Source organism: Nerophis lumbriciformis, linkage group LG27 (assembly GCF_033978685.3).
Source record: "Nerophis lumbriciformis linkage group LG27, RoL_Nlum_v2.1, whole genome shotgun sequence".
In the NCBI taxonomy this organism is placed as follows: domain Eukaryota; kingdom Metazoa; phylum Chordata; class Actinopteri; order Syngnathiformes; family Syngnathidae; genus Nerophis; species Nerophis lumbriciformis.
Window position 1 is genome coordinate 33,261,115 of NC_084574.2, and position 121,896 is coordinate 33,383,010.

Genomic DNA, 121,896 nt, shown 5'->3' on the forward strand with positions numbered 1-121,896 from the left:
GTGAGCCACGTTAATAAGACCGCCCACAAAACGGCGCATCCTGAAGCGACTGTCAAAAAGCAACTTGAAGATGATCTGTAAAACATCATCTATGCAACAGAAAAAAAAAAATAATATGACCCCTTTAATGCACCTAATAATCCGGTGCACCTTTTGTATGAAAAAAGACCTGAATAGACCCGCTCATCGGCAGTGCGCCTTATAATCCGGTGCGCCCTATGGTCCAGAAAATACGCTAAATGGAATTTGAATGTAAATATTTTACCAATCATTCTGTATCGGTAATTCCACCTTGACTGACATATTCACGTGTTTGTTTGCCAAGTTTTTGTATGATTATATAGTTTATTATTTATACTGTATGTCTTTATTTTGTCAAGTAATCAAAGCAGACATTCTTGTGGGCAATTGATGATTTTAATGTACAAAACCCCAAACCAGTGAAGTTGGCACGTTGTGTAAATGGTAAATAAAAACAGAAAACAATGATTTGCAAATCCTTTTCAACTTATATTCAATTGAATAGACTGCAAAGACAAGCTACTTAATGTTCCAACTGAGAAACACATTTTAACTTTTGCAGATAATCATTAACTTTGAATTTTATGGCAGCAACACATTGCAAAAAAGTTGGCACAGGGGCATGTTTACCACTGTGTTACATGGCCTTTCCTTTTAACAACACTCAGTAAATGTTTGGGAACTGAGGAGACCAATTTCTGAAGCTTTTCAGGTGGAATTCTTTCCCATTCTTGCTTGATGTACAGCTTAAGTTGTTCAACAGTCCGGGGGTCTCCGTTGTGGTATTTTAGGCTTCATAATGCGCCACACATTTTCAATGGGAGACAGGTCTGGACTACAGGCAGGCCAGTCTAGTACCCGCACTCTTTTACTAAGAAGCCACGCTGTTGTAACATGTGCAGCATGTGGCTTGGCATTGTCTTGCTGAAATAAGCAGGGGCGTCCATGAAAAAGACGTTGCTTGGATGGCAACATATGTTCCTCCAAAACCTGTATGTACCTTTCAGCATTAATGGTGCCTTCACAGATGTGTAAGTTACCCATGCCTTGGGCACTAATACACCCCCATACCATCACAGATGCTGGCTTTTTAACTTTGCGCCTTGAACAGTCTGGATGTTTTTTTCCTCTTTAGTACCGAGGACACGACGTCCACAGTTTCCAAAAACAATTTGAAATGTGAACTCGTCAGACCACAGAACACTTTTCCACTTTTCATCAGTCCATCTTAGATGAGCTCAGGCCCAGTGAAGCCGACGGCGCTTCTGGGTGTTGTTGATGAATGGCTTTTGCTTTGCTTAGTAGAGTTTTAACTTGCACTTACAGATGTAGCGACAAACTGTAAATAAATAATAAATGGGTTGTACTTGTATAGCGCTTTTCTACCTTCAAGGTACTCAAAGCGCTTTGACACTACTTCCACATTTACCCATTCACACACACATTCACACACTGATGGAGGGAGCTGCCATGCAAGGCGCTAACCAGCACCCATCAGGAGCAAGGGTGAAGTGTCTTGCTCAGGACACAATGGACATGACGAGGTTGGTACTAGGTGGGGATTGAACCAGGGACCCTCGTGTTTTTTCTGAAGTGCTCTTGAGCTCATGTGGTGATGGCCTTTACACACTGATGTCGCCTGCATTTAATGTTGGTTTTCAGCCTTGCCGTGATTTCCCCAGATTCTCTGAACCTTTTGGTGATATTACGGACTGTAGATGGTAAAATCCCTAAATTCCTTGCAATAGCTCGTTGAGAAATGTTCTTAAACTGTTGGACAATTTGCTCACGCATTTGTTGACAAAGTGGCAACCCTCGCCCCATCCTTGGTTGTGAACGACTGAGCATTTCATGGAAGCTGCTTTTATACCCAATCATGGCACCCACCTGTTCCCAATTAGCCTGTTCACCTGTGGGATGTTCCAAATAAGTGTTTGATGAGCATTCCTCAACTTTTCTCAGTCTTTTTTTGCCACTTGTGCCAGCTTTTTTGAAACATGTTGCAGGCATCAAATTCCAAATGAGCTAATATTTGCAAAATATAACAACGTTTACCAGTTCGAACGTTAAATATCTTGTCTTTGCAGTCTATTCAATTGAATATAAGTTGAAAAGGATTTACAAATCATTGTGTTCTGTTTTTATTTACCATTTACACAACGTGACGACTTCACTGGTTTTGGGTTTTGTTTAACAGTATCGGCACAATAAATGTGTGTTTTGTACGGTTGTTTATCTTATTAGAATATTTGTGTTGTGATGATCATAATATTCTCGTGAGATACAAACATTTGTTTGTTCGTTAAAGTTAAAGTACCCATGATTGTCACACACACACACTAGGTGTGGCAAAATTAACCTCTGCATTTGACCCATCACCCTTGATCACCCCCTGGGAGGTGATCGCGCGTGAATCATTTTTGGTGATTTAACCCCCAATTCCAACCCTTGATGCTGAGTGCCAAGCAGGGAGGTAATGGGTCCTATTTTTATAGTCTTTGGTACGACTCGGCCGGGGTTTGAACTCACAACCTACCGATCTCAGCTTCCAAAGTCTGAATGTATTGAAAAATGTTAAGTAATCATTTTGTACGTTCATAACATTACTTTATTTAGCAAAATATTGTACTCCAATCTATATTTTTTTGTCTTTAGTCAGAATTTTTAAAAAAAATAGTTTGGCCACACAAAGTCAAAGACACAACTTCCGACCTATTACCGTATTTTCCGCACTATAAGGCGTACCTAAAACCCACACATTTTCTCAAAAGCTGACAGTGCGCCTTATAACCCGGTGCGCTTTATATATGGATAAATATTAAGATTCATGTTCATAAAGTTTCGGTCTCGTAACTACGGTAAACAGCCGCCATCCTTTTTCCCGGTAGAACAGGAAGCGCTTCTTCTTCTACGCAAGCAACCGCCAAGGTAAGCACCCGCCCCCATAGAACAGGAAGCGCTTCTTCTTCTACTGTAAGCAACCACCCGCCCGCGTAGAAGAAGAAAAAGCGCGCGGATATTACGTACGTTTCATTTCCTTTGTGTGTTTACATCTGTAAAGACCACAAAATGGCTCCTACTAAACGACAGGGATCCGGTTCATGAAAAGACGCAATCTCTCCATCCGCACACGGATTACTATTTCACAGCAACTGATATTCCTGTGAACCGCACTGTGGATACAACGGGAGCACGTACGGTGAATATTCGCACCACAGGGAATGAGAAGTCATCCTTCACTGTGGTTCTAGCTTGCCATGCTAATGGCCAGAAACTTCCACCCATGGTGATATTCAAAAGGAAGACCTTGCCAAAAGAGACCTTTCCAGCCGGCGTCATCATAAAAGCTAACTCGAAGGGATGGATGAAGAAAAGATGAGCGAGTGGTTAAGGTAAGTTTAAGTTTACGCGAAGAGGCCGGGTGGCTTTTTTCACGCAGCTTCGTCCATGTTGATATACGATTCCATGCGCGTCCACATCACGCTGGTTTTAATATATTATTAAAGTTTGACTGACCTATTTGACTGTTTTTTTGACATTCCTTTAGCGCAGTTAGATGCGGCTTACAACACGGGGCGGCTTATAGGTGGACAAAGTTTTGAAATATGCCGTTCATTGAAGGCGCGGCTTATAACCCAGGGCGCCTTATGGTGCGGAAAATACGGTAATACAGGGGTGTGAAACTTGTTTTCATTGAGGGCCACATTGCAGTTTTGGCTGCCCTCAGGGGTCAATCGTGTAACATTAATAAAAGAAACATACACGTATAAGGATTAGCCGCATGATATTGTCACACGATTACCTATACATTTGATTACACTGTAAGAAAAAACAATCTGAGGATTTTGCGTTCAAAAAACAGCAGAATTTCACCATTAAATTTACAGTAAAATGGTCACACTCTATTTTACTGTAAAATTCTAGTAATTGAGCTGCCAAATTTTTGTTTTGTTTTTTTTGCATAAAAAAATATGCTTGCTGTTTTCACAGTGTATTACTGTAAATGTAAATATATAATATGCACTGTCCATGTTCCATTTTTCATGTGGTTAATGGTGTGAAACTAAAGATGTCACAGTTCATTTAACAGCAACATGATGATGTATGGGGCCATATTTTTATGGAACAGGTTTACTCACCTCAAAGATAAGTGTTTTTAGTGATGGCCTAGCTAGGTTTTGGAGTTGCGAACGTGGTGAAAAAAATGTTAACTCTTACAAAAGGATTATTAGGAAGATGTGCAATAGTAACAGACAGCTCGAAGGGAAATAGACTAATAATGTGTCCATAAGAGCAGATACTGTGGTGTAAGGCTGGGAACCAAAACCACATTTCTAGGTATAATGATTGATGATAAAATGAACTGAAAACCTCATATTAAAAATATACAACATAAAGTGGCAAGAAACATGTCAATAATAAATAAAGCGAAACACGTTCTAGACCAAAAATCACTTCATTTTCTCTACTGCTCACTAGTGTTACCATATCTGAGTTATTGTGCAGAAATATGGGGGAATAACTACAAGAGTACACTTCATTCATTAACGGTGTTACAAAAAAGATCAGGATTGAATACAAAGTCTCCCTACTAACTCACCAGTGCCTCCATGGAAATGCCCCCCTCTACCTCAAAGAACTGCTCACCCCCAAATCCTCCACACGACACCTCCGCTCCGGACCGGCTAACCTCCTCCAACCTCCGAGGACAAAGCTTTATGCTCCGCCGCTCCCAGTCTGTGGAACGCTCTCCCTGACCACCTGAGGGCACCACAGACTGTGGATGCTTTTAAAAAAGGCGTAAAAACCCTTCTTTAAAAAAAAACAAAAAAACCCTTTTTTTTTAGATTTATGTGTGCTAGTTCTAGCTATTAGTGTCATGTCTGTGTGATCATGTTTTTGTCTTAGTCATGTTTTATTAGTGTCATGTCTGTGTGATCATGTTTTTGTCTTAGTCATGTTTTATTTAGTTATTGAACTTTTTAGTTTCTGGCTTTTCACTCCCTTGTCTTGTTTCCATGATTACCCATTAGTTTCACCTGTTCCACGTTTGGACTCATTGTGCACTCTTGTTTGTCACCATAGCAACCATTAGTTTTCACCTGTCACGTCACGCACCTGTTTCACGTTTTGAGTCACGCACCTGTTTTCGTTAATCATGTCTGTAGTATTTAAGTTCATTGTTTTTCAGTTTGTCTTTCTGGTGACATCCCCGCATTTATACTCTCCACACATTTATGACCCTTGCTGCGCTTTTTCATGCCGTTTTTTTCATCCAAGTAAGTTTTCTTTATTCAAGCCATAGTTTGCAAGTTTTGTTTAATTGTTCATAGTTTCTGCCAATGTGCAAGTTCTGTGTTTATAGTCTAGTTTTGTACCTCCGCCCCTGTGCGCACCTTTAGTTTGTTCCTTTTGTTATTGTAAAATTAAATATGTATTCACCTACAAGTCATATCTGGTCCAAATCTTTTGCACCTCGGGAGAACGAACCACGCCACAGTCCAAGACGTGACAATTAGGCTGTTCTAGTTTTTATTTTTAATATATATATATATATTTTTAATATTTATATATTTTTTTACTATTTATTTTACTTGTTGGGGGCAGCTATTTGTGGTTCTAGCGTTGTTGTTTTCTTTGTTTTTAAATGCACTGTAGCACTTTGAGGTTGTTTGCGCAATGTAAAATTCCTTTTTACAAATAACATCTATTATTATTATTATTATTATTTTTATAGTTAGAACAATACATAATGTTGGATATAGACATACTTGCCAACCCTCCCGAATTTTCCGGGAGACTCCCGAAATTCAGCGCCTCTCCCGAAAACCTCCCGGGACAAATATTCTCCCGAAAATCTCCCGATTTTCAGCCGGAGCTGGAGGCCACGCCCCCTCCAGCTCCATGCGGACCTGAGTGAGGACAGCCTTTTTTCACGACGGGAGGACAACAGGGTGACAAGAACTAAATCATCCATACTAGAGATGCATTGTATTATTATTTTTTATCTTACCTTAAAATAAATATATTTATTAATTAAAAAACCAAAAACGAGATACATTTTTATTATATTTTGCTAAAAACATCAAAATTAATTGTATTTGTATTTGTATTTTTTCTGACTCCTTATTACATCCAGCCATAGAATTATACATTAAAATAAACATATTTGAAATAATTAATTTTAAATGATCATAATTCATTTAAAATGACCATATTTAATTATTAAAATAATTGCTTGTTTATCAACAACTTTAGCATTTTATTCATTACATTTTGAAGCTCTCAGAAGCCAAGTTATGTTATATTCCTTAAGATTTATTTATGCAAGTTTGAAGTATCAATTATCTAAACACAGTTTTGTTTGCATATTTTCAGGATGTAGATATATATATATATGTATGTATGAAATACTTGACTTGGTGAATTCTAGCTGTCAATATACTCCTCCCCTCTTAACCACGCCCCCAACCACGCCCCCAGCCCCCCACCTCCCGAAATTGGAGGTCTCAAGGTTGGCAAGTATGGATATAGAGAACATACAAACCCTTTATTCATTGAATCGAAAATACTGAAATTCCACGACATAGTGAATTTGCAAACAGCTAAAATGATACACAAAGCAAATTATAACCTGCTACCCAAGAATATACAACAATTCTTCTCAAAAGAGGAGAAATATAATCTTATAGAAAAATGTAACTTAAAACATTTGTACGCACGTACAACACTTAAGACCTTCAGTATGTCAGTATGTGGAATTAAATTATGAAATGAATTAAGTAAATAAATCAAACAAAGTACTAATATAATCCACTTCAAGAAACTCTTCAAACCTAAAGTGTTTACAAAGTACAAAGAAGAAGAACCATGATAAACATTCTGAATGTATTTCATCCATCCATTCATTTTCTAGACAATCTTACTCATCTCACCATATGAAAAATAACTTACTTCACTAATTATTATTTATTTATTTTGATTGTTTTCACGTATGGAGTATATTGTGAATACATTGAGAACAGGAAGTGAACAAAAGTTTGAGCAACTGCTATGTAAAGGAAAAGGAGTAGGATTAAATAAGCTCCGCTTCTTCCTACTCCTTTTCGAACATGTTGAATAGAGAAACCGGAAATTGTGATGTATCATGTTGTATGCGTGCATGTTCCAAATAACCTCAAACTCAACTCAACTCAAAAATAGGTATGGCACACTTTTCTACTGTACATCCTGTAACATGTAATTATTACTTTTTTTTCCAAAATGTCCTATGTAGGCAAAGTGACAGTTTAAACCATGCAGTTAGAATCGCAGTGAAGGAGGGAAACTGTTGCATGATTACAACATCGTTCAAAAGACAACAGCGGGCCGTGGGTTTCCCACCTAGGCCTTCAGTGATGTCCGACTTCAATGATTACCTCTCAAAATACCATCATGTATGTCACCACATGACCATTGCTGGAGAAATACTATACAGGAACACATTTATGCACTAATGTCCATTGAACCACATCAACAGTGTACAAAACTGGTTATTTACTGGCACATTTAAAAATCAATAAAGTCGCATAAGCAATTAAAACATATCTTATGTGGTACTGTCAAAATTAAAAGTGCAAAAAAACGTATTCAAAGTGAAAAAATAAAATATTTCAACTCACTATTCAACGCCGTATAAGCCAGTGATACCCCTCGTCGTCGGCTGATTCAAGTGGAAATGGTGGGTTATTTCCCCATGTCATTGGGGAAATAACAGAGGTGGGACCAAGTCATTGTTTTGCAAGTCACAAGTAAGTCTCAAGTCTTTGCCCTCAAGTCCGAGTCAAGTCCCGAGTCCAGACAGGCAAGCCCCGAGTCAAGTCCAAAGTCAAGACTGGAAAGTCTCAAGTCAAGTCCTAAGTCCTGCATTTTGAGTTTCGAGTCCTTTCAAGTCCTTTTAACCACAGACTAATATATTAACACAGATTGTGTATGCTTTTCAAACGCTGTATTTATTTATTAAAACAAGTGCATTTTAAATTGCAGGAAAGAAAATTGTGCTGACATTGCACTTTATAATAGCACTATTAACCAGTCATTTTAAACATTAACTCATTCCTTTACAGAACAAACACATTGAAAAATAAAGTGCAAATGTACTTATTTGTACAAAAGTGTTAACATTGAAAAAACATGACATATACGTGAACATAACAAAAAAGTTGTACTTATTATATGTCAGGGCCCTATGCTGCATTGCATTTGCAAAAGACCAAATTAGCCAAGAGTCTGTCAGTCATTTGTGCACGATGGGGGCGTAGTATGATGCCACCATGGCTGAAAACTCGCTCCACTGGAGCACTGGAGGCAGGCACTGCCAAGACTCTCATGGCCACTCGGAACAGTGAAGGAAGAGTCTTCATGTTCAATGCCCAGAACAAAAGGGGGAGAGAGTTTTTTTGGGTTGGTGCACTACTTGTAAGTGTATCTTGTGTTTTTTATGTTGATTTAATTAAAAAAAGAAAAAAAGAAAAAAATTATTTCTTGTGCGGCCCGATACCAATCGATCCACGGACCAGTGGTTGGGGACCACTGAGGTAAACAACCAACAGTATGTCAGAAAGCTAGCTAAAACGGTACACATATTCATAATATAGTATACATTTTAACTGACCTTTATTTTACTATTTTTGTCTTTTTTTTAGGTGGCTAAAATACGCGGTGCTGCTGACCGCCATCTAACGTTACGTGTGATATATTGACTAACGTAACCCTGCTTAAAAAAAATCACTGAACAAAAAGTATGAATAAGGTAGTGAACTGCAACAGATTCCCGTGTTTGCAATAACGTTATAATGTTAGCAGTGAGTTTACAGCCTCACTGATTTAACTACACAGCAAATAAAAGTCACGTTACTTAGCCAATAAACGTTATCTTACATTCAAAACTTACCGTTCTTTGTGCAACTTCAAATGCCGGACGAAGTTGGAAGTTGTTGCCTCTCCATCAGTAATTTTCGAACCGCATGTGTTGCATACTGCAAACCGTTTTGTGTTGACCACCTCGTAATTTTTTATACCCAAACAAAATTATTCTAGGTATCATTTTTTGTTCACTGGCGTGTGGTTTGGACATGTCTTCTTCGTTGGTTGTCCTGCAATTTGATTGGAAGAATGCTGTGTGATGAAAACAAAATAGATCTAATTTGATTGGCTGTTGTACTGAGACCACACCAGCTGACACACGCAACGCTGATAGACAAGTACACAATGAAAAATACGGAGCGCTCCCGAATAACTTTTTCATCTTTGGGTTTTGGGGAAAGTAGCAAGTCATGTCAAGTCATGTCAATTCAAAAGGCTCAAGTCCAAGTGAAGTCACAAGTCATTGATGTTAAAGTCTAAGTCGAGTTGCAAGTCTTTTTACATTTTGTCAAGTCGAGTCTAAAGTCATCAAATTCATGACTCGAGTCTGACTCGAGTCCAAGTCATGTGACTCGAGTCCACACCTCTGGGAAATAACCAATAATGATGTCAGCCAACCCCTGCTTCCGGGGTTGGCTGACATCATCTCTCAAGATGTAGTTTCTCTTTAAATATCCTTCTTGAAAATGGCCTTGCATACATATTGTAGCATTAGATGGGTTAATAATAGTCTTTCATTGAAGATGCCAAGATAGGAGTTCACTCTGATCGATCTTATTAACTTTGAACACACTCACTCACGAGAATTAAGGGGCATACTTAGTCAACAGCCATACATGTCACACTAAGGGTGGCCGTATGAACAATGCCAACACTGTCAAAAATATGTGCCATATAGTGAAACCCCACTAAACAACAATGACAAACACATTTCGGAATCATATTTGCACCGCAACACAACATAAACACAACAGAACAAATTCCCAGAATTCCCTGCAGCACCAACTCTTCCAGGACGCTACAATATATCTGCCACCTAATCAACGTTTTGTTCTCCTTCTCTGCTATCTTGGTCTGGTTCCTACTTCCTGCTAAATTGAAACTTGTGATTGGATAGTCACTTTGGAATGACAAGTGAGTATCCAATCACAGTCTCATTAACATCAGGCTACCTAGATAGGCTACTGTCAACAACTTGTGATCTGATTGGCTATCGCAACTGTCTATCAACTGTATGTGTTCTCAAATTCATCCGGCAACGGTCCCGATGAGTATCCAATCACAGGACGCGTAAATGTCACGTTCAACGTGAGGCCATTTAGAAGGCTTTACTGACAACAACTCCTGATCTGATTGGCTATCACAATTATCTATCAACTGTATGTCCCCAACATGGAAGGGACACTATATTGCCAAAAGTATTTGGCCACCTGCCTTGACTCACATATGAACTTGAAGTGCCATCCCATTCCTGACCCATAGGGTTCAATATGATGTGGGTCCACCTTTTGCAGCTATTACAGCTTCAACTCTTCTGGGAAGGCTGTCCACAAGGTTTATAGGAATTTCCCACCATTCTTCCAAAAGCGCATTGGTGAGGTCACAAACTGATGTTGGTCGAGAAGGCCTGGCTCTCAGTCTCCGTTCTAATTCATCCCAAAGGTCTTCTATCGGGTTCAGGTCAGGACTCTGTGCAGGTCAGTCAAGTGCATTCACACCAAACTCTGTTATCCTTGTTTTTATGGACCTTTTTTTTGTGCACTGGTGCACAGTCATGTTGGAAGAGGAAGGGGCCCGCTCCAAACTGTTCCCACAAGGTTGGGAGCATGGAATTGTCCAAAATGTTTTGGTATCCTGGAGCATTCAAATTTCCTTTCACCGGAACTAAGGGGTTTAGTCCAACTCCTGAAAAACAACCCTACACCATGATTCCTCCTCCACCCAATTTCACACTCGGCACAAATCAGTCCGACCCAGACTCGTCCATAAGATTGCCAGACGGAAAACCGTGTTTCATCACTCCACTGCTCTGGAGTCCAGTGGTGACGTGCTTTACACCACTGCATCCCACGCTTGGTGATGTATGGCTTAGATACAGCTGCTCAGCCATGGAAACCCATCCCATGAAGCTCTCTGCGTACTGTTATGTGGGCTAATTGTAACGTCACATGAAGTTTGGAGCTCTGTCGCAACTGACTGTGCAGAAAGTCTTTGCACTATGCGCTTCAGCATCCGCTGACCCCTCTCTGTCAGTTTACGTGGCCTACCACTTGGTGGCTAGTGATGGGTCCGGCAACACCGATGCATCGGCGCATGCGTCGAGCTAATAGAGCGAAACCCTGTGTCAGTGCGCGTACCGCTTTTAGAAAGTCACGTGACCGATCATGAGCTGTTTTGGTCACGTGACCGATACGCCAACTGTGTCGCACTGACGCCTCCTCTGTACCCTGTGAGCGGCTCTTTTCTACAGCCGGAGAAATAATAACCAAGAGAAATCGTCTAAAATGTAACACGTCTTTTTTTTCCTTTTTTTTAAAAATAAAAATGTGTAAAAAAATTAAATTAAAAAAATTCCCAGTCCGCAATCATCCACAACACGTTCTCTTAGATTTCCATGTTATAATACATGTTCACATTATTTATTGACTGTATCTAATAAAGATAAAAATATATTTTTATTTAAATGAAGATATTAAATAATCCTAAATGAAATACAATGACTTGGTTTATATTATTATTGTATATACTAGGGCAGGGGTCACCATCGCGGTGCCCGCGGGCACCAGGTCGCCCGTAAGCACCAGATGAGTTGCCCCCTTGCCTGTTCTAAAAATAGCTCAAAGAGCAGCACTTACCAGTGAGCTGCCTCTATTTTTTAAATTGTATTTATTTACTAGCAAGCTGGTCTCGCTTTGCTCGACATTTTTAATTCTAAAAGAGACAAAACTCAAATAGAATTTGAAAATCCAAGAAAATATTTTAAAGACTTGGTCTTCACTTGGAATAAGCGGTAGAAAATGGATGGATGGATGGGTCTTCACTTGTTTAAATAAATTCATTTATTTTTTTACTTTGCTTCTTATTACTTTTAGAAATACAATTTTAGAGAAAAAATACAACCTTAAAAATGATTTTAGGATTTTTAAACAAATATACCTTTTTACCTTTTAAATTTCTTCCTCTTCTTTCCTGACAATTTAAATCAATGTTCAAGTAAATTTATTTATTTTTTTATTGTAAAGAATAATAAATATTTTAGCTTCTGTTTTTTTGACGAAGAATATTTGTGAAATATTTCTTCAAACTTACTATGATTAAAATTCAAAAAAATTATTCTGGCAAATCTAGAAAATCTGTAGAATCAAATTTAAATCTTATTTCAAAGTATTTTGAATTTCTTTTAAAATTTTTGTTCTGGAAAATCTAGAAGAAATACTGATTCGTCTTTGTTAGAAATATAACTTGGTCCAATTTGTTAAATATTCTAACAAAGTGCAGATTGGATTTTAACCAATTTAAAACATGTCATCAAAATTATAAAATGTAATCAGGAAAAATGATTAATGATGTTCCATAAATTCTTTTTTTAATTTTTTCAAAAAGATTCAAATAAGCTAGTTTTTCTCTTCTTTTAGTCGGTTGAATTTTGAATTATAAAGAGTCGAAATTGAAGATAAACTATGTTTCAAAATTTTATTTTAAATTTTTTCTTGTTTTCTCCTCTTTTAAACCGTTCAATTAAGTGGTTTTTTCATCATTTATTCCCTACAAAAAACCTTCCGTAAAAGGAAAAAAAAATGTACGATGGAATGACAGACAGAAATACCCATTTTTTTTATATATATAAATTTATTTATTTAGCTATTCTTGTTTAAATCACACTTACGTGTAACTTACAAATGACAATATATTTATTTATTTAAGTGTGTATCAAACTGGTAGCCCTTCGCATTAATCAGTACCCAAGAAGTAGTTTTTGGTTTCAAAAAGGTTGGTGACCCCTGTACTAGGTCATAAAATCAGTGTCAGTTGAGTCGGTCCATAGGTTGCCTGTAGTGATTTTTAATGTCCAGCAGATGTCAGTATTTAGTGACACAGTATCGACACAGTATCAATACAGTTTTGCAATGTGTCGAAACGCTTCATGACGCCTCATCAACCCATCACTATTGGTGACTGAGTTGCTGTTGTTCCCAAACTCTTCCATTTTCTTATAATAAAGCCGGCAGTTGACTTAGAAATATTTAGAAGTGAGGAAATGTCACGACTGGATTTGTTGCACAGGTGGCATCCTATGACAGTTCCACGCTGGAAATCACTGAGAGCGGCCCATTCTTTCACAAATGTTTGTAGAAACAGTCTCCATGCCTAAGTGCTTGATTTTATACACCTGTGGCCGGGCTAAGTGATTAGGACACCTGATTCTGATCATTTGGATGGGTGCGTATGTTACGTGCATACAGCAGGTCCTTTAATTAGGTACCAGGCAGTTGTGAAAACTGCACAAGTAGTGCAGGAACTGGTGTGTATGGAACATCACACTGTGGCATACAGAATATAATGAACCAGTCTGAGTGCAGACAGACGCTGGCTATGAACCTAATTGGCAATCTGAAGCAGCTGTGCTTTCAGATTGACAAACTCAGTGACAGGTGTGATGAATCAGCGCTCCAACAGGAAAGGGAAAACGAGCAAGGGGGGGGGAGTGATGAAACAGAAACAGTCATGAAGTCCAGAACTGTCATGAAGGATCATGACACGGTTTGACACAGTTGTTAGCTGATGGAAGAAATTCCAGTTGGGGTCTGTCCTCACATTAGTTCTCACTTTAGTTCTCATATTAGTTCTCACATGTTTCTGGGCTGCGGGGGATGCACTCACTGATTGCCAACACCTCAGCAGTCGACCGTATCCGCTTTGCTTGTGTTTACTGAACAACCTCCCTCAATAAGGGGCACATTGTGACATGGTTGAGAACAATAGGCATAATTCCAAAAAGAAGTGCAGTTCCACTTTAATCACAAATGCCTCAAAGGGTTCCTCTTTCTTTCTCCCCCTCTTTCTCACTATTCTAATTCAAGTATGCATTATATATTTATGTATTGTTGCATTTATTGAAATTGTAATGCCAATAATAGAGGTCATTATTGTTAATCATTATCAATATTGTTATTAGGGCCCGCATGGCCCATTGTATAAGGACTCCCAAAGGGAGTCCTTATACAATGGGACATAAGGACCTATTGAATTTGTAAGGTTTTATTATTATTATTTTTCTTCCGCCGCCTCTTTGAGCACTAATTTGACCCACTTAACATGCTTCAAAACTCACCATATTTGTTCTTTATTATTATTCTTCCGCACTTTGCAGCTTTGCGCTGTAATTTGACCCCCTTAACATACTTCAAAACTCACCAAATTTAACACACACATCAGGACCTCGAAAAATTGCCTTTTAATGAAAAAACCGAACCCCGAAATTCAAAATTGCGCTCTAGCGCCCCCTAGAAAGAAAACTGCCTCTAACTCCCAGTAGGAATGTCATAGAGACATGAAACAAAAACCTATATGTAGGTCTCACTTAGACCTACCTTTCCTTAATTAATTTCCTCGGGGAAAAATCTACAGGAAGTTGGCAATTCCCCCTTCAAGACAAAAAAGTACTAAAAACAGTAACTTTTGCCTCTTTGAGCTGTATTTTGACCCCTTTAACATGCTTCAAAACTCACCAAACTGAACGCACACATCAGGACTGGCAAACATTGCGATCTAAAAAAAAACCTAACACCAAATCTCAAAATTGCGCTCTACTGCAATTTTTTAATAAAACGCAAAAAAAACTGCTCCTCGGAAGAAAAAAAATGACAAAACTGCCTGTAACTCCCTCTGGAAAGGTCGGAGAGACATGAAACAAAAACCTCTATGTAGGTCTCACTTAGACCTACATTTCATAAATTGACAACCCCCAGCAAAAATCAACAGGAAGTTTGCTATTCCCCCTTCAAAACAAATTTTTTGTAAAAACCGGTCACCTTCCTTCAAAAACGATCTCCTCTGAGCGCGTTTGTCGTTTTGCCTTCAAACTAACACAGGAGAGAGATTGAACCCTTGTGATTACAATGACAGAAGCACTTTTTTTCTAACTGCTCCGGTTTTGATTTTATGACCCTTCAAAGACCCGCTGCGCTGCTGTTTTTTTAAGATGGCTGCTTAAAAGCAGGAAGCACCAACGTGCCCACACAATGCAGACAAGGTAGGTGCACTAGAAAAAAGTCTTGGGACACTTCAGACTACAAGTAGACAAAAGTATTGGGACACTTAGGACTATCACTGGACAAAAGTATTGGGACATTTAGGACTAGCACCTGCCAAATATGCGGGCCCGACCAATGCTGCTTGCAGCTTTAATTTCTATTTGTCATTTTACTGTTCCATTGTAGTGCAATAATGTTTAGGATTACTCTCTTCTTTTTTGTCCTTCTTTCTATCCTCTCCAGCTTCAGTCGGGGTGCGCCAAATATATATATTTAATAAAGTCAAATACAAATAAGGCAGCAAGAGAAATATCACACACTTCTCTTTTGTAAAGTAAATCTACGGCATAAATTATATGTATATATATATATATATATATATATATATATATATATATATATATATATATATTAGGGATGTCCGATAATGGCTTTTTGCCGATATCCGATAATCCGATATTGTCCAACTCTTTAATTACCGATACCGATATCAACCGATACCGATATATACAATCGTGGAATTAACACATTATTATGCCTAATTTGGACAACCAGGTATGGTGAAGATAAGGGTTTTTTTTTTTTTCAAATTAATAAAATAAAATAAGATATATAAATTAAAAACATTTTCTTGAATAAAAAAGAAAGTAAAACAATATAAAAACAGTTACATAGAAACTAGTAATTAATGAAAATTTGTAAAATGAACTGTTAAAGGTTAGTACTATTAGTGGACCAGCAGCACGCACAATCATGTGTGCTTACGGACTGTATCCCTTGCAGACTGTATTGATATATATTGATATATAATGTAGGAACCAGAATATTAATAACAGAAAGAAACAACCCTTTTGTGTGAATGAGTGTAAATGGGGGAGGAAGGTTTTTTGGGTTGGTGCACTAATTGTAAGTGTATCTTGTGTTTTTTATGTTGATTTAATAAAAACAAACAAAAAAACAAACAAAAAAACAAAAACAAAAAAAAACGATACCGATAATTTCCGATATTACATTTTAACGCATTTATCTAATATATATATATATATATATATATATATATATATATATATATATATATATATATATATATATATGTATATGTATGTGTGGGAAAAAAAATCACAAGACTATTTCATCTGTTTCCGTCTGTGGCGGCATGCTGTTACAATTTCGCTGCGCTTGTTGAGGGATGACAGGTCTGGACGGTAAATAATAAACAGTTTTTCTTTCAAGCATAGGTTGCATCTTTTATTACCACTATTGTAAGGTGTGCTGGATGCAAGAATTTGCCATGTTATTGAATATTCAACATTACTGTCTTTGAGGTCCCAAATGTGTTTGCTGAGTTCTGTGGTATTCCGCAGGTTTTGGTTCCTGAAAGAAGCCTTGTGATTGTTCCATCTGGTTTTGAACTCTCCCTCAGTTAATCCTACATATGTGTCGGATGTGTTAATGTCCTTGCGTGTTACCTTAGATTGGTAGACAACTGATGTTTGTAAGCACCCCCCGTTGAGAGGGCAATCAGGTTTCTTTCGACAGTTGCAACCTTTGTTGGTTTTGGAGTCGCTCTGTCCGGGGGCCGACGGCTCATTTGCAATTGTTTTGTTGTGGTTTGAGATGATTTGTCGTATATTGTTCATACAGCTGTAGCTCAATTTAATGTTGTTCTTGTTGAATACTTTTCTTAGGGTGTTGTCTTTGGGAAAGTGTTTGTCAATCAGATTGAGGAATTTGTGTCCAATGTTAGTTGAGACGTTTTTGCTGTATGGGGGGTTGTACCAGATGATGTCGTTTCGTTTTCTGTTCTTTTTCGGTTGGTTTCCTGGCGTGGGTTCATAGGTGAGGGTGAAATTGTATCCGCTTTCATCAAGGGCTTTTTGGTACGGGGGGGTTGCTTGGTCAAATTCAGCTTTGCTAGATGACAGCATCGATAGCCTTTTATTGATTCCGGTAGGTATTCTTTTCGTGGTGGTGGGTGGGTGGTTGCTGTCATGGTGCACGTATTGGAGTGTTGTGTTGGGTTTCGTGAATGGTTGGTAGCTGTTATTTCTCAGGTTGAAAGTGACGTCAAGGAAGTTGACGGTTTGCTTGTTGGCTTCAATCGTGATCCGTAGGCCGTTCTCTTTGAATATTTGGCATATGCGCTTCTTGGTATTCTCGCTGCTCCTTGGCGAGGCGCGACACACTGCCAGTCCGTCATCACGGTAAATACCAAGGTTCAGATTGAGGCTGGCGAGCTGGGAGAGGAGGAAACTCCCAACGAGTTCACACGTTTCTGCTCCGTCAAAACTTCCCATAGTGACGTCAAATGTTGCATTGTTCTTTTTTTGCCATGGTGTACTGTTGTGGATGAGAATGGAGTTTTTTGCGTGGATGATGATGTTTCTTTCATTGCCTGTGATTGAGTCGTAGTCTGAGGCGAAGTCTAGTGCTTGAGTCAGTAGGTCTTGCGTGATGGAAGGGTAAAATTCTTCGATATCAAAGGAGATAAAGTTGTGCTGTTGTTTGTCTTGGATGTTGTTGAACCATTTGATTACTGCTGCTGTATTTCTCCATTGGTTGAGTGGTATATATATATATATATATATATATATATATATATATATATATATATATATATATATATATATAAGTATATGTACATATATATACATTTATACATATAGACTATAGGCCAAAAGTTTGGACACACCTTCTCATTCAATGCGTTTTCTTTATTTTCATGACTATTTACATTGTAGATTGTCACTGAAGGCATCAAAACTATGAATGAACACATAAGAAGTTATGTACTTAAAAAGGCGAAATAACTGAAAACACGTTTTATATTCTAGTTTCTTCAAAATAGCCACCCTTTGCTCTGATTACTGCTTTGCACACTCTTGGCATTCTCTTGATGAGCTTCAAGAGGTAGTCACCTGAAAAGGTTTTCACTTCACAGGTGTCATAGTTTTGATGCCTTCAACATAGTGAGTTTACATTATTCACCCAAGGATCTTTAGTTATTAGAGAGTTCCGGTCGGACGTTTCTTCACGGGACACATTTCTGGCGTTGTTGTTTCCGGATGAGGAGATGCTGCTCCATTATTGATTTAAGTAAAGTCTGAATGTCATTAAAACAGTTAGCGCCATCTTTTGACACTTCTTCCACTCCCGTTCTTGCCATACTTGCCAACCTTGAGACCTCCAAATTCAGGAGATTGAATTCACTGACATTCAGGTATTTCTTATATGTATATATGTATATATAAACAAAAGACATACTTGACTTTCAGTGAATTCTAACTGAAAGTATATATATATATATATATATATATATATATATATATATATATATATATATATATATATATATATATATATATATATATATATGTCTTAATAAGGTTATCCAAAAAATAGTGCTCGATACCGTAGTAGAGCGCAATATATGTATGTGTGGGAAAAAAATCACAAGACTATTTCATCTCTACAGGCCTGTTTCATTAGGGGGGGTTCCCTCAATCATCAGGAGATTTTAATGGGAGCATTCACATACCATGGTTTATATAGGGCACAGAGTGGGTGGGTACAGGCTGGCGTAGGGGCGTGGTGATTGGCTCATGTGTTACCTAGGAGGTGTTTCCGTCTGTGGCGGCATGCTGTTACAATTTCGCTGCGCTTGTTGAGGGATGACAGGTCTGGACGGTAAATAATAAACAGTTTCTCTTTCACTATTGTAAGGTGTGCTGGATGCAAGAATTTGCCATGTTATTGAATATTCAACATTATTGTCTTTGATTTGGGACCTCAAAGACAATAATGTTGAATATTCAATAACATGGCAAATACGCCTACGCCAGCCTGTACCCACCCACTCTGTGCCCTATATAAACCATGGTATGTGAATGCTCCCATTAAAATCTCCTGATGATTGAGGGAACCCCCCCTCATGAAACAGGCCTGTAGAGATGAAATAGTCTTGTGATTTTTTTCCCACACATACATATATATATATATATATATATATATATATATATTTTATTATACATACATATATATATATTTTATTATACATACACATATATATATATATATATATATATATATATATATATATATATATATATATATATGTATAAACAAAATAAATACTTGAATTTCCGTGTTCATTTATTTACTTTCAGTGAATTCTAACTGAAATTATATATATATATATATATATATATATATATATATATATATATAAACAAAATAAATACTTGAATTTCAGTGTTCATTTATTTACACATATACACACACATAACACTCCTCTACTTATTGTTGTATTTGAAAGTGCAATGCTTTGCAGCCAGTAGCACAGCCTTTGAAGGAGCATAGGTATGGGCAGCATCTGTGAAATTTAATTTGCAGGAGAGGAATGAGTTTAGGGTTGAATTGTCCATCCTCGTTCTATTCTCTGTCACTCGTCGTCGCCATGACTGTCTCTTCTTCGTTCTTCTGCTTCGTCTCCTTCTTGTTGTGTGCGCAGTTGTGCACTCTCCAAAAGCCGTAGATGTTATGACGTGACTGGGCCGGCACGCTGTTTATATGGAGAAAAAGCGGACGTGACGACAGGCTGTCCTCACTCAGGTCCGCACGGACCTGGAGGGGGCGTGCCTGTTGTCCGGCTGGAAATCGGGAGAAATTCGGAAGAATGGTTGTTTTCGGGAGAGGCACTGAAATTCGGGAGTCTCCCGGAAAATTCGGGATGGTTGGCAAGTATGGTCCTTGCACGCTACACCGCTACAACAAAGATGACGGGGAGAATACGCTGTCGAAGGTGAGCCACGTAAATAAGACCGCCCACAAAACGGCACATCTTAAAGCGACTGTCAGAAGCGACTTGAAGAAGATCTGTAAAACATCATCTATGCAACATTTTGACCAAAGAACCACCATCACATGTTATGTAGACCACAAGGAAGTGGTTTCACTTTAGAAAAAATAAATAAAAAATATGACGCCTTTAATGCGCCCTATAATCCGGTGCAATTTTTGTATGAAAAAAGATCAAAAATAGACCATTCATCTGCAGTGCGCTTTATAATCCGGTGTGCCCTATGGTCCGGAAAATACGGTAAATCTAAATGTTGTGTAAAATAAAGTCATGAATACCTACACTGAGACAAAATAAATGAAATGAGGTAATATTAGGAGACATCCAGTCTTGTCAGTTTCACTCCAATTAAATGAGATCATTACCAGCAGGTATTGATTGTCTCCTGGTTGGGTGGAAAGCAGGTCGGCTAAAAGATGTTTCTCTGCACATTTAAAGATGGGAGAAAGCTTTCGACCAGCACATCTTCACCAGAGAAGAGCAATTACATACTCTTCACCAAATGTAATTCTATACTATGTTTCTCATTTTGACTTTGGTGAGAAATGAAACCATCCATCCATTTTCTACTGCTTGACCCGTGACTCACTCGGTGCTTATGTGATGTGTGATGACCATTTTGGAGTGGTTGCCATGTGACTGTCATGTGACCATGCCAGGATAAAGCTTCCCCAAAGAGGCGGTGTACACAGACGGGTCTTGGTTCTGATGGGTTAGGATTTTGGCACTCGATGCTCAACAAAATCATGTTCTGAATATGGACTAAAATGCAGTGGCGGGCCGTGCGTCTTCCCACCTAGGCCTTCAGTGTGTCATGATCCGTGACCCGGATCATGTTTTGTTTAGTCATGTTCTGTTAGTTTTGGACTCTCTCAGTTCCCGTTTTGTGCACTCCTGGGTTTGTTTTGGTCACCATGGGTACTGATTGGTTTCACCTGCCTCTGGTTAGTGTTCGGCACGCTCACCTGCTGAAACGGCGTTCCACTCGCCACCGCCACTTGACTTGTCCTCGGTGGATTCGGGGACACTTGGCCTGGCGACACACCACCAAGTCCTCCCTCCGCCCTCCCGTGACTCTTGAACTTGTTTTTTTTGTGGTATTTTGGGGACATCTGGAATCTGTTCTTAAGGGGGGAATCTGTCATGATCCGTGACCCGGATCATGTTTTGTTTAGTCATGTTCTGTTAGTTTTGGACTCTCTCAGTTCCCGTTTTGTGCACTCCTGGGTTTGTTTTGGTCACCATGGGTACTGATTGGTTTCACCTGCCTCCGGTTAGTGTTCGGCACGTTCCCCTGCTGCCGGGCACTAATCAGAGAGCTATTTATTTACGTTGCTCGCCACACTCTGTCTGGTTTCGTTGTTTGGTGTATGCAACAGGCATGTAGGGTTATTTCTGGTTTCTATGTTTATTGATTCCTGTGCTAAGTTTGTACTTTAGCTTCACGTGCGATCGGCACGCAACCCTTTGGTGTGCTTCCTGTTTTTTTTGTATGTTATGATTTACGAAGATTGAATAACATCCTAACCTTCAGGCTTTGTTGACCGTCTGCATCCCGGGAGAACGACCCCGCATAAAGATGCGACCCCCACGTGACACAGTGATGTCCAACTTCAACGATTACCTCTCAAAATACCATCGTTTATGTCACCACATGACCATTAATGGAGAAATACAATACTACACATTGACGCACTACTGTGCATTGGACCACCTCAACAGTGTACAAAATGGGTTATTTTCTGGCGCATTTAAAAATCAATAAACCCGCATCAGCAATTAAAACATATCTTATGTTTCGCAACATCATAGAACAGTGCCAAGAACTCCAGACACCCTTCATCATCAATTACATCGATTTCAAGAAAGCCTTCGACAGCATCCACCGGCAATCACTGTGGCAGATCCTCCAGCTATACAGTATACCATCAAAGTACGTCAACATCTTCAGAGCCCTGTACCACAACTCCACCTGTCAAGTGAAAACCACCAACAGCACAACCGACGACTTTGACATTGTGACCGGGGTAAGACAGGGTTGCATCTTGTCTCCCTTACTGTTCATCATTGTCATAGACTTTGTCATGAGGAAGTCTGTCGTCGGAGCAAACCTCGGCATTAAGTGGGGAGGAGGCAGACTGGCAGATCTGGACTTTGCGGACGACTTGGCTCTGCTTAGCCATTCCTACGCTGCGCTCCAAAAATTGACCAACAATCTGCATGAGCAAGGGGAAAAAGTCGGCCTACGTATAAGCCAAGAGAAGACCAAGACCATGACCGTCGCACAAGACCAAAACGTTCCACTGCTCACCGTAGGCGAACAAGGCATAGAGTACGTTGAGAACTTCATGTATCTTGGAAGCAACATCTCAAGCACTGGAGACGCAGAAAAGGATGTTCAGACCAGAATCGGAAAAGCTGCAGGAGTCTTCCAACGCCTCCGGAACATCTGGTCATCAAAATCTATCAGTACGTCCACAAATCTGCGCCTCTATATGTCAGTGGTCATCCCTACAGTGACCTATGCCTGTGAAACGTGGATGAAGACATCAAGCATTGCTAACAAGCTGGATGTATTCCACCGACGGTGCCTCAGATACATCTTGAGGATCTCATGGAGAGACCACATCACCAATGAAGAGGTGATGAAAAGGGCAGGGGTAGCACCATTGTCTGACATAGTCTCTGACATGAGAAGGAGAATGGCTGGACACGTACTCCGACTGCCAAGAGGGAGACCGACAAGTGTGGCAATGGACTGGGTGCCAGAAGGGGGAAAGAGGAAGAGAGGACGTCCAAAGAAGACGTGGAGACAAACAGCCAAGGAAGACCTGAGAGAGATGGGAGTCAGCTGGCATGGAGCAAGAAGGGTCGCCAGTGACCGGAACAAATGGAGGGGACTCGTCGCCCAATGTTCCAACAGGAATGGGAGGAACCAAGTCTAAGTCTAAGTATGTGGTACTATCAAATTTAAAATGACATCCAACATATTAAACGTGAAAAAATAAATAAATACAATATTTGAACTCACAATTTGTAGCACCCATTCGACGCCGTATAAGCCAGTGGTACTCCTCGTAGTCGGTTGATTCAAGTGGAAATGGCGAGCATTTCCTCATTTCATCGCCGACATTGTCTCTCAAGATGTAGTTTCTCCTAAGCAACGTTTTGTTCTGGTATGGCTGTGGCGCAACACTTCAGTAAATTACAACTTGTGATTGGATACTCACTTCGGAATGACAAGTGAGTATCCAATCACAGTCTCGTTGACATCAGGCTACAGAGATAGGCTACTGTCAACAACTTGTGCTCTGATTGGCTATCGCAACTGTCTCTCAACTCTACGTGTTCTCAAATTCATCCGCTAACGGTCCCGGTGAGTATCCAATCACAGGATGCGTAAATGTCACGTTCAACGTGAGGCCAGCTAGAATGCCTTACTGACAACAACTCTTGATCTGATTGGCTGTCGCAACCAGAGGTGGGTAGTAACGCGCTACATTTACTCCGTTACATCTACTTGAGTAACTTTTGGGATAAATTGTACTTCTAAGAGTAGTTTTAATGCAACATACTTTTACTTTTACTTGAGTATCTTTATAGAGAAGAAACGCTACTTTTACTCAGCTACTTTTATCTACATTCAGCTCGCTACTCGCTACTAATTTTGATCGATCTGTTAATGCACGCTTTGTTTGTTTTGGTCTGTCAGACAGACCTTCATAGTGCCTGCGTTTCAACAAATACAGTCACTGGTGACGTTCACTTCGTTCCACCAATCAGATGCAGTCACTGGTGACGTTGGACCAATCAAACAGAGCCAGGTGGTCACATGACCTGACTTAAACAAGTTGAAAAACTTATTGGGGTGTTACCATTTAGTGGTCAATTGTACGGAATATATACTGTACTGTGCAATCTACTAATAAAAGTTCCAATCAATCAATCAAAAGTGTGAAGGAAAAAATACCCTTTTTTATTTCAACCGTACATCCCGTCAAAAGCCTAAAGACTGACTGCACAGTTCCTGTCTTCACAATAAAAGTGCCGCTCCATCGCGCCTGCGCTTTCAAAATAAGAGTCTCCGAAAGCCAGCGCAAACAAGCTAGCAAGCTATGGAGTTTGCCGCCAATGTATTTCTTGTAAAGTGTATAAAAACGAATATGGAAGCTGGACGAATAAGAAGCCAAAAACCAACCACTTTCATGTGGTATTAGACAGAAAGGAGGAACTTTTTTTCTCCTCCATTTGAAAACGTGGACGTTATCATCACTACTGTCTGATTCCAATCAATGCAAGTCATCAGAATCAGGTAATACACCAACTTATATTCTTGTCTTCATGAAAGAAAGGAATCTATATGTGTTAAACATGCATGTATATTCATTAAAACACCTTTAACATGTAAACAAAAACGGCAAAATAAATAAATATAAATTATATACTGTATATATCAATGTATGTATATATATATATATGTATATATATATATATATATATATATATATATATATGTGTGTATATATATATATATATATATATATATATATATATGTGTATATATATATATATATGTGTGTGTGTGTATATATATATATATATATATATATATATATATATATATACATATATATATATATATATATATATATATATATATATATATATATATATATATATATGTGTGTGTGTATATGTTACTCATCAGTTACTCAGTACTTGAGTAGTTTTTTCACAACATACTTTTTACTTTTACTCAAGTAAATATTTGGGTGACTACTCCTTACTTTTACTTGAGTAATAAATCTCTAAAGTAACAGTACTCTTACTTGAGTACAATTTCTGGCTACTCTACCCACCTCTGGTCGCAACTGTCTATCAACTGTATGTGTCCGTTCACTTACAGTGCACAGACGCCCTCATTGTTGATTCTGAAGGCCCCGGGCAAATTTGGTACAGCATGACAACATAAGATAGCTGAATTCTGATTGGATAAAAACTCTATAACCTAAAAACAAGAGCACTGGAAAGAGCATAATAGACATGAAGAGAATATGAATACTTTTAGATATTTAGGGAAAGTATTTATGATCATGATTTCTGGTTATGTTAGGCCAGCAGAGAAGGCCTTGCTGGCCCTGACGACACACCTCTGGTAAGATGTGTCACTGGGATCAGACAACAGTAACATCTTCATCAAAAGATGTTATCTTTTGTCGTTTGCTCCCCCCTACAGGCAACAGTTTGTCCATTCCCAGTTCAGGATTTCCTTGAGGAAGATATAGGATTTGAGATTGTTTTGATGAGCAGAACCTTAAATCTGACAGTGCGGGAGCTTTTCAATATCCGATTTTGAGAAGAACTGTTTAGCATTACAGGAAAAGGCAGGATCATACTATAGTATAAGTATCAAGTAGCTTTAAAATTAATATATAAATGAATTAGTTGGTTATTTCTAAATATATTTGTGACATTGCACCTTGAAACAATTACTGTGTATGTTTTCTTCGTTCATTCAGTCCTTTTTTTGAATTGGTTTATGGACAGTTGACAATCATTAACAAAACCCAAATCCAGTGAAGTTGGCACGTTGTTTAAATGGTAAATAAAAACAGAATACATCCATCCATCCATCCATTTTCTACCGCTTATTCCCTTTGGGGTCGCGGGGGGCGCTGGAGCCTATCTCAGCTACAATCGGGTGGAAGGCGGGGTACACCCTGGACAAGTCGCCACCTCATCGCAGGGCCAACACAGATAGACAGACAACATTCACACTCACATTCACACACTAGGGCCAATTTAGTGTTGCCAATCAACTTATCCCCAGGTGCATGTCTTTGGAGGTGGGAGGAAGCCGGAGTACCCGGAGGGAACCCACGCAGTCACGGGGAGGACATGCAAACACCACACAGAAAGATCCCGAGCCCGGGATTGAACCCAAGACTACTCAGGACCTTCGTATTGTGAGGCAGATGCACTAACCCCTACAATGATTTGCAAATCTTTTTCAACTTATATTCAATTGAATAGACTGCAAAGACAAGATATTTAATGTTCCAACTGAGAAACTTACTTTTTTGCAAATAATCATTCATCCATCCATCCATTTTCTACCGTTTGTCCCTTTCAGGGTCACAGGGGATGCTGGAGCCTATCTCAGCTACATTCGGGCGGAAGGTGGGGTACACTCTGGACAAGTCACCACCTCATCACAGAGCCAATACAGATAGACAGACAACATTCACACTCACATTCACACACTAGGGCCAATTTAGTGTTGCCAATCAACCTATCCCCAGGTGCATGTTTTTGGAGGTTGGAGGAAGCCGGAGTACCCGGAGGGAACCCACGCAGTCATGGGGAGAACATGCAAACTCCATACAGAAAGATCCCGAGCCCGAAATTGAACTCAGGATCATCGTATTGTGAGGCACACCCCTGTTCCACCGTGCTGCCCTGCACATAATCATTAACTTGCGATTTAATGGCAGCAACACATTGCAAAAAAAGTTGTCACAGGGGCATTTTTACCACTGTGTTACATGGCCTTTCCTTTTAACAACCACTCAGTAAACGTTTGGGAACTGAAGAGACCAATTTTTGAAGCTTTTCAGGTGGAATTCTTTCCCATTCTTGCTTGATGTACAGCTTAAGTTGCTCAACAGACCGGGGTCTCCGTTGTTGTATTTTAGGCTTCATAATGCGCCACACATTTTCAAGAGAGGGAGACAGGTCTTGACGACAGGCAGGCCAGTGTAGTACCCGCACTCTTTTACTATGAAGCCACGCTGTTGGAACACGTGGCACGGCATTGTCTTGCTGAAATAAGCAGGGGCGTCCATGAAAAAGACCTTGCTTGGATGGCAACATATGTTGCTCCAAAACCTGTATGTACCTTTCAGCATTAATGGTGCCTTCACAGATGTGTAAGTTACCCATGCTTTGGGCACTAATACACCCCCATACCATCACAGATGCTGGCTTTTCAACTTTGCGCGTAGAACAGTATGGATGTTTTTTTCGTCTTTTGTACCGAGGACACGGCGTCCACAGTTTCCAAAAACAATTTGAAATGTGGACTCGTCAGACCACAGAACACTTTTCCACTTTGCATCAGTCCATCTTCGATGAGCTCGGGCCCAGCGAAGCCGGCGGCGTTTCTGGGTGTTGTTGATGAATCGCTTTCGCTTTGCATAGTAAAGTTTTAACTTGCACTTACAGATGTAGCGACGAACTGTAGTTACTGACAGTGGCTTTCTGAAGTGTTCCTGAGCCCATGTGGTGATATCCTTTACACACTGATGTCGCTTTTTGATGCAGTACCGCCTGAGGGATCGAAGGTCACGTGCATTCAATGTTGGTTTGCCTGCTTGCTGCTTACGTGCAGTGATTTCTCCAGATTCTCAGAACCTTTTGATGATATTACGGACCGTAGATGGTGAAATCCCTAAATGTCTTGCAATAGCTGGTTGAGAAATGTTGTTCTTAAACTGTTGGACAATTTGCTCACGCATTTGTTCACAAAGTGGTGACCCTCGCCCCATCCTTGTTTGTGAATGACTGAGCATTTCACGGAAGCTGCTTTTATACCCAATCATGGCACCCACTTGTTCCCAATTACCGTATTTTTCGGACTATAAGTCGCTCCGGAGTATACGTCGCACCGGCCGAACATGCACAATAAAGACGGAAAAAACATATATAAGTCGCATTTTTTGGGGAAATTTATTTGATTAAACCCAACACCAAGAATAGACATTTGAAAGGCAATTTAAAATAAATAAAGAATAGTGAACAACAGGCTGAATAAGTGTACGTTATATGAGGCATAAATAACCAACTGGTATGTTAACGTAACATATTATGGTAAGAGTCATTCAAATAACTATAACATATAGAACATGCTATACGTTTACCAAACAATCTGTCACTCCTAATCGCTAAATCCCATGAAATCTTCCTCCCCGGTGTCGCTTCTGGTATGCGCCGTTCCCTTTCTTTCTGCTGCTCGAACGCCGTTTTCTGGTGCATATTTCACTACGTCCGGCTTGTAATCTGCAGTATATGATTTCCTTTTCGGTGCCATTTTAGTTCAGTCCTTCTCAGTTTTTATAAACTCTGGCAGTAGCATATAGCATATAGCAGTTAGCATTGCATGCCCCACAATGCACTTCTGCCATGACCCGCCCCCCCGCCGAATTCTTATTGGTTGGCGCAGGGCCGGCCCGTGGCATAGGCCGTATAGGCAAATGCTAAGGGCGCCGTCCACCAGGGGGCGCCACGCCAGTGCCACAAATGTTGGAGAAAAAATAAATAAAATAAAAGTTGGTACTATTATTTCTAAATACAAAAAATAATCCCACGTTAATTAAAATGCAAAGTAAAGCCTATTTAATAGAAATATTATTTGTTACAACATTACGCCCCCCCCCCACCGGGGGGAACCCCCCGCACGGTGTGCCCCCTCCCTTCCCGTATCATGACTCTTTTTGGACGTCACCACATCAAAAAATCAACACAAGATGTCAAAACGGCCAAAATTGTCAGGTGCCCAGGGAAGAAAAAAGAGAAAAGAAGAGGAGGAGAAACGAGAAAAGACAGAGGTAGCAGGTAGGTAACGTTAGCCTACATGAAATTATTTGTCTGTTACAGAATGTGATAGTAACCTGGCTTTTTAGCATTAAGCTAATGTTACATGATTCGGCAATTGCTAATCTATAATCTGTTTTAACGTCGGGTTAATATTGTGGAGGGGGCTAAATTGTTATGGAAAATAATAATGTAACGTTAGGTAATTACAGTACTCCCACCTTACATTCCTTAGGGACATTTGTATTAGATCTTTTAAGCAGGTGTTTTTTGTTTACATTGTTATTGCCTTCTGGTTAGCTAATGTTTGCCCTGCAGGTAATAGTCACTTTTCCACCCCTTTATATATTAGATATAGTTGTAAGTAAAAAAAAAAGGTCAAAGACAAAGCTATTCGGTTTCTTGTGAGTATATACACTTCACTGCCGATGTGGGGGGGGCGCCACCTAAAATCTTGCCTAGGGCGCCAGATTGGTTAGGGCCTGGGTTGGCGTGTGTGTGACGATTGCGGACATTTTCTTTGTCGCTCACGCGAATGAGATAAATAATATTATTTGATATTTTACGGTAAAGTGTTAACAATTTCACACATAAGTCGCTCCGGAGTATATGTCGCACCCACGGCCAAACTATGAAAAAAAACGTCGACTTATAGTCCGAAAAATATGTTAGCCTGTTCACCTGTGGGATGTTCCAAATAAGTGTTTAATGAGCATTCCTCAACTTTCTCAGTCTTTTTGTGCCAGCTTTTTTGAAACATGTTGAAGGCTTTAAATTCCCAAAAATTACAACGTTTTCCAGTTCGAACGTTAAGCATCTTGTCTTTGCAGTCTATTCAATTGAGTATAAGTTGAAAAGGATTTGCAAATCATTTTATTCTGTTTTTATTTACCATTTACACAACGTGCCAACTTCACTGGTTTTGGGTTTTGTATAAGCAATCATTAAAGTCCTGCGGAGGCCTCTTCAAGCCTCGATCAGAAGAAGGAAACTTGTCTTTCGCCTATTTCAGTATTCAATCAGTTCCATTCCACTATAAGATATACAGAGATCTGTGGACAATTGAACACACGTCACCAGACTTGTTGGCTCATGTGGAGGCATGAGCGCCTTCCCTGCTGCTGCTTCCTGTTCAAAGGCAGGGCACTCAACGTTAAGGGTGCATTACTGCCATCTACTGTACAGGGAGGTGGTTTCATACCAAAGATAGGCGGTTGCATAAATGCTGTGCGCATGAACGAACTTCACGTACAATGCTTTTAGTCTCAGACTCAAACCAAACATCGGATTTGTTGAGAACTTCATGTAAGAAAGTACAATGCTTTTGTCTTTTAATCAACTCTCATATCAGGCCCGGCCCTAACCAATCTGGCGCCCTAGGCAAGATTTTAGATGGCGCCCCCCCACATCGGCAGTGAACTGTATATACTCACAAGAAACCAAATAGCTTTGTCTTTGACCTTTTTTTTACTTAAAGAAAGCAAATTAACAATCAGAATAGTTAACAAGATAAAAAAAAAAATGAATAAATAAATGAATGCAAAAAATAAAAAATGAATATATGAAATACAATAATTTTTACATACATATTGCTTAATTAACATTAATGATGTGCACTTTAACAACTAGGCTTACAACTATACCTAATGGGTGGAAAAGTGACTATTACCTGCAGGGCAAACATTAGCTAACCAGAAGGCAATAACAATGTAAACAAAAAATACCTGCTTAAAAGATCTAATACAAATGTCCCTGAGGAATGTAAGGTGGGAGTACTGTAATTACCTAACGTTACATTATTATTTTCCATAACAATTTAGCCCCCTCCACAATATTAACCCGACGTTAAAACAGAACTAGCTATTTATTGATTAGCAATTGCCGAATCATGTAACATTAGCTTAATGCTAAAAAGCCAGGTTACTATCACATTCTGTAACAGACAGATAATTTCATGTAGGCTAACGTTACCTACCTGCTACCTCTGTCTTTTTCTCGTTTCTCCTCCTCTTCTTTTCTCTTTTTTCTTCCCTGGGCACCTGACAGTTTTGGCCGTTTTGACATCTTGTGTTGATTTTTTGATGTGGTGACGTCCAAAAAGAGTCTTGATACGGGAAGGGAGGGGGCGCACCGGGCGAAGGGGGGGGGGGGGGAGGTTGTAATGTTGTAACAAATAATATTTCTATTATATAGGCTTTACTTTGCATTTTAATTAACGTGGGATTATTTTTTGTATTTAGAAATAATAGTACCAACTTTTTTCTTTTTTTCTCCAACATTTGTGGCACTGGCGTGGCGCCCCCTGATGGACGGCGCCCTTAGCATTTGCCTATACGGCCTATGCCACGGGCCGGCCCTGCCTCATATGATGAATCTCACTATTGGCAAGCCCCCTGCCCTTTCCTTTGAACCTTGCCACCTTTCTTCAGAAAACAGGATGTGCCAAATGTGAATTAAAGGTTGTTCAAAGTTCCCTGAATCTGCAAAGTCCTTTGTTCAGTGTCAAAGGTCCATACAATTGTATGACCTATTATGAAGGAATATTCAATGAGCAATCCCAAAAATCAATACAAATAAAGGGCTAACTTGCTAACAGTCTTCTGGCCTTCTTCTAAGCATTTGTATTGTTCAGATAATATATTGTGTCTTTGTTTTACTACTCATTTCTAGGCGCAGTCAAGGCGTTGAGGGGATCCGGTTTGGTGGCTGCAGGATTAAGTCTCTGCTTTTTGCAGATGATGTGGTCCTGATGGCTTCATCTGGCCAGGATCTTCTGCTCTCACTGGATCGGTTCGCAGCTGAGTGTGAAGCGACTGGGATGGGAATCAGCACCTCCAGGTCCGAGTCCATGGTTCTCGCCCGGCAAAGGGTGGAGTGCCATCTCCGGGTTGGGGAGGAGATCTTACCCCAAGTGGAGGAGTTCAAGTACCTCGGAGTCTTGTTCACGAGTGAGGGAAGAGTGGATCGTGAGACCGACAGGCAGATCGGTGCGGCGTCTTCAGTAATGCGGACGCTGTATCGATCCGTTGTGGTGAAAAAGGAGCTGAGCCGGAAGGCAAAGCTCTCAATTTACCGGTCGATCTACGTTCCCATCCTCACCTATGGTCATGAGCTTTGGGTTATGACCGAAAGGACAAGATCACGGGTACAAACGGCCGAAATAAGTTTCCTCCGCCGGGTGGCGGGTCTCTCCCTTAGAGATAGGGTGAGAAGCTCTGCCATCCGGGGGGAGCTCAAAGTAAAGCCGCTGCTCCTCCACATGGAGAGGAGCCAGATGAGGTGGTTCGGGCATCTGGTCAGGATGCCACCCGAACGCCTTCCTAGGGAGGTGTTTAGGGCACGTCCGACCGGTAGGAGGCCACGGGGAAGACCCAGGACACATTGGGAAGACTATGTCTCCCGGCTGGCCTGGGAACACATCGGGATCCCCCGGGAAGAGCTGGACGAAGTGGCTGGGGAGAGGGAAGTCTGGGCTTCCCTGCTTAGGCTGCTGCCCCCGCGACCGACCTCGGATAAGCGGAAGAAGATGGATGGATGGATTTACTGCTCAGTTTGAGTAGGAACACCTGGAAATGTTACGTGTCAATAAATCTCACTAAATGTAATAGGTTTTTTTCATTTTGACAGAACAATTATATGTACTAGTGTTGTCTCGATACCAAAATGTATTTCGATACTTTTCGGTACTTTTCTAAATAAAGGGGACCACAAAAAATTGCATTATTGGCTTTATTTTAATAAAAAATCTTAGGGTACATTAAACATATGTTTATTATTGCAAGTTTGTCCTTAAATAAAATAGTGAACATACAAGACAACTTGTCTTTTAGTAGTAAGTAAACAAACAAAGGCTCCTAATTTAGTCTGCTGACATATGCAGTAACATATCGTTTATCATTCTATTATTTTGTCAACATTATAAAGGACAAGTGGTAGAAAATGAATTATTAATCGACTTGTTCATTTACTGTTAATATCTGCTTACTTTCTCTTTTAACATGTTCTATCTACACTTCTGTTAAAATGTAATAATCACGTATTCTTCTGTTGTTTGGATACTTTAACTTAGTTTTGGATGACATCACACATTTGGGTATCGATCCGATACCAAGTAGTTACAGGATCATCCATTGGTTCTCTGCTTCCAGTTTGCCTGTTCCTGGTTCCTGGTTTGTTTTTCCTGCATAAAATTGTGGCGTTTTGTGGGGGGGGGCAAGCATGGATTAAATTGATTTAATTAAATTTAAATGGGCAGATCTGAGTTGAGGTGTTTTGATTTACAAGCTTGGTTGCACACCTAATTTGAGGAACCACCGTACCGTCACTAAAATCAAAAACAGTTATAACTAGAGATGTCCGATAATATCGGCCGATAAATGCATTAAAATGTAATATCGGAAATTATCGGTATCGTTTTTTTTTTATTATCGGTATCTTTTTATTTATTTATTTATTTTTATTTTTTTATTTTTTTATGAAATCAACATAACAAACACAAGATACACTTACAATTAGTACACCAACCCAAAAAAACTCCAAACTCATTCACACAAAAGGGTTGTTTCTTTCAGTTATTAATATTCTGGTTCCTACATTATATATCAATATATATCAATACAGTCTGCAAGAGTTACAGTCCGTAAGCACACATGATTGGTCCACTAATAGTACTGACCTTTAACAGTTAATTTTACAAATTTTCTTTAATTACTAGTTTCTATGTACCGTATTTTCCGCACTATTAGCCGCACCTAAAAACCACAAATTTACTCAAAAGCTGACAGTGCGGCTTATAACCCGGTGCGCTTTATATATGGATTAATATTAAGATTCATTTTCATAAAGTTTCGGTCTCGCAACTACGGTAAACAGCCGCCATCTTTTTTCCCCGTAGAAGAGGAAGTGCTTCTTCTTCTACGCAAGCAACCGCCAAGGTAAGCACCCGCCCCCATAGAACAGGAAGCGCTTCTTCTTCTACTGTAAGCAACCACCCGCCCGCGTAGAAGAAGAAGCGTGCGGATATTACGTTTCATTTCCTTTGTGTGTTTACATCTGTAAAGACCACAAAATGGCTCCTACTAAGCGACAGGTTTCCGGTTCATGAAAAGACGCAATCTCTCCATCCGCACACGGACTACTATTTCACAGCAACTGCCTAAAGACTTTCAAGAAAAGCTGGCTACTTTCCGTGCATATTGTAAAAACAAGATAGCTGAAAAAAAGATCCGGCCAGAGAACATTATCAACATGGACGAGGTTCCACTGACTTTTGATATTCCTGTGAACCGCACTGTGGATACAACGGGAGCACGTACGGTGAATATTCGCACCACAGGGAATGAGAAGTCATCCTTCACTGTGGTTCTAGCTTGCCATGCTAATGGCCAGAAACTTCCACCCATGGTGATATTCAAAAGGAAGACCTTGCCAAAAGAGACCTTTCCAGCCGGCGTCATCATAAAAGCTAACTCGAAGGGATGGATGGATGAAGAAAAGATGAGCGAGTGGTTAAGGTAAGTTTACGCGAAGAGGCCGGGTGGCTTTTTTCACGCAGCTCCGTCCATGTTGATATACGACTCCATGCGCGCCCACATCACGCTGGTTTTTAATATATTATTAAAGTTTGACTGACCTATCTGACTGTTTTTTTTGACATTCCTTTAGCGCAGTTAGATGCGGCTTATAACACGGGGCGGCTTATAGGTGGACAAAGTTTTGAAATATGCCGTTCATTGAAGGCGCGGCTTATAACCCAGGGCGCCTTATGGTGCGGAAAATACGGTAACTATTTTTATATTGTTTTACTTTCTTTTTTATTCAAGAAAATGTTTTTAATTTATTATCTTATTTTATTTTATTAATTAAAAAAAAAAAGTACCTTATCTTCACCATACCTGGTTGTCCAAATTAGGCATAATAATGTGTATAATTCCACGACTGTATATATCGGTTGATATTGGTATCGGTTGATATCGGTATCGGTTGATATCGGTATCGGTAATTAAATAGTTGGACAATATCGGAATATCGGATATCGGCAAAAAGCCATTATCGGACATCCCTAGTTATAACATTGACATATTTAAACACTATTACTTGCCGATTATTTCAAAAAAGTATGCATGCTGAGGTGAGTTCTTGTTGTGTGATTTCTGCTAAATGTCACACGTTCAAAGGTCAGTGGTGTTGTACTTCTTTATGATGTCACTCTTTTAAAATGTGACATTGTGTAGTATCGTATGTCACTTGGCAACTACGAACAGTTAAAACACACATCAAACGTAAACCAACAGAAAACAGACTGGTAAGTACTAAGTTTTAATATTTATATATTGTTTCTTTGTGTGTATCATTCTGACAATTACAATCTCGGGTGCTTTCTTGCCTTTGTGGAGCTAAAATAAATCACAATTTGGAATTTTATGAAGAGAATATTTATGAACACCAAAGGCCATTGTAGTTTACGATGGAAGATGTTCCGTACTGAAAAATCTGATCTTACAAATGTACCTAGCATTGCACCCCGTATCTCCGTTCTTTTATTGGCAATAAAGTTAAAGTTAAAGTTAAAGTACCAACGATTGGCACACTCACACTAGGTGTGGTGAAATTACCCTCTGCATTTGATCCATCCCCTTGTTCCACCCCCTGGGAGGTGAGGAGAGAAGTGAGCAGCAGCGGTGGCCACGCTCGGGAATCATTTTGGTGATTTAACCCCCCAATTCCAACCCTCGATGCTGAGTGCCAAACAGGTAATGAGTCCCATTTTTATAGTCTTTGGTATGACTCGGCCGGGGTTTGAACTCAGAACCTACCGAACTCAGGGCGGACACTCTGACCACAAGGCCACTGAGCAGGTTTACTGTAGCGTAAATACTGTAGCTTTTTGTTTCTGTTCATAGTGTTTACAATGTGTCTACCTTCTTTTTAGTCCCGATGGAGGATGCTGACGACCAGTCAGGAAGTTTGGGAAATGCTGAAGACCAGTTAGAAGGTGTAGGGAATGCTGAGAACCAGTCAGAAGGTGTGGAGAACTTTGAAGACCAGTTGGAAGGAGTGGAAAACTTTGAAGACCAGTTGGAAGGAGTGGAAAACTTTGAAGACCAGTTGGAAGGAGTGGAAAACTTTGAAAACCAGTTGGAAGGAGTGGAAAACTTTGAAGACCAGCTAGGAAGTATGGATAATGGTGAAGACCAGTTAGGAAGTGTGGATAATGGTGAAGACCAGTTAGGAAGTGTGGATAATGGTGAAGACCAGTTAGGAAGTGTGGATAATGTTGAAGACCAGTTAGAAGGTGTTGGAAATGCTGAAAACCAGTTAGGTGTGGAGAACTTTGAAGACCAGTTGGAAGGTGTGGATAACTTCGAAGACCAGTTAGGAAGTGTGGAAAACTTTGAAGACCAGTTAGAAAGTGTGGATAATGGTGAAGACCAGTTAGAAGTTGTGGAGAACGATGTTGATCAGTTAGGTGTGGAGCATGTTGATAACCAGTCAGAAGTTGTGGAGAATACTGAAGACCAGTTAGAAGGTGTGGGGAATGCTGGAAACCAGTTAGGCGTGGAGAACTTTGAAGACCAGTTGGAAGATGTAGATAACTTTGAATACCAGTTAGGAAGTGTGGAAAACTTTGAAGGCCAGTTAGAAGTTGTGGAGAATGCTGAAGACCAGTTAGAAGTTGTGGAGCATCCTGAAGACCTGTTAGGAGGTGTGTGGAACGCTGGAGACCAGCTAGGAGATGTGGAGAACGTTGAGGACCTTTCAGGAGGTGCGGAGAACACTGGAGACCAGCTAGGAGATGTGGAGAGCGTTGAAGACCAGTTAGAAGTTGTGGAAAATGCTGAGGACCAGTTAAAAGGTGTGGAGAGAATGAAAGCTGCAGAAGAAAGAATAGAAGAGCAGCAATATGTGCATCTTTTACTCCAGGTAAATGTGTTTTTTCTTTTGCTTTTTTAACAAATAATAGATATAATTGCTTTTGACATTTTTTGACTAATTAGGTGAATGCTGAAGAGCACTTCTCTATTTCACTCGCCTCCTTCCACATTGTTCAACCATTGATATCATTCCACACACTGTCAAAATGTTCAGCTCATTTAAGACCAATGTCACATTTACCCCCACGTGCCCAAAATTCTCACTTTTTCCCAAATTCCATATTCTCCCAAACAGAAATTTTCTTCGATCTTAAGGAGGAACTGCACTTTTTTGGGAGGAATTTTGCTTATTGTTTACAATCGTTATGGGAGACATGACGATGAAATGTTTTTTTAATTCATTCTAAATATTAAAATAAATGCGGTCAAAAGTCTACTTACTATAGAGCGTATGAGAGCCGTGCAATTCTGCCTATATAGCCCTTAAAAAACATCCAAACACCTCCATTAAGGTTTTATATATATATATATATATATATATATATATATATATATATATATATATATATATATATACAGGTAAAAGCCAGTAAATTAGAATATTTTGAAAAACTTGATTTATTTCAGTAATTGCATTCAAAAGGTGTAACTTGTACATTATATTTATTCATTGCACACAGACTGATGCATTCAAATGTTTATTTCATTTAATTTTGATGATTTGAAGTGGCAACAAATGAAAATCCAAAATTCCGTGTGTCACAAAATTAGAATATTACTTAAGGCTAATACAAAAAAGGGATTTTTAGAAATGTTGGCCAACTGAAAAGTATGAAAATGAAAAATATGAGCATGTACAATACTCAATACTTGGTTGGAGCTCCTTTTGCCTCAATTACTGCGTTAATGCGGCGTGGCATGGAGTCGATGAGTTTCTGGCACTGCTCAGGTGTTATGAGAGCCCAGGTTGCTCTGATAGTGGCCTTCAACTCTTCTGCGTTTTTGGGTCTGGCATTCTGCATCTTCCTTTTCACAATACCCCACAGATTTTCTATGGGGCTAAGGTCAGGGGAGTTGGCGGGCCAATTTAGAACAGAAATACCATGGTCCGTAAACCAGGCACGGGTAGATTTTGCGCTGTGTGCAGGCGCCAAGTCCTGTTGGAACTTGAAAATCGACCGACACCAGCAGATGACATGGCACCCTAAACCATCACCCAACCATGCAAATTTTGCATTTCCTTTGGAAATCGAGGTCCCAGAGTCGGGAGGAAGACAGGAGAGGCACAGGATCCACGTTGCCTGAAGTCTAGTGTAAAGTTTCCACCATCAGTGATGGTTTGGGGTGCCATGTCATCTGCTGGTGTCGGTCCACTCTGTTTCCTGAGATCCAGGGTCAACGCAGCCGTCTACCAGCAAGTTTTAGAGCACTTCATGCTTCCTGCTGCTGACCTGCTCTATGGAGAAGGAGATTTCAAGTTCCAACAGGACTTGGCGCCTGCACACAGCGCAAAATCTACCCGTGCCTGGTTTACGGACCATGGTATTTCTGTTCTAAATTGGCCCGCCAACTCCCCTGACCTTAGCCCCATAGAAAATCTGTGGGGTATTGTGAAAAGGAAGATGCAGAATGCCAGACCCAAAAAACGCAGAAGAGTTGAAGGCCACTATCAGAGCAACCTGGGCTCTCATAACACCTGAGCAGTGCCAGAAATTCATCGACTCCATGCCACGCCGCATTAACGCAGTAATTGAGGCAAAAGGAGCTCCAACCAAGTATTGAGTATTGTACATGCTCATATTTTTCATTTTCATACTTTTCAGTTGGCCAACATTTCTAAAAATCCCTTTTTTGTATTAGCCTTAAGTAATATTCTAATTTTGTGACACGCGGAATTTTGGATTTTCATTTGTTGCCACTTCAAATCATCAAAATTAAATGAAATAAACATTTGAATGCATCAGTCTGTGTGCAATGAATAAATATAATGTACAAGTTACACCTTTTGAATGCAATTACTGAAATAAATTAAGTTTTTCAAAATATTCTAATTTACTGGCTTTTACCTGTATATATATATATATATATATATATATATATATATATATATATATATATATATATATATATATATATCGGTATATATATATATATATATATATACTTTTTTTTTTACATATATGCATATGATGTAAGCATATACAAACCCTGTTCCCATATGAGTTGGGAAATTGTGTTATATGTAAATAGAAACGGGATACAATGATTTGCAAATCCTTTTCAACCCATATTCAATTGAATGCACTACAAAGACAACATATTTGATGTTCAAACTCATAACTTAATTTTTTTTTGCAAATAATAATTAACTTAGAATTTCATGGCTGCAACACGTGGCAAAGTAGTTGGGAAAGGGCATGTTCACCACTGTGTTACATGGCCTTTCCTTTTAACAATACTCAGTGAACGTTTAGGAATTGAGGAGACACATTTTTTAAGCTTCTCAGGTGGAATTCTTTCCCATTCTTGCTTGATGTACAGCTTAAGTTGTTCAACAGTCCGGGGGTCTCCGTTGTGGTATTTTAGGCTTCTTAATGCACCACACATTTTCAATGGGAGACAGGTCTGGACTACAGGCAGGCCAGTCTAGCACCCGCACTCTTTTACTATGAAGCCACGTTGATATAACATGTGGCTTGGCATTGTCTTGCTGAAATAAGCAGGGGCGTCCACGGTAACGTTGCTTAGATGGCAACATATGTTGCTCCAAAACCTGTATGTACCTTTCAGCATTAATGGCGCCTTCACAGATGTGTAAGTTACCCATGTCTTGGGCTGGCTTTTCAACTTTGCGCCTATAACAATCCGGATGGTTCTTTTCCTCTTTGGTCCGGAGGACACGACGTCCACAGTTTCCAAAAACAATTTTAAATGTGGACTCGTCAGGCCTCAGAACACTTTTCCACTTTGTATCAGTCCATCTTAGATGAGGTCAGGCCCAGCGAAGTCGACGGCGTTTCTGGGTGTTGTTGATAAACGGTTTTTGCCTTGCATAGGAGAGTTTTAACTTGCACTTACAGATGTAGCGACCAACTGTAGTTACTGACAGTGGGTTTCTGAAGTGTTCCTGAGCCCATGTGGTGATATCCTTTGCACACTGATGTCGCTTGTTGATGCAGTACAGCCTGAGGGATCAAAGGTCACAGGCTTAGCTGCTTTCGTGCAGTGATTTCTCCAGATTCTCTGAAACCTTTGATGGTATTACGGACCGTAGATGGTGAAATCCCCAAATTCCTTGCAATAGCTGGTTGAGAAAGGTTTTTCTTAAACTGTTCAACAATTTGCTCACGTATTTGTTGACAAAGTGGTGACCCTCGCCCCATCCTTGTTTGTGAATGACTGAGCATTTCATGGAATCTACTTTTATACCCAATCATGGCACCCACCTGCTCCCAATTTGCCCGTTCACCTGTGGGATGTTCCAAATAAGTGTTTGATGAGCATTCCTCAACTTTATCAGTATTTATTGCCACCTTTCCCAACTTCTTTGTCACTTGTTGCTGGCATCAAATTCTAAAGTTAATGATTATTTGCGAAAAAAAAAAAAGTTTATCAGTTTGAACATCAAATATGTTGTCTTTGTAGCATATTCAACTGATATGGGTTGAAAATTATTTGCAAATCATTGTATTCCGTTTATATTTACATCTAACACAATTTCCCAACTCATATGGAAACGGGGTTTGTATGTAATGTATGGCACATTTGTAATAATATTTAATTTCAGGAATATGCGACACATTAATTTTCAAAACGCATCACAACGCTGGCTTTTGTTTGTTCATGACTGATTATTACTCACAGCAGACTTTATGAGAGTTAACAAACATAATAAAACATAACTTACTCTACACTGTCTGCTGTCATTAGACTACTGACTGCCAGGATGTTCATATATTCTCATTTAGATGAAGAATGTCTCATAATTTTTGCAAAGAACAGGGTGGGGGTACCAAGCATCTTTTTGTGTCGTTCTCACCAGTTCCAGGTCTAAAATGACTGTCAATGTGTCCCAACTTGTTGGATTTTATCCTCAGCCATCTACTTCCTAGGTGAGAGGCACGATTTATGATCTACAATAAACATCCAAGGAGCAGGGAAGCGAGGAAACAGCAGACCACTCTAAGATGATGTAAACATAGGGACAGACAGAAGTGATCACGGCGCCGCTATAAATAGTCTGCGTTAGCGCTTATAATAACAATATCACTAATACCATTACTATAATATTCAAGTCACGAAATGTGAGTATTGTTGACGCTTTGTGAATGTTTATTTTTTGGATTTTATGGGCACTGTAAGCAGTCTTTTATTTACATTTGTTTAATATTTAGAATGCATTAAAAAAAATCTATCCGTTGTTGTGTCTTTCATAATGATTGTGAACGATAGGCAACATTCGAAAAAAAAATGCAGTTCCCCTTCAAGAATTCTAAGTACTTTCACATCCCTCAACTGATTAAAACAATTCAAACACTAAAATATTTAGCTCATTGGGAATCCGACATCTATTTTCTGCATTACGCAATTCCAGGTTTTCCTTGGATCCTTGGCCTACAAATGTCCAAGAACGGAACAGTATTTTTCCATTTACCCAATCAAAACATCCCAGGCTGCTAAATGTTTTTTTTTTCTAATTCCACATTGTATTCCCCAGTATTTGAAACCAGTTTCAGCTCTTCAGCGTTCACACACAATTTGTACTAAAATGTTCATCTTTAATTTAGCATGAAGTTGACCTTACAGTCAAATAGAACAAATACTTTTGGAAGCAAAGGCATCATGGCTCGCATTGGCGTTATGATCAGTTATTAGATGTTCTTTTGCGATCGTTCTCACAGGATGAGCCGAGATCAGAACCTGCAGATGATTTGAGCCGACAGCTTGATGCTGACCAAGGAGCTGGAGGAACCACAAATACTGGTCTGTTTTCATAATGACTTTTCAGATCTTTCTGGAATTTGCAATGTTGCGATCGGGCCAAATAATGCAAGTTCGGCCATTTGCCACAAACTTTCTCCAATCCCCCCAACTTCCCTGCACATTTTGACCAATCATAATTTTCACCATGTTTGGGTTTTCCATTTTAAGGGGCGAAGTCCTCCTAGGGCAGGGGTCGGCAACCCGCGGCTCCGGATCCGCATGCGACTCTTTGATCACTCTGATGCGGCTCAGCAGCTCACTTGCTGAACCCCCCCAATTTTCCCGTGAGACTTCCGGATTTTTGTGCCTCTCGCAGAAAATTATTATAAAATTAATATTCACCGATTTTCACCCTTACAGCTATAATAAGGGCGTGCCATGATGGTACAACATTTGGCGCTCTCTACAATCTGTATTAACAGCGTGCCAGCCCAACACTTGTTATACAATATACATTTTCTGCTTGCACACGTACGTGACAGCAAGGCATACTTGGTCAACAGCCACACAGGTTGCACTGACGGTGGTCATAGAAAACAACTTTAACACTCTTACTAATAATGCGCCACACTTTGAACCAAAACCAAACAAGAATGACAAACACATTTCGGGAGAACATCTGCACCTTAACACAACATAAACACAACAGAACAAACACCCAGAATCCCATGCAGCCCTGACTCACCCCCCCCCCCCCCCCCCCCCCCCCCGCCCCTCTCCCCTCTCTGTGCGTCGGTTGAGGTGGGCGGGGTTTGGTAGCGGGGGGTGTATAATGTATCCCGAAAGAGTTAGGGCTGCATGGGATTCTGGGTATTTGTCCTGTTGTGTTTATGTTGTGTTACGGTGCAGATGTTCTCCCGAAATTTGTTTGTCATTCTTGTTTGGTGTGGGTTCACAGTGTGGCGCATTATTAGTAAGAGTGTTAAAGTTTTTTTTTGTTTTTTTTATACCGCCACCGTCAGTGTGACCTGTGTGGTTGTTGACCAAGTATGCATTGCTGTCACCTACGTGAGCAAGCGGAAGCCCCATATAAAGGGTGGTTGATCAGGCACACTGGCTGTAGTGGGTGCTATATGCTGTACCATCACGTCGCGCATGACGTTGAGCCATTCATTTAAAACCCGTGTGCCGCACCAGCTTTCAAATTCCACATAAAGGTGTGGGCAGCGTGTCTGAGACCCCTGGTTTATACAAAGCAAATAAAAAACTTTGTATACGGTGTTATTTCATTTACAATTTCCAAAAAATTTTGCAGCTCCCATTGTTTTCTATAATTTGTAAAACCGGTCAAAATGGCTCTTTGACTGGTAAAGGTTGCCGACCCCTGTCCTAGGGTCTTTTTTGTTCTCATGGCTTGTCAAAACAAAGGTGAGGACACTAGAATTGAAGATTAATACTTTCTTCTACAAATGGGACAAATAGTTGCAATACCGAAGCTTCAGAAAAGACTTTGCCTTACAAAGTCTGGCACCCTTTCTCTGGATAGTCCCGCTAGACCAGGGGTGCACACAATTTTTCTGCAGGCGAGCTCTACTTTTCAATTGACCAAGTCGAGGAGATCTACCTCATTCATATATATAATTTATATTATTTATCTATGAAAGAGACGTTTTTGTTAACAAGTTAAAGGCGTTTAATGATAATACAAGCATGTTTAACACCTTTTTTTCATGAAGACAAGAATATAAGTGTCAAGACTTGGTCCTGGGTGTTTGCTTTTCCGGGATGCAACGGAAAGTTGGCTCGGGCGAGACGGGAATGTGAGTACATTATTTATTTAATATATCAAAAAAAAGTACAAACGAAAAGCGCGCACAGTGGCTATGAAAACAATACTTGCACAAATGCAGAAGCTATGAACAACAAAAACACTTAACTGTGGCTTAATAAACAAAAACTTACTTGGCATGGAACCGGCATGAAAAAAGAGCAGCAAGGGTCATAAGGGTGTGGAGAGTGTGTAGAAGCATAAATGCGGGGACGTCGTCAGAACGACAAACTGAAAACAATGAACTTAAATACTATAGACATGATTAACGAAAACAGGTGCGTGACTCAAAACGTGAAACAGGTGCGTGATGTGACAGGTGAAAACTAATGGTTGCTATGGTGACAAAACAAAACAAAAGTGCATTACTAAAACAAAACATGATCACACAGACATGACAATTACGTATTACCTGATTCTGATGACTTGCATTGATTGGAATCAGACAGTAGTGATGATAACGTCCACATTTTCAAACGGAGGAGAAAAAAAGTCCTCCTTTCTGTCCAACACCACATGAAAGTGGTTGGTTTTTGGGATCTTATTTGTCCAGCTTTCATATTCCTTTTTATACACTTTACAAGAAATACATTGGGGGCAAACTCCGTAGCTTGCTAGTTTTCTGATACTCTTATTTTGTTAGCGCAGGCAGGATGAAGCAGCGCTTTTATTGTGAAGATCGGAACTGTGCAGTCGGTCTTTAGAGTTCTGACCATACTTGCCAACCTTGAGACCTCCGAATTCGGGAGATGGGGGAGAGGAGGGTTGGGGACGGGGTTGAGGTGCAGGCAGCATACCCCTTCCCCTTCGAGCTGTCCTGGATGAAATTCAATGATTTTTTTCCCAATCATTTTGGAACTTGCAAGCGTACTTCTTCTTCGTACTCGTCGTCGCCATGTCTCTTCTTCGTTCTTCTGCTTCGTCTCCTTCTTGTTGTGTGTGCGGTTGTGCACTGAGCTCCAAAAGCCGTAGATGTTATTGTAGCGTCCCGTAAGAGTTAGTGCTGCAAGGGGTTCTGGGTATTTGTTCTGTTGTGTTTATGTTGTGTTACGGTGAAGATGTTCTCCCGAAATGTGTTTGTCATTCTTGTTTGGTGTGGGTTCACAGTGTGGCGCATATATGTAACAGTGTTAAAGGCCTACTGAAACCCACTACTACCGACCACGCAGTCTGATAGTTTATATATCAATGATAAAATCTTAACGTGGCAACACATGCCAATACGACCGGGTTAGCTTGCTAAAGTGCAATTTTAAATTTCGCGCGAAATATCCTGCTGAAAACGTCTCGGTATGATGACGCCAGCGCGTGACGTCACAGATTGTGGAGGACATTTTGGGACAGCATGGTGGCCAGCTATTAAGTCGTCTGTTTTCATCCCAAAATTCCACAGTATTCTGGACATCTGTGTTGGTGAATCTTTTGCAATTTGTTCAATGAACAATGGAGACAGCAAAGAAGAAAGCTGTAGGTGGGAAGCGGTGTATTGCGGGCGGCTGCAACAACACAAACATGGCCGGTGTTTCATTGTTCACATTCCCGAAAGATGACAGTCAAGCTTTACCATTGGCCTGTGGAGAACTGGGACAACAGAGACTTTTACCAGGAGGACTTTGAGTTGGATGCGCAGACGCGGTACCGTGAGTACGCATGCAGCTGCGGCTTCCAAACATTTGATCGCTTGCCCGTACGTGCGTGCCGCTATGTGCATGTCACGTATGTAACTTTGGGGAAATATATGTGCTGTATGAACTTTGGGGAGGTGAACGGTACTTTGGGCTGTGGGATTGAGTGTGTTGTGCAGATGTTTGAGTTGTATTGGCGGGTTATATGGACGGGAGGGGGGAGGTGTTTGTTATGCGGGATTAATTTGTGGCATATTAAATATAAGCCTGGTTGTGTTGTGGCTAATAGAGTATATATATATATGTCTTGTGTTTATTTACTGTTTTAGTCATTCCCAGCTGAATATCAGGTCCCACCCGCCTCTCACAGCATCTTCCCTATCTGAATCGCTCACACTGCCCTCTAGTCCTTCACTCTCACTTTCCTCATCCACAAATCTTTCATCCTCGCTCAAATTAATGGGGAAATCGTCGCTTTCTCGGTCCGAATCGCTCTTGCTGCTGGTGGCCATGATTGTAAACAATGTGCAGATGTGAGGAACTCCCCAACCTGTGACGTCACGCTACTCGTCTGCTACTTCCGGTACAGGCAAGGCTTTTTTATCAGCGACCAAAAGTTGCAAACTTTATCGTCGATGTTCTCTACTAAATCCTTTCAGCAAAAATATGGCAATATCGCAGAAATGATCAAGTATGAAACATAGAATGGCCCTGCTATCCCCGTTTAAATAAGAAAATCGCATTTCAGTAGGCCTTTAAAGTTGTTTATATGGCCACCGTCAGTGTGACATGTATGTCTGTTGATCAAGTATGCCTTGCATTCACTTGTGTGTGTGTGTGAGTGTACTCGAAATTAACGTTATCATTAAACCAGTCAAAAGATCATACAACGTGTCAGCATTTCTTGACATCTTCGAGTAAAGACCATTGTTAAACCTGTCCAACGCTACATTATTATGTAACTGGGCCAGCACGCTGTTTATATGGAGGAAAAGCGGTCGCCTGGACAGCATGCGGCTGTTAAGGGGTGAAGGTTTCAGGTGAGAGAGGACGCTAAAGGCAGTGCCTTTAAGACACGCCCCCAATATTGTTGTCCGGGTGGAAATCGGAAGAAATTCGGGAGAATGGTTGCCCCGGGAGATTTTCGGGAGGGGCACTGAAATTCGTGAGTCTCCCGGGAAAATCGGGAGGGGTTGGCAAGTATGGTTTTGACGGCAGGTACGGCGCGAGAGTCTGTTGAAATAAAAAAGTGTTTCTCGCCTTTCTGTCGGTCATTTTTTCTTCAGCGTCATCTCACAAGACCCTCGGGTGCCGTGAATGTCAATCAAGTGGCGATTGATGACCGCTGATTTTTAGGTCTATTTTTTTAATGCCTGGCTGGCAATCGACTGACACGCCCTCCGCCATCGACTGGTAGCTCGCGATCGATATAATGGGCACCCCTGCGCTAGACACATGCTTTTTGTCCACCTCGCTGCCTCTCCCTGGTGAAGTTGTTTGGGCGTTGTCCATCAAAATCTAAGCATGTGTTTTTGACATCCGCTCTCGTTTCTTTCATTTGTGTCACCTCTTCTGACTATTAAAACCTAATGAAGATACAAAGATCTTAATAGCACACGCTAAACAACGTGTGCAATCTACAAACCCCGTTTCCATATGAGTTGGGAAATTGTGTTAGGTGTAAATATAAACGGAATACAATGATTTGCAAACCATTTTCAACCCATATTCAATTGAATATGCTACAAAGACAACATATTTGATGTTCAAACTGATAATGATTATTTGCAAAAAAAAAAAAGTTTAACTTTAGAATTTTATGCCAGCAACACGTGACAAAGAAGTTGGGAAAGGTGGCAATAAATTCTGATAAAGTTGAGGAATGCTCATCAAACACTTATTTGGAACATCCCACAGGAGAACAGGCAAATTGGGAACAGGTGGGTGCCATGATTGGGTATAAAAGTAGATTCCATGAAATGCTCAGTCATTCACAAACAAGGATGGGGCGAGGGTCACCACTTTGTCAACAAATGCGTGAGAAAATTGTTGAACAGTTTAAGAAAAACCTTTCTCAACCAGCTAATGCAAGGAATTTAGGGATTTCACCATCTACGGTCCGTAATATCATCAAAGGGTTCAGAGAATCTGGAGAAATCACTGCACGTACGCAGCTAAGCCTGTGACCTTCGATCCCTCAGGCTGTACTGCATCAACAAGCGACATCAGTGTGCAAAGGATATCACCACATGGGCTCAGGAACACTTCAGAAACCCACTGTCAGTAACTACAGTCGGTCGCTACATCTGTAAGTGCAAGTTAAAACTCTCCTATGCAAGGCGAAAACAGTTTATCAACAACACCCAGAAACGCCGTCGGCTTTGCTGGGCCTGAGCTCATCTAAGATGGACTGATACAAAGTGGAAAAGTGTTCTGTGGCCTGACGAGTCCACATTTCAAATTGTTTTTGGAAACTGTGGACGTCGTGTCCTCCTGACCAAAGAGGAAAAGAACCATCCGGATTGTTATAGGTGCAAAGTTGAAAAGCCAGCATCTGTGATGGTATGGGGGTGTATTAGTGCCCAAGACATGGGTAACTTACACATCTGTGAAGGCACCATAAATGCTGAAAGGTACATACAGGTTTTGGAGCAACATATGTTGCCATCCAAGCAACGTTACCATGGACATCAAGCAAGAATGGGAAAGAATTCCACCTGAGAAGCTTAAAAAATGTGTTTCCTCAGTTCCCAAACGTTTACTGAGTGTTGTTAAAAGGAAAGGCCATGTAACACAGTGGTGAACATGCCCTTTCCCAACTACTTTGGCACGTGTTGCAGCCATGAAATTCAAAGTTAATTATTATTTGCAAAAAAAAACAAAGTTTATGAGTTTGAACATAAACTATCTTGTCTTTGTAGCATATTCAACTGAATATGAGTTGAAAATGATTTGCAAATCATTGTATTCCGTTTATATTTGCATCTAACACAATTTCCCAACTCATATGGAGACGGGGTTTGTATAAAATTGTATGACATATTAATACAGTATTTGTTTACCAAACTATTTGTGTGCAAATAAAACACATTTGTTGGATTTTTTCAAATACTTTATGTAAAACATTGATAAATAAAAAAAAATCATACAATCACAAGCTTCTTCAATGTTATTTAGACGAATTAGCTTCAAAACATTGTAACTTTCGCTGCAACTTTCTGAAAAAAGATGCAGTGGTTCAGGGCAATTCAGGCCGAAGAACCATAAGAAGAGCACACACAAATCCTAGAGGGGTTAACTTTTTAATGAAGACTTTGTCCAAGCTGCCTATATTCTGTTTTTTGTTTCAGAGCTGGAAGATATTTCCCGAATACTGTCATCAGCCCCGCTTCCAACGTTAGTTGAAGAAAACGATAAGGAGGAGTCAGTTATGGATCCGGAAGAAGAGGAAGAATTTCTTGTTCTTGATGCTGAACATGTGTGTAGTTTGTCATTCTGTGTTTGTTACAACTATCTGTGGCAAAAACAATACGTTTTTTCAGAGAGCTAGGGTTAAGACACTTTCTAGAACTTACAGATAGAGGCAGTTACAATTGAATGTATTAAACCTGCATTGTAAAAAGCATCCAAACCTAACAAGAGTTTAAGTTACCAGTTTAAAAATGTGTGAACTACCGAATTGTTCTTATAGTTTATAGACTGGGATGACAACGAGGGTTGACATGAATGCATCATAAGCGATTTCGATGCTTCTCGAAGTCAAGTAACCACATGTTTCTTCTGTATTTGCCGGCAGCCCCTGATAGCAAAGAAGCAAGCTGCACTGAAGCATCAACTTGTCACGGAGTTGGAAAGGCTAACCATGCAACTGCAGGAAAAGGTGAGATACATATTTGTCCATTCTAACACATACCACGCCATGGTGACACAGCTGCCAACAACACTTAAATATCCTAATGTGGTCCACTTAAATGTCCTGATATCCATCCATTTTCTACTGCTTGTCCCCGTTCGGGGTTGCGGGGGCTGCTGGAGCCTATCTCAGCTGCATTCGGTCACACCCTGGACAAGTCGCCACCTCATTGCAGGGCCAACACAGATAGACAGACAACATTCACACACTAGGGACTAGAGATGCGCGGATAGGCAATTATTTCATCCGCAACCGCATCAGAAAGTCGTCAACCATCCGCAATCCACCCGATCTAACATTTGATCAGAACTGCATCCGCCCGCCATCCGCCCGCACCCGCCCGTTGTTATATATCTAATATAGACGATGCAAGGCATTAGTGAGGTTATAAAGCTTTTGCCTGTTAAAGAAAGGAGACTGATCCAACGCAGCAGAGACATTCGCGTGCCACGCTGTCACGACCCAGACGCACACCAGTGCGCAATCATATGGGAGCCGCGCTGAGCGCACCTCCAAGCGCGTCTCGCTGCCGGCGACGGCCGGGTATATGGGCCCGACGCTCCAGCGCCATCCATTTTCAGGGCTAGTTGATTCGGCAGGTGGGTTGTTACACACTCCTTAGCGGGTTCCAACTTCCATGGCCACCGTCCTAGCTGCTGTCTATATCAACCAGGGTGAGCCCCACCCCTTTCGTGAGAGCACTGCGCGCGGAGTGACCCCTGTTACGAGCCCCCGGCCACGGGGGTGGCGGGCAGGTAAGCTGCTTACCTGCTGGGCGTGACGCCAGCCGCGGCGAAGGCGGACGAGGCGGGGTGTCGGTGCGGTGGGCGCGGTGGTGACCCTGGACGTGCGTCGGGCCCTTCTCGCGGATCGCCTCAGCTACGGCTCCCGGTGGGGCCCTCTCGGGGGAAGGGGCCTCGGTCCCGGACCCCGGCGAGGCGTCGGGGGCCTTCTCCGCTCCGTAAAAGTGTCCATCTCTCTTTTTTTTCTTCTTCTGTTGTGGCATATGCAGCAGGTGCCTGCTCGTTTTTCGTATGTGGGTAACAACATTTAACTATGTATATATTGTAATGTTCCCAGGAACGTAGGCTCATAGACTTATTCGTTTTGTCTCGTATTTATTGTAATAAGATGCAATGTAACCACACAACAGCTCCAATGTGCGTCTCCCCTCTTTCCCGGCAAAACTCGAACTAACACTTCCTGTCAACAACGTCACTTCCCTAACTTGCCCGGAAGTCCCGCCCCCCAGCCAAAGCCATTGGCTAACACCCCGTAGCTAGCCGCTACATCATATTTCCGAATTGGTTTAACTGCCACCCGCCTGAATCTATTTAAAATCTAATTTTTTTTTATTTTAATCGCCCGACCCGACCCGACCCGCTGATAAAATCTAATTTTTTTAAATTTCATCCGCCCGATTCGCGGATAATCCGCGGACTCCGCAGTTGTGCCCGCAAACCGCGCATCTCTACTAGGGACCATTTAGTGTTGCCAATCAACCTATCCCCAGGTGCATGTTTTTAGAGGTGGGAGGAAGCCGGAGTACCCGGAGGGAACCCACGCAGTCACGGGGAGAACATGCAAACTCCACACAGAAAGACCCCGAGCCCGGGATTGAACTCAGGACCTTCGTATTGTGAGGCACATGCACTAAACCCTGTCACACCGTGCTGCCCTGATATCCTGATATGGTCCACTTAAATGTCCTATTATGGTCCCTTCACAGAAGTCCCTAAGTCAGGGGTCGGGAACCTTTTTGGCTGAGAGAGCCATGAAAGCCAAATATTTTAAAATGTATTTCCGTGAGAGCCATATAATATTCTTTAACACTGAACACAACTAAATGCGTGCATTTTTAAGTAAGACCAACATTTTTAGAGTACCGCATTTTTCGGACTATAAGTCGCAGTTTTTTTCATAGTTTGGCCGGGGGTGCGACTTATACTCAGGAGCGTCTTATGTGTGAAATAATTAACACATTACCGTAAAATATCAAATAATATTATTGAGCTCATTCACGTAAGAGACTAGATGTATAAGATTTCATGGGATTTAGCGATTAGGAGTGACAGATTGTTTGGTAAACGTATAGCATGTTCTATATGTTATAGTTATTTGAATGACTCTTACCATAATATGTTACGTTAACATACCAGTTGGTTATTTATGCCTCATATAACCAGAGGTGGGTAGAGTAGCCAGAAATTGTACTCAAGTAAGAGTACTGTTACTTTAGAGATTTATTACTCAAGTAAAAGTAAGGAGTAGTCACCCAAATATTTACTTGAGTAAAAGTAAAAAGTATGTTGTAAAAAAACTACTCAAGTACTGAGTAACATACACACACATATCATATATATATATATATATATATATATGTATATATATATATATATACACACACACACACACACATATATACATATATATATATATATATATATATACACACACATATATATATATATATATATATATATATATATATATATATATGTGTGTGTATATATATATATATATATATATATATATGTATATATGTGTGTGTGTGTGTGTGTGTGTATATATATATATATACATACATTGATATATACAGTATATAATTTTTTTTTTTTTTTTTTTGCCGCTTTTGTTTACATGTTAATAGTGTTTTAATGAATATACATGCATGTTTAACACATATAGATTCCTTTCTTTCATGAAGACAAGAATATAAGTTGGTGTATTACCTGATTCTGATAACTTGCATTGATTGGAATCAGACAGTAGTGATGACAAACGTCCACGTTTTCAAATGGAGGAGAAAAAAAGTTCCTCCTTTCTGTCTAATACCACATGAAAGTGGTTGGCTTTTGGCATCTTATATGTCCAGCTTCCATATTCGTTTTTACACACTTTACAAGAAATACATTGGCGGCCAACTCCGTAGCTTGCTAGCTTGTTTGCGCAGGCTTTCGGAGACTCTTATTTAGAAAGCGCAGGCGCGATGGAGCGGCACTTTTATTGTGAAGACAGGAACTGTGCAGTCAGTCTTTAGGCTTTTGACGGGATGTACGGTTGAAATAAAAAATAGTCTTTTTTCCTTCACACTTTTGATTGATTGATTGGAACTTGTATTATTAGATTGCACAGTACAGTACATATTCCGTACAATTGACCACTAAATGGTAACACCCCAATAAGTTTTTCAACTTGTTTAAGTCAGGTCATGTGACCGCCTGGCTCTGTTTGATTGGTCCAACGTCACCAGTGACTGCATCTGATTGGTGGAACGGAGTGAACGTCACCAGTGACTGTATTTGTTGAAACGCAGGCACTATGAAGGTCTGTCTGACAGACCAAAACAAACAAAGCGTGCATTAACAGATCAATAAAAATTAGTAGCGAGTAGCGAGCTGAATGTAGATAAAAGTAGCGGAGTAAAAGTAGCGTTTCTTCTCTATAAATATACTCAAGTAAAAGTAAAAGTATGTTGCATTAAAACTACTCTTAGAAGTACAATTTATCCCAAAAGTTACTCAAGTAGATGTAACGGAGTAAATGTAGCGCGTTACTACCCACCTCTGCATATAACGTACACTTATTCAGCCTGTTGTTCACTATTCTTTATTTATTTGAAATTGCCTTTCAAATGTCTATTCTTGGTGTTGGGTTTTATCAAATACATTTCCCCCAAAAATGCAACTTATACTCCAGTGCGACTTATATATGTTTTTTTCCTTCTTTATTATGCGTTTTCGGCCGGTGCGACTTATACTCCGGAGCGACTTATACTCCGAAAAATACGGTATAATAACTCTCTTTTTATTTTTGATAACAGCTATACTGAAGGTAACCAATAAAAAATAAAATACTTCTTACCATTAATGCGACTTCTGGTGCTGTATGGTTTTGCTAATGGCTTTGTAGTCTGGTTGATACGTGGTTATTTTTAACACTGTGATTACCAGCGGAATTATTAATTACTTATCGTGTTAAGCAATGTCAGCTCGGATTTATCTGAGAGCCAGATGCAGTCATCAAAAGAGCCACATCTGGCTCCAGAGCCATAGGTTCCCTACCCCTGCCCTAAGTGATGTATAGGGCTCAAAAGGGAACGTATTTTTGCAATGCATTGCGGGACCACTGGCTAAACCTATTGTTTACATGGCTGTAAACCTTGTTTACATGGTAATGTGAGCAACAAACTGGATTAAAATGGATTGTACAAAAGAAAAACTCAAGAGACTGTACCAAGACAAACTGGAACCTATAGTGATGTAATAAAGCTGGACTTATTATGTGTATGTCCAGTTAGTTGTACACACAACTAGTGTTTTGAGGACAAGACATTATTTTACCAACAACAAGAGAGCAGAGTTGTTAGATGACTCTTAATACTAAGTTAGCATGTACAGTCGTGGTCAAAAGTTTACAAAGAACATAATGTCATGGCTGTCTTGAGTTTCCAATAATTTCTACAACTCTTTATTATGGGTCTCCTGAAAATGTGAGCAAATCTGCTGGGTCAAAAGTATACATACAGCAATGTTAATATTTGGTTACATGTCCCTTGGCAAGTTTACCTGCAATAAGGCACTTTTGGTAGCCATCCACAAGCTTCTGCTTGAATTTTTTGACCACTCCTCTTGACAAAATTGGTGCAGTTCAGCTAAATGTGTTGGTTTTCTGACAATGACTTGTCTCTTCAGCATTGTCCACACGTTTAAGTCAGGACTTTGGGAAGGCCATTCTAAAATCTTAATTCTAGCCTGATTTAGCCATTCTTTTACCACTTTTGATGTGTGCCACAGAACCACAGAACTTTCCTCCAGAAGGTCTTATCTTTGTCCATGTCATGTCAGCTGTTTGGTCACAAAACCCAGCAATATGTTTGGATGAGAAATGGTGAGGCCTTTAATCCCAGGAACACCACCCTACCGTCAAGCATGGTGGTGGTAGTGTTATGCTCTGGGCCTGTTTTGCTGCCAATGGAACTGGTGATTTACAGAAAGTAAATGGGAAAATGAAAAAGGAGGATTACCTCCAAATTCTTCAGGACAACCTAAAATCATCAGCCCGGATGTTGGGTCTTGGGCGCAATTGGGGGTTCCAACAGGACAATGACCCCCAAACACACGTCAAAAGTGGTAAAGCGATGGCTAAATCAGGCTAGAATTAAGGTTTTAGAATGGCCTTCCCAAAGTCCTGACTTAAACGTGTGGACAATGCTGAAGAAACAAGTCCATGTCAGAAAACCAACAAATTTAGCTGAACTGCACCACTTTTGTCAAGAGGAGTGGTAAAAAATTCAAGCAGAAGCTTGTGGATGGCTACCAAAAGCGCGTTATTGCAGTGAAACTTGCCAAGGGCCATGTAAGCAAATATTAACATTGCTGTATGTATACTTTTGACCCAGCATATTTGCTCACATTTTCAGTCGACCCATAATAAATTCATAAAAGAACCAAACTTCATGAATGTTTTTTGTGACCAACAAGTATGTGCTCCAATCACTCTAGCACAAAAAAAAAAAAGTTGTAGAAATTATTGGAAACTCAAGACAGCCATGACATGATCAATCAATCAATCAATCAATCTTTATTTATATAGCCCTAAATCACAAGTGTCTCAAAGGGCTGCACAAGCCACAACGACATCCTCGGTACAAAGCCCACATACGGGCAAGGAAAAACTCACCCCAGTGGGACGTCGATGTGAATGACTATGAGAAACCTTGGAGAGGACCGCATATGTGGGTAACCCCCCCCCCTCTAGGGGAGACCGAAAGCAATGGATGTCGAGTGGGTCTGACATAATATTGTGAGAGTCCAGTCCATAGTGAATCCAACATAATAGTAAGAGTCCAGTCCATAGTGGGGCCAGCAGGACACCATCCCGAGCGGAGACGGGTCAGCAGCGCAGAGATGTTCCCAGCCGATGCACAGGCGAGCGGTCCACCCCGGGTCCCGACTCTGGACAGCCAGCACTTCATCCATGGCCACCGGACCTGTGCCCCCCCCCCCCCCCTCAAGGAAAAGGGGAGCAGAGGAGAAAAGAAAAGAAACGGCAGATCAACTGGTCTAGCAGGGGGGCTATTTAAAGGCTAGAGTATACAAATGAGTTTTAAGATGGGACTTAAATGCTTCTACTGAGGTAGCATCTCTAATTGTTACCGGGAGGGCATTCCATAGTACTGGAGCCCGAATAGAAAACGCTCTATAGCCCGCAGACTTTTTATGGGCTCTGGGAATCACTAATAAGCCGGAGTTCTTTGAACGCAGATTTCTTGCCGGGACATATGGTACAATGCAATCGACAAGATAGGACGGAGCTAGACCGTGTGGTATTTTATACGTAAGTAGTAAAACCTTAAAGTCACATCTTAAGTGCACAGGAAGCCAGTGCAGGTGAGCCAGTATAGGCATAATATGATCAAACTTTCTTGTTCTTGTCAAAAGTCTAGCAGCCGCATTTTGTACCAACTGTAATTTTTTAATGCTAGACATAGGGAGACCCGAAAATAATACGTTACAGTAGTCGAGACGAGACGTAACGAACGCATGAATAATGATCTCAGCGTCGCTAGTGGATAAAATAGAACGAATTTTAGCGATATTACGGAGATGAAAGAAGGCCGTTTTAGTAACACTCTTAATGTGTGACTCAAACGAGAGAGTTGGGTCTAAGATAATACCCAGATTCTTTACTGATTCGCCTTGTGTAATTGTTTGGTTGTCAAATGTTAAGGTGGTATTATTAAATAAATGTCGGTGTTTAGCAGGACCGATAATCAGCATTTCCGTTTTCTTGGCGTTGAGTTGCAAGAAGTTAGCGGACATCCATTGTTTAATTTTATTAAGACACGCCTCCAGCTGACTACAATCCGGCGTGCTGGTCAGCTTTAGGGGCATGTAGAGTTGGGTGTCATCAGCATACCAATGAAAGCTAACACCGTATTTGCGTATGATGTCGCCTAGCGGCAGCATGTAAATGCTAAAGAGTGCAGGGCCAAGAACCGAACCCTGAGGGACTCTGCACGTTACCTTAACATAGTCCGAGGTCACATTATTATGGGAGACGCATTGCATCCTGTCAGTAAGATAAGAGTTAAACCACGACAAAGCTAAGTCTGACATACCAATACGTGTTTTGATACGCTCTAATAAAATATTATGATCGACGGTATCGAAAGCAGCGCTAAGATCAAGAAGCAGCAACATAGATGACGCATCAGAATCCATCGTTAGCAGTAGATCATTAGTCATTTTTGCGAGGGCTGTCTCCGTAGAGTGATTTGCCCTGAAACCGGATTGAAAAGGTTCACAGAGATTGTTAGACACTAAGTGTTCATTTAGCTGCTGTGCGACAATTTTTTCGAGGATTTTCGAAATAAAGGGAAGGTGGGACACCGGTCGGTAGTTTACCATGAGGTCAGGATCAAGGTTAGGTCTTTTGAGCAGAGGATGAATAACCGCTTTCTTGAATGCTAGGGGAACAGTGCCAGAGGAAAGTGATAAGTTTATAATATTTAGCACTGATGGACCTATTAATACAAAAAGCTCCTTGATAAGTTTCCCAGGAAGTGGGTCAAGTAAACATGTTGTTTGTTTTATCCCACTTACACGCTGTAATAGTTCCTCTAATGTTATTTCATCAAAAAGAGAGAGACTATTTTGTATTGCAGTATCCGTCGTAGATACAGTTGTATCTGTGTTCATAGAACCCAGTTGTAGCTGGGATGCGTTGTCTTTAATCTCCTTTCTAATGAGTTCAATTTTCTTATTGAAGAAATTCATAAAGTCATCTGCCGAGTGGGTGGAGCTATTGGGAGGAGTCCCTTGTTGGGTTAGCGATGCTACTGTACTAAACAACAAATGTTTTTTAATGATGTTCTTTACAAGTGTATGTAAACTTTAGACCACGACTGTACCTCATACTAACTAACTTGCAAAGTGCAGTTTGGAATTGTTCAATGATAAAAAAAAAAAAAAAAAGCAGTCCAGAAGACAGGGCTGGCATACAGTATGAACTAAGCATCCTGACTCTAGACCAAGGGACAAGTGTGCCCTGACTGCCAATCAGGGACGGGGTGAGGAACTCGCTCTCAGGCTGAAGAGAAGGTAGCAAAAGGAGACAAACAAGAAGTGGATCTGAAAAAAGTACTGGAAAGGAAACAATACAAAGCGCAGAACATAAATTAAAATAAAGTCCAAACCTGTCATGACAGTTTTTTGTTGTTGTTTTTAACCACAAAAAGTCATTTTAAACCTTTGTAACTATAATACTTTAATAGGATGTCAAATATCAATCATTCTTACTATATTTCTTGAATAAAATATTTTAAAAAAAAAAGCTATGAAATATACTGTAATATTGTACATGGTAATTGGGATTTGTTATATATTGTATATATTATATAAAAATATAATATACCAGTATGCATTATATACTGTATATATAATATGTAAATGTTACAAATATGTTATCTTTATATTGCTATTATGGTATAATTTTAGTCTACTTTATACCTGCATTATCCTTTCCATCCTTACTGGGGCAGTATAGCTCGGTTGGTAGAGTGGCCGTGCCAGCAACTTCAGGGTTCCAGCTTCCCAGCTTCTGCCATCCTAGTCACTGCCGTTGTGTCCTTGGGCAAGACACTTTACCCACCAGTGCCACCCACATTGGTTTAAATGTAACTTAGATATTGGGTTTCACTATGTAAAGCGCTTTGAGTCACTAGAGAAAAGCGCTATATAAATATAAATCACTTCACTTCACTTTCCCCCCTTTGTAACGGAACTACTGTGTGGAACAATTTCCCTTGTGGATCAATAACGTTTGTCTAAGTCCAAGTCCAAGGTGTACGCTATTTGTGTTTTTAAAAATGGAAAGAAAATATACTTAATACTGCTTAAATCATTTTACATTTATACAGTACATGCCAATTATTTGGACACATTATCTCCTCATTCAATGCGTTTTCCATATTTTCATGACTATTTACATTGTAGATTGTCACTGAAGGCATCAAAACTATGAATGAACACATGTGGAGTTATGTACTTAACTCCACATGTGTTCATTCATAGTTTTGATGCCTTCAGTGACAATCTACAAAGTCATCAAAATAAAGAAAACACAAGGTTTGTCCAAACTTTTGGCCTGTACTGTATGTTCTAAGCACATTTACTAGGAATTGCTAATGTAACAAATGTAACATCACACATGTGATGTTAATTATGAGTACTTTAGAAAGCAGAACATCATAAATGTGTTCTACATGGTCTGTGGTATAATGTTTTTCTAGAAATAATAATGGGTCTAGTTTTTAATGTAATACATTTCAAAAGTGTTATGTTTTTTTTCAAACTAAAAGTCTAATAATGTTGCTCTTTGTTTTATGTGTAGACAGCGGATGACAAGGCAGAGTCAAGCAAAACAGAAGAAATATTTGTCAAGTTGTTCAGGGAGCAAGAAAGACTAAAAGGACTCCAGACAAGGCTGGAGTACCAACAACAGACCAAGGTCTTGGCTGAAAGTAAACATAGACAAGTCCAGGATCAACTGATGGCGACTAAGGCTTGTCATTCCAGTATCACCAATCAGTGTAACAAGACCAAGGCCGAGGGTAAGACTCTCTCATTGCTCTGGAATGTGTTTGGAATACTGTAAGTATTTAGGATTTTACATATCAAACATAAACTCAAGACCAGCATTAACTGTTGAGTATATCTTTGTTTCAAAACATCCACAGATGCTACTTTATATCCAAGGCTATATGCATCAGAATAGAGCCATTATCCTCAACTGGGCTCTTATAGGGCCCTATTCTTCCATTTGCACTGAAAGGGGTACGGCTCTTATTTTACAATTTTGCCCATCATTCGCAATCCATTTCTAAGACAAGACGACATGTCTTTCTTTTTTTTTTTTTGCATTCAAAGATATACGTACGGCAATGACATGTGGCTCACAATTAAGCTGATGGGTAGTCCTCTATTGCGCGAATAAACAAACCCCTTTAAAAACATCCAAAAACGGCAACAATATCCATCCATCCATCCATCCATCTTCTTCCGCTTATCCGAGGTCGGGTCGCGGGGGCAGCAACCTAAGCAGGGAAGCCCAGACTTCCCTCTCCCCAGCCACTTCGTCCAGCTCTTCCTGTGGGACCCCGAGGCGTTCCCAGGCCAGCCGGGAGACATAGTCTTCCCAACGTGTCCTGGGTCTTCCCCGCAGCCTCCTACCGGTCGGACGTGCCCTAAACACCTCCCTAGGGAGGCGTTCGGGTGGCATCCTGACCAGATACCCGAACCACCTCATCTGGCTCCTCTCGATGTGGAGGAGCAGCGGCTTTACTTTGAGCTCCCCCCGGATGGCAGAGCTTCTCACCCTATCTCTAAGGGAGAGCCCCGCCACCCGGCGGAGGAAGCTCATTTCGGCCGCTTGTACCCGTGATCTTGTCCTTTCGGTCATAACCCAAAGCTCATGACCATAGGTGAGGATGGGAACGTAGATCGACCGGTAAATTACTGAAGACGCCGCACCGATCCGCCTGTCGATCTCACGATCCACTCTTTCCTCACTCGTGAAACAAAACTCCGAGGTACTTGAACTCCTCCACTTGGGGCAAGATCTCCTCCCCAACCCGGAGATGGCACTCCACCCTTTTCCGGGCGAGAACCATGGACTCGGACTTGGAGGTGCTGATTCTCATCCCAGTCGCTTCACACTCGGCTGCGAACCGATCCAGTGAGAGCTGAAGATCCTGGCCAGATGAAGCCATCAGGACCACATCATCTGCAAAAAGCAGAGACCTAATCCTGCAGCCACCAAACCAGATCCCCTCAACGCCTTGACTGCGCCTAGAAATTCTGTCCATAAAAGTTATGAACAGAATCGGTGACAAAGGGCAGCCTTGGTGGAGTCCAACCCTCACTGGAAAAGTGTCCGACTTACTGCCGGCAATGCGGACCAAGCTCTGGCACCGAGCATACAGGGAGCGGACCGCCACAATCAGACATTCCGTTTCCCCATACTCTCTGAGCACTCCCCACAGGACTTCCCGAGGGACACGGTCGAATGCCTTCTCCAAGTCCACAAAACACATGTAGACTGGTTGGGCAAACTCCCATGCACCCTCAAGGACGGCAACAATACTTTATTTTAATTTTCCTGAGGGAAAATCTCCTGAAGGAATCAATAAAGTACTATCTATCTATCTATCTATCTATCTATCTATCTATCTATCTATCTATCTATCTATCTATCTATCTATCTATCTATCTATCTACATGTCATAACCTGCTAAACCAAGTATTAGCAATATTGTTATTATTAGCGCTAACACAGAACTACTGTTAGCTTTAGGTAAATATCTTAAGCAGTTATTAACATACTGAGTTAATGAACCGCTACTTTGCCTCTGAGTTGGTAAAAGTTCATGCTAGATGATAAATCATGCCACTCACTATTTATTTATATCTGCACCTTATTGCTATTTTATCCTGCACTACCATGAGCTAATGCAACAAAATTGTGTTCTTATCTGTACTGCAAAGTTCAAATTTGAATGACAATAAAAGGAAGTCTAAGTAAGTCTAAGTCTAAGTCGCATGTATAGTAGAAGGTTGTTGTCATAAACCAAGAAGTTGGTCAACTTTGACATTCAACTTAAAGCCCAGAGATTGCGAGAACGTCACAAAAAGATGCTTGTTTGCGCCCATCCATCCATCCATCCATCTTCAACCGCTTATCCGGAATCAGGTCGCGGGGACAACAGCTCTAGCAGAGACCCCCAGACTTCCCTCTCCAGAGCAACATTAGTGACTTCCTCCTGGGGAATCCCGAAGCGTTCCCAGGCCAGATAGAAGATGCAATCCCCCCCATCTGGTCCTTGGCCTGCCGCGGGGTCTCCTCCCAGTGGGACGTGCAACGAGGAGCTCCCTAGGGAGACGCTTGTGAGGCATCCGCACAAGATGCCCGAACCACCTAAGCTGGCTTCTTTCCAAGCGAAGGAGCAGCAGCTCTACTCCGAGTCTCTCTCGGGTGACTGAACTTCTCACCCTATCTCTAAGGGAGATGCCAGCCACCCTTCTGAGGAAACTCATTTCGGCCGCTTGTATCCGCGATCTTATTCTTTCGGTCATGACCCACACTTCATTACCATAGGTGAGAGTTTGCGCCCACCTTTAGTTTTTTTTATTTATTTTGTACCTGCGTGAGGATTATGATTTATTCTTAATACAAAAGAGAAGATATGCACATCCCATTTCTCTGCATTTTAGGATTGTAGGGCAAGTGATTGTTTTATTATGTTTGGAGTTTGTATTTCTTGTTTAGGACTACTACTTCCGGACGGCTTCGAAGCGATTCTGGACCACGATCCACCGCCTCAGGAAGGGGAAACAGTGCACTGTCAACACCATGTATGGTGAGGATGGTGTTCTGCTGACCTCGACTGCGGATGTTGTGGATCGGTGGAGGGAATACTTCGTCTTCCTATGAGGAAGCAGTGCCTGGGGAATCTGTGGTGGGCTCTCCTATTTCCGGGGTGAGGTTGCCGAGGTAGTTAAAAAGCTCCTTGGTGGCAAGGCCCCAGGGGTGGATGAGATCCGCCCGAAGTTCCTTAAGGCTCTGGATGCTGTGGGGCTGTCTTGGTTGACAAGACTTTTCAACGTCGCGTAGACCTCGGGTGCGGTAACTCTGGATTGGCAGACCGGGGTGGTGGTTCCACTCTTTAAGAAGGGGAACCAGAGGGTATGCTCTGACTATCGTGGGATCACACTTCTCAGCCTTTCTGGTAAGGTCTATTCAGGTGTACTGGAGAGGAGGCTACGTCGGATAGCCGAACCTCGGATTCAGGAGGAACAGTGTGGTTTTCGTCCTGGTCGTGGAACTGTGGACCAGCTCTATACTCTCGGCAGGGTCCTTGAGGGTGCATGGGAGTTTGCCCAACCAGTCTACATGTGCTTTGTGGACTTGGAGAAGGCATTTGACCGTGTCCCCCGGGAAGTTCTGTTTGGAGGGCTCAGAGAGTATGGAGTATCGGACTGTTTGATTGTGGCGGTCCGCTCCCTGTATGATCAGTGTCAGAGCTTGGTCCGCATTGCCGGCAGTAAGTCGGACCCGTTTCCAGTGAGGGTTGGACTCCGCCAAGGCTGCCCTTTGTCACCGATTCTGTTCATAACTTTTATGGACAGAATTTCTAAGCTCAGTCAGGACGTTAAAGGGATCTGGCTTGGTGGCTGCAGGATTAGGTCTGTGCTTTTTGCAGATGATGTGGTCCTGATGGCTTCATTTGGCCAATATCTTCAGCTTTCACTGGATCGGTTCGCAGCAGAGTGTGAAGACTGGGATGGGAATCAGCACCTCCAAGTCCGAGTCCATGTTTCTCGCCCGGAAAACGGTGGAGTGCCATCTCCGGGTTGGGGAGGAGATCTTGCCCGCAAGTGGAGGAGTTCAAGTACTTCGGAGTCTTGTTCACGAGTGAGGGCGGATCGGTGCGGCGTCTTCAGTAATGCGGACGCTGTATCAATCCGTTGTGGTGAAGAAGGAGCTTACCGGTTGATCCATCCTCACCTATGGTAATGAGCTTTGGGTTATGACCGAAAGGACAAGATCACGGGTACAAGCGGACAAAATTTTGTTTCCTCCGCCGGGTGGCGGGGCTCTCCCTTAGAGATAGGGTGAGAAGCTCTGTCATTTGGGAGGAGCTCAAAGTAAAGCTCCTTCACATCGAAAGGAGCCAAATGAGGTGGTTCGGGCTACCGGAAGCCACAGGGAAGACCCAGGACACGTTGGGAAGACTGTGTCTTCCGGCTGGCCTGGGAACGCCTCGGGATCCCCCGGGAGGAGCTGGACAAAGTGGCTTGGGAGAGGGAAGTCTGGGCTTCCCTGCTTAGACTGCTTCCCCCGCGACCTGACCCAGGACACGTTGGGAAGACTGTGTCTTCCGGCTGGCCTGGGAACGCCTCGGGATCCCCCGGGAGGAGCTGGACAAAGTGGCTTGGGAGAGGGAAGTCTGGGCTTCCCTGCTTAGACTGCTTCCCCCGCGACCTGACCTCGGATAAGCGAAAGAAGATGGATGGGTGGATGGCACGAGCAATAGTACTACTTGCTGGATCTGCTTTTCACTGTTACTAAAACTTTTTGTTTTGTATCAGGCCGTATTCATCAGGTAGTGCTTGCCGTATGTTGCCATGGTGATGTATATGGGGTGCCAAATGTAAAAGTTCAGTCACACTTTTCTAGCAGTTATATATCTCAGATATATATCATTTTTCTCAGATTTAACTCACTTTTCTCATATTTAGCTAATGTTCATCACATTTAAGTTTAAATTAAATGTTGACTCAAAATAGTATATCTATAGGTAAATCTAAATCTTAAAATCTAAATCTTAAGTCTAAATGTTATCTCCAAACCTAATTATTAAATAGAAACCTATATTTTAAATCTAAATATTAAATCTAAACTTAAATAGTTATATCTAGATCTAATTATTACATCTAAAACTTTAGTCTAAATCTAAATGTTACATTGAAACTCAAATGTTAAATCTCAATCTCGGATCTAAATCTAAATCAGTGACGTGCGGTGAGGTTGATGGCTGGTGTGGCACTGACTTCATCACAGTCAGATTTACAAACATATGAACCCTAAAGAGTATCTTATTCACCATTTGATTGGCAGCAGTTAACGGGTTATGTTTAAAAGCTCATACCAGCATTCTTCCCTGCTTGGCACTCAGCATCAAGGGTTGGAATTGGGGGTTAAATCACCAAAAATGATTCCCAGGCGCGGTGCCGCTGCTGCCCACTGCTCCCCTCACCTCCCAGGGGGTGAACCAGGGGATGGGTCAAATGCAGAGGACACATTTCATTACACCTAGTGTGTGTGTGACAATCATTGGTACTTTAACTTAACTTTAACTTTACACATACAAACTGTAGCACACAAAAAACCACATTTAATAAAAAAAAACGTTATTATGGTCTTACCTTTATTTAGAAATTAAGTCCATGCGCCGCAACTAAAGCCCTCACTTAAACTTTTCACGTGCAAGATTGAATCTATTTAAAAAAGTGTAACCGAGGGTTTATAAATGTCGCCTATACTCTATGAAACTACAAAATAACAAACACAGAGGCTCCAGTTTACACGAGGACCACTTTATTTACCTTCTTTCAAAAACCTCCGCAACGTGACATCACTTCCGCTCTTAGCGCCTTAAAAATAAGAGCTCAAGGCATATACTGTGTAACAGCGCATACCAGGAACTTAACATCACAAAGAGGAAAGCCCATGAAAATAGGTTACAAAAGTTATTTAATAAGAAGCCAAAAAGTGCAAAAACAATAATGTTCGTGTTGGAGGAGTTGTGAATTAAGTACACCTGCAGTCTGCAGGTGTATCTAATGTTGTGTCCCTGCAGTCATTCACAACTCCTCCAACACCAACATTATTGTTTTTGCACTTTTTGGCTTCTTATGAAATATTTTTTTTAAATAGATTCAATCTTGCACGTGGAAAGTTTAAGTGTGGGCTTTAGTTGATATAACAATTCTACGGCGGGGGTGCAGGAGGCGAGCCTCAGCCAGTGCGTCTTTTGCAGCCGTTTTATGATTGCTCAGCACAAGAAATACTTTACACACATACAGTTGTTGACAAAATACACTGTACATTATATACCTCAGCTAACTAAACTATGGAAATGTATAATATAGTTCATATAGCAATACAGTCTCACTGCACAGCAGGCCAGCAGTTAGCCGAGTCATTGCGCAATCCATGTTGCGGCACTGAGTGACGTGCCTCAACTGGCTGCTGTTCACCGCACCGTCTCTTCTCAGTATTTGAACGGCAAATGTGAAAATTCAGCGATTTTGAATAAAAATAATCTAAAACTGGTGAAGTTAAATGGAAAATAACTTTATAGTATAATCACTGGATACATATAACAATTTAATATTTTTTTTTCTTTTTACATTTTTTTCTTTCCATGATGGCAGGTGAGGCCCCGCCTCACCTGCCTCTAGTGACTGCACGTCACTGATCGAAATCTAAATGTTAAATCTAAATCCAAAAATGTTGACTCTAAAACTAAATGTCAAATATAAATCTTAAATATAAATCTGTCACGACGGGGTTTTCTCGGCTTACTGCAGGGTTTGTTCTCCCGAAATGCAGACGGACCACTCCGGACATGGCATGCAGGTAAAAACATGATTTAATTCTCAAAAAAAAAAACGGAAAACAAGCCGAAGGCACTACGTGCTGATCGCACTTGGAGCTATCGCTATCACTTAGCATGGACTTGAGACAAGTAATACTCACGAAGACAATGATACCACTTAGCATTGGCTAGAAGACAAGCAAAACTTTCACAGGTTGCATGAAGCAAACAGTGACGCCAGGCCGACTGACCGGCAAAGGCAGGCTTAAATAATGCCTCTGATTAGTGCTCGGGAAGCAGGTGAGCGGGCAAACACTAATCAGAGACAGGTGAACACAATGAGCAGCCATCAATCAATCAATCAATGTTTATTTATATAGCCCTAAATTACAAGTGTCTCAAAAGGCTGCACAAGCCACAACGACATCCGCGGTACAGAGCCCACATAAGGGCAAGGAAAAACTCACAACCCCAATGGGACGTCGATGTGAATGACTATGAGAAACCTTGGAGAGGACCGCAAATGTGGGTAACCTCCCCCGCACCCATCTAGGGGAGACCGGATGCAATGGACGTCGAGTGGGTCTGACATAATATTGTGAAAGTCCAGTCCATAGTAGATCTAATATAATAGTGAGAGTCCAGTCCATAGTGGGGTCAGCAGGAGACCATCTCGAGCGGAGACGGGTCAGCAGCGCAGAGATGTCCCCAACCGATGCACAGGCGAGCGGTCCAACCCATGGCAACCAAAACAAACTCAGAGGTGCACACACAGGAACTGAAGGAGTCCAAAACTAACAGAAAATACAAAACATGATCCGGACCACAGATCATGACAGTAGCCCCTCCTCAAGGACAGATTCCAGATGTCCAACAAAACAAGGCAAGATCAAGAGTCATGGGAGGGCGGAGGGGGGACTTGGCGGTGGGTCGCCAGACCAAGCGTCCCCGCAACCAGCGAGGGAGAGTCAGGTGGCGGTGACGCGTTGAACTCCGCTGCACTTGGCGAGGCGGGCGACCAGGGAACGGCCAGATCCGTGGCCGACAGGGAGGGGGGCAGGAGTTACGCCAGAACCTCAGCAGTCTTTGAGTCCTTCCCCCAAGTCTTGGGCGTCGCTGCTGTTGGCGCCAAAGGCGTCCATGAACCGTCCAGAGACGAGGAGGCAGGCACGTCGTCGGCGAGGCAGGCGTGGAAGCAGCAGACGTCGACGAGGCAGGCGTGGAAGCAGCAGACGTTGTCTGGGCAGGCTTGGAAGCAGCAGACGTCGTCGGGGCAGGCGTGGAAGCAGCAGACGTCGGCAGGGCAGGCGCGAAGCAGCAGACGTTGGCGAGGCAGGCGTGGAAGCAGCAGACGTCGGCGAGGCAGGCGTGGAAGCAGCAGACGTCGGCAAGGCAGGCGTGGAAGCAGCAGCTGGTGCTTGCCGTGGTGCAGGTTCGGGTGCTAGCCGTAGTGCAGCTACTGGTGCTAGCCGTGGTGCAGCTACTGGTGCTAGCCTTGGAGCAGCTACTGGTGCTAGCCTTGGAGCCGCGACTGGTGCTAGCTTTGGAGCAGGAGCTAGCCTTGGAGCAGCAACTGGTGCTAGCCGTGGTGCAGCAACTGGTGCTAGCCATGGTGCAGCAACTGGTGCTAGCCGTGGTATAGGTTCGGATGCTAGCCATGGTGCAAGTTCGGGTGCCAGCCTTGGAGCAAGTTCGGGTGCTAACCATGTTGCAAGTTTGGGTGCTAGCCTTGGAGCAAGTTCGGGTGCTAGCCTTGGAGCAGGAAGGGGTGCTAGCATTGGAGCAAGTTCGGGTGCTAGCGTTGGAGCAAGTTCGGGTGCTAGCCTTGGAGCAAGTTCGGGTGCTAGCCTTGGAGCAGGAAGGAGTGCTAGCCTTGGAGCAGGAAGGGGTGCTAGCCTTGGAGCAGGAAGGGGTGCTAGCCTTGGAGCAGGAAGGGGTGCTAGCCTTGGAGCAGGAAGGGGTGCTAGCCTTGGAGCAAGTTCAGGTGCTAGCCTTGGAGCAGGAATGGGTGCTATCCTTGGAGCAGGAAGGGGTGCTATCCTTGGAGCAAGTTCGGGTGCTAGCCTTGGAGCAAGTTCGGGTGCTAGCCTTGGAGCAAGTTCGGGTGCTAGCCTTGGAGCAGGAAGGGGTGCTATCCTTGGAGCAAGTTCGGGTGCTAGCCTTGGAGCAAGTTCGGGTGCTAGCCTTGGAGCAGGAAGGGGTGCTAGCCTTGGAGCAGAAACAAACTCAGAGGTTCACAAACAGGAACTAAAAGGAGTCCAAAACTAACAGAAAATACAAAACATGATCCGGACCACAGATCATGACAAAATCTCAATGTGAGCGGCTAATGTTAAATCTATACCTAAATATTGAATCTAAATCTTGCAGCAAACATATTAAATTGCGTTGTTTACAGTTTATACATGACAAAATCACAAAGTAACAGCACCGCGAAATGACGAACAATACATACAAATAGAAATAGGTGAATTCATGCTGACTGCCTTGGTGTAAGAAGCAATTCCATTCATTGTCAAACGCAAAAGTGCAGCATCAGGTGTTTATGTCTCTAATTTGTCTTTGTGCAACACACCATGCACACTCATACATTTGGTACCGGTACCAAAATATTGGTATCGGGACATTACTCGGACACTGCGTTCAAACTTTAAGTGCAATATTATGTTTCACCTTCCTGGAAACCTGGATTTACTACAGTCTCGGAATGAGTAAAAGTACGTAAATCGACGGGAGAATACACAGAATGCCAGATTAAGGGGTTGCTCCACCCAAAGTGGGCATATTGGATTAAGGCGCTGAATTTGCTGACATCTGTGCCAAATTCTTCATCTTGCCTCCTATACTGAGCAGGCTGCTGTTCCACCGCTGCAGCAACTGTTTCTGGATTAAGGTGACAGATCGATGCTGTGCATCCAGAATCTGCACAGTTGCACATCCATCCATCCATCCATCTTCTTCCGCTTATCCGAGGTCGGGTCGCGGGGGCAGCAGCTTAAGCAGGGATGCCCAGACTTCCCTCTCCCCAGCCACCTCATCCAGCTCCTCCCGGGGGATCCCGAGGCGTTCCCAGGCCAGCCGGGAGAGATAGTCTTCCCAGCGTGTCCTGGGTCTTCCCCGTGGCCTCCTACCGGTCGGACGTGCCCGAAACACCTTCCTAGGGAGGCGTTCGGGTCGCATCCTGACCAGATGCCCGAACCACCTCATCTGGCTCCTCTCGATGTGGAGGAGCAGCGGCTTTACTTTGAGCTCCCCCCGAATGACAGAGCTTCTCACCCTATCTCTAAGGGAGAGCCCCGCCACTCGGCGGAGGAAACGCATTTCGGCCGCTTGTACCCGTGATCTTGTCCTTTCGGTCATCACCCAAAGCTCATGACCATAGGTGAGGATGGGAACGTAGATCGACCGGTAAATCGAGAGCTTTGCCTTCCGGCTCAGCTCCTTCTTCACCACAACGGATCGATACAGCGTCCGCATTACTGAAGACGCCTCACCGATCCGCCTGTCGATCTCACGATCCACTCTTCCCCCACTCGTGAACAAGACTCCGAGGTACTTGAACTCCTCCACTTGGGGCAAGATCTCCTCCCCAACACGGAGATGGCACTCCACCCTTTTCCGGGAGAGAACCATGGACTCGGACTTGGAGGTGCTGATTCCCATCCCAGTCGCTTCACACTCGGCTGCGAACCAATCCAGTTGCACACCTTTTATCACTAAACACATGGGAGAATCCATGTGTCAAATAGTGTGTTGACGAGCTTAGGTACCATGACCATATATTGCTATTTCTACACAAGATTGATAAAGTTACCGAGGTCAAATGTTACCCACGTAATGTAAAAAAAATATACTGCCAAAAGTATTTGGCCACCTGCCTTCACTCACATATGAACTTGAAGTGCCATCCCATTCCTAACCCATAGGGTTCAATATGATGTCGGTCCACCTTTTGCAGCTATTACAGCTTCAACGCTTCTGGGAAGGCTATCCACAAGGTTGCGGAGTACGTTTATAGGAATTTTCCACCATTCTTTCAAAAGCCCATTGGTGAGGTCACACACTGATGTTGGTCGAGAAGGCCTGGCTCTCAGTCTCCGTTCTAATTCATCCCAAAGGTGTTCTATCGGGTTCACGTCAGGACTCTGTGCACCATTGGTGAGGTCACACACTGATGTTGGTCGAGAAGGCCTGGCTCTCAGTCTCCGTTCTAATTCATCCCAAAGGTGTTCTATCGGGTTCACGTCAGGACTCTGCACCATTGGTGAGGTGACACACTGATGTTGGTCGAGAAGGCCTGGCTCTCAGTCGCCGTTCTAAGTCATCCCAAAGGTGTTCTATCGGGTTCAGGTCAGGACTCTGTGCATCCACACTAGACTCTGTCATCCATGTCTTTATGGACCTTGCTTTGTGCACTGGTGCACAGTCACTGAGCTCCTGAGAGCAGCCCATTCTTTCACAAATGTTTGTAGTATCAGTCTCCATGCCTAAGTGCTTGATTTTATACACCTGTGCTCGGGCCAAGTGATTAGGACACCTGATTCTCATCATTTAGATGGGTGGCCAAATACTTTTGACAATATAGTGTATATCCGCATCGGGTAACCACCCTCATTATCATAGGCTTTTATTTCTGTGTTTTTGTTGTACAGTTTCCAAGCTCCAGGCAGAACTAGACAAACTGCGGTTGCACGTCATCTTCACACAAGCTGTCACTGCAGACCTGCATTCCAATGTTAAAGCCACCAAGAGCGCAACACGCAAAGTAGGAATCAAGAAGTCCCAGGCTGAAGATCAGAAACTCAAGCAGGTGGGCTTTCCGAACTCAATCCATTCTTGAATCCATTGAAATGTGAGTTTCACAATGTGTATGTCCAAGCAGAAGCAGCTAAAGTGTCAATCATGGACACTAAGATGCGACAGAAAATCATCCTCTGGATTACTTCCTCCAGCAGCAAGACGCTACCGCAGAAGCCCAGAGATAGAACAATAAAACAAACAATAAAACATTCATTGAGACATTTGACGGAGGCAAAATCCGAGATGCAGAAGACTCTCGCAAAGCTCCTTAAACATTTTTTTAAATTATATTTACTTTATTTTGATTGGGACCTATGAATATTATAATCTACATTTAAAAATGGTTTCTTGTGGTCAAGATACAGCCACGGTCAAAAGTTGACATATACTTGTAAAGAACATAATGTCATGGCTGTCTTGAGTTTCCAAAAAAATCTACAACTCTTATTTTTTTGTGATAGAGTGATTGGAGCACATACTTGTTGGTCACAAAAAAAATTCATGAAGTTTGGTTCTTTTATGAATTTATTATGGGTCTACTGAAAATGTGAGCAAATCTGCTGGGTCAAAAGTACCGTATTTTCCGCACCATAAGGCGCCCTGGGTTATAAGCCGCGCCTTCAATGAACGGCATATTTCAAAACTTTGTCCACATATAAGCCGCCCCGTGTTATAAGCCGCATCTAACTGCGCTAAAGGAATGTCAAAAAAACAGTCAGATAGGTCAGTCAAACTTTAATAATATATTAAAAACCAGCGTGATGTGGGCGCGCATGGAGTCGTATATCAACATGGACGGAGCTGCGTGAAAAAAGCCACCCGGCCTCTTCGCGTAAACTTACCTTAACCACTCGCTCATCTTTTCTTCATCCATCCATCCCTTCGAGTTAGCTTTTATGATGACGCCGGCTGGAAAGGTCTCTTTTGGCAAGGTCTTCCTTTTGAATATCACCATGGGTGGAAGTTTCTGGCCATTAGCATGGCAAGCTAGAACCACAGTGAAGGATGACTTCTCATTCCCTGTGGTGCGAATATTCACCGTACGTGCTCCCGTTGTATCCACAGTGCGGTTCACAGGAATATCAAAAGTCAGTGGAACCTCGTCCATGTTGATAATGTTCTCTGGCCGGATCTTTTTTTCCAGCTATCTTGTTTTTACAATATGCACGGAAAGTAGCCAGCTTTTCTTGAAAGTCTTTAGGCAGTTGCTGTGAAATAGTAGTCCGTGTGCGGATGGAGAGATTGCGTCTTTTCATGAACCGGAAACCTGTCGCTTAGTAGGAGCCATTTTGTGGTCTTTACAGATGTAAACACACAAAGGAAATGAAACGTAATATCCGCACGCTTCTTCTTCTACGCGGGCGGGTGGTTGCTTACAGTAGAAAAAGAAGCGCTTCCTGTTGTATGGGGGCGGGTGCTTACCTTGGCGGTTGCTTGCGTAGAAGAAGAAGCACTTCCTCTTCTACGGGGAAAAAAGATGGCGGCTGTTTACCGTAGTTGCGAGACCTAAACTTTATGAAAATGAATCTTAATATTAATCCATATATAAAGCGCACCGGGTTATAAACCGCACTGTCAGCTTTTGAGTAAATTTGTGGTTTTTAGGTGCGGCTAATAGTGCGGAAAATACGGTATACATACAGCAATGTTAATATTTGCTTACATGTCCCTTGGCAAGTTTCACTGCAATAAGGCACTTTTGGTAGCCATCCACAAGCTTCTGGTTGATTTTTTCATCACTCTTGACAAAATTGGTGCAGTTCAGCTACATTTGTTGGTTTTCTGACATAAACTTGTTTCTTCAGCATTGTCCACTAGTTTAAGTCAGGACTTTGGGAAGGCCATTCTAAAACCTTAATTCTAGCCTGATTTAGCCATTCCTTTACCACTTTTGATGTGTGTTTGGGGTCATTGTCCTGTTGGAACACCCAACTGCGCCCAAGACCCAACCTCCGGGCTGATGATTTTAGGTTGTCCTGAAGAATTTGGAGGTAATCCTCCTTTTTCATTGTCCCATTTACTCTCTGTAAAGCACCAGTTCCATTGGCAGCAAAACAGGCCCAGAGCATGATACTACCACCACCAGGCATGGTGTTCCTGGGATTAAAGGCCTCACCTTTTCTCCTCCAAACATATTGCTGGGTATTGTGGCCAAATAAGTAATTTTTTGTTTCATCTGACATCACATGGACACAGATAAGACCTTCTGGAGGAAAGTTCTGTGGTCAAAAATTCAACCAGAAGCTTGCCAGAAGCTAGTGGATGGCTACCAAAAGCGCCTTATTGCAGTGAAACTTGCCAAGGGACATGTAAGCAAATATTAACATTGCTGTATGTATACTTTTGACCCAGCAGATTTGCTCACATTTTCAGTAGACCCATAATAAATTCATAAAAGAACCAAACTTCATGAATGTATTTTTTGTGACCAACAAGTATGTGCTCCAATCACTCTATCACAAACAAATAAGAGTTGTAGAAATGATTGGAAACTCAAGACGGCCATGACATTATGTTCTTTACAAGTGTATGTAAAATTTTGAACGTTACTGTATGTATTGGATACACTTTGGTGTACATTTTGCTCCACAGTCACTTTCATAACTGTATTTTAAGTCCGTCTACAATAAATTGTCAGGCCCGCCCTATTATTCTTTGTGGCCCGAGATTGCCTGGAAAGAATGTGCATCAACTTTATTTCATCTTTATTGATTAATGTATCTAAATTTTGACAGAAAAAAAAAAAAGCATGAAGGCATCCAAATGCAGCTCGTAACTCAATATCATTTGACGCAACAAGCCACAGTAGGAAAGGGATTTATACGGCCTCATTCCTGGGTGGATCTCGCACGAGAGGAAGAGGAGGGGTTAATCATTTTGCTGTGCCGTCTGCTGAAAATGGTGGGAAAGCGCCACTCTACATAACAACTGACGCTGTGGTCAAAGTTGGAATGGCGGCCGAAATGGAAAGTGCACTCCCGCAATTTGTCACGTTTCATGTGTCAGGTAAACCAAATAGTGCCCTCTGAATCCCGTTCCTACTGTATTTCTTGCCTTTATTAGTTTGTTGGTAAACAACGATAATGATTTAAAAAAAAAAAAAAAGGAAACTGTAATATTATCGTGAAGCGGCCCTCCAAGGGCTTTGGTATCTGCGATGTGGCCCACGATGAAAATGACTTTGACGCCATTGGTCTACAAGATGCTGACTTGTGTAAGCGTTTACCAGATTGCAAATGAAACTACGCCTCGACCTCTCCAAAAGTTTCATTATTTATCTTTTGAAAATGTACACTATTTGAATATATAACTTAAAGTCGTACCCGCTATTTTTTTTCTAGACCTGCGTAAAAATGCTGATTTTAGCAGCATTTATGTCACTTCATGCCACACATCATGTTATTATGCACATGCCATGATTAGATGAAAATAATACATTTATCCTACCTTATTTGTGTTTTCTCATAGCTTGAAGCAGAGGGGGAGGAGCCCCCGCCCCTCTGTCTGAGAGCTTGGCTTAATATCCAAATAAGTACAAAACCAGTGAAGTTGGCATGTTGTGTAAATAAAAATAGAATACAATGATTTGCAAATCCTATGCAAAGCAAAAGCCATTTATCAACAACACCCAGAAACGCAGCCGGCTTTGGCTCATCTGAGATAGACTGATGCAAAGTGGAAAAGTGTTCTGTGGGCTGACAAGTTCACATTTCAAATTGTTTTTGGAAACTGTGGACAAACAAAGAGGAAAAGAACCATCCGGATTGTTCTAGGCGCAGAGTTCAAAAGCCAGCATCTGTGATGGTATGGAGGTGTATTAGTGCCCAAGGCATGGGTAACTTACACATCTGTGAAGGCACCAATAATGCTGAAAGGTACATACAGGTTTTGGAACAACATATGTTGCCATCCAAGCAACGTTATCATAGACGCCCCTGCTTATTTCAGCAAGACAATGCCAAGCCACATTTGGCTTGTGTTACAACAGCGTGGCTTCATAGTAAAAGAGTGCGGGTACTAGACTGGCCTGCCTGTAGTCCAGACCTGTATCCCATTGAAAATGTGCGGCCCATTATGAAGCCTAAAATACAACAACGGAGACCCCGAACTGTTGAACAACTTAAGCTGTACATCAAGCAAGAATGGGAAAGAATTGCACCTGAAAAGCTTAAAAAATTGGTCTCCTCAGTTCCCAAACATTTACTGAGTGTTGTTAAAAGGAAAGGCCATGTAACACAGTGGTAAAAATGCCCCTGTGCCAACTTTTTTGGCATGTGTTGCTGCCAGTATATTCTAAGTTAATGATTTTTTACAAAAAAAAAAAAAATCTCAATTCGAACATTAAATATCTTGTCTATTCAATTGAATATAAGTTGAAAAGGATTTGAAAATCATTGTATTCTGTTTTTATTTGCCAGTTTGCCACCTGGCCCGTGTCTGCCGCCGACTGACAAGGAATGCTAATAAACTCATAGATGGCTCTATGAGTCATAACAAGTGCTTTGCATTGCTGTAGTTACTCTTTGCACTTAGACTGCCTTGGTGAATCTTTAGGCCACATTCGTTTTAGTAACATCTTTTGTCTTGCCGCATCCAATGTCGTAGTTAAATTAAATCTAATCTAATTTGGAGTATATTTTTATTCTTTCATGCATAAAATAAATACAACACAAAGTGCTTTACAGTTTTGAAAACAATGCCCTGATGACCGACTTGCCCCATCATCAAGTGACACAAAAACACACATGCATACAATCATGCATGGCTGACTACAGATGAGCCAGTGGAATAAACACTATCACAAAAGCCGTCTGCGCCAGGAGGCCCTTAGACCACGGCCAATAGGATGCTGACACAAAACACACCCAAAGCCATGGCCGATATAATCCCTGACGCAGAGAGCTCTTTCCGAGGAACATTGGAAAGTAAAAATAATTAACAATGTATCGTAAGAACCATCTCTTTTGTGTGTCATTATCAAATGTCCAGCTCAGTAGCGTATAACCTCGCCCTCGTCTCAGGTTCCACATTGAAGAGGCGAGCCTCCGAGGGTGGTTTTTAAAGGGCATAGGTGATGATTGCGTGGTCAGCGGTCTCATCCGGCTGCCCACACTGCCCACACTCACATGATGCTCCATTCGCCAGGCCTTAATTACTCATAGATTAAGCAGAAAAAACATAGCCAACCCTTTTTCTCAGGCGGTTCAGCAAAGCAGTTCCTCTCCTTTAATGCCGGCTCCCGGGTCAAGGATGCGTGTGGGCCCGGCAGACTACCACTCCTGTTTTCAGGGTTCCGCCAGCCATGCCTCCGTAGACAGGTCTTCAGAGATGGACCTGAGCAGCTTTTGTGCCGCCCTGTTGTATGAATGGTAGGACTTGAGTCTTTTTAGAAGCAGCACTGTTGTGGTGGTGTTACGCAGCATATGCCAGTCATGTCTCCGGGATTTTACTGCTAGGGCAAGAGTAGCAGTTTCTTGTCGAACATCAGCTAGGGAAATTCCCTGAAACTGGAAGGCGGAGCTGAGGGTGGGCTTTAGGCAGCCACTTATGATCTGAAGAGCGTTTTTGGCAATGTCAACCTACCGGGCTTTTGCACAAGGCTGGGCACAGTATCCAGCTGTGGAGGAAGGCCAGGGCTTGCGTGGAGATTCGGTGAACCTTGGTGGATGCACCCCAGCTCGTTCCGGCGAGATGTTGGATTAATGAGACCCTTAATGAAATTCTGGGTGTTGTTTGAAGGAGAGTGACCTATCCATGCGTACACCAAAGTACCGCGGGGCTGGTTGGAATTCCAGGTGCTTGTTGTTGACAAATACATCCAGTTTCCTTTTTGCTTTGCTGTAATTGAGGTGGTAAGCTGCTGACCCTGTTTTTCCAATGCTGAGCTGTTGGCGCCACTTGCGCAGGTTGGCTGCTGGAATGCCATGTCCTGATTTAGGCCATCCTCCATCGCATACCATGTTGGTTGACGCATCATGATGGCCAGTGTAGCCATATTTACGGGATGTTACCTCCGGTGAATCATAGGTGTACATGTTGAGCAACATGGGTGCACGGACGGACCCCATTCCTCAGCCTCCTGGGCCTGCTGCGTTGTCCGTCACTGGTCTGTAGGGTGAAGCTAGGGTTTATCAGCATTTCCATGATGAACTTAACCATATGCCGATCTGGGACGTTCTTCAATAGCTTTAGGTGGGGTCTCATAGGATCCAGTAACACTACTCAAGCCTTTTCTTTGTAAAAGAAAAACCCATGATTAAGTATAAAGGATAAATCGCAAGTAAAACATATTGTGAAAAACATTTACGTATATAGATATGTAATAAATAAATAGAACTAAACAAAACCTAGCATAAATGATAAGAATAAAAAGTAAAGCACAAATGGCTTCAATGAAATTAATAAATATTAAGTAAAGGCCAAATCAAAAAGGTAGGTCTTAAGCTTGCTCTTAAAAACATGAACGTTCTCTGCAGCGCTGAGGTCTTCCGGCAAGCTGTTGTGGCCATAATAGTGGTAAGATGCCATAACGTGAATTTGTGTCCTGACTTTTAAAATACATAGGAGACGAGTGTTAGAGGATATCAGAGTCCGCAAGGGTTGTAGGGTAGGAGCAAATCTGAAAGATAAGAAGGCCCAATACAACACAATAATTTATAAACCATAAGAAGGACCATAGAATCTACCTTGAAACACACAGAAAGCCAATGCATGTGATTTTAAAACTGGTATAATGCGATCCCGTCTTATGCCGTCGTCCGTTTGGCAGATTATCCTCCTAACCTTGGTCTGGCTGGGGGGTATTCACTGTTTAGCATTCATAGTTTTTGTTTTAACATTGGCTTTGTGTTGCAGAATATTGGTCGAGAAATGACCAACATTTGATGGTCAAATCAATGTCAGAACCTGACAGTAAATAGACATCAGCAAAAGCATGTTGTTTCAACGTTGTGTTTGAGTTTCAAGTTCTCAACATTGTTTCGATGTCTTCTGCCTGCTGGGGCCCCTCTTGACTTCAAGTCATGTGCCTATGAAACTGGTGATTCCGGGTTTCCGCTGTACCTACACAACAAATGTTGAGTACATTTTGTAAAAACCCTGCTCTGCCAACAGGATATGTATGTGGAGCGCCTTACGAAAGAATTGGAGAGACTGACACAATTGATGGATGTATATGAAGCTCAGACCAACGCCCAGGCAGAGACAACACATGCTACTCAAGAGGCTTTATCTGAGGTATCTACTGCACAACATACAGTACCTACATGTGTTCCTCTGTCAAACTGGACATGTCACAAATCACACACATTGTTTATCTTTATTTTTGTTTCACCTGCAGTCTTACGATGTATCTTAACTACATGACAAAATCCTAATATGACAACTCATTTGGTTGAATTGATGATAGAGATGTAGATAATTTGTTTGTTGAGGACTATCCCAATTTGTCTTAATCAAAACAGTACAGGGAAAGTAATTTAACGTCAACTTAAAAGTGCTTAAGGCCAAGAAAAGAAGGGTTTCAATCGAAAAACTGAAATATCCATCCATCCATCCATCTTCTTCCGCTTATCCGAGGTCGGGTCGCGGGGTAAGCAGTCTAAGCAGGGAAGCCCAGACTTCCCTCTCCCCAGCCACTTCGTCCAGCTCCTCCCGGGGGATCCCAAGGCGTTCCCAGGCCAGCCGGGAGACATAGTCTTCCCAACGTGTCCTGGGTCTTCCCCGTGGCCTCCTACCGGTCGGACGTGCCCTGAACACCTCCCTAGGGAGGCGCTCTGGTGGCATCCTGACCAGATGCCCAAACCACCTCATCTGGCTCCTCTCGATGTGGAGGAGCAGCGGCTTTACTTTGAGCTCCCCCCGAGACAGAGCTTCTCACCCTATCTCTAAGGGAGAGCCCCGCCACCCGGCGGAGGAAACTCATTTTAGCCGCTTGTACCCGTGATCTTGTCCTTTCGGTCATAACCCAAAGCTTGTGACCATAGGTGAAGATGGGAACGTAGATCGACCGGTAAATTGAGAGCTTTGCCTTCCGGCTCAGCTCCTTCTTCACCACAATGGATCGATACAGCGTCCGCATTACTGAAGACGCCGCACCGATCTGCCTGTCAATCTCACGATGCACTCTTCCCTCACTCGTGAACAAGACTTTGAGGTACTTGAACTCCTCCACTTGGGGCAAGATCTCCTCCCCAACCCGGAGATGGCACTGCACCCTTTTCCGGGCGAGAACCATGGACTCGGACTTGGAGGTGCTGATTCTCATCCCAGTCGCTTCACACTCAGCTGCGAACCGATCCAGTGAGAGCTGAAGATCCTGGCCAGATGAAGCCATCAGGACCACATCATCTGCAAAAAGCAGAGACCTAATCCTGCAGCCACCAAACTGGATCCCCTCAACGCCTTGACTGAGCCTAGACATTCTGTCCATAAAAGTTATGAACAGAATCGGTGACAAAGGGCAGCTTTGGCGGAGTCCAACCCTCACCGGAAACGTGTCCGACTTACTGCCGGCAATGCGAACCAAGCTCTGACACTGATCATACAGGGAGCGGACCGCCACAATCAGACAGTCCGAAACCCCATACTCTCTGAAATATTAAAAAGCAAGTAATTCCACATAGGAAATGGCCCAAAGCACAACAATTAGCAGACAGAGATGTCTATAGCGGCAACCTAACATCAGCTTCCTGCGCTCCGTATGATTAGGAAATGTGCAAATTTAGAATTGGAAATGTTAAAAACCATTGTGGTCATACAGAAAATACATTTATATCACAGTTTGTTGAAAAGTGTGAATATTTATAGGGATGTCCGATAATGGCTTTTTGCCGATATCCGATATTCCGATATTGTCCAACTCTTTAATTACCGATACCGATAACCGATATCTGCAGTCGTGGAATTAACACATTATTATGCCTAATTTGGACAACCAGGTATGGTGAAGATAAGGTACTTTAAAAAAAAACTAATATAATAAGATAAATAAATTAAAAACATTTTCTTGAATAAAAAAGAAAGTAAAACAATATAAAAACAGTTACATAGAAACTAGTAATTAATGAAAATTAGTAAAATTAACTGTTAAAGGTTAGTACTATTAGTGGACCAGCAGCACGCACAATCATGTGTGCTTACGGACTGTATCCCTTGCAGACTGTATTGATATATATTGATATATAATGTAGGAACCAGAATATTAATAACAGAAAGAAACAACCCTTTTGTGTGAATGAGTGTAAATGGGGGAGGGAGGGTTTTTGGGTTGGTGCACTAATTGTAAATGTATCTTGTGTTTTTTATGTTGATTTAATAAAAAAAATAAAATTAAAATTAAAAAAAAGATACCGATAATAAAAAAAAACGATACCGATAATTTCCGATATTACATTTTAACTCATTTATCGGCCGATAGCCGATATTATCGGACATCCCTAAATATTTATTTTATAAATTATATATATATATATATACATACCGTATTTTTCGGACTATAAGTCACAGTTTTTTTCATAGTTTGGCCGGGCTCCAGTGCAACTTATATATGTTTTTTTCCTTCTTTATTATGCATTTTCAGCAGGTGCGACTTATACTCCGAAAAATACGGTAAATATATATATGTGTGTATATATATAGGTGTATATATATGTCTTAATAAGGTTATCCAAAAAATAGTGCTCGATACCGTAGTAGAGCGCAATATATGTATGTGTGGGAAAAAAAATCACAAGACTACTTCATCTCTACAGGCCTGTTTCATGAGGGGGTTCCCTCAATCATCAGGAGAAATCTCCTGATGATTGAGGGAACCCCCTCATGAAACAGGCCTGTAGAGATGAAGTAGTCTTGTGATTTTTTTTCCCACACATACATATAGGTGTATATTTATATATATTATATACATATGTGTGTATGTACATATATATATATATATATATATATATATATATATATATGTATATATATATATACATATATATATATATATATATATATATACATATACATATATATATATATATATATATATATATATATATATATATATATATATACATATATATATATATATATATATATATATATATATATATATATATATATATATATACACAGGTAAAAGCCAGTAAATTAGAATATTTTGAAAAACTTGATTTATTTCAGTAATTGCATTCAAAAGGTGTAACTTGTACATTATATTTATTCATTGCACACAGACTGATGCATTCAAATGTTTATTTCATTTAATTTTGATGATTTGAAGTGGCAACAAATGAAAATCCAAAATTCCGTGTGTCACAAAATTAGAATATTACTTAAGGCTAATACAAAAAAGGGATTTTTAGAAATGTTGGCCAACTGAAAAGTATGAAAATGAAAAATATGAGCATGTACAATACTCAATACTTGGTTGGAGCTCCTTTTGCCTCAATTACTGCGTTAATGCGGCGTGGCATGGAGTCGATGAGTTTCTGGCACTGCTCAGGTGTTATGAGAGCCCAGGTTGCTCTGATAGTGGCCTTCAACTCTTCTGCGTTTTTGGGTCTGGCATTCTGCATCTTCCTTTTCACAATACCCCACAGATTTTCTATGGGGCTAAGGTCAGGGGAGTTGGCGGGCCAATTTAGAACAGAAATACCATGGTCCGTAAACCAGGCACGGGTAGATTTTGCGCTGTGTGCAGGCGCCAAGTCCTGTTGGAACTTGAAATCTCCATCTCCATAGAGCAGGTCAGCAGCAGGAAGCATGAAGTGCTCTAAAACTTGCTGGTAGACGGCTGCGTTGACCCTGGATCTCAGGAAACAGAGTGGACCGACACCAGCAGATGACATGGCACCCCAAACCATCACCCAACCATGCACATTTTGCATTTCCTTTGGAAATCGAGGTCCCAGAGTCTGGAGGAAGACAGGAGAGGCACAGGATCCACGTTGCCTGAAGTCTAGTGTAAAGTTTCCACCATCAGTGATGGTTTGGGGTGCCATGTCATCTGCTGGTGTCGGTCCACTCTGTTTCCTGAGATCCAGGGTCAACGCAGCCGTCTATCAGCAAGTTTTAGAGCACTTCATGCTTCCTGCTGCTGACCTGCTGTATGGAGATGGAGATTTCAAGTTCCAACAGGACTTGGCGCCTGCACACAGCGCAAAATCTACCCGTGCCTGGTTTACGGACCATGGTATTTCTGTTCTAAATTGGCCCGCCAACTCCCCTGATCTTAGCCCCATAGAAAATCTGTGGGGTATTGTGAAAAGGAAGAAGCAGAATGCCAGACCCAAAAACGCAGAATAGTTGAAGGCCACTATCAGAGCAACCTGGGCTCTCATAACACCTGAGCAGTGCCAGAAACTCATCGACTCCATGCCACGCCGCATTAACGCAGTAATTGAGGCAAAAGGAGCTCCAACCAAGTATTGAGTATTGTACATGCTCATATTTTTCATTTTCATACTTTTCAGTTGGCCAACATTTCTAAAAATCCCTTTTTTGTATTAGCCTTAAGTAATATTCTAATTTTGTGACACACGGAATTTTGGATTTTCATTTGTTGCCACTTCAAATCATCAAAATTAAATGAAATAAACATTTGAATGCATCAGTCTGTGTGCAATGAATAAATATAATGTACAAGTTACACCTTTTGAATGCAATTACTGAAATAAATCAAGTTTTTCAAAATATTCTAATTTACTGGCTTTTACCTGTATATATATATATATATATATATATACATACATATATATATATATATATATATATATATATATATATATATATATATATATATATATATACACACTGAACAAACATATAAACAACACTTTTGTTTTTGCTCCCATTTTTCATGAGTTGAACTCAGAGATCTAAAACCCTTAGTATATACACAAAAGACCTATTCCTTTCAAAAATTGTTCACAAATCTGTCTAAATCTGTTAGTCATCATTTCTTCTTGGCCAAGATAATCCATCCCACTTCACAGGTGTGGCATATCAAGATGTTGATTAAACAGCACGATTATTGCACGGGGTTATTGTGCTTTAGTACAGTACAATACCACAGATGTCTCACGTTTTGATGGAGGAATGTTCACCATAGCTGTTGCCCGTGCATTGAATGTTCATTTCTCCACCATAAGCCATCTCCAAAGGTGTTTCAGGGAGCTTGGAAGTACATCCAACTGGCCTCACAACCTCAGACCATGTGTAACCACACCAGTCCAGGAACTCCACATCCAACAGGTGCACCTCCATGATCTTCTGAGACCAGCCAAGACAGCTGCTGCAACAATTGGTTTGCATAACCAAATAATTTCTGCACAAACTGAGAAACCGTCTCGGGGAAGCTTATCTGCATGCTTGTCCTCATAAGGGTCTCGGCCTGACTGCAGTTCGTCATCGTAACCAACTTGAGTGGGCAAATGCTCACATTTGATGGTGTCTGGGACGTTGGAGAGGTGTTCTCTTTTAACGGATGAATCCCGGTTTTCACTGTTCAGGGCAGATGGCAGACAGCCTGTGTGGGAGAGCGGTTTGCTGATGTCAACGTTGTGAATCGAGTGGCCCATGCGGGGGGTAAGGTTTTGGTATGGCCAGGCGTATGTTATGGACAACGAACGCAAGTGCATTTTATTGATGGCATTTTGAATGCACAAAGATACCGTGACGAGATCTTGAGGCCCATTGTTGTGCCATTCACCTGAGACCATCACCTTATGTTGAATCATGACAATGCACAGCCCCATGTTGCATGGATCTGTACACCATTCCTGGAAGCTGAAAATATTCCAGTTCTTACATGGCCAGCATACTCACCGGACATGTCACCCATTGAGCATGTTTGGGATGGTGTGGATCGGCGTTTACGACAGCGGATTCCAGTTCCTGCCAACATCCAGCAAGTTCGCACAGCCATTGAAGAGGAGTGGACCAACATTCCACAGGCCACAATCAACAACCTGATCAACTCTATGCGAAGATGTGTTGCACTGCATGAGGCAAATGATGGTCACACCAGATACCGACTGCTTTTCTGACCCCAGCAGACTCCCAATAAAGCAAAACCGCACATTTCAGAGTGGCCTTTTATCGTGGGCAGCCTAAGTCACATCTGTGCAATAATCAATCATCAATCAATCAATGTTTATTTATATAGCCCTAAATCACAAGTGTCTCAAAGGGCTGCACAAGCCACAACAACATCCTCGGTACAGAGCCCACATAAAGGCAAGGAAAAACTCACCCCAGGCGAGCGGTCCACCCCGGGTCCCGACTCTGGACAGCCAGCACTTCATCCATGGCCACCGGACCTGTGCCCCCCCCCCCCCTCCACAAGGGAGAGGGGGTAGCAGAGGAGAAAAGAAAAGAAACGACAGATCAACTGGTTTAAAAAAGGGGGGCTATTTAAAGGCTAGAGTATACATATGAGTTTTAAGATGGGACTTAAATGCTTCTACTGAGGTAGCATCTCTAACTGTTACCTCAGTAGTACTATGGAATGCCCTCCATTCCATAGTACTGGAGCCCGAATAGAAAACGCTCTATAGCCCGCAGACTTTTTTTGGGCTCTGGGAATCACTAATAAGCCGGAGTTCTTTGAACGCAGATTTCTTGCCGGGACATATGGTACAATACAATCGGCAAGATAGGCCGGAGCTAGACCGTGTAGTATTTTATACGTAAGTAGTAAAACCTTAATGCCACATCTTAAGTGCACAATAATCATGCTGTTTAATCAGCAGCTTGCTATGCCACACCTGCGAGGTGGGATGGATTATCTTCACAAAGAAGAAATGCTCACTAACACAGATTGAGACAGATTGTGAACCATATTTGAGAGGAATTGGTCTTTTGAGTATAGAGTAAACATTTTAGATTTTTGAGTTCAACCCATGAAAAATGGGAGCAAAAACAAAAGTGTTGCGTTTATATTTTTGTTTCGTATATATATATATATATATATATATATATATATATATATATATATATATATATATATATATATATATATCCATCCATCCATTTTCTACCGCTTATTCCCTTTTCGGGTCGCGGGGGGCGCTGGAGCCTATCTCAGCTACAATCGGGCGTAAGGCGGCGTACACCCTGGACAAGTCGCCACCTCATCACAGGGCCAACACAGATAGACAGGCAACATTCACACTCACATCCACACACTAGGGCCAATTTAGTGTTGCCAATCTCAACCTATCCCCATATATATGCATGAAAATATATGTATGTATATACATATGTATGAATATATATATACTAGAGATGCGCGGATAGGCAATTATTTCATCCGCAACCGCATCAGAAAGTCGTCAACCATCCGCCATCCACCCGATGTAACATTTGATCAGAACCGCACCCGCCCGTTGTTATATATCTAATATAGACGATGCAAGGCATTAGTGAGGTTAAAAGCTTTTGCCTGTTAAAGAAAGGAGACTGATCCAATGCAGTACAGACATTCGCGTGCCACGCTGTCACGACCCAGACGCACACCAGTGCGCAATCATATGGGAGCCGCGCTGAGCGCACCTCCAAGCGTGTCTCGCTGCCGGCGACGGCCGGGTATGGGCCGACGCTCCAGCGCCATCCATTTTCAGGGCTAGTTGATTCGGCAGGTGGGTTGTTACACACTCCTTAGCGGGTTCCGACTTCCATGGCCACCGTCCTGCTGTCTATATCAACCAGGGTGAGCCCCACCCCTTTCGTGAGCGCACTGCGCGCGGAGTGACCCCTGTTACGAGCCCCCGGCCACGGGGGTGGCGGGCAGGTAAGCTGCTTACCTGCTGCGCGTGACGCCGGCCGCGGCGAAGGCGGACGAGGCGGTTGTGTCGGTGCGGTGGGCGCGGTGGTGACCCTGGACGTGCGTCGGGCCCTTCTCGCGGATCGCCTCAGCTACGGCTCCCGGTGGGGCCCTCTCGGGGGAAGGGGCCTCGGTCCCGGACCCCGGCGAGGCGTCGGGGGCCTTCTCCGTCCATCTCTTTTTTTTTTTTCTTCTGTTGTGGCATATGCAGCAGGTGCCTGCTCGTTTTTCGTATGTGGGTAACAACATTTAACTATGTATATATATTTCCGAATTGGTTTAACTGCCACCCGCCTGAATCTATTTAAAATCTAATTTTTTTTCATTTCAACCGCCCGACCCGACCCGACCCGACCCGCGGATAAAATCTAATTTTTTTTAATTTCATCCGCCCGATCCGCGGATAATCCGCGGACTCCGCGGTTGTGCCCGCAAACTGCGCATCTCTAATATATACATATATAGATATATGTATGAATATATATATATATATATATATATATATATATATATATATATATATATATATATATATATATATATATATATATATATGTAATATTAATTTATTAGTTTATTTTTCTCCATCAAATATAAACATCTGACTGCAACTGGAGTTATATAGTGGGGTTACTGTATGGTATTTATTTGTATCTGACTTGTATCTGAAGGCAATGTGTTTTGTACACGCCTGTTTACTTTGTTATATACAGTATTGTGCAAAAATGTTGGGAAACCGCTTGCTTTGTGGTTTTATTTACCTTTCTAACATCCGTTCGTGGCTAAATGGTACATAGGATAGATAAAAGGAAACGTACAAAACCTATTGCAGGGGTCAGGTTGCAAAGACAGACAGAATAACGCTGCAAATATGTATGTGTGTTTAGGCTGAAATGCAAATGGAATCCCTGGCGATGGCACAGAAACAGTTGCTGCAGCAGTGGAACAGCAGCCTGCTGAGTATGAGGAGACAAGATGAAGAATTTGGCACAATTCAGGAGGCTGTACGGTGAGAATGCTTTCCAAACATGCTTCTTTTGTCATCAAAACAGCCACAAAAATGCTGCAAATTTTACAATAGGCTGTTGTAGGGTACAGTACCATAAGTTCCGGACTATGAAGCGCACTTAAAATTATTATTTTCTCCTCAAAACTCGACAGTGCCTAATGTAAGGAATACGTTTGGATGAGCTTACCCATCTCGAAGCTATTTTATTTGGTACATGGTGTAATGATAAGTGTGACCAGTAGATGGCAGTCACACATAAGAGATAAGTGTAGGCTGAACTATGATGGCAATGTGACTCACGTAAACAACACCAACATTTTAAATGTTCCAATGAAAATGTAAAACATTACACACGGTGCTCCTAAATCCATCAAAATGTTTTAGTACGACTTTGGTAAGCTATGAAGCCGCACCGCTTAAAGGATTGTCGGCGCATTAAACATAGGAGTATTATTATGGGGTGTGTATAAGGTAAGACATATTATCTGGCGTTTTGTTTCGCAATATTATGCAAAAGCAACTTTTCTTACCTTCTGGTACCTGCTGATTTGTATTTGGGTTCTGCATAAATCCAGAACAATTGCGCCGTAGTCGATAAGCTTCTTCTTTTCCTCTATCTTCTTGTTATTGGACATTCATCCTCCGCTGTTGCCATTTCTAATATAAAGTAGTGTAAAGTTCTTACTTATATCTGTCAGTAAACTCGCCATGAAAGCGCTAAAACATACCGGTGTAGTGAGTTTACATTATTCACCCAAGGAACTTTAGTTATTAGAGAGTTCCGGTCGGACGGTTTTTCACGGGACTCATTTCCGGTGTTTTTGTTTCTGGATGAGGAGATGCTGCTCCGTTATTGATTGAAGTAAAGTCTGAATGTCATTAAAACAGTTAGCTCCACCACTCCCGTCCTTGCACGCTACACCGCTACAACAAAGACGACGGGGAGAAGACGCTATGTAAGGTGAGCCACGTAAATAAGACCGCCCACAAAACGGCGCATCCTGAAGCGACTGTCAGAAAGCGACTTGAAGATGATCTGTAAAACAAATTTATGCAACATTTTGACCAAAGAACCACCATCACATGTTATGTAGACCACAAGGAAGTGTTTTACATTTCGAAAACATTTTATAATAATATGACTCCTTTAATGCGCTCTATAATCCGGTGCGCCCTATGGTCTAGAAAATAGGGTATATACTGATTGGTCTCACACACCAACTTTGTTTTCTTTTGTGATTTCTGAGTCTGCCTCTTTGGGACTAAACTCGTTGGGCCCAAATTATTTGTACCCTCTGTTGGTTTACCATGTTGTGAAATTTGTGAGTAAGTTTGATCAAAGTTGACATAAAGGCCACCTGTTTCTCACAGCATAGCCGAGCATCAAGTGATCGTGCTGGACAGAGAGATCGAAGGCAACAAAAAATCCATTTCTGAGCTGCAGGAGAGGAGCGAGACGCTGACTATGCTGCTGAACTGTTCCCAGATGGACTGTGATGTCTCTAAAAAGATGATCAATCAAAAACAGGCTCAGCATGAAGCTCTGCAGGCCCAGTACAGTACCTACAACCGTGCTCTGGGGGAGACGGAGCGTGTCCTCGCAGAGCTCACCAAGGTAGACTGAAGCCTCTTAGAAGGCTTCACTAATTATAATTCATTATTCAACTAAATGGAAAACATATAGGACCTTATTTAATGAAGGTTTGCGTGTACTAAAACACATGCAAAGCTGATCTACAAAGTACTAAACGTGTTCCAAGTAGATTGTGTCCGCTAAGTAAGCAGATCAAAATGTATGCTGCTCATCAAAACGCTTACAAACTGGGAGAAGGTGAAGATATAAATAATAATTATATAAGCACAATGTAATATTTTATTTAGCACGGGGTCAGTAGGACGTGCTGACAGTTCCACACATTGCTGCAGGATCGGTGCACACGCTGCAAAGACAGATGATGGACAGGCAAAAAACCTCCGTCCTGCGTGTGTTGTTAGCATTTTGGAAGGTAAAAAATACATTTAGCTATTTAGCACCTTATGGGACTGATTAAAATCAATTCAGTTGATGCGTTTTAGTGTCTGCTGGGGTTTATTTTTAGGGCCCGCATGGCCCATTGCATAAGGACTCCCACAGGGAGTCCTTATGCAATGGGCCAAGGACCTATTGAATTTGTAAGGTTTTATTCTTTATTATTATTATTCTTCTGCAACTTTGCGCTGTAATTTGACCCCCATAGCATGCTTCAAAACTCACCAAATTTTACACACACATCAGTAATAAACGGCAAAACCTTTTATCAAAAAACCAAACCCCAAAACTCAAAATTGCGCTCTTACGCCCCCTAGGAAAAAAACAACTAGACTGCCTGTAACTCCCACTAGGAAGGTCAGAGAGACGTAAAACAAAAACCTTTATGTAGGTCTGACTTAGACCTAGATTTCATAATAGTATATTCTTGGGCAAAAATCAACAGGAAGTTGGCAATTCCCCCTTCAAGACAAAAAAGTACTAAAAACAGTAACTTTTGCCTCTTTGAGCTGTATTTTGACCCCCTTAACACGCTTCAAAACTCACCAAACTGAACGCACACATCAGGACTAGCAGAAATTGCGATCTAATAAAAAAACCTAACCCCAAATTTAAAAATTGCGCTCTCGAGCAATTTTTTAATAAAACGGAGAAAAAACTGCTCCTCGGAAGAATAAAATGACAAAACTGCCTGTAACTCCCACTGGGAAGGTCGGAGAGACATGAAACAAAAACCTCAATGTAGGTCTCACTTAGACCTACATTTCATTTTTTATGTTCCTTTCATTTTCTCAAAACTCGACAGTGCGCCTTATAACCCGGTGCGCCTAATGTACGGAATCATTTTGGTTGTGCTTACCAACCTCCGAGCTATTTTATTTGGTACGTGGTGAAATGATAAGTGTGACAAGTAGATGGCAGTCACACATAAGAGATACGTGTAGGCCGTAATATGATTCGAGTAAACCACACCAACATTTTATATGTTCCATTGAAAATATAGAACATTACACACGGCGCTCAAAAATCTATCAACATGTTTTAGTATGACTTTGGTAAGCTATGAAGCCGCACCGCTTGATGGATTATACTGTGCTTTAATATGAGTATTATTATATTGTGTATAAGGTAAGACATATTATCTGGCGTTTTGTGTCACAATATTATGCATGTATTACCTTCTGATACCTGCTGATCTGTATTTGGGATCTGCATAAGTCCTGAAAATTTGAGGGTGTCCGCCTTTGTAGTCCGTGCCGACATAGTAGTCGATAAACTTCTTCTTTTTCTCTTATCTTCTTGTTATGGGATATTCATCCTCCGCTGTTGCCATTTCTAATATAAAGTAGTGTAAAGTTCTTACTTATATCTGTCTGTAAACTCGCCATGCAAGTGCTAAAACATATTGGTGTAATGAGTTTACATTATACACCCAAGGAACTTTAGTCATTAGAGAGTTCCGGTCGGACGGTTTTTCACGGGACACATTTCCGGCGTTGTTGTTGCACTAGTGAGCCACGGATGAGGAGATGCTGCTCCGTTGTTTATTTAAGTAAAGTCCGAATGTCATTAAAACAGTTAGCGCCATCTTTAGACACTTCTTCCACTCCCGTCCTTGCACGCCACACCGCTACAACAAAGATGACGGAGAAACTACGCTGCCGAAGGTGAGCCACGTAGAAAAAAAAAATATATATATATATATATGACCCCTATAATGCACCCTATAATCCGGTGCGCTTTTTGTATGAAAATAGACCTGACTCGACCCGCTCATCAGCAGTGCGCCTTATAATCCGGTGCGCCCTATGGTCTTGAAAATACGGTATATTACTATAATATGTATCCAACATGAAAAGACTATGAAAAGCATGCATTTTCTTGCGTTTAAATCATTCCAGATGCACACGTCATGTGATCCTCACGCACAGAATTAAGCGTCTGTGTGCACATGTTCCTGTTGTTTAAATTGCGTTTCAAAAAAGATGTTACAGATTATAAACGCCCGCCGCTGTTTCAACACGTCACACGCAAGTAGGTGCATGATAACATGAATGTACAGAAAATGATGGTTTATGTGGTAAAAGCCCCATATGCAGGCACGATCCTCATTTAAATAAGGCAGTATGTACCCCTTTTCAGTTGCACGCACAGTGTTAGTAAATCGCCCACTCATAGTACACACTATTTTATTTTTTGCACATGCTGTTTAGCGTGTGGCAGAGGTGGGACCAAGTCATTGTTTTGCAAGTCACAAGTAAGTCTCAAGTCTTTGCCCTCAAGTCCGAGTCAAGTCCCGAGTCAAGACAGGCAAGCCTCGAGTCAAGTCCAAAGTCAAGACTGGGAAGTCTCAAGTCAAGTCCTAAGTCCTGCATTTTGAGTTTCGAGTCCTTTCAAGTCCTTTTAACCACAGACCAATATATTAACACAGATTGTGTATGCTTTTCAAACGCTGTATTTATTTATTAAAACAAGTGCATTTTAAATTGCAGGAAAGAAAATTGTGCTGACATTGCACTTTATAATAGCACTATTAACCAGTCATTTTAAACATTAACTCATTCCTTTACAGAACAAACACATTGAAAAATAAAGTGCAAATGTACTTATTTGTACAAAAGTGTTAACATTGAAAAAACATGACATATACGTGAACATAACAAAAAAGTTGTACTTTTTATATGTCAGGGCCCTATGCTGCATTGCATTTGCAAAAGACCAAATTAGCCAAGAGTCTGTCAGTCATTTGTGCACGATGGGGGCGTAGTATGATGCCACCATGGCTGAAAACTCGCTCCACTGGAGCACTGGAGGCAGGCACTGCCAAGACTCTCATGGCCACTCGGAACAGTGAAGGAAGAGTCTTCATGTTCAATGCCCAGAACAAAAGGGGGAGAGAGTTGTTTTGGGTTGGTGCACTACTTGTAAGTGTATCTTGTGTTTTTTATGTTGATTTAATTAAAAAAAGAAAAAAAAAATATATATATATTTCTTGTGCGGCCCGATACCAATCGATCCACGGACCAGTACCGGGCCGCGGCCCGGTGGTTGGGGACCACTGAGGTAAACAACCAAAAGTATGTCAGAAAGCTAGCTAAAACGGTACACATATTCATAATATAGTATACATTTTAACTGACCTTTATTTTACTATTTTTGTCTTTTTTTAGGTGGCTAAAATACGCGGTGCTGCTGACCGCCGTCTAACGTTACGTGTGATATATTGACTAACGTAACCCTCCTTAAAAAAAAATCACTGAACAAAAAGTATGAATAAGGTAGTGAACTGCAACAGATTCCCGTGTTTGCAATAACGTTATAACGTTAGCAGTGAGTTTACAGCCTCACTGATTTAACTACACAGCAAATAAAAGTCACGTTACTTAGCCAATAAACGTTATCTTACATTCAAAACTTACCGTTCTTTGTGCAACTTCAAATGCCGGACGAAGTTGGAAGTTGTTGCCTCTCCATCAGTAATTTTCGAACCGCATGTGTTGCATACTGCAAACCGTTTTGTGTTGACCACCTCGTAATTTTTATACCCAAACGAAATTATTTTAGGTATCATTTTTTTGTTCACTGGCGTGTGGTTTGGACATGTCTTCTTCGTTGGTTGTCCTGCAATTTGATTGGATGAATGCTGTGTGATGAAAACAAAGTAGATCTAATTTGATTGGCTGTTGTACTGAGAGCACACCAGCTGACACACGCAACGCTGATAGACAAGTACACAATGAAAAATACGGAGCGCTCCAGAATAACTTTTTCATCTTTGGGTTTTGGGGAAAGTAGCAAGTCATGTCAAGTCATGTCAATTCAAAAGGCTCAAGTCCAAGTGAAGTCACAAGTCATTGATGTTAAAGTCTAAGTCGAGTTGCAAGTCTTTTTACATTTTGTCAAGTCGAGTCTAAAGTCATCAAATTCATGACTCGAGTCTGACTCGAGTCCAAGTCATGTGACTCGAGTCCACACCTCTGGCATGTGGTATTTGGATCTTAGTAAGTCAGGCCCTTAGTGCCATGAAAAATCATTATTCAACTAATTGGAAAACATATAGTGCCTGAAATATGAGGGTCTGACATTAGGCTCCGTCAGGGAGTTGATATTCGAAATCAGACTCCTCCAAATCAAATCACAAGACTATTTCAAGACACCTCTAGGAGCCTGCAATTTTTTTTAGGCAAGTGAAAATTCAAAATAGTGATCTCATTGTCAAAAGTATTTGGACGTGGCTCCACACTGTGAAATATTTACAATAAAAAACACAAGCCAAATACAAATATTCAGAATAATTCCCTTTACTAAATTATATTGGTCTGATGTGTAAATGTTTTAATAGTAATAATAATAATGGATTAGATTTTATATCGCGCTTTTCTATTGTTATATACTCAAAGCGCTCACAGAGAAGTGGGAACCCATCATTCATTCACACCTGGTGGTGGTAAGCTACATTTGTAGCCAGAGCTGCTCTGGAGTAGATTGAGGCTGCCAGTTTGCGCCTACGGCCCCGCCGACCACCACCTATCATTCATTCATCATTCATTCACCAGTGTGAGCGGCACCGGGGGCAGGCCCGGCCCTAACCAATCTGGCGCCCTAGGCAAGATTTTAGGTGGCGCCCCCCCACATCGGCAGCGAAGTGTATATACTCACAAGAACCCAAATAGCTTTGTCTTTGACCTTTTTTTTTTACTCACAACTATACCTAATATATAAAGGGGTGGAAAAGTGACTATTACCTGCAGGGCAAACACTAGCTAACCAGAAGGCAATAACAATGTAAACAAAAAACACCTGCTTAAAAGATCTAATACAAATGTCCCTGAGGAATGTAAGGTGGGAGTACTGTAATTACCTAACGTTACATTATTATTTTCCATAACAATTTAGCCCCCTCTACAATATTAACCCCACGTTAAAACAGAACTAGCTATTTATTGATTAGCAATTGCCGAATCATGTAACATTAGCTTAATGCTAAAAAGCCAGGTTACTATCACATTCTGTAACAGACAAATAATTTCATGTAGGCTAACGTTACCCAACTGCTACCTCTGTCTTTTCCCGTTTCTCCTCCTCTTCTTTTCTCTTTTTTCTTCCCTGGGCACCTGACAGTTTTGGCCGTTTTGACATCTTGTGTTGATTTTTAGATGTGGTGACGTCCAAAAAGAGTCATGCTACGGGAAGGGAGGGGGCGCACCGTGCGGGGGGAGGAGGGGGGGGGGGGGGCGTAATGTTGTAACAAATAATATTTCTGTTAAATAGGCTTTACTTTGCATTTTAATTAACGTGGGATTATTTTTTGTATTTAGAAATAATAGTACCAACTTTTTTTTTTTTTTTTTTTTTTTCTCCAACATTTGTGGCACTGGCGTGGCGCCCCCTGATGGACGGCGCCCTTAGCATTTGCCTATACGGCCTATGCCACGGGCCGGCCCTGACCGGGGGCAAGGGTGAAGTGTCCTGCCCAAAGACACAACGGCAGCGATTTGGATGTCAAGAGGCGGGGAGCGAACTTGCAACCCTCAGGTTTCTGACACGGCTGCTCTACCCACTACGCCAGGGGTCGGCAACCCAAAATGTTGAAAGAGCCATATTGGACCAAAAATACAAAAACAAATATGTCTGGAGCCGCAAAAAAATAAAAGCCATATTACATACAGATAGTGTGTCATGAGATATACATGGAATTAAGAGGACTTAAAGGAAACTAAATGAGCTCAAATATAGCTACAAATGAGGCATAATGATGCAATATGTACATATAGCTAGCCTAAATAGCATGTTAGCATCGATTAGCTTGCAGTCATGCAGTGACCAAATATGCCCGATTAGCACTCCACACAAGTCAATAACATCAACAAAACTCACCTTTGTGCATTCATGCACAACCTTAAAAGTTTGGTGGACAAAATGAGACAGAAAAATAAGTGGTATAAAACACGTCCTAGAAAGTCGGAGAAAGTTATACATGTAAACAAACTACGGTGAGTTCAAGGACCGTCATAATTAGTAGGACAAAACGGCGCTCGCCAAATACTCGAATCAGTGAAGCATGTTTAATATAAACAGTGTGCTTTATAACAATTAGGGAGGTTTGTGTCATGTTTGTCCTCCTACAGAAACAAAATTAAAACAAAAACCGTATATTTTCCCCTCATCTTTTTCCATTTTTCATACATTTTTGAAAAGGCTCCAGAGAGCCACTAGGGCGGCGCTAAAGAGCCGCATGCGGTTGCCGACCCCTGCACTACGCCATACCGTAGATTTGGATGGTTTTCTCATCCAAATCTTATAACTGCTCCTAGTGGTTGTTTCTTTAATAAAAAACACTAATAACTTCAAAAAATGAAGAACATTACAACAGACTAGTCTTATGAACGGTAGCCTTTTTACCGCTAACATTCACTGGGCATGAAGTCAAAACAGTGCAAAATTATCCGACTGAATCTTGTCTAATCTTTGTTGTTGTCAGCTCATTAATCAATCAATCAATCAAAGTTTATTTATATAGCCCTTAATCACAAATGCCTCAAAGAGCTTCACATACCATCAGTGGCGGGCCGTCAGGGCCAGCAAGGCCTTCTCTGCTGGCCTAACATAACCAGAAATCATGATCATCATTAAAGATACAATTATTTTTTTAATTTACTTTCCCTAAATATGTAAAAGTATTCATATGCTCTTCATGCCATATTATGCTCCTTCCAGTGCTGTTGTTTTTAGTTTTAGTTTGTATCCAATCAGAATTCAGCTAGCTTATGTTGCCATGCTGTTCCAAATCTGAATCCTTCAGAATCAACAATGCGAGCGTCCGTGCACTATAAGTGAACGGGCACATACAGTTGATAGACAGTTGCGATAGCCAATCAGAGCACGAGTTGTTGTCAGTAAGGCCTTCTAGTTGAACGTTGAACGTGACGTTTACGCGTCCTGTGATTGGATACTCACCAGGACCGTTAGCAGATTAATTTGAGAACACATACAGTTGATAGACAGTTGTGAAAGTCAATCAGATCACAAGTTGTTGACAGTAGCCTATCTAGCCTGATGGTAACGAGCCTGTGATTGGATACTCACTTGTCATTCCAAAGTGAGTGTCCAATCACAAGTTGCAATATAGCAGGAAGCAGGAAGTGTTGCACCGTAGCCAGACCCGTATATCAGAGAAGGAGAACAAAACGTTGATTAGGCAGATATGTATTTGCAAGCCATTTTCAAGAAGGATATTTAAAGAGAAACTACATCTTGTGAGACGATGTCGGCCAACCCCGGAAGCTAGCTCAGCTGTTCTGGCGATGGAATGCTCGCCATTTCCACTCTAATAAGCCGCCGACGAGGGGTAATACTGGCTTATACGGCGTCGAATAGGAGATAGAAAAATTGTGAGTTCAAATATTTTCTTTTTTCACTTTTAATATGTTTTATGCAATTTACATTTTGACAGTAGCACATAAGATATGTTTTAATAACTGATGCGGGTTTATTGATTTTTAAATGCGCCAGAAAATAACCCGTCTTGTACACTGTTGATTGTATTCAATAGGCAGTAGTGCGTAAATGTGTTCCTGCATAGTATTTCTCCAGCAATGGTCATGTGGTGACCTAAATTATGGTATTTTGAGAGGTAATCATTGAAGTTGGAGATCACTGAAAGCCTAGGTGGGAAACGCACGGACCGCCACTGCAAACCATAACATCCTCGGATCTGTTTCCACATACGGGCAAGTAAAAACTCAACCCAATGGGAACAATGAGAAACCTTGGAATGGACCAGAGATGATTTATTACACAGAATCCACATATGTAATTCACCTAGTGGCAATCACATACATCAATCCATCAAAATTAGAGAATATCGGCCTGCCGATAAATGCGTTAAAATGTAATATCGGAAATTATCGGTATCGTTTTTTTTTAATTATCGGTATCGGGTTTTTTTTTTGTTTGTTTTTTTTGTTTTTTTAATTAAATCAACATACAATTAGTGCACCAACCCAAAAAAACCTCCCTCCCCCATTCACACTAATTCACACAAAAGGGTTGTTTCTCTCTGTTATTAATATACTGGTTCCTACATTATATATCAATATATATCAATACAGTCTGCAAGGGATACAGTCCGTAAGCACACATGATTGTGCGTGCTGCTGGTCCACTAATAGTACTAACCTTTAACAGTTAATTTTACTCATTTTCATTAATTACTAGTTTCTATGTAACTGTTTTTATATTGTTTTACTTTCTTTTTTTATTCAAGAAAATGTTTTTAGTTTATTTATCTAATTTCATTTTATTAATTTTTTAAAAAAAAGGACCTTATCTTCACCATACCTGGTTGTCCAAATTAGGCATAATAATGTGTTAATTCCACGACTGTATATATCGGTTGATATCGGTATCGGTAATTAAAGAGTTGGACAATATCGGAATATCGGATAACTGCAAAAAGCCATTATCGGACATCCCTAATCAAAATCTTCTTTGCACAACATGAACACCTATGTAGACCTTTACAGTAGATGCAATTAAAACCCTTATTTTAAGGGGTCATATTATGATTTTTTAAATTTTAAAAGAAAACATGGTAAAAATGTTGCATAGATTATAAAAGTTGAAGTTAAAGTACCACATACACACACACACGCTTGGTGTGGTGAAATGACCCTCTACATTTGACCCATCCCCTTGTTCCATCCCCTGGGAGGTGAGGGGAGCAGTGAGCAGCAGCGGTGGCCACACTCGGGAATCATTTTTGGTGATTTAACCCCCAATTCCAACCCTTGATGCTGAGTGCCAAGCAGGGAGGTAATAGGTTCCATTTTCATAGTCTTTGGTATGACTCGGCCCGGGTTTGAATTCACAACCTACCGATCTCAAGGCGGACACTCTAACCACAAGGCTACTGAACAGGCTGCTAGTTTCTTATGTTTTACAAACCATTTTCAAGTCTCTTTCTGATCTTCTCTATAGGATGCACAGTTTTGTGGGCGGTCTTATTTAGGTGCCTCCACTTTGAATGCGTTTTCTTACCGTCAGCCATGTTGTAATTTTTAGCGCTTACCGTATTTTCCGCACCATAAGGCGCCCTGGGTTAAAAGCCGCGCCTTCAATGAACGGCATATTTCAAAACTTTGTCCACCTATAAGCCGCCCGGTGTTGTAAGCCGCATCTAACTGCGCTAAAGGAATGTCAAAAAAACAGTCAGATAGGTCAGTCAGACTTTAATAATATATTAAAAACCAGCGTTCTAACAACTCTGTTCACTCCCAAAATGTACGCAAATGTGCAATCACAAACATACGTATATCAACATGGACAGAGCTGCGTGAAAAAAGCCACCCGGCCTCTTCGCGTAAACTTAAACTTACCTTAACCACTCGCTCATCTTTTCTTCATCCATCCCTTCGAGTTAGCTTTTATGATGACGCCGGCTGGAAAGGTCTCTTTTGGCAAGGTCTTCCTTTTGAATATCACCATGGGTGGAAGTTTCTGGCCATTAGCATGGCAAGCTAGAACCACAGTGAAGGATGACTTCTCATTCCCTGTGGTGCGAATATTCACCGTACGTGCTCCCGTTGTATCCACAGTGCGGTTCACAGGAATATCAGTTGCTGTGAAATAGTAATCCGTGTGCGGATGGAGAGATTGCGTCTTTTCATGAACCGGATCCCTGACGCTTAGTAGGAGCCATTTTGTGGTCTTTACAGATGTAAACACACAAAGGAAATGAAACGTACGGTATATCCGCGCCCTTTTTCTTCTTCTACGCGGGCGGGTGGTTGCTTACAGTAGAAGAAGAAGCGCTTCCTGTTCTATGGGGGCGGGTGCTTACCCTGGCGGTTGCTTGCGTAGAAGAAGAAGCACTTCCTGTTCTACCGGGAAAAAAGATGGCGGCTGTTTACCGAAGTTGCGAGATCGAAACTTTATGAAAATGAATCTTAATATTTATCCATATATAAAGCGCACCGGGTTAAAAGCCGCACTGTCAGCTTTTGAGTAAATTTGTGGTTTTTAGGTGCGGCTAATAGTGCGGAAAATACGGTACATATCGAGTCTACTGACAGATATAAATTAGAACTATATGCTACTTTTTTTTATTAGAAATGGCAACAGCGTCGGATGCATGTGCATGTATGAGCCAGTCTGCCCCACAACAACAAGATGGAGAAAAAGAAGGAACTTGTTGTCCACAACGTCGGACGACAATTGCGCAAAACCCTTCGGGTAAAACTTTACCATATAAAGGAGATATACCTTGACGTCACCAATTGAGCAAATTCCAAACCAATTGTTTGGAGGTAGTATGAAGGAAGGCAAGATTGTTCTGTAAATATCTCTGCAATGGCTCTATGGTTTGATTTCAAATGTGTGTGGTTTGATTTTGACGGATGCAGGTCCTTAATACATAAAAACACAAAGAACAGGGAAGAACAGTTGGTTTTGCGTAATAAGGCCCTCTTTAAAAAAGAAAAGAAAAAGTTGTTTTTTTGAAGAGGTTAATTTATCTTGTTCTCATTGTTTTAGGAAGACAATGGTCTTCAGACTGTGTTGACTGATCAGAGGAGAAAGCTGGAGAAAAACAAAAATAAGCATCTGGAGTTAGAGGAAGGAATAATGACCCGGATGCTGCAGAAACTCATGGACAGCAAGGCTGCTCAGCACTATCAGCGGCTGACAAACAAGAAAGCCTCTCTCAAGAAAGAGAAGGTAAGGCATTCTCATGTCTCAGCAACATTCTCCCACTATTTCTTAATCACTATTTGCTCTTGCATTAACTTTTTTTGCTTTTAGAAGTGATTAAAAAAGGTAAGTGCTGTAAATAGCAAATCGTTAAAACAATGTTACTTTGATGACAAACCTCAAGTGTGTTTGTTTTGGAAAAATGTTGATTCCTGTTTGGAATCAACATTTTTCAAAACAATGGGCATATGCACATACATCCCCCCACCCCCACCCCACGCCTTCACCATTGCTTGATTCCACTTAGGGGCGATGGACGGCTGAGTAGCGCTTAAACAGCTGTAGCCGGCTTCCATAGCTCCCACTCCCACACATGTTTATGTCTGGATCCCCTCCCTGGAGTCCAGCCTTTGACTGAATATTTTTTTACTCTCCCCCCCAGCGTTTACCCTGTTTCTTACCTTTTTTTTTGTGAGGGGCGCCGAAAGTTGGCAGACCCGATCCTATTTCTGTCTCCCTGTAATGTTTGTCTGATCTTGAATGGGATTGTGTTGAAAATCTCAATTTCCCCTTCGGGGATTAATAAAGTACTTCTGATTCTGATTCTGATTCTGAATTTGCCTCAATGTGGAGGTCAACTTAGTTGCATAGGCTGCTATGATAACTGCTATGCGATGCTTGTGTCACTTATACACATGCTATATATCCACATAACCTGAAGAACGTTCGCTAAACGCTCAAAAACAACAATTTTAGAAAGGGCTGAATGTAGTGGCCTAGAAGCTTTATATGAATGCATCAGATGTTTTTCGAAAGCTCATGACGAGGAATGGAATTTGAAAACCCAGTGGGAACCATTTATCTTCTTCCACGTTGAATCATCCATCACTGCTCTGGGGAAAGCCTATTCGAAAACTTCAACTGTCCTTCAGAACCACCCACTTTACAAAATCATTGCACCACCGGATTGTAGGCATCCGTAGGCATACATAATGACGCAACCACACATTAGGCGAATACTTGGAAAACTGCAGGAGAGTGGGCCCAGATGAAAGTTAGAACAAATCACAAAACATTTGAATAATAATAATAATGAATATACATAATAATAAAGGTAGAACTTAAAAATGTGAAGTTCTGTATTGGTGACGACCCAGCCTGGGAAGATAATACAGTGCAAGACTCAGGAATAAAGAGACCATCCATCCATCCATCCATCCATCCATCTTTTTCCGCTTATCCGAGGTCGGGTCGCGGGGGCAGCAGCTTAAGCAGGGAAGCCCAGACTTCCCTCTCCCCAGCCACTTCGTCCAGCTCCTCCCGGGGGATCCCGAGGCGTTCCCAGGCCAGCTGGGAGAGATATTCTTCCCAGCGTGTCCTGGGTCTTCCCCGTGGCCTCCTACCGGTCGGAAGTGCCCGAAACACCTTCCTAGGGAGGCGTTCGGGTGGCATCCTGACCAGATGCCCGAACCACCTCATCTGGTTCCTCTCGATGTGGAGGAGCAGCGGCTTTACTTTGAGCTCCCCCCGAATGACAGAGCTTCTCACCCTATATCTAAGGGAGAGCCCCGCCACTCGGCGGAGGAAACTCATTTCGGCCGCTTGTACCCGTGATCTTGTCCTTTCGGTCATGACCCAAAGCTCATGACCATAGGTGAGGATGGGAACGTAGATCAACCGGTAAATTGAGAGCTTTGCCTTCCGGCTCAGCTCCTTCTTCACCACAACTGATCGATACAGCGTCCGCATTACTGAAGACGCCGCACCGATCCGCCTGTCGATCTCACGATCCACTCTTCCCTCACTCGTGAACAAGACTCCGAGGTACTTGAACTCCTCCACTTGGGGCAAGATCTCCTCCCCAACCCGGAGATGGCACTCCACCCTTTTCCGGGCGAGAACCATGGACTCATGACGAGGAATGGAATTTGAAAACCCAGTGGGAACCCTTTATCTTCTTCCACGTTGAATCATCCATCACCGCTCTGGAGAAAGCCTATTCGAAAACTTCAACTGTCCTTCAGAACCACCCACTTTACAAAATCATTGCACCACCGGATTGTAGGCATCCGTAGGCATACATAATGACGCAACCACACATTAGGCGAATACTTGGAAAACTGCAGGAGAGTGGGCCCAGATGAAAGTTAGAACAAATTACAAAACATTTCAATAATAATAATAATGAATATATTTAATAATAAAGGTAGAACTTAAAAATGTGAAGTTCTGTATTGGTGACGACCCAGCCTGGGAAGATAATACAGTGCAAGACTCAGGAATAAAGAGACCATCCATCCATCCATCCATCCATCCATCTTTTTCCGCTTATCCGAGGTCGGGTCGCGGGGGCAGCAGCTTAAGCAGGGAAGCCCAGACTTCCCTCTCCCCAGCCACTTCGTCCAGCTCCTCCCGGGGGATCCCGAGGCGTTCACAGGCCAGCCGGGAGAGATAGTCTTCCCAGCGTGTCCTGGGTCTTCCCCGTGGCCTCCTACCGGTCGGACGTGCCCGAAACACCTTCCTAGGGAGGCGTTCGGGTGGCATCCTGACCAGATGCCCGAACCACCTCATCTGGCTCCTCTCGATGTGGAGGAGCAGCGGCTTTACTTTGAGCTCCCCCCGAATGACAGAGCTTCTCACCCTATATCTAAGGGAGAGACCCGCCACTCGGCGGAGGAAACTCATTTCGGCCGCTTGTACCCGTGATCTTGTCCTTTCGGTCATGACCCAAAGCTCATGACCATAGGTGAGGATGGGAACGTAGATCGACCGGTAAATTGAGAGCTTTGCCATCCGGCTCAGCTCCTTCTTCACCACAACGGATCGATACAGCGTCCGCATTACTGAAAACGCCGCACCGATCCGCCTGTCGATCTCGCGATCCACTCTTCCCCCACTCGTGAACAAGACTCCGAGGTACTTGAACTCCTCCACTTGGGGCAAGATCTCCTCCCCAACCCGGAGATGGCACTCCACCCTTTTCCGGGAGAGAACCATGGACTCGGACTTGGAGGTGCTGATTCCCATCCCAGTCGCTTCACACTCGGCTGCGAACCGATCCAGTGAGAGCTGAAGATCTTGGCCGGAGGAAGCCATCAGGACCACATCATCTGCAAATAGCAGTGACCTAATCCTGCAGCCACCAAACCAGATCCCCTCAACGCCCTGACTGCGCCTAGAAATTCTGTCCATAAAGGTTATGAACAGAATCGGTGACAAAGGGCAGCCTTGGCGGAGTCCAACCCTCACTGGAAACGTGTCAGACTTACTGCCGGCAATGCGGACCAAGCTCTGACAATGATTATACAGGGAGCGAACTGCCACAATAAGACAGTCCGTTACCCCATACTCTCTGAGCACTCCCCACAGGACTTCCCGGGGTACACGGTCGAATGCCTTCTCCAAGTCCACAAAGCACATGTAGACTGGTTGGGCAAACTCCCATGCACCCTCAAGGACCCTGCCGAGAGTATAGAGCTGGTCCACAGTTCCACGACCAGGGCGAAAACCACACTGTTCCTCCTGAATCCGAGGTTCGACTATCCGGCTTAGCCTCCTCTCCAGTACACCTGAATAGACCTTACCGGGAAGGCTGAGGAGTGTGATCCCACGATAGTTGGAATAAAGAGACCAGGTACAGCTATTAAACCAGGACATTCCCAACAGTATAGAAAACATCAACAAGACTCAAATTTCAGAGAAGGTCAAGCTCTGGCGCCTGAAATTTGGAGTTCTCCTTCAGGTAATGTGACCACTTGCTATCCACGAGGTTCCAATAACAACTGTGAGAAGATCCGAGCAAGCAAATGATGACTTTATATGTAAATAAATCATTTGGGTTCCCACGCGATCTGACTAACATCATCCTCCAAAGCTGTCCTTGAACTGTCCATCACGAGCCTCAACAAAGTGTGCTCTAAAGTATGACTCCCAATGACATTAAAGGAATTGCTGTTTACTGGACAAATATGGACACTAGCCAATGCGATGCAGTATCCTACATCAGCCTTGAAGCACAAGGACATCATGGTGCATGCCGAGATCTGGAAAAGAGGAGGCCTTGGCCTTGCAGCAAGTAAATCAACTTGGCACAAGGTCTCAACTTTATAAAGAAGGAAAATGGTGGTAGAGGAAGTGCGCCATCTGGACTGGAAGGTGCTTGAAGAAGTGCAAAGGCTGTTTCTCTTGCTAAACAAAGACAATAGATGAGCTAGTGAGGCCTAAAGAGAAAACAGCTTACCAGGAGGAAAGCAATAGAATAGAATAGAAAGTACTTTATTGATCCTTGGGGGAAATTCAGCACCACAGTTCGCTCACAATAGACAATAATAATAATAAATAATATATGTTATAATATATTATCAACATCAGCTTGATAACCAGTGCTACCAATGATGGGCTCACCTCTCCCCAGAAAGACCTCTGAGATTGGCGAGAACGCCACCTCAGCCCTTCGCCCAACTCCAGCGACTCTCAAACATAAGTTGATGGGTTTTGAGACCAGGCTCACAGCGGCCGTGCCAGCAACTTGAGGGTTCCATGTTGGATTCCAGCCTACGCCATCCTAATAACATCCACTGTGTCCTTGGGCAAGACACTTGACCCTTGATGGGTCATGTTTAGGACCTTGCATGGCAGCTACCCGCCACCAGTGTGTTAAATATGTGTGTGCATGTGAAAATCGCGTCAAAGGGCTTTGAGTATCCTGAAAGTAGAAAAGTGCTATACAAGTATAACAAGTATATGCATGATCCATTTACCATTTACACCTTTGGACACAAACAAGTGCCTAAGAGTTGAGCAGCAGTTATTGAGGACAAGAGAAATACCACCAACTCATTGCCCCTGAGAGCAACAAATGCCATCACAGCACCAAAATATATCTATCCATCATTAATCAGCGACAGAAAAAGCCCACTCATTCCCCTAAAACCAGAAGCTGTAGAGCTCGCCTGGGCCTGGGTTTGGAAGGTTCTTGTCGATATTTGCCAGCGACTAATCTATCCACCTGAGATTGCAGCTACCCAACATCAACGACTTGGTACTCTGGAACCCTTCGGGGCAGTTTCACAGAGCTCACAGTCCAATGGGAGGATTCAACCTAAGAGGCATTGAGCACAAGAAACTGCACTACATATAACTGGCAGCAGACCAGAACAAGGGTGAAATGCCAAAGTCTATCTGGCTGAAGTGGGATGCAGAGGTTTTGTGGCTTCTTCCAACATCAGGCTGCTGAAAGACTTTAGTATCCACGAATCGGATGTGCAACAAATAATTAAATCAGTCTCTGAAGAGGCTCAAAGCAGCAATCACTGGGTATGAATCCAACAGAAGGACCCTTTCTAGGCTGAAAGAACAGCAAAATACATGACACACTCAAAGGTTGACATACTTCCTATGGCAGAAATAAAACTCCAATGCCACTCTCAACATCTGTCTCTGTGAAATTGCACTTCTCCTTTACTGGGGAAATATGCAATCCGAAGTACTCCAACTATGCATGTCACATTGATGAGAAATGTTGCATTGACGTGAAGTGGGGGTACCTGCGTAAACGTTTACTACAAGTGAAATCTATAAAACACCATTTGTGAAAAGGTGTGTGGGTTAATGGCTTACAGATACTTGTAGTCAGACTTCCATGCACAGTTTTATAGATGATATTAAAGGTGTGTGTGAAGACAGTTAAGAAGCAGTGTTACAATGCATAACACCACCTGCTGTACTGAGTTGCAGCAAGAACTTACATTCATACATGAAGCAAACAGGTCCGCCATGCCTCTACTCCCACTGTTTTAAGGATAACATTTGGACAATTTACCTTGATTATAACTTTTTTAGGAGTTTCAGACAAACACATCCTGAAGTCAGAAGGGTTACCATTAGATTATAATCATATTTGTACAGCATTCAATTTAACTGTGAAAATATTGCACATGCAGTTAGTCTTCAGCAACATTAACTAACCCTAACCCAATTTAACCATAGTAATAATACAACCACTCCTCTCCAAATGTGAATGTGCCATTTAACTAATTTTCTTCATTCCATCTCTCTCATTAGATCTTCCAGCTATGGCATTTGGAGAGTTCCGTTATGGCGGCTGCACTCCAAAGCAATGTAATCAATGAGAAACTGGCAAACTTGTCCCGGACTCAGAAGGGGCTTGATGAGGAGATCACAAAGTACAACAGAGTGGTACAATCGAACCAGACAAACAGTTCTTCTATTGATGCACTCATCGCACAGAAACAGACCACCGTCGCAAACATAAACAAAAAAATTGATCTTATTGCAGCGCGCACTGGGGTGAGAAACCATTTATTTTGATCACAAAGCTGTAATTTATAGCTATATTAGACATCTATTAGAAACATTAATATGGCTGAATGTCTGTGTTCCCAGCATGAAGACCTGAGTCCTCTGCAAATTAAGGTTCAGGGAATAAAGACTCAGATTGATGAAGTTTCATTAAAAATCAAGAATGATCAGCAGCTGTGGCTGAAGCATCAAGGAATGCTTGTGGGACTGACCCTGGAGATACAGGAACACAGCAAGGAATATAACAAACTGCAGGCAAAACTCACTGTGATCCGCCAGAAGAAGATCTACCTGGAGTGTACGTCTAATATGTTGTGAAACTCACCTCAATAGTTACTGCATGCAAATCCCAATTCCTGATTAACACTGATTTAAAGGTCATCTTGAGGTCATGCACCGTGAGGAAAGCGACATAGATAAGGGCAATAAGATGCTTCAAAGAGACCTGCTGAAGCTCAACACTCTTCTTAGCAAGAACACTCAGCTGCGCCAAGCTTTAGAACAGGAGAATATGGTCATGGAAACCAAATTCCTTCATGAACTTAAGGCACGACCTTGCTGCTTCACACACTAATATTTTCAATTTCAATCGATTGTTGCCAAAATGCTAATCTTGCATAATGTGTTCAGGAGGCAGAGCGGCAGTCCATAGAAATGGAGGTGAAACTGGAGAAGACCCAGGAAGAAAAGGAGAAACTTCTCAGCAGTCTGGTGGAGGCTGAGTCAGTTTTTTGCTGAATTCGTTTCCTTTTTGTCAACTTGAAATGGATTCATGCGTGTACCGCTTGTATTAATTACTATAGCGGTACACCATAATCATGGTTAAGTACATAAGCCGGCATTAAGGTCCTGGTTTGATTAACTTTGTCATGGCAGCCTTAGGGGTTTTTGGGCGCCCCTCCCAAACCTCAACAACACCTTACAGACGTGTGTAACAAGAGTCCAGTCAAATTCAAGATTAGTGCTGGCGGTCCAGGAGATGGTCAGGACGCTCGCTTCTCACACCGGCAACCTAGGTATGAGCAGTAGGAAAAGACAACTCACCCAAGAGAGCAAGTAAAGTTAAAAAAAAGTCAAAAGTACCACTGATAGTCACACACACCCACTCGGTGTGGTGAAATTAACCCCTGCATTCGACCCATCCCCTGGGAGATGAGGGGAGCAGCTCGGGAATCATTTTGGTGATTTAACCCCCAATTCCAACCCTTGATGCTGAGTGCCAAGCAGGGAGGTAATGGGTCATATTTTTATAGTCTTTAGTATGACTCGGCCGGGGTTTGAACTCCGGACCAACCGATCTCAGGGCGGACACTCTGCATACTTGCCAACCCTCCCGAATTTTCCGGGAGACTCCCGAAATTCAGCGCCTCTCCCGAAAACCTCCCGGGACAAATATTCTCCCGAAAATCTCCCGATTTTCAGCCGGAGCTGGAGGCCACGCCCCCTCCAGCTCCATGCGGACCTGAGTGAGGACAGCCTTTTTTCACGACGGGAGGACAACAGGGTGACAAGAACTAAATCATCCGGACTAGAGATAAATTGTATTATTATGTTTATCTTACCTAAAAATAAATATATTTATTAATTAAAAAAACAAAAATAATAATAATACATTTTTACTATATTTTATCCATCCATCCATCCATTTTCTACCGCTTATTCCCTTTGGGGTCGCGGGGGTCGCTGGAGCCAAATCTCAGCTAAAAACATAAAAATTAATTGTATTTTTATTTGTATTTTTTCTGACTCCTTATTACATCCAGCCATAGAATTATACATTAAAACAAACATATTTGAAATAATTAATTTTAAATGACCATATTTAATTAATAAAATAATTGCTTGTTTATCAACAACTTTAGCATTTTATTCATTACATTTTGAAGCTCTCAGAAGCCAAGTTATGTTATACTCCTTAAGATTTATTTATGCAAGTTTGAAGTATCAATTATCTAAACACAGTTTTGTTTGCATATTTTCAGGATATATATATGTATATATATATATATATATATATATATATATATATATATATATATATATATATATATATATATATATATATATATATATATATATATATACTGGTAAAAGCCAGTAAATTTGAATATTTTGAAAAACTTGATTTATTTCAGTAATTGCATTCAAAAGGTGTAACTTGTACATTATATTTATTCATTGCACACAGACTGATGCATTCAAATGTTTATTTCATTTAATTTTGATGATTTGAAGTGGCAACAAATGAAAATCCAAAATTCCGTGTGTCACAAAATTAGAATATTACTTAAGGCTAATACAAAAAAGGGATTTTTAGAAATGTTGGCCAACTGAAAAGTATGAAAATGAAAAATATGAGCATGTACAATACTCAATACTTGGTTGGAGCTCCTTTTGCCTCAATTACTGCGTTAATGCGGCGTGGCATGGAGTCGATGAGTTTCTGGCACTGCTCAGGTGTTATGAGAGCCCAGGTTGCTCTGATAGTGGCCTTCAACTCTTCTGCGTTTTTGGGTCTGGCATTCTGCATCTTCCTTTTCACAATACCCCACAGATTTTCTATGGGGCTAAGGTCAGGGGAGTTGGCGGGCCAATTTAGAACAGAAATACCATGGTCCGTAAACCAGGCACGGGTAGATTTTGCGCTGTGTGCAGGCGCCAAGTCCTGTCGGAACTTGAAATCTCCATCTCCATAGAGCCGGTCAGCAGCAGGAAGCATGAAGTGCTCTAAAACTTGCTGGTAGACGGCTGCGTTGACCCTGGATCTCAGGAAACAGAGTGGACCGACACCAGCAGATGACATGGCACCCCAAACCATCACTGATGGTGGAAACTTTACACTAGACTTCAGGCAACGTGGATCCTGTGCCTCTCCTGTCTTCCTCCAGACTCTGGGACCTCGATTTCCAATGGAAATGCAAAATTTGCATGGTTGGGTTATGGTTTGGGGTGCCATGTCATCTGCTGGTGTCGGTCCACTCTGTTTCCTGAGATCCAGGGTCAACGCTGCCGTCTACCAGCAAGTTTTAGAGCACTTCATGCTTCCTGCTGCTGACCTGCTCTATGGAGATGGAGATTTCAAGTTCCAACAGGACTTGGCGCCTGCACACAGCGCAAAATCTACCCGTGCCTGGTTTACGGACCATGGTATTTCTGTTCTAAATTGGCCCGCCAACTCCCCTGACCTTAGCCCCATAGAAAATCTGTGGGGTATTGTGAAAAGGAAGATGCAGAATGCCAGACCCAAAAACGCAGAAGAGTTGAAGGCCACTATCAGAGCAACCTGGGCTCTCATAACACCTGAGCAGTGCCAGAAACTCATCGACTCCATGCCACGCCGCATTAACGCAGTAATTGAGGCAAAAGGAGCTCCAACCAAGTATTGAGTATTGTACATGCTCATATTTTTCATTTTCATACTTTTCAGTTGGCCAACATTTCTAAAAATCCCTTTTTTGTATTAGCCTTAAGTAATATTCTAATTTTGTAACACACGGAATTTTGGATTTTCATTTGTTGCCACTTCAAATCATCAAAATTAAATGAAATAAACATTTGAATGCATCAGTCTGTGTGCAATGAATAAATATAATGTACAAGTTACACCTTTTGAATGCAATTACTGAAATAAATCAAGTTTTTCAAAATATTCTAATTTACTGGCTTTTACCTGTATGTATGAAATACTTGACTTGGTGAATTCTAGCTGTCAATATACTCCTCCCCTCTTAACCACGCCCCCAACCACGCCCCACCCCATCCCTGACCACGCCCCCGCCCCCCACCTCCCGAAATCGGAGGTCTCAAGGTTGGCAAGTATGACACTCTGTAACACTCCAACCACAAGGCCACTGAGCAGGCAGCAAGTAGACCATCACTACACAAAGCAACGTTGAGCTGCAGTAACGCTAAAGCAACTAGGCTTTTTTCGGTCTGCAGACGTGGTAAAGACATTAGTTTCGCATTTGTAGGCTTTTTGAACCTGTAAGCTACTCATAGGGGAGGCCACGTAGAGGCTGTCTTTGTCTCCCCCACTTGCGGGACTTGCGGAAGATGCCTCCTGCGAGTGTGGGGACCCAGTCCAGACAGTAGAGCATATAGTAACTAGTTGCCCCAAACACCGGCCACCGAATGGCGAACAAGGTCTGATTGACCTAGACGATGACACGTTGACCTGGCTTGAGGTAATGGGTCATATTTTTATAGTCTTTAGTATGACTCGGCCGGGGTTTGAACTCCGGACCTACCGATCTCAGGGCGGACACTCTGTAACACTCCAACCACAAGGCCACTGAGCAGGCAGCAAGTAGACCATCACTACACAAAGCAACGTTGAGCTGCAGTAACGCTAAAGCAACTAGGCTTTTTGCGGTCTGCAGACATGGTAAAGACATTAGTTTCGCTTTTGTAGGCTTTTTGAACCTGTAAGCTACTCATAGGGGAGGCCACGTAGAGGCTGTCTTTGTCTCCCCCACTTGCGGGACTTGCGGAAGATGCCTCCTGCGAGTGTGGGGACCCAGTCCAGACAGTAGAGCATATAGTAACTAGTTGCCCCAAACACCGGCCACCGAATGGCGAACAAGGTCTGATTGACCTAGACGATGACACGTTGACCTGGCTTGAGGTAATGGGTCATATTTTTATAGTCTTTAGTATGACTCTGCCGGGGTTTGAACTCCGGACCTACCGATCTCAGGGCGGACACTCTGTAACACTCCAACCACAAGGCCACTGAGCAGGCAGCAAGTAGACCATCACTACACAAAGCAACGTTGAGCTGCAGTAACGCTAAAGCAACTAGGCTTTTTGCGGTCTGCAGACGTGGTAAAGACATTAGTTTTGCTTTTGTAGGCTTTTTGAACCTGTAAGCTACTCATAGGGGAGGCCACGCAGAGGCTGTCTTTGTCTCCCCCACTTGCGGGACTTGCGGAAGATGCCTCCTGCGAGTGGGTGGACCCAGTCCAGACAGTAGAGCATATAGTAACTAGTTGCCCCAAACACCGGCCACCGAATGGCGAACAAGGTCTGATTGACCTGGACGATGACACGTTGACCTGGCTTGCCTCAACAGAGCTGAAAATCTAACGACACACGACAGAAGAAGAAGACTACACAAAGCAGAGCTGTCTGTGACAGCTATGAACATCAATCAGTGCGTCAAAATTGGGGGGCCCTGATTGGGTGGGGGCCCCTGAGCTTCAGCCCAGGTAAGCCCGTGCATTAAGGCAGCCATGGATAAAGCAAAGGAGTAACAGGCATCGAGTAAACGTGTTACACACACATATCCTCTCTCCCTCACATTTTGTGACCGTGTTTGAACTTGGTACCACTGTACCGAACGGAAAAATCTGATTATGAATGCATGATCTTACACCCCTACTGAGCAATATCTGTATCCATGCCTACGCAGGCGTCACATCATGCTGTGGGAAAAGAAGACTCATCTAATGAAAGAGACACGTTTAGTTGTGGAAGAGGGTCAGGGAGACATCCAAATAATGAAGGACGACATCCATCGTATGGAGGTAGATATACACCTTCTCTATCAGCTTGAGTTCAACATTTAGTGGGACCAGGTCTTCTCCAGTACATAGTTGGAGACTGACTCATTACTAAAATCCTGTTGCCATTTTGATTTAAAGTAGTGTAAAGTTCCAATTCATATTTGTTGGTAGACTCGATACAGAAGACTGAAACTAAAAACTACAATACGATTGATGGGGCAATGGGTAGAGAAGGGCTTGAAGATGGTCTGTGAAACAATTACATGTTTTGTAGATCACAATGAAGTGTTTTAGATTAATAGCTAACTTGACTCTCGCCAGATCCTTGTAGTTCGCTGAGCTCCACACAAGGATCTGGAACTTCTCAATAGGAGATGTATTTCAGAAGGCAGGGCCTTGTAAAAAAAATCATTGTATGTGATTGGATAAACCACTTGCCCGTTATCTTGAATGACGTGCTACTTCAACCACTCACATCGAAATCAGCCCGTGACGCTGATGAGAGCCACGCTGGGAAATCCAAAACAGAACAGCCAACATATTGGATAACGACAAAGCGAAAAGTTAGAGAACTTTTACTGAAACAACACAGCAATGTCAGTAGATGATCAATGTCGCAAAACAGTTGCAATAGCAGAATCAATATCAGCACACGACTCCTCGCTCCGTGCCGCCATTATTGTTTGAATCAAACAAGTCTCTTCGGCGCTACGTCACATCTATGAAATCCTGCCCAACGATCCTGATTGGTTAATTATTTTTTGCTACATTGAAGGAGTTTGCATTGCCCTCGAGCCCATATCCTTGTGTGGAGCTCAGCGAACTACAAACCCTGTTTCCATATGAGTTGGGAAATTGTGTTAGATGTAAATATAAACAGAATACAATGATTTGCAAATCATTTTCAACCCATATTCAGTTGAATATGCTACAAAGACAACATATTTGATGTTCAAACTGATAAAACATTTTTTTTTTTGCAAATAATCATTAACTTTAGAATATGATGCCAGCAACACGTGACAAATAAGGTGGGAAAGGTGGCAATAAATACTGATAAAGTTGAGGAATGCTCATCAAACACTTATTTGGAACATCCCACAGGTGAACAGGCAAATTGGGAACAGGTGGGTGCCATGATTGGGTATAAAAGTAGATTCCATGAAATGCTCAGTCATTCACAAACAAGGATGGGGCGAGGTACACCACTTTGTCAACAAATGCGTGAGCAAATTGTTGAACAGTTTAAGAAAAACCTTTCTCAACCAGCTATTACAAGGAATTTAGGAATTTCACCATCTACGGTCCGTAATATCATCAAAGGGGTCAGAGAATCTGGAGAAATCACTGCACGTACGCAGCTAAGCCTGTGACCTTCGATCCCTCAGGCTGTACTGCATCAACAAGCGACATCAGTGTGTAAATGATATCACCACATGGGCTCAGGAACACTTCAGAAACCCACTGTCAGTAACTACAGTTGGTCGCTACATCTGTAAGCGCAAGTTAAAACTCTCCTATGCAAGGCGAAAACCGTTTATCAACAACACCCAGAAACGCCGTCGGCTTCGCTGGGCCTGAGCTCATCTAAGATGGACTGATACAAAGTGGAAAAGTGTTCTGTGGTCTGACGAGTCCACATTTCAAATTGTTTTTGGAAACTGTGGACGTCGTGTCCTCCGGACCAAAGAGGAGAAAAAACATCCGGATTGTTATAGGCGCAAAGTTGAAAAGCCAGCATCTGTGATGGTATGGGGGTGTATTAGTTCCCAAGACATGGGTAACTTACACATCTGTGAAGGCGCCATTAAGACTGAAAGGTACATACAGGTTTTGGAGCAACATATGTTGCCATCCAAGCAACGTTACCATGGACGCCCCTGCTTATTTCAGCAAGACAAAGCCAAGCCCCGTGTTACATCAACGTGGCTTCATAGTAAGAGAGTGCGGGGACTAGACTGGCCTGCCTGTAGTCCAGACCTGTCTCCCATTGAAAATGTGTGGCGCATTATGAAGCCTAAAAGACCACAACGGAGACCCCCGGACTGTTGAACAACTTAAGCTGTCCATCAAGCAAGAATGGGAAAGAATTCCACCTGAGAAGCTTAAAAAATGTGTCTCCTCAGTTCCCAAACGTTTACTGAGAGTTGTTAAAAGGAAAGGCCATGTAACACAGTGGTGAACATGCCTTTTCCCAACTACTTTGGCACATGTTGCAGCCATGAAATTCTAAAACTATTATTTGCAAAAAAATATACAAAGTGTATGAGTTTGAACATCAAATATCGTGTCTTTGTAGTGCATTCAATTGAATATGGGTTGAAAAGGATTTGCAAATCATTGTATTCCGTTTATATTTACATCTAACACAATTTCCCAACTCATATGGAAACAGGGTTTGTAATAAAGCAACTTTTAGTTCAGTAAAGCGTCACCGACGTCTCTTTTGATCCAGTTGCACTGCCGTGTCATCCTTCTGTCCGGACGAGGATGACAAGACCAGAAATACACATCAGTACAAAACACAAATGTCGACTTCAAAGAAGACAGGTTTTAGCAGATAATATGGGTTGAAAAATGTACAGGTAAAAGCCAGTAAATTAGAATATTTTGAAAAACTTGATTTATTTCAGTAATTGCATTCAAAAGGTGTAACTTGTACATTATATTTATTCATTGCACACAGACTGATGCATTCAAATGTTTATTTCATTTAATTTTGATGATTTGAAGTGGCAACAAATGAAAATCCAAAATTCCGTGTGTCACAAAATTAGAATATTACTTAAGGCTAATACAAAAAAGGGATTTTTAGAAATGTTGGCCAACTGAAAAGTATGAAAATGAAAAATATGAGCATGTACAATACTCAATACTTGGTTGGAGCTCCTTTTGCCTCAATTACTGCGTTAATGCGGCGTGGCATGGAGTCGATGAGTTTCTGGCACTGCTCAGGTGTTATGAGAGCCCAGGTTGCTCTGATAGTGGCCTTCAACTCTTCTGCGTTTTTGGGTCTGGCATTCTGCATCTTCCTTTTCACAATACCCCACAGATTTTCTACGGGGCTAAGGTCAGGGGAGTTGGCGGGCCAATTTAGAACAGAAATACCATGGTCCGTAAACCAGGCACGGGTAGATTTTGCGCTGTGTGCAGGCGCCAAGTCCTGTTGGAACTTGAAATCTCCATCTCCATAGAGCAGGTCAGCAGCAGGAAGCATGAAGTGCTCTAAAACTTGCTGGTAGACGGCTGCGTTGACCCTGGATCTCAGGAAACAGAGTGGACCGACACCAGCAGATGACATGGCACCCCAAACCATCACCCAACCCTGCAAATTTTGCATTTCCTTTGGAAATCGAGGTCCCAGAGTCTGGAAGAAGACAGGAGAGGCACAGGATCCACGTTGCCTGAAGTCTAGTGTAAAGTTTCCACCAACAGTGATGGTTTGGGGTGCCATGTCATCTGCTGGTGTCGGTCCACTCTGTTTCCGGAGATCCAGGGTCCTAGAATCCGTCTCCTTTACCCCCCCTTTTTGGCGCCCCTGGCCCTGGAGCACATGTAGCCGTGATTCTCAAATTACCGTTAATAAAGCAGTAATATATTAGCCCATATACCTGGCATTTAGGACCCCAGGTTAAGACCCGCTTAAGACTTAAGATGAATATAAAGACATAGACCGGTTCTGGGGATGCCCTGAGTGCTGTAGAAGTGCCTTGTTTTGGTAAAGAGAATCAGAATCAGAATCAGAATCAGCTTTATTGTCATTACGCAAGGTAACGAGATTGAGGCCATTCCATACAGTGCGATGTGTGCATGCTAGAAAAACAATGTGCAAATATATATAAATATAAAAAATGTAGAAGTGCAATGAATATGGTGTGAAATGAATATATACATGAAAAAACAAAACAAAAAACAGGGTGGTTGGTGGAATGGGTTATTGCACCGAAGAGAAGGCAGTTATGAGGGACAATGGGGCAGTCCATTCAGGATGGTTATGGCCCTGGGGAAGAAGCTGTTCTTTAGCCTGTTTGTTTTGGTTTTAATGCACCTGTAGCGCTTCCCAGAGGGCAGCAGGTGGAACAGGTCAGAGCCAGGGTGGGTGCTGTCTTTGATGATGGCACTGGCTCTGTTGAGGCAGCGGGAGGTGTAGATGTCCGTCAGAGAGGGGAGAGGGCGGCCGATGATCTTCTGAGCCGTCTTGACCACTCTTTGCAGCCTCTCCCTGTCTGCTGCAGTGCAGCTGCCGTACCATACCGTAATACAGTAGGTCAGCAGGCTCTCGATGGACGAGCGGTAGAAGGTCAGCAGCAGGTCAGGCTTCAGGTTGTACTTCCCGAGGACTCTAAGGAAGTGTAGCCGCTGCTGTGTTTTATGTATAATCAACTGATCTATATAATCTACTGATCAACATTTTGTTAAAATGTTTATGGGCTATTGTGCATCTGTGTTTCTTCCTGCAGCGGTGGCTCAGCCAGTTGATGAGGCAGCGGGAGACGCTCCTCAGGGACAGTGTAGCAGTCGTGGAAAGGAGGGGAAACATCATAGAGCGCAATGAGGTCCTCGCTCGCAGTACAAAAAAGATTGTTACAAAGGGTGAGCTGCATCTCATGAACGACGGCTTACGACGGAAGATCAAAGACACACAAAAGGTGGCGAATGTTTTCATACATGCACTGAGAGCTGTTGTACAATTACCTTGAATTGAATATGTATGTTTCAGCTGGTGAAAGAGTATTCACAGGAGATCAGGGAACTTCAGGAGGGCCATGTAAGTATTTTGGCTTATTAATGTTCTGAATCGTTCATTTTCGTCATTCTCAGGAATGTGTCAAATGAAATGAACCAGAATCAATTTTCTACATACACTCAGAGGTGGGTAGAGTAGCCAGAAATTGTACTCAAGTAAGAGTACTGTTACTTTAGAGATTTATTACTCAAGTAAAAGTAAGGAGTAGTCACCCAAATATTTACTTGAGTAAAAGTAAAAAGTATGTTGTGAAAAAACTACTCAAGTACTGAGTAACTGATGAGTAACATACACACTCATATCATATATATATATATATATATATATATATATATATATATATATATATATATATACATACATATACATTGATATATACAGTATATAATTTATAAGTATTTATTTTGCTGTTTTTGTTTACATGTTAAAGGTGTTTTAATGAATATACATGCATGTTTAACATATAGATTCCTTTCTTTCATGAAGACTAGAATATAAGTTGGTGTATTACCTGATTCTGATGACTTGCATTGATTGTAATCAGACAGTCGTGATGATAACGTCCACGTTTTCAAAGAAAAGTTCCTCCTTTCTGTCCAATACCACATGAAAGTGGTGGGTTTTTGTCATCCTATTTGTCCAGCTTCCATATTCGTTTTTATACACTTTGCAAGAAATATATTGGCGTCAAACTCCGTAGCTTGCTAGCTTGTTTGCGCTGGCTTTCGGAGACTCTTGTTTTGAAAGCGCAGGCGCGATGGCGCGGCACTTTTATTGTGAAGACAGGAACGTCCTCATGTGCGGTCAGTCTTGAGGCTTTTGATGGTACGGTTGAAATAAAACAAGTATCTTTTTTCCCTCACACTTTTGATTGATTGATTGGAACTTTTATTAGTAGATTGCACAGTACAGTACATATTCCGTACAATTGACCACTAAATGGTAACACCCCAATAAGTTTTTCAACTTGTTTAAGTCAGGTCATGTGACCACCTGGCTCTGTTTGATTGGTCCAACGTCACCAGTGACTGCATCTGATTGGTGGAACGAAGTGAAACGTCACCAGTAAGGCAGGCACTTTGAAGGTCTGTCTGACAGACCAAAACAAACAAAGCGTGCATTAACAGATCGATAAAAATTAGTAGCGAGTAGCGAGCTGAATGTAGATAAAAGTAGCGGAGTAAAAGTAGCGTTCCTTCTCTATAAATATACTTAAGTAAAAGTAAAAGTATGTTGCATTAAAACTACTCTTAGAAGTACAATTTATCCCAAAAGTTACTCAAGTAGATGTAACGGAGTAAATGTAGCGCGTTACTACCCACCTCTGCATACACTATATTGCCAAAAGTATTTGGCCACCTGCCTTGACTCGCATATGAACTTGAAGTGCCATCCCATTCCTAGCCCATAGGGTTCAATATGATGTCGGTCCACCTTTTCCAACTATTACAGCTTCAACTCTTCTGGGAAGGCTGTCCACAAGGTTGCGGAGTGTGTTTATAGAAATGTGACCATTCTTACAAAAGCGCATTGGTGAGGTCACACACTGATGTTGGTCGAGAAGGCCTGGCTCTCAGTCTCCGTTCTAATTCATCCCAAAGGTTTTCTATCGGGTTCAAACTCTGTGCAGGCCAATCAAGTTCATCCACACCAGACTGTCATCCATGTCTTTATGGACCTTGCTTTGTGCACTGGTGCACAGTCATGGTGGAAGAGGAAGGGGCCCGCTCCAAACTGTTCCCACAAGGTTGGGAGCATGGAATTGTCCAAAATGTTTTTGGTATCCTGGAGCATTCAAAGTTCCTTTCACTGGAACTAAGGGGCCGAGCCCAACTCCTGAAAAAACAACCCCACACCATAATTCCTCCTCCACCAAATTTCACACTCGCACAATGCAGTCCGAAATGTACCGTTCTCCTGGCAACCTGCAAACCCAGACTCGTCAGATTGCCAGATGGAAAAGCGTGATTCATCACTCCAGAGAAGGCGTCTCCACTGCTCTGGAGTCCAGTGGCGACGTGCTTTTCACCACTGCATCCCACGCTTTGCATTGGACTTGGTGAAGTATGGTTTAGATGCAGCTGCTCGGCCATGGAAACCCATTCCATGAAGCTCTCTGCGTACTGTACGTGGGCTTATTGGAAGGTCACATGAAGTTTGGAGCTCTATAGCAACTAACTGTGCAGAAAGTCGGCGACCTCTTTGCACTATGCGCTTTTCAGCATCCGCTGACCCCTCTCTGTCAGTGTACGTGGCCTACCACTTCCTGACTGAGTTGCTGTTGTTCCCAAACTCTTCCATTTTCTTATAATAAAGCCGACAGTTGACTTTGGAATATTTAGGAGCGAGGAAATTTCACGACTGGATTTGTTGCACAGGTGGCATCCTATGACAGTTCCATGCTGGAAATCACTGAGAGCGGCCCATTCTTTCTCAAATGTTTGTAGAAACAGTCTCCATGCCTAAGTGCTTGATTTTATACACCTGATTCTGATCATTTTGATGGGTGGCCAAATACTTTTGGCAATACAGTGTAAGTTGCAGGTGGGGATGGAATATTTTAGCATCAGCTTCATAGCAAAGAACACTAAGCTGTGTCTCAATTGGTGAACTTCCACACTTAGTTATTCTTACAAAATGCAGTGCTCTGTCAGTACCTGGATGCTGCACTAAACATCAAAATGGTGAGTGTGCAGTGCTGGACATTTTTCCCCCTGAATACTGGCCATTTTGGGTTTGTGGTAAAAGGGGAGGGATGAGCTAAAAATAATGATTGCTGAGGATCAATCTGGTAAGTGCTTAATGAAAGTAATTGATTAGGGACAGCACTACACTGTCAAAAATGTGCGCTCTCAGGAACCAAAATCCTTTCATTTTTTAAAAACTCGACAGTGTGCCTTATAACCCGGTGCACATACTTGCCAACCCTCCCGAATTTTCCGGGAGACTCCCGAAATTCAGCGCCTCTCCCGAAAATCTCCCGATTTTCAGCCAGAGCTGGAGGCCACGCCCCCTCCAGCTCCATGCGGACCTGAGTGAGGACAGCCTGTTTTCACGTCTGCTTTCCCACAATATAAACAGCGTGCATGCCCAATCACGTTATTCCATACGAGGCGTCCTGCGTACCGCCGATGAGCATGGTGCAGATGGAGAAGATCTTCTCGGCGTCCGTGTTGGTGCACACGTTGCCAAAGCCGACGCTGGTCAGGCTGCTGAGGGTGAAGTAGAAGGTGGCGATGTACGAGCTGCGCACCGACAGGCCGCCGACCGTGTTGTTGACATAGAGCATCTCCAGGCGTTTGCCCAACTCATGGAGCCATCCTTGGGGAAGGTACGGGAGAACAACAGGGTGACAAGAATTAAATCATCCAGACTAGAGATAAATTGTATTATTATGTTTATCTTACCTAAAAATAAGTATATTTATTAATTAAAAAACTAAATACATTTTTACTATATTTTGCTAAAAACATAAAAATGTATTGTATTTTTATTTGAATCAGCACCTCCAAGTCCGAAAAGGGTGGAGTGCCATCTCCGGGTTGCGGAGGAGATCTTGCCCCAAGTGGAGGAGTTCAAGTACCTCGGAGTCTTGTTCACGAGTGGGGGAAGAGTGGATCGTGAGATTGACAGGCGGATCGGTGCGGCGTCTTCACTAATGCGGACGCTGTATCGATCCGTTGTGGTGAAGAAGGAGCTGAGCCGGAAGGCAAAGCTCTCAATTTACTGGTCGATCTACGTTCCCATCCTCACCTATGGTCATGAGCTTTGGATTATGACCGAAAGGACAAGATCACGGGGACAAGCGGCCGAAATGAGTTTCCTCCGCCGGGTGGAAGGACTCTCCCTTAGAGATAGGGTGAGAAGCTCTGTCATCCGAGGGGAGCTCAAAGTAAAGCCGCTGCTCCTCCACATCGAGAGGAGCCAGATGAGGTGGTTCGGGCATCTGGTCAGGATGCCACCCGAACGCCTCCCTAGGTAGGTGTTTAGGGCACGTCCGACCGGTAGGAGGCCGCGGGGAAGACCCAGGACACGTTGGGAAGACTATGTCTCCCGGCTGGCCTGGGAACGCCTCGGGGTCCCACAGGAAGAGCTGGACGAAGTGGCTGGGGAGAGGGAAGTCTGGGCTTCCCTGCTTAGGCTGCTGCCCCCGCGACCCGACCTCGGATAAGCGGAAGAAGATGGATGGATGGATGGATGGATGGATGGACGTTGACCAAAAAACCACCATTACATGTTATGTAGAACACAAGGAAGTGGTTTAAATGTAGCAAAACGTATGAAAATAGACCTGAATAGACCCGTTCATCGATAGCGCGCCTTGTATTCTGGTGCGCTCTATGGTACTAATGAAAGTATTCCATTGAAGACGCAACGAGTTTCTTTTCAACTTCCCAGTCATCATGGTCATTCATGCAGTTTTCTCATCCTTCCACATACTTTCAAATTCATTTGAATTTCAATAGATTTTTTTTTTTCTGGCCTCTAGGAAGAATTTCAGAAGAAGTCAAAGAAAATTCAGGAAATGACGGAAGGCACTCCAGTCGGCACAGCTTCACTTGAAGTGACTCTGCAGAGTGAGTTGGAGCGAGTTAACACAGTCAGCACCATTGTTCACCGTGTGTGGACAGAGATGCCCAAATACCATGGGGCCCTCTGGAAGGTTGTGCGATCCCTGGCAGAAAACAGAGACGCTGAAGTAGCTGCTCATTGACAGGGAAGACAAGAGTCGTGGCTGATGTTGATGCTGATTTATTTCAATTTGTTACTCTCTCTTGTGGCCCATTTTTGGATAAGCGTCATGGCAATGTAAGCATGAAAATAATAAATAAATATGGAAATCTATGGAATGGAATCAGGCTTCAGCTGTATGTGGATATAAATGAGAGGATGGAGTTGTACGAAGAAAAACGGGTGTGGGCTTATCAAAAAGTCTTGAAAAGGGTCCTGACTGTCTTTGGTGCGTAATTACTAAATGGCAGCTCAGCCCAGACTTCTTGGGGTCCCTCAGTAGGGTGCTGGAGAGATACCCCATTCTGTTGTTCCACAAAGACATTTCATTGCCAGTATGACCTGGAGGCGCATGATTCAGAGGAACGGCCTCCACCGTTTGGTGTTATTAGACTTCTGTGCCAACTATTGTTTGACAATAACAAAACATGTATATTTTTACAAGTTTAAATTTCCAATCTACTCGAGGCACGCTACTGCGCACCACTCAGTCCTTGTACAACAGGACTTTGTTCGCATTTCTGGCAATGAAGTCAAGCCTTTTAAATGAGGAATGTTGGCCTCCACCAAGACTCCTGCTTTTATGTGTCTACTGCTGTTGTTACTGAAGTGAATTAATTAGCACAGAAGATTATAAACACTGCCAGACCTGAATACTGTGTACACTGAGCGCCTCACACGGAAAGCAAGGAGCATAAACTGAGCCAGCTCACCACCTATTTACCTACCCTCGGGGAAGAGGTACTGTAGCAGCCCATTCATACCCGAAAAAGCAGACTTAGGAACAGCTTTTTCTCTCGGGCTGAGGCCTCCAAAACGCCTCAGTATTTACAAAGCAATGCAGCCAATGGCCAGTCTAATAATATTGGTTAGTTTAGTCCCAACTGACATCCTAGAAAGAGTCAATTCTGTACAAAATCTCCATCAAAGTGTCACAAGGATAGAAATCTTCCTTCTTCCTGTAAAACACACTGATGTTTTTTATGGTAATTATCGACAGAGTTGTTTAGGAGCCAAGGACCACCTATAAATTATTGATGGTATGCATAAGAGGAGTTGTCCAAGAACCAAGGACCACCTATGGAGAGCTTCAGACACAACCTGAATTGGCAAGTACAATTGTTCTTAAGAAAACTAACTAATGCACTAAACCGCCATACAACACCATACTCTCTTGCTGAAGTAAAAATATGTTGAAGATTTAAATTCAATTTGCAGCACAACATTTGGACAAAGCCTCTGAAACACTGGGAAAATATGGCATGGGAGAAAGGTTATAATCAAATGTGCTCTGCGTCTTCTTAATAAGATGAATATCGCCACCTCATCGCAGGGCCGTCACAGATAGACAGACAACATTCACACTCAGATTCACACACTAGGGCCAATTTACTGTTGCCAATCAACCTATCCCCAGGTGCATGTCTTTGGAAGTCGGAGGAAGCCGGAGTACCCGGAGGGAACCCACGCAGTCACGGGGAGAACATGCAAACTCCACACAGAAAGATCCCGAGCGCATGATAGAACCCAGGACCTTCGTATTGTGAGGCAGACGCACTAACCTCTGTTTCACCGTGCTGCCCCTGAACAATTTCAACAAACTAAAAGTAAAAACTTAAATCACACACTGTTCACTTTCTTTAAATTTGCACAGAAGACAATAATGTTCACAGAACTATATCAATGTGCAGTGTCTTTTTAGTGGGGTTACCAATTGTTTATTTTACTCCTGTTTGTTTTACATTGGGTCTTGGGGGAGGAGTCGCAGTCCTGCTTTAACGTGTACCTCTTGCTTGCTAAACTTGCTCTCCCCAGTATAAACTATTGGCTTGCCTAACATAAATGTTATTGCGACATCTAGTGGACATATTTAGAACAGCAGTTTATTTAATTAGCTCATTTTACACTTAGCAAACTCATATCACGGGTCGGATTGAACCTGTTCAGGATCAGACTAGAAAATATATTGATGACACAATATCAGAATGGGTTGTTGAGATTTACAAGTTGTAACTTATTATATACATAACATGCAACACAAGATATGTCACACCTTCTTTTGATAACATTTTGATGATTATGGCTTAGTTTATGAAAACCTTGAATAGAACATTTTAGAAAATGTGGAGTCTTAAAAAACTGTTGATAGCTGCTGTAATAGCTTCGTCGAGGGAGAGCTGCTCTTTCCTCAGAGCAATCTCCCTTCCAATGGCCTGACGAAGCCCATTCTGGAAAGCAGTGAGAGGGCCTGGTCATTCCAACCAGACTCCACAGCCAAGGACCAGAATTCAAGGGCA

General features: G+C 42.1%; 1 protein-coding gene across 1 annotated transcript; it reads left to right on the top strand.

The window, feature by feature from the left end:
- The first annotated feature begins 34,825 nt into the window (after positions 1 to 34,825).
- Positions 34,826 to 119,709, top strand: LOC133624468 (coiled-coil domain-containing protein 40-like). Its single transcript, XM_061988040.2, has 19 exons — positions 34,826 to 34,933; positions 35,561 to 36,552; positions 41,405 to 41,486; positions 48,230 to 48,357; positions 48,676 to 48,759; positions 58,189 to 58,408; positions 69,610 to 69,767; positions 76,871 to 76,993; positions 85,457 to 85,578; positions 86,950 to 87,193; positions 98,141 to 98,323; positions 104,360 to 104,605; positions 104,702 to 104,915; positions 104,995 to 105,164; positions 105,248 to 105,339; positions 110,028 to 110,142; positions 114,582 to 114,770; positions 114,842 to 114,889; positions 119,358 to 119,709. The coding sequence occupies exons 2-19, from the start codon at positions 35,566 to 35,568 to the stop codon at positions 119,580 to 119,582; spliced, it is 3,630 nt and encodes a 1,209-aa protein (XP_061844024.2). The 5' UTR covers positions 34,826 to 34,933; positions 35,561 to 35,565; the 3' UTR covers positions 119,583 to 119,709.
- Positions 119,710 to 121,896: the final 2,187 nt, after the last annotated feature.

What these genes read in the sequence shown, in the direction of transcription:
- LOC133624468 (XM_061988040.2), top strand. Translation starts at nt 35,566, where the DNA reads ATGGAGGATGCTGACGACCAGTCAGGAAGTTTGGGAAATGCTGAAGAC. An exon ending in TAACAAGACCAAGGCCGAGG is followed by an intron (nt 58,409 to 69,609) that starts GTAAGACTCTCT and finishes TTTGTTGTACAG; the next exon opens with TTTCCAAGCTCCAGGCAGAA. An exon ending in TCCTCGCAGAGCTCACCAAG is followed by an intron (nt 87,194 to 98,140) that starts GTAGACTGAAGC and finishes TCATTGTTTTAG; the next exon opens with GAAGACAATGGTCTTCAGAC.